At 45.0% G+C, this 144179-nt stretch overlaps 1 protein-coding gene across 5 annotated transcripts; it reads right to left on the bottom strand.

The window, feature by feature from the left end:
• Positions 1 to 43679: 43679 nt before the first annotated feature.
• On the bottom strand, positions 43680 to 140659 carry LOC115206673 (protein-tyrosine sulfotransferase 1). Of its 5 annotated transcripts, none has more exons than XM_029773861.1 (6): positions 140408 to 140659; positions 98822 to 99931; positions 76881 to 77079; positions 46610 to 46660; positions 45843 to 45878; positions 43680 to 44436 (listed from the first exon to the last, which is right to left on the bottom strand). In XM_029773861.1, exons 2-6 carry the CDS (start codon positions 99727 to 99729, stop codon positions 44395 to 44397), a joined length of 1236 nt encoding a protein of 411 aa, XP_029629721.1. In that variant the 5' UTR covers positions 99730 to 99931; positions 140408 to 140659; the 3' UTR covers positions 43680 to 44394. The 5 variants fall into 5 exon arrangements, with proteins under 5 accessions (XP_029629721.1, XP_029629722.1, XP_029629724.1 ...); XM_029773862.1 differs by lacking the exon at positions 140408 to 140659 and adding an exon at positions 140288 to 140359; XM_029773864.1 differs by lacking the exon at positions 46610 to 46660 and having other exon boundaries at positions 140408 to 140657.
• Between the last annotated feature and the right edge of the window lie 3520 nt (positions 140660 to 144179).

Genomic DNA, 144179 nt, shown 5'->3' with positions numbered 1-144179 from the left:
CAGACCCCTTGTGAGACCATATGCTGGTGCGGTTGGCCCTGGGTTCCTCGTAATGCAAGACAATGCTAGACCTCATGTGGCTGGAGTGTGTCAGCAGTTCCTGCAAGAGGAAGGCATTGATGCTATGGACTGGCCCACCCGTTCCCCAGACCTGAATCCAATTGAGCACATCTGGGACATCATGTCTCGCTCTATCCACCAACGCCACATTGCACCACAGACTGTCCAGGAGTTGGCAGATGCTTTAGTCTAGGTCTGCATTGTAGGGAGGTCATACAGGCACGTGGAGGCTACACACACTACTGAGCCTCATTTTGACTTGTTTTAAGGACATTACATCAAAGTTGGATCAGCCTGTAGTGTGGTTTTCCACTTTAATTTTGAGTGTGACTCCAAATCCAGACCTCCATGGGTTGATAAATTGGATTTCCATTGATTATTTTTGTGTGATTTTGTTGTCAGCACATTCAACTATGTAAAGAAAAAAGTATTTAATAAGATTATTTATTTAATTCAGATCTAGGATGTGTTGTTTAAGTGTTCCCTTTATTTTTTTGAGCAGTGTATTACTAACTACTATCGGCTTTTGGCACCGCTAGGTTGCTACGCCAACCAGCAGAGCTTGTGACTTCACTGTCCAGACCGCACACTGGGGGCCTGGTATTATTACCTGGTATATAGCAGTGACTATAAACTACTACCATACCACCAGGCCTATAGATGGCGCTGTTTTATATGTTTAACTGTGTTATCTGTGTGTATTATTACCTGGTTATATAGCAGTGACTATAAACTACCACCACACCACCAGGCCTATAGATGGCGCTGTGTTATATGTTTAACTGTGTTATCTGTGTGTATTATTACCTGGTATATAGCAGTGACTATAATCTACTACCATACCACCAGGCCTATAGATGGCGCTGTGTTATATGTTTAACTGTGTTTTCTGTGTGTATTATTACCTGGTATATAGCAGTGACTATAATCTACTACCATACCACCAGGCCTATAGATGGCGCTGTGTTATATGTTTAACTGTGTTATCTGTGTGTATTATTACCTGGTTATATAGCAGTGACTATAAACTACCACCAGGCCTATAGATGGTGCTGTGTTATATGTTTAACTGTGTTATCTGTGTGTATTATTACCTGGTTATATAGCAGTGACTATAATCTACTACCATACCACCAGGCCTATAGATGGCGCTGTGTTATATGTTTAACTGTGTTATCTATGTGTATTATTACCTGGTTATATAGCAGTGACTATAATCTACTACCATACCACCAGGCCTATAGATGGCGCTGTGTTATATGTTTAACTGTGTTATCTGTGTGTTATTACCTGGTTATATAGCAGTGACTATAATCTACTACCATACCACCAGGCCTATAGATGGCGCTGTGTTATATGTTTAACTGTGTTATCTGTGTGTATTATTACCTGGTTATATAGCAGTGACTATAATCTACTACCATACCACCAGGCCTATAGATGGCGCTGTGTTATATGTTTAACTGTGTTATCTGTGTGTATTATTACCTGGTTATATAGCAGTGACTATAATCTACTACCATACCACCAGGCCTATAGATGGCGCTGTGTTATATGTTTAACTGTGTTATCTGTGTGTATTATTACCTGGTTATATAGCAGTGACTATAAACTACCACCACACCACGGGCAGCCGTGCTCCCTCGCTGGATGATGATGAAGAGGAGGAAGATAGACTCCAGGCTATGATCTCAATGATCTGCTGGCGGAACCTCACAGATCCTAATGTCATGAAAGGTTTTTATCTATCACCTGAGCCCCCCCCCCCCCACCCCCTTACAAACTTCACTACCCACAATTCACCTCCTGGTCCATCCCTCCCCATCCTACTCTCCCATCTAAACCTCTGTGTGTCTCTTTGTCCCTGTGGCCTAATCCAACAGTGCAGGGTGGGTTAGGGAGTGTATGGTTGGTTGCTTGGGAGAGTTGGAGAGGGGAGAGGGGAGAGGGGAGAGGGGAGAGGGGAGGGGAGAGGGGAGAGTGGATGGCTGTTGAGTTTCCGCTCTCTCTTTAATACAAAACTAGAGACAGAGGGGGGGGGGGGGTGCGCGAGGGGAGAGAGGGAGGGGGGGTGAGAGGGGGAGAGAGAGAAGGACAGGGAGAGAGGGGGGAGAGAGAGAAGGACAGGGAGAGAGGGGGGGAGAGGAAGGACAGAAAGGGGAGGTGGGGAGACAAACATAAAGCCAATCTAATGTAAGTGATTCATACTGTAGCCTAGTTACCTGAAGCCTCTTTATTCAGTATTTACGTCAATATTTCCCTGTAGGAACCTTGAATCAACAGGCTGCTTGTACTTCTGTAGATCATAGCATAGAGAGAGATTCATTCATTCAGTTGCCAGGGTAAAAGGCTGTAAGCATTGATGTACTGTTTTCCACATTTTGTTACGTTACAGCCTTATTCTAAAATTGATTCAATAAATATTTTTTCCTCAGCAATCTACACACAATACCCCATAATGACAAAGCAAAAACAGGTTTTTAGACATTTTTGCAAATGTATTAAACATTTTAAACAGAAATACCTTAATTACATAAGTATTCAGACCCTTTGCTATGAGACTCAAAATTGAGCTCAGGTGCATCCTGTTTCCATTGATCATCCTTGAGATGTTTCTACGACTTGATTGGAGTCCACCTGTGGTAAATTCAATTGATTGGACATGATTTGGAAAGGCACACACCTGTCTATATAAGGTCCCACAGTTGACAGTGCATGTCAGAGCAAAAACCAAGCCATGAGGTCAAAGGAATTGTCCGTAGAGCTCCGAGACAGGATTGTGTCGAGGCACAGATCTGGGGAAGGGTAACAAAACATTTCTGCAGCATTGAAGGTCCCCAAGAACACAGTGGCCTCCATCATTCTTAAATGGAAGAAGTTTGGAACCACCAAGACTCTTCCTAGAGCTGGCTGCCCAGCCAAACGGAGCAATCGGGGGAGAAGAGCCTTGGTCAAAGATGGGACCAAGAACCCGATGGTCACTCTGACAGAGCTCCAGAGTTCCTCTGTGGAGATGGGAGAACCTTCCAAAAGGACAACCATCTCTGCAGCACTCTACCAATCAGGCCTTTATGGTCGAGTGGCCAGACAGAAGCCACTCCTCAGTAAAAGGCACATGACAGCCCGCTTGGAGTTTGCCAAAAGGCACCTAAAGACTCTCAGACCATGAGAAACAAGATTCTCTGGTCTGATGAAACCAATATTGAACTCTTTGGCCTGAATGCCAAGCGTCACATCTGGAGGAAACCTGGCACCATCCCTACGGTGAAGCATGGTGGTGGCAGCATCATGCTGTGGGGATGTTTTTCAGTGGCAGGGACTGGGAGACTAGTCAGGATCAAGGGAAAGATGAAAACCTGCTCCAGACCGCTCAGAACCTCAGACTGGGGCGACGGTTCACCTTCCAACAGGACAACGACCCTAAACACACAGCCAAGACAACGCAGGAGTGGCTTCGGGACAAGTCTGTGAACGTCCTTGAGTGGCCCAGCCAGAGCCCGGACTTGAACCCGATTGAACATCTCTGGAGAGACCTGAAAATAGCTGTGCAGCAACGCTCCCCATCCAACCTGACAGAGCTTGAGATGATCTACAGAGAAGAATGGCAGAAACTCCCCAAATACAGGTGTGCCAAGCTTGTAGCGTCATACACAAGAAGACCTGAGGCTGTAATCGCTGCCAAAGGTGCTTCAACAAAGTACTGAGTAAAGGGTCTGAATACTTATGTAAATGTCATATTTCAGTTTTGTATTTGTAGTAAATTAGCAACATTTTCTAAAAAACAGTTTTTGCTTTGTCATTATGGGGTTTTGTGTGAAGATAGTTATTTTCCCCCCTCATCAGTTTAATACATTTTAGAATAAGGCTGTTATGTGATTAAATGTGGAAAAAGTCAAGGGATCTGAAGACTTTCCGAAGGTCCTGTATATAAACCCTAGATTGCTTTTCTGTGTATTGGCCATTGAGAGGTTTTAAAGCCACCGGTCGGCCATTTTGGTACTCCCCTGTAGGAACAGTCCTCCATAGTAATGAATGGAATTGTACACTATTTCAATGTAAAGTTTCAAGGACAAAATTATGCATTTAAGTATTTTGTTGTTATAGTTGGGATAGTAATCTAAAAAAATGATACTCTAGTCCCATTTATGATGGTCCTCTCCTCTCAGTGGAGCAGTATCATGTTAGTCCCAGTTATGATGGTCCTCTCCTCTCAGTGGAGCAGTACCATGTTAGTCCCAGTTATGATGGTCCTCTCCTCTCAGTGGAGCAGTACCATGTTAGTCCCAGTATTATGGTCCTCTCCTCTCAGTGGAGCAGTACCATGTTAGCAACAGTATTATGGTCCTCTCCTCTCCTCTCAGCGGAGCAGTACCATGTTAGTCCCAGTTATGATGGTCCTCTCCTCTCAGTGGAGCAGTACCATGTTAGTCCCAGTATTATGGTCCTCTCCTCTCAGTGGAGCAGTACCATGTTAGTCCCAGTTATGATGGTCCTCTCCTCTCAGTGGAGCAGTACCATGTTAGCAACAGTATTATGGTCCTCCCATCTCCTCTCAGTGGAGCAGTACCATGTTAGTCCCAGTTTTGATGGTCTTCTCCTCTCAGTGGAGCAGTACCATGTTAGTCCCAGTATTATGGTCCTCTCCTCTCCTCTCAGTGGAGCAGTACCATGTTAGTCCCAGTATTATGGTCCTCTCCTCTCAGTGGAGCAGTACCATGTTAGCAACAGTATTATGGTCCTCTCCTCTCAGTGGAGCAGTACCATGTTAGTCCCAGTATTATGGTCCTCTCCTCTCCTCTCAGTGGAGCAGTACCATGTTAGCAACAGTATTATGGTCCTCCCATCTCCTCTCAGTGGAGCAGTACCATGTTAGTCCCAGTTTTGATGGTCTTCTCCTCTCAGTGGAGCAGTACCATGTTAGTCCCAGTATTATGGTCCTCTCCTCTCCTCTCAGTGGAGCAGTACCATGTTAGTCCCAGTTATGATGGTCCTCTCCTCTCAGTGGAGCAGTACCATGTTAGTCCCAGTTATGATGGTCCTCTCCTCTCAGTGGAGCAGTACCATGTTAGTCCCAGTATTATGGTCCTCTCCTCTCAGTGGAGCAGTACCATGTTAGCAACAGTATTATGGTCCTCTCCTCTCCTCTCAGCGGAGCAGTACCATGTTAGTCCCAGTTATGATGGTCCTCTCCTCTCAGTGGAGCAGTACCATGTTAGTCCCAGTATTATGGTCCTCTCCTCTCAGTGGAGCAGTACCATGTTAGTCCCAGTATTATGGTCCTCTCCTCTCCTCTCAGTGGAGCAGTACCATGTTAGTCCCAGTTATGATGGTCCTCTCCTCTCAGTGGAGCAGTACCATGTTAGCAACAGTATTATGGTCCTCTCCTCTCAGTGGAGCAGTACCATGCTAGCAACAGTATTATGGTCCTCTCCTCTCAGTGGAGCAGTACCATGTTAGTCCCAGTATTATGGTCCTCTCCTCTCCTCTCAGTGGAGCAGTACCATGTTAGCAACAGTATTATGGTCCTCTCCTCTCAGTGGAGCAGTACCATGTTAGCAACAGTATTATGGTCCTCCCATCTCCTCTCAGTGGAGCAGTACCATGTTAGTCCTAGTATTATGGTCCTCTCCTCTCAGTGGAGCAGTACCATGTTAGTCCCAGTATTATGGTCCTCTCCTCTCCTCTCAGTGGAGCAGTACCATGTTAGCAACAGTATTATGGTCCTCTCCTCTCAGTGGAGCAGTACCATGTTAGCAACAGTATTATGGTCCTCCCATCTCCTCTCAGTGGAGCAGTACCATGTTAGTCCTAGTATTATGGTCCTCTCCTCTCAGTGGAGCAGTACCATGTTAGTCCCAGTATTATGGTCCTCCCATCTCCTCTCAGTGGAGCAGTACCATGTTAGTCCCAGTATTATGGTCCTCTCCTCTCAGTGGAGCAGTACCATGTTAGCAACAGTATTATGGTCCTCTCCTCTCAGTGGAGCAGTACCATGTTAGTCCCAGTATTATGGTCCTCTCCTCTCAGTGGAGCAGTACCATGTTAGCAACAGTATTATGGTCCTCTCCTCTCAGTGGAGCAGTACCATGTTAGTCCCAGTATTATGGTCCTCTCCTCTCAGTGGAGCAGTACCATGTTAGCAACAGTATTATGGTCCTCTCCTCTCAGTGGAGCAGTACCATGTTAGTCCCAGTATTATGGTCCTCTCCTCTCAGTGGAGCAGTACCATGTTAGCAACAGTATTATGGTCCTCTCCTCTCAGCACTGTTGGGTTCTGGGACACAAATAAATGCTTTGATAATTTGCTCTGTTGTTATTCCTTTTTGCACTTTTGGTTTGGTTCACTAAACCCTTCTCTTTACTGTTTAGTTTTTGTTTTGGCTCCGTTGTCTTCATTTACGTTCACTGCAGGATGCCTGACGAATTTGCATGTGAGATATGCAGCAACCAGTTTAATTTTGTTTTTATAGAATGTGTTAAAAATGTATATATTTATATATATCATCTCTCCTTTCTTTCTTTCTTTCTTTGCTCTGATTTAGTTGTGTCCTCTTCCTCTGTTAGTGCAGTCGTTTTTTCTGCAATGCTGTTCACTGTAATTCTTCACTAACCCAGGTCGTGCCCTCGTCCCTTCCGTTGTGACGGCTAGGTCCTGTGGGGTTCCGCAGTAGTAGAGACATCGACAAACCTTTGGTTCTACCCTGTCACACTTTGGTTCCTACCCTGTCACACTTTGGTTTCTATCCTGTCACACTTTGGTTCCTACCCTGTCACACTTTGGTTCCTACCCTGTTACCCTTGGGTCTACCCTGTTACACTTTGGTTCTACCCTGTTACACTTTGGTTCTACCCTGTCACACTTTGGTTCCTACCCTGTTACACTTTGGTTCATACCCTGTCCACTTTGGTTCTACCCTGTTACACTTTGGTTCTACCCTGTCACACTTTGGTTCCTACCCTGTTACACTTTGTTTCCTACCCTGTCACACTTTGGTTCATACCCTGTCCACTTTGGTTCCTACCCTGTCACACTTTGGGTCCTACCCTGTCACACTTTGGGTCCTACCCTGTCACACTTTGGTTCCTACCCTGTTACACTTTGGTTCCTGCCCTGTCACACTTTGGTTCATACCCTGTCCACTTTGGTTCTACCCTGTTACACTTTGGTTCTACCCTGTCACACTTTGGGTCCTACCCTGTTACACTTTGTTTCCTACCCTGTCACACTTTGGTTCATACCCTGTCCACTTTGGTTCCTACCCTGTCACACTTTGGGTCCTACCCTGTCACACTTTGGGTCCTACCCTGTCACACTTTGGTTCCTACCCTGTCACACTTTGGTTTCTACCATGTCCACTTTGGTTCCTACCCTGTCACACTTTGGTTTCTACCCTGTCACACTTTGGTTTCTACCGTGTCACACTTTGTTCCTACCCTGCCACATTTTGGTTCCTACCCTGTTACACTTTGGTTCCTACCCTGTCACACTTTGGGTCCTACCCTGTCACACTTTGGTTCCTACCCTGTCACACTTGCGTCCTACCCTGTCACACTTTGGATCCTACCCTGTCACACTTTGGTTTCTACCGTGTCACACTTTGGTTCCTACCCTGTCACATTTTGGTTCCTACCCTGTTACACTTTGGTTCCTACCCTGTTACACTGGGGATCCTACCCTGTCACAGTATCGTTATGTCAAGGGAGTGCATTACCAAAAACCCTAAAATTACTTCCTGGTGAACTTTGAATTCAATTTGGCCCAAAAAATACCCTTTCTAGGGAGTGTGAATGCGGGGTCTCCTGTCCAGGCAGCATTTTATGTTTGGTTATGTTTTATCGTTTTAATTTCATGGTTTTTCTGCTGAACAGTCAAAGAGCAGCTACTCATATTTATAACAGGTCATCAGCTCCATCCTGAAGAATTAAGGTGAAGAGCATTTCTTTAATGTTTACATTTTTCAGATTATTTCTACTTCTGGTTTACCCTTATTGTCATCCTTTTAGTTTTGTAGTTTTAGTTCCTTTTCTGTTGTTATGTTCTGGCTTTATGCTTCCTGCATGGCCTGAGAACCCTGCTGCCCTGTCTCTCTCCTCCTGGCCCTCTCCTCTCCCCCTCCTAATGTTTTTCTTTGGTCCGCTTGTGGAGCCGGTCTGTTCTCCATGTTGTCTTCTCTCTGCCCTAGCATGCTCTGCTCTGTCTGCTCACTTCCTTCCGTTTGTTTCCGAAACTCTCGCTTCCCATAACTTCTTCCTATTCATTTCCATGTTTTTGTTTATTCTCAATATAATGTTATGTGTTTTGTGATGCCTGTCTGACTCACACACGGACAATCACATACATAAATGTATACCTCATCTGCAGTTGAAGTCGGAAGTTTACATGCACCTTAGCCAAATATATTTAAACTCAGTTTTTCACAATTCCTGACATTTAATCCTAGTAACAATTCCCTGTGTTAGGTCAGTTAGGATCACCACTTTATTTTAAGAATGTTGAAATGTCAGAATAAAAGTAGAGAGAATTATTTATTTCAGCTTTTATTTCTTTCATCACATTCCCAGTGGGTCAGAAGTTTACATACACTCAATTAGTATTTGGTAGCATTGCCTTTAAATTGTTTAACTTGGGTCAAACGTTTTGGGTAGCCTTCCACAAGCTTCCCATAATAAGTTGAGTGAATTTTGGCCCATTCCTCCTGACAGAGCTGGTGTAACTGAGTCAGGTTTGTAGGCCTCCTTGCTCACACACGCTTTTTCAGTTCTGCCCACAAATTTTCTATAGGACTAAGTTCAGGGCTTTGTGATGGCCACTCCAATACCTTGACTTTGTTGTCCTTAAGCCATTTTGCCACAACTTTGGAAGTATGCTTGGGGTCATTGTACATTTGGAAGACCCATTTGCGACCAAGCTTTAACTTCCTTGAGATGTTGCTTCAATATATCCACATAATTTTCCATCCTCATGATGCCATCTATTTTGTGAAGTGTACCAGTCCCTCCTGCAGCAAAGCACCCCCACAACATGATGCTGCCACCCCCGTGCTTCACGGTTTGGATGGTGTTCTTCAGATTGCAAGCTTCCCCCTTTTTCCTCCAAACATAACTATGGTCATTATGGCCAAACAGTTCTATTTTTGTTTCATCAGACCAGAGGACATTTCTCCAAAAAGTACAATCTTTGTCCCCATGTGCGGTTGCAAACCGTAGTCTGGCTTTTTTATGGCGGTTTTGGAGCAGTGACTTCTTCCTTGCTGAGCGGCCTTTCAGGTTATGTTGATATAGGACTCATTTTACTGTGGATATAGATACTTTTGCACCTGTTTCCTCCAGCATCTTCACAAGGTCCTTTGCTGTTGTTCTGGGATTGATTTGCACTTTTCGCACCAAAGTATGTCCATCTCTAGGAGACAGAACACGTCTCCTTCCTGAGCGGTATGATGGCTGCGTGGTCCCATGGTGTTTATACTTGCGTACTATTGTTTGTACAGATGAACGTGGTACCTTCAGGCATTTGGAAACTGCTCCCAAGGATGAACCAGACTGGTGTAGGTCTACCATTTTTTTCCTGAGGTCTTGGCTGATTTCTTTTGATTTTCCCATGATGTCAAGCAAAGAGGCACTGAGTTTGAAGGTAGGCCTTGAAATACATCCACAGGTACACCTCCAATTGACTCAAATTATGTCTATTAGCCTATCAGAAGCTTCTAAAGCCATGACATCATTTTCTGGAATTTTCCAAGCTGTTTAAAGGCACAGTCAATTTAGTGTATGTAAACTTCTGACCCACTGGAATTGTGATACAGTGAAATAATCTGTCTGTAAACAGTTGTTGGGAAAATGACTTGTGTCATGCAGAAAGTAGATGTCCTAGCCGACTTGCCAAAACTATAGTTTGTTAACAAGAAATTTGTGGAGTGGTTGAAAAACAAGTTTTAATGACTCCAACCTACGTGTATGTAAACTTCAGACTTCAACTGTATGTGAGCGATGTACGCAAAATGAAAAATACAATATTTGAAAGAGCTATTTTTTTTTAAACACATGAATCTGAAATCGACAAAGAGAGAAATTTCTCTGTACCTTAATGAATTGATGTCATGTATAGTAACAGATAATGTCATTGTAGCCAGACAAGGGATGTTAGATTAGTTTAGTGTCTCAGAGCACCTTTAATCTTCTCTGTCCCTACTTATTGTTTGATCTCTTTTCTCGCTGTTGTACTCCCCTTTGCTCCATCACTTTCGCTCTCTCTCCATCGTTACTCTCTCCCTTCTCTGTCCATCCGTCTCTCTCTCCCCATCTCCCCTCTTCCTCTCTCCATTCTCCCTCTCTCTCCATCCTCCCTCTCTCTCCATTCTCCCTCTCTCTCCATTCTCCCTCCCTCTCTGCATCGTTACTCTCTCCCTTCTCTGTCCATCCGTCTCTCTCTCTCTCCATCCCCCCTCTCTCCATTCTCCCTCTCCATCTCTCTCCATCCTCTCTCTCTCTCCCCCATCTCCCCTCTCTCTCCATTCTCCATCTCTCTCCATCCTCCCTCTGGCTCTCTCTCTCTCTCTCTCTCTCTCTCTCTCCCTCTCTCCATTCTCTTTCCATTCTCCCTCTCTCTCCATCCTCCCTCTCTCTCTCTCTCTGTCCATTCTCTTTCCATCCTCCCTCTCTCTCCATCCTCCCTCTCTCTCTCTCTCTCTCTCTCTCCATTCTCTCTCTCTCTCCATCCTCCCTCTCTCTCTCCCTCTCTCTCCATCTCCCCTCTGTCTCTCTCCCTCTCTCTCCATCCTCCCTCTCTCTCTCCCCCTCCCCCTCCAGACCATGGAGAGATGATGGACATCCAGGGTGCCTATATGAGAGGCAGCCCGTCGTCATGGCAGCAGGCAGCAGAGTGCACCAGTCACATGTCGTCATGTCTGTGTTGCTCCACAAGGGGCAGTAACGTCTCCTTGGAATACCCAGCAGGCTGCACCTGCATCCACGACCGGTGAGAACACACACACACACACACACACACACACACACACACACACACACACACACACACACACACACACACGGACTCAAAAACGTGGACTCACACAACTAACGGACTCACACATACATGCATGCATGCGCACGCACATGCACACACACAGAGTCCTGATTCGTCACATCATTATTTGATAACCTAAAATCATGCTATCATCATCTCACCACTGTGCGTGTGATTCCTGTTTCCAGTATCCCTCTGAAGATGCTGTGCCAGAATATGAAAAGGCAGATCGTCTCCAGGGCCTTCTACGGATGTAAGTCTGTCTGTGTTCTTTCTCTCAAAGTAGTTTATTTCTCAGTTCCCCGTTCATTCATAAAGGGAGAGACCCCCTGTCTTCTTTTGTCTATCTTTCTCCTTCCTTCCTGTCTCACGCCCTCCGTCTGTCTCTCTCATGTCCTATCTCTTTCCCTCCACTCCTTCCTTCCTGTCTCACGCCCTCCGTCTGTCTCTCTCATGTCCTATCTCTTTCCCTCCACTCCTTCCTTCCTGTCTCAAGCCCTCCGTCTGTCTCTCTCATGTCCCATCTCTTTCCCTCCACTCCTTCTTTCCTGTCTCACGCCCTCCGTCTGTCTCTCTCATGTCCTATCTCTTTCCCTCCACTCCTTCCTGTCTCACGCCCTCCGTCTGTCTCTCTCATGTCCTATCTCTTTCCCTCCACCCCTTCCTTCCTGTCTCACGCCCTCCGTCTGTCTCTCTCATGTCCTATCTCTTTCCCTCCACTCCTTCCTTCCTGTCTCACGCCCTCCATCTGTCTCTCTCATGTCCTGTCTCTTTCCCTCCACTCCTTCCTGTCTCACGCCCTCCATCTGTCTCTCTCATGTCCTATCTCTTTCCCTCCACTCCTTCCTTCCTATCTCACGCCCTCCGTCTGTCTCGCTCATGTCCCATCTCTTTCCCTCCACTCCTTCCTTCCTGTCTCACGCCCTCCGTCTGTCTCTCTCATGTCCTATCTCTTTCCCTCCACTCCTTCCTTCCTGTCTCAAGCCCTCCGTCTGTCTCTCTCATGTCCCATCTCTTTCCCTCCACTCCTTCCTTCCTGTCTCACGCCCTCCGTCTGTCTCTCTCATGTCCTATCTCTTTCCCTCCACTCCTTCCTTCCTGTCTCACGCCCTCCATCTGTCTCTCTCATGTCCTATCTCTTTCCCTCCACTCCTTCCTTCCTGTCTCACGCCCTCCGTCTGTCTCGCTCATGTCCTATCTCTTTCTCGCCACACCTGTGTCTCCCTCCCTACCTCGCTCCCTCCCTCCCTCCCCCCAGGGCTGGCCTACTGTCGACACCTGTCCACGGTCCGTACCGACCTGTCAGCACTGGTCTGCCACAACATTGTCCTTCCTGACAAACCTTGCGAGGCATCGGGGGGACTGAGCAAAGACGTGTGGAGAAAGTACCAGAAAGACTGCAAGGTGGGTTAGTGGCTTGTTGGCTAGCTGGGTGGCTGGGTGGGTGGCTGGCTAGATGGATGGCTGGGTGGCTGGCTAGATGGATGGCTGGGTGGGTGGCTGGCTAGATGGATGGCTGGGTGGCTGGCTAGATGGATGGCTGGGTGGCTGGCTAGATGGATGGCTGGATGCTGGCTAGATGGATGGCTGGGTGGCTGGCTAGATGGACGGCTGGGTGGCTGGCTAGATGGACGGCTGGGTGGCTGGCTAGATGGACGGCTGGCTGGCTAGGTGGCTAGCCAGGTGGATGGCTGTGTGGCTGGCTGGCTAGGTGGCTGGCTAGGTGGATGGCTGGGTGGCCGCCTGGCTGGGTGGGTGGCTTGGTAGCTGGGTGGCTGGGTGGCTTGCTAGATGGACGGCTGGCTGGCTGGGTGGCTGGCTGGCTAGGTGTCTGGCTGGCTAGGTGGCAAGCTAGGTGGATGGCTGTGTGGCTGGCTGGCTAGGTGGCTGGCTAGGTGGATGGCTGGGTGGCTGCCTGGCTGGGTGGGTGGCTTGGTGGCTGGCTGGCTGGCTGGCTGGCTGGCTGGCTGACTGGGTGTAATGTTGTAGCTTGTCCTCTAAAAGGGGTCAACATAAACATCACTCTATGCTCAGTAATCACATTCAATTCAAGAAGAAATTCATGTCCACACGGTGCTGTTGGTTAGAGAAGTAAACCGACTTCAAATAAGTATATTTTGGGGGTAGCTATGAGAGGGTTGGGGGTAGCTATGAGAGATAGAAGGGGGTTGGGGGTAGCTATGAGAGATAGGAGGGGGCTGGGGGTAGCTATGAGAGATAGGAGGGGTTGGGGGTAGCTATGAGAGATAGGAGGGGGTTGGGGGTAGCTATGAGAGATATGAGGGGGCTGGGGTAGATATGAGAGGGTTGGGGGGTTGGGGGTAGCTATGAGATATACGAGGGGGTTGGGGGTAGCTATGAGAGGGTTGGGGTAGATATGAGAGGGTTGGGGGGGTTGGTGGGTAGCTATGAGAGATAGGAGAGGGTTTGGGGTAGCTATGAGAGGGTTTGGGGTAGCTATGAGAGATAGGAGGGGGTTGGGGGTAGCTATGAGAGATAGGAGAGGGTTCGGGGTAGCTATGAGAGATGAGAGGGGGTTGGGGGTAGATATGAGAGGGTTGGGGGGTTGGGGGTAGCTATGAGAGATACGAGAGGGTTCGGGGTAGCTATGAGAGATACGAGGGGGTTGGGGGTAGCTATGAGAGGGTTGGGGTAGATTTGGGGGGTTGGGGGGTAGCTATGAGAGATAGGAGGGGGTTGGGGGTAGCTATGAGAGATAGGAGAGGGTTCGGGGTAGCTATGAGAGATATGAGAGGGTTCGCGGTAGTTATGAGAGATAGGAGGGGGTTGGGGGTAGCTATGAGAGATATGAGAGGGTTCGCGGTAGCTATGAGAGATAGGAGGGGGTTGGGGATAGCTATGAGAGATATCCAGGATCCAGTTGCAGAGGGAGGTGTTTAGTCCCAGAGTCCTTAGCTTAGTGATGAGCTTCGTGGGAACTATGGTGTTGAACGCTGAGCTGTAGTCAATGAGCAGCATTCTCACATAGGTGTTCCTTTTGTCCAGGTGAGAAAGGGCAGTGTGGAGTGCGATTGCGTCATCTGTGGATCTGTTGGGGCGGTATGCTAATTGGAGTGGGTCTAGGGTGTCCGGGAGGATGCCGTCCATTGCAGATAATATTCTAATTTTTGGTGACTTTAATATTCACATGGAAAAGTCCACAGACCCACTCCAAAAGGCTTTCGGAGCCATCATCGACTCAGTGGGTTTTGTCCAACATGTCTCTGGACCTACTCACTGCCACAGTCATACTCTGGACCTAGTTTTGTCCCATGGAATAAATATTGTGGATCTTAATGTTTTTCCTCATAATCCTGGACTATCGGACCACCATTTTATTACGTTCACAATCGCAACAAATAATCTGCTCAGACCCCAACCAAGAAGCATTAAAAGTCGTGCTATAAATTCTCAGACAACCCAAAGATTCCTTGATGCCCTTCCAGACTCCCTCTGCCTACCCAAGGACGTCAGAGGACAAAAATCAGTTAACCACCTAACCGAGGAACTCAATTTAACCTTGCGCAATACCCTAGATGCAGTTGCACCCCTAAAAACTAAAAACATCTGTCATAAGAAACTAGCTCCCTGGTATACAGAAAATACACGAGCTCTGAAGCAAGCTTCCAGAAAATTGGAACGGAAATGGCGCCACACCAAACTGGAAGTCTTTCGACTAGCTTGGAAAGACAGTACCGTGCAGTATCGAAGAGCCCTCACTGCTGCTCGATCATCCTATTTTTCCAACTTAATTGAGGAAAATAAGAACAATCCAAAATGTATTTTTGATACTGTCGCAAAGCTAACTAAAAAGCAGCATTCCCCAAGAGAGGATGGCTTTCACTTCAGCAGTAATAAATTCATGGACTTCTATGAGGAAAAGATCATGATCATTAGAAAGCAAATTACGGACTCCTCTTTAAATCTGCGTATTCCTCCAAAGCTCCGTTGTCCTGAGTCTGCACAACCCTGCCAGGACCTAGGATCAAGGGAGACACTAAAGTGTTTTAGTACTATATCTCTTGACACAATGATGAAAATAATCATGGCCTCTAAACCTTCAAGCTGCACACTGGACCCTATTCCAACTAAACTACTGAAAGAGCTGCTTTTTGTGCTTGGCCCTCCTATGTTGAACATAATAAACGGCTCTCTATCCACCGGATGTGTACCAAACTCACTAAAAGTGGCAGTAATAAAGCCTCTCTTGAAAAAGCCAAATCTTGACCCAGAAATTATAAAAAACTATCGGCCTATATCGAATCTTCCATTCCTCTCAAACATTTTAGAAAAAGTTGTTGCGCAGCAACTCACTGCCTTCCTGAAGACAAACAATGTATACGAAATGCTTCAGTCTGGTTTTAGACCCCATCATAGCACTGAGACTGCACTTGTGAAGGTGGTAAATGACCTTTTAATGACGTCAGACCGAGGCTCTGCGTCTGTCTTCGTGCTCCTAGATCTTAGTGCTGCTTTTGATACCATCGATCACCACATTCTTTTGGAGAGATTGGAAACCCAAATTGGTCTACATGGACAAGTTCTGGCCTGGTTTAGGTCTTATCTGTCGGAAAGATATGTTTGTCTCTGTGAATGGTTTGTCCTCTGACAAATCAACTGTAAATTTCGGTGTTCCTCAAGGTTCCGTTCTAGGACCACTATTCTTTTCACTATATATTTTACCTCTTGGGGATGTCATTCGAAAACATAATGTTAAATTTCACTGCTATGCGGATGACACACAGCTGTACATTTCAATGAAACATGGTGAAGCCCCAAAATTGCCCTCACTAGAAGCCTGTGTCTCAGACATAAGGAAGTGGATGGCTGCAAACTTTCTACTCTTAAACTCGGACAAAACAGAGATGCTTGTTCTAGGTCCCAAGAAACAAAGAGATCTTCTGTTGAATCTGACAATTAATCTGGATGGTTGTATAGTCGTCTCAAATAAAACTGTGAAGGACCTCAGCGTTACTCTGGACCCTGATCTCTCTTTTGAAGAACAGATCAAGACTGTTTCAAGGACAGCTTTTTTCCATCTACGTAACATTGCAAAAATCTGTAACTTTCTGTCCAAAAATGATGCAGAAAAATTAATCCATGCCTTTGTTACTTCTAGGTTGGACTACTGCAATGCTCTACTTTCCGGCTACCCGGATAAAGCACTAAATAAACTTCAGTTAGTGCTAAATACGGCTGCTAGAATCCTGACTAGAACCCCAAAATTTGATCATATTACTCCAGTGCTAGCCTCCCTACACTGGCTTCCTGTTAAGGCAAGGGCTGATTTCAAGGTTTTACTGCTAACCTACAAAGCATCACATGGGCTTGCTCCTACCTATCTTTCCGATTTGGTCCTGCCGTACATACCTACACGTACGCTACGGTCACAAGACGCGGGCCTCCTAATTGTTCCTAGAATTTCTAAGCAAACAGCTGGAGGCAGGGCTTTCTCCTATAGAGCTCCATTTTTATGGAATAGTCTGCCTACCCATGTGAGAGACGCAGACTCAGTCTCAACCTTTAAGTCTTTACTGAAGACATATCTCTTCAGTAGGTCCTATGATTAAGTGTAGTCTGGCCCAGGGGTGTGAAGGTGAACGGAAAGGCTGGAGCAACGAACCGCCCTTGCTGTCTCTGCCTGGCCGGTTTCCCCTCTTTCCACTGGGATTCTCTGCCTCTACCCCTATTACGGTGGCTGAGTCACTGGCTTGCTGGTGTTCTTCCATGCCGTCCCTGGGAGGGGTGCGTCACTTGAGTGGGTTGAGTCACTGATGTGGTCTTCCTGTCTGGGTTGGCGCCCCCCCTTGGGCTGTGCCATGGCGGAGATCTTTGTGGGCTATACTCGGCCTTGTCCCGGGATGGTATGTTGGTGGTTGGAGACATCCCTCAGTGGTGTGGAGGCTGTGCTTTGGCAAAGTGGGTGGGGTTATATCCTACCTGTTTGGCCCTGTCCGGGGGTTTCATCGGATGGGGCCACAGTGTCTCCTGACCCCTCCTGTCTCAGCGTCCAGTATTTATGCTGCAGTAGTTTATGTGTCGGGGGGCTAGGGTCAGTATGTCACATCTGGAGTATTTCTCTTGTCTTTTCCGGTGTCCTGTGTGAATTTAAATATGCTCTCTCTAATTCTCTCTTTCTCTTTCTTTCTTTCTCTCTCGGAGGACCTGAGCCCTAGGACCATGCCTCAGGACTACCTGGCTTGATGACTCCTTGCTGTCCCCAGTTCACCTGGCTGTGCTGCTGCTCCAGTTCCAACTGTTCTGCCTGCAGCTATGGAACCCTGACCTGTTCACCGGATGTGCTACCTGTCCCAGACCTGCTGTCCCAGACCTGCTGGAACCCTGACCTATTCACCGGACGTGCTACCTGTCCCAGACCTGCTGTTTTCAACTCTCTAGAGACAGCAGGAGTGGTAGAGATACTCTCAAAGATCGGCTATGAAAAAGCCAACTGACACTTACTCTTGTGTTACTGACTTGTTGCACCCTCGACAACTACTATGATTATTATTATTTGACCATGCTGGTCATTTATGAACATTTGAACATCTAGGCCATGTGCTGTTATAATCTCCACCCGGCACAGCCAGAAGAGGACTGGCCCCTCCTCATAGCCTGGTTCCTCTCTAGGTTTCTTCCTAGGTTTTGGCCTTTCTAGGGAGTTTTTCCTAGCCACCGTGCTTCTACACCTGCATTGCTTGCTGTTTGGGGTTTTAGGCTGGGTTTCTGTACAGCACTTTGAGATATCAGCTGATGTAAGAAGAATAAATTTGATTTGATTTGTTGATGTGAGACATGACCAGCCTTTCAAAGCACTTCATGGCTACCGACGTGAGTGCCACGGAGTGGTAATCATTTAGGCAGGTTACCTTCGGTTCCTTGGGCACAGGGACTATGGTGGTCTGCTTGAAACATGTAGGTATTACAGACTCGGTCAGGGAGAGGTTGAAAATGTCAGTGAAGACACTTGACAGTTGGTCCGCGCATGCTTTGAGTACACGTCCTGGTAATCCGGCTGGCCCAGCGGCTTTGTGAATGTTGACCTGTTGAAAGGTTTTGTTCACATCGGCTACCGAGAGCGTTATCACACAGTCATCCAGAACAGCTGGTGCTCTCGTGCATGCTTCAGTGTTGCTTGCCTCAAAGCGAGTTTGAAAGGCATTTAGCTCATCTGGTAGGCTCGCGTCATTGGGCAGCTCGCGTCTGGGTTTCCCTTTGTAGTCCGTAATAGTTTTCAAGTCCTGCCACATCCGACGAGCGTCAGAGCCAGTGTAGTAGGTGTGGCGTACAGCAAGTCATCCACCAGGGGGAGACTCATTGCGGCCTGGTGACAGACGGAGTCTACATCACGAGGCGATGGCTCCCTCTGCAGGACATGCCATGTTTCGACTGGTTCTCCGGCCAGGACTAATTGGGGCTGGTTGTGGTTTGTGAGTAATCAAGGGCTGATTGCTCACCAGCTGGATGAGTCCCATAAAGCTGCCAGAAGGGCAGCAAACCTGGAGAAGGGACTGGGGGAAGAAAGGTTACTCCCATATAGTTGGGGACGGTTCCAGAGATAAAAGGAGGGAGCTCAATTTTTGTTCCCCACAGGAAACAGCAAGACCCGGAGCCCAGAAGACAGTATCCCGGAGAGGGCCTCATGGGGAAGACCTAGTCTTTTCTTTTGGTTTGTTATTCAAAAAAACACCCTTGAAACAGAGCTAATCCTACTCTGTCCGTGTCTGATCTGTGTAAACGTTTTGACCAAACCCCCTGGTCTGCCACATAGGATTCAATCTTAATCCTGTATTGACGCTTTGCTTGTTTGATGGTTCGTCTGAGGGCATAGCGAGATTTCTTATAAGCATCCAGATTAGTCAGCTCTAGCCTTTAACTCGATGCGGATGTTACATATCTCAACCATGGCTTCTGGTTGGGATATGTATATACAGTCACTGTGGGGACGACGTCATCGATGCACTTATTGATGAAGCCGATGACTGAGGTGGTGTACTTCTCAATGCCATTGGATGAATCCCTGAACATATTCCAGTCTGTGCTAGCAAAACAGTTCTGCGGTGTAGCATCCGCGTCATCTGACCACTTCTGTATTGAGCGAGTCACTGGTGCTTCCTGCTTTAGTTTTTGCTTGTAAGCAGGAATCAGGAGGATAGAATTATGGTCAGATTTGTCAAATGGTGGGTGGGGGAGAGCTTTGTATGCATCTCTGTGTGTGGAGTACAGGTGGTCTAGGATTTTTTTTCTCTCTGGTTGCACATGTGATATGCTGGTAAAAATGTTTTAAAACTGATTTAAGTTTGCCTGCATTAAAGTCCCCGGCCACTAGGAGCGCCACTTCTGGGTGAGCATTTTCTTGTTTGCTTATGGCCTTATAGAGTTGGTTGAGTGTGGTCTTAGGGCCAGCATCGGTCTGTGGTGGTAAATAGACAGCTACGAATAATATAGATGAGAACTCTCTTGGTAGATAGAGTACCTCATGATAAGCTGTAGACCACACTATCTCAGGCGAGTAATACCTCGAGACTTCTTTAATATTAGACATCGCTCACCAGCTGTTATTAACAAATAGACACACACCCCCACCCCTCGTCTTACCAGAGGTAGCGTCTCTGTTCTGCCGGTGCATGGAAAATCCCGCCAGCTCTATATTGTCCGTATCGTCGTTCAGCCACGTCTCGGTGAAGCATAAGATGTTGCAGTTTTTGATGTCCTGTTGGTAGGATAATCTCAATCGTAGGTCATCAATTTTATTTTCCAATGATTGCACGTTAGCATGAAGAATGAATGGCAGTGGGAGTTTACTCGCTCGCCTACGGATTCTCGGAAGGCTGCCCAATCTGCGGCTCCTTTTCCTGCATCTTTTCTTCACGCATAAGGCGGGGATCTGGGCCTGTTCCAGTGAAAGCAGGATATCCTTCTCGTTGGACTCGTTAAAGGAAAAAGTTTCTTCCAGTTGGTCATAAGAGACTGTAGCAGCAACATTATGTACACAACAAGTAAAAAAATAAGTTGCACAAAACGCCATTTTTTTAAAAACAAAATAGCACAATTGTTTGGGAGAATGTAAAACGTCAGCCATGTTCTTCGGCGCCATCTTGTCCTGAGTTCCATCCAAGTCTCTTCTAATTCGAATGGCTCTCAGTCAAATATGATAAGATATACAGTGAGCTCCAAAAGTATTGGGACAGTCACACGTTTTGTTTGTTTTGTCTCTGTACTCCGGCACTTTAGATTTGAAATGATACAATGACTATGAGGTTAAAGTGCCGACTGTCCTCTTTAATTTGAAGGTACTTCTATCCATATCAGGTGAACCATTTAGAAGTTACAACACTTTTTGTGCATAGTCCCCTCCTTTTAGGGGACCAAAAGTATTGGGACAAATTCACTTATATGTGTATTAAAGTAGTCTGAGGTTTGGTATTTGTTCCTATATTCATAGCACGCAATGATTACATCAAGCTTGTGTTTGTTTGTGTTTGTTTTGGTTGTTTCAAATTATTTTGTGCCAAATAGAAATTAATGGTAAATACTGTAGTGTCATTTTGGAGTGACTTTTATTGTAAATAAGAATATAATATGTTTCTAAACACTTTTATATTAATGTGGATGCTACCATGATTATGAAGAAAATTTAGTTTATTTCAGAAGAACAGAATAGCATACTGAGTTGTCCTTATGTTAGGTCCTGATCTGACTATGCCATATGGCTGTGGGCTACACTAGTTCATTTAGCAGACAAGTTTTGCTTAGAATTCAATGGTATTATTTTATAGTATGAAGAATACAATTGAACAAAGCTGAATTACATAGAAATGATATTTTCTCCAAACGATGTGAGGGAGTGCGCACATGCAGCTATTCTGTGTTGAGCGTTAACAAAAAAAATTGTTCCTCCTATATGATTAATTTAGAGTTATTAATGTGACTTTAGTTGTTTTATAAACGTTGGGCTGTATGTTTAGATGTTTAATACATTGTAAGGCTGCATGATGAGACTCTAATGATGATTTGAAAAAAAAAAGGCATGAACTCTGCTTTGGTATTTTTTGCGCAGGCTGTACACACTACATCATTCACTCGTTCACAATTTGACAAGCACTTATTAATATTGCCTAGAATTTCACAGCGGCATCCCCTTTGTGTGGGAGTAATGCACCCTAAAAATAATCCATGCGTTTTACGGCCAGTGGCGGTAGTGCCCTTCTCCCTGAGTGCTGTGCGATCCATCACGTGATCGGAACTTTCTCACAGGCTACAACTAAAGAAAGGAACATCCGGGGCGCAACTGCGCGAGTCTTTAACCAATTCCGAGGTGCATATTGGAAGAACTGTCCACAATTACTTTTCGTCAGCCAACAAGATGAGTAGGCCTAACTGAACAGCAAACGCACTAGCCTATGTGAATCTACTATCCCCCATAGTACATCAGTTGACCTATTCTATTCTGTGCGAGAAATAAATATTCCAAACATAGTCTGGGACAGTTGTGGGATGTGATAGATCCCAAGTTAATACAACCACTAGCATCAAAACAACTTTTTGTACGCAATGTGTAACGACGCATCAGATCAGAACGTTTAGCTTCAAATGTTAATAAACTATTAGGCAATTTCTTCACATTATAACCGCAGTAATGCGCACATGGTAGGAAGCTATACGCGCGAATGTTCCATTAGTGGAAAACACCATTATAAAAAATGACCGCAAATGTAATTATGCATGTAATGCTTTTATTATAAAGGTGCATTTTTATAGTTAAAATTATATTCCCCAAATTTGAAACTCACGCTCTGTTTATGTATACCAGTTAGGCTCTACACCCCTTGTAAAGCGGATTAATGTGCTTAATTATAAGAAGTGATTTGGCGACTGTAGTTGTGTTACAAACCTTATTAAAACATATAGGTCTATGAGCTTGGCTACATGAGGTATGCGACTATGATTAGAAAAAGTCGAGAGAAAAAAATACATTGTTTCTTATGCTGGACATAACTCACAAGTGATAATATATCATTCACAAGTGATAGGCTATTGTCACCCATCCGACTATTCTTGATTTAGTCTTGTCTTTACATACAGTACCAGTCAAAAGTTTAGACACCTACTTATTCAAGGGGTCTAATTTATTTTTTACTATTTTCTACATTGTAAAATAGTAGTGAAGACATCAAAACTATGAAAGAACACATATGGAATCATGTAGTAACCAAAAAAGTGTTAAACGAATCAAAATATATTTTAGATTCTTTCGAAGTAGCCACCCTTTTGCCTTGATGACAGCTTTGCACACTCTTGGCATTCTCTCAACCAGCTTCATGAAGAATGCTTCTCCAACAGTCTTGAAGGAGTTCCCACATATGCTGAGCACTTGTTGGCTGCTTTTCCTTCGCTGTTCGGTCCGACTCATCCCAAACCATCTCAATTGGGTTGAGGTTGGGTAATTGTGGAGGCCAGGTCATCTGATGCAGCACTCCATCACTCTGCTTCTTGGTCAAATAGCTCTTACACAGCCTGGAGGTGTGTTGGGTCATTGTCCTGTTGAAAAACAAATGATAGTCCAACTAAGCCCAAACCAGATGGGATGGCTTATCGCTGCAGAATGCTGTGGTAGCCATGCTTGTTAAGTGTGCCTTGAATTCTAAACAAATCACTGACAGTATCACCAGCAAAGCACCATCACACCACCTCCTCCATGCTTCACGGTGGGAACCACACATGTGGAGATTATCCGTTCACCTACTCCGCATCTCACAAAGACACAGTGGTTGGAATCAAAAATCTCACATTTGGGCTCATCAGACCAAAGGACAGATTTCCACCAGTCTAATGTCCATTGCTCGTGTTTCTTGGCCCAAGCAAGTCTCTTCTTCTTATTGGTGTCCTTTAGTAGTGGTTTCTTTGCAGCAATTCGACCATGAAGGCCTGATTCACACAGTCTCCTCTGAACAGTTGATGTTGAAATGTGTCTGTTATTTGAACATTTTACATTTTAGTCATTTAGCAGACGTTCTTATCCAGAGCGACTTACAGTAGTGAATGCATACATTTCATTTCATACATTTTTTTCCCCATACTGGTCCCCCGTGGGAATTGAACCTACAACCCTGGCATTGCAAACACCATGCTCTACCAACTGAGCCACATGGGACCTTGAACCTTGTGAAGCACTTATTTGGGCTGCAATCTGAGGTGCAGTTAACTCTAATGAACTTGAGAGCCAGTTTCATCATAGCGCTTGATGGTTTTTGCGACTGCACTTGAGGAAACTTTAAAAGTTCTTGAAATTTTCCGGATTGACTGACCTTGTCTTAAATTAATGATGGACTGTCTTTTCTCTTTGCTTATTTGAGCTGTTCATGCCAGCTTTACTGATCTGTCTCATTGTCTCTCTCTCTATCTCTCTCTCTAGAACTATAAGGAGTTGGAGTTGTTGTGGCTGGTGTATTATGGAGGTGTACAGCATGACATCAGGAAGGAAGTCTGGCCCTTCCTGCTGGGTCACTACAAGTTTGGCATGGGCAAGAAGGACATGAGCCAGGTAGCTAACAATACGTATGTCTCTCTGTCTCTGTGTTTTAACATCTTGCCACATGTACTACTCGCCAGCAGAGACGGGGTTCAATAGTCGTTTCCATCTCTTCCTACTGTCTTCCCACTTTACTGTAACCCCTCTCAGTTTCCAAATGTAATAAATATATTTTAAAACATCTTGTCATACCATGTTGGTCTGTAGATGGATGAGAAGATCAGTGCACGGTACCAGCAGGTGATGAAGGAGTGGAAGTCCTGTGAGGTGATAGTCAAGCAGAGAGAGAAGGAGATGCAGTCGGCCATCTTTGCTAATCTGTCTTCAGGAAGCAGCACAGACAGCCACATCCTCAGACACAGAGACTCCACTCTCTGCAATGAGGTGGGTGGGTTGGTTGATTAATTGGTTGGCTGGTTGGTTGATTGAATAAAGTTACTTTTTTAAATCATTATAAAAACACGTGCAAATATTACATACAACTAGAAAGGGTAGTTTTCCTATTTGTTTTAGCTGTTTATAAAAACCCAATCTCTACCCCTCTTCCCTCCTCCTCCCTCCTTCTCCGTCCTCCTCAAGTCTCCTGCCTTCTCCCCCCTTTTCGTTCCTCCTCCCCCTTCCTCCCTCCTCCTCTGCCCTTCTCCGTCCTCAAACCTCCTGCCTTCTCCTCCCTTTTCCTCCCTCCTCCTCCCCCCTTCTCCGTCCTCCCCAACCCTCCTGCCTTCTCCTCCCTCCTCCCTCCTGCCAGGTGTTCATGTCAGTGGATCAGCCCGACGCAGGGGCGGGGGGTCAGGACACCCCAGGAGGAGGGGGGAGAGACACCCCCGGCCACTCTACAGTGATTCCCCCCGCAGCCGGTGGTACACTAGCTCCTGATGAGCGCCCCCTAGTGGAGTTTGACTCCCCTGACTCCGGCCTCCCATCCTCCAGGAACTACTCTGTCACCTCCGGCCACTCTCAGATTCTCTCCTCTATCGACGACGGACAGAGCACGGAGGAGGAGGGAGGAGCCAGGCAGGAGGGAGGAGCCAGGCAGGAGGGAGGAGCCAGGGAGGAGGGAGGAGCCAGGCAGGAGGGAGGAGCCAGGCAGGAGGGAGGAGCCAGGCAGGAGGGAGGAGCATGGGAGGAGGGAGGAGCCAGGCAGGAGGGAGGAGCATGGGAGGAGGGAGGAGCCGGGCAGGAGGGAGGAGCATGGGAGGAGGCCTGGCCACACTCGTACAGTGTGACGGAGGAGAAGGGGCGACAGGATTGGTTGAGTGAGGAGATGTTGTGCAGTCAGCTGGATAAGTTGATGACCAATGAGAATGGAGGAACAGAGGGGATGCCTTCACTCTCCTCCTATACGGTAAGTACTGGACACACACACACACACACACACACATACATACATACACACACACACACACACACACACACACGCACACAGAGAGAGAGACAGATACTCAATAAAGACTCTCTGCACTCACAGGGAGCATCATTGAATTGCATATCCAAACACGTAGATCACATTTGAACTGTTCTGAGTACTGTTCTGGGTACTGTTCTGAGTACTGTTCTGAGTACTGTTCTGAGTACTGTTCTGAGTACTGTTCTGAACACTGTTCTGAGTACTATTCTGAGTACTGTTCTGAGTACTGTTCTGGGTACTATTCTGAGTACTGTTCTGAGTACTGTTCTGAGTACTGTTCTGGGTACTGTTCTGAGTACTGTTCTGAGTACTGTTCTGAGTACTGTTTTGGATACTGTTCTGAACACTGTTCTGAACACTGTTCTGAGTACTGTTCTGGGTACTGTTCTGAGTACTGTTCTGGATACTGTTCTGGATACTGTTCTGGATACTGTTCTGAGTACTGTTTTGGATACTGTTCTGAGTACTGTTCTGAGTACTGTTCTGAACACTGTTCTGAGTACTGTTCTGAAGGCAATTTTACTGCATTGATATTTACCCTTCAAGTGAACTGAAACGGATCAAATTGAAGTGTGTGTGTGTGCAGATTGAGCTGTTGGACACAGCGGCTCTGAACCTCCACAGGATAGATAAGGATGTCCAGCGCTGTGACCGTAACTACTGTTACTTTACAACCACTAACCTGGAGAAAGTACGCAACATCATGTGCAGGTAAACACACACACACACACACACACACACACACACACACTTTTATTTGCTCACTTGATCGCTCATTATTTCACTCTTCTTTCCCCCTCTTCCTCCCCCTCTTCCTCCCCTCTTCTTTCCCCCCCTTCCTCCCCCTCTTCCTCCCCTCTTCTTTCCCCCCTCTTCCTCCCCCCTCTTTCCCCAATCTTCCTCCCCTCTTCTTTCCTGCCTCTTCCTCCCCCTCTTCCCCCCCTCTTCCTCCCCCTCTTTCCCCATCCTGTCCCAGCTATGTGTGGGAGAATCTGGAGATGGGTTATGTACAGGGGATGTGTGACCTGCTGGCCCCTCTCATGGTCATTCTGGACGATGGTAGGAACCTCAGTCAACATGGCTTCCTCCCAAATGGGACCCTAATTCCCTATACTGTGTCCTTCTTTTGAACCAGGGCCCTATGAAGCCCATTAGCCGTTTGCTGTTAGCTAGCTATTATCTAGCAATTAGTAATGATACATTCGCAATTATAGCCATTTGCAATTAGCTTTTACCCATTAGCCGTTAGCCGTTGCATTACACAGTGATCAGTGAGTGAAGGGGAATGTATGTGTCTAATCCTTGGTCACAATATACAGAAAAAGGACAGCCTCTCCCCTCCTCCCTCTCCATGCCTTCCTCCCTTCCCGTCTACCTCCCTTCCCTTCTACCTCCCTTTCCTTCTACCTCCCTTCCCTTCTACCTCCCCTCCCTTCTACCTCCCCTTCCCTTCTACCCTCCCTTCCCTTCTACCTCCCCTCCCTTCTACCTCCCCTTCCCTTCTACCTCCCTTCCCTTCTACCTCCCTTCCCTTCTTCCTCCCTTCCCTTCTTCCTCCCTTCCCTTCTACCTCCCTTCTACCTCCCTTCCCTTCTTCCTCCATTCCCTTCTACCTCCCTTCTACCTCCCTTCCCTTCTACCTCCTTTCCCTTCTACCTCCCTTCTACCTCCCTTCCCTTCTACCTCCCTTCCCTTCTACCTCCCTTCTACCTCCCTTCCCTTCTACCTCCCTTCCCTTCTACCTCCCTTCTACCTCCCTTCCCTTCTAACCATCCCTATCCTTCCTACCCTCCCTTCCTTCTACTACCTTCTCCTTCCTTACCTTCTACCTCCCTTCCTTCTACCTCCTACTCCTTCTACCTCCTCCTTCCCTTCTTACCTCCCTTCCCTTCTACCTGCCTTCCTCCCTCCGTCCCTTCTACCTCCCTTCTCCTTCCTTCTTCCCTTCTACATCCCTTCCCTTCGTTCCTTCCTTCCCTTCTACCTCCCGTCCCTTCTTACCTCCTTCCTTCCTACCTTCCCTTCTAACCTCCCTTCCTTTACTCCCGTCCCTTCTAACCTCAGTCCCTTTCCTTCTACCTCCTTCCTTCTACCATCTCCTTCTAACCTCCCTTCCCTTCTACCTTCTCCTTCCCGTCTACCTTCCCTTCCCTTCTACCCTGTCCCTTCCCTTTAAAACCTACCCTTCCCTTCTACCTCCTTCCCTTCTTAACCTCCCTTACCCTTCCTTCCTATCTACCCGGTCCTTCCCTTAGACCTCCTTCTACCTCCCTTCCCTTCTACCTCCCTTCCCTTCTACCTCCCTTCTACCCTCCCTTCCCTTCTACCTCCCTTCCCTTCTACCTCCCTTCCCTTCTACCTCCCTTCCCTTCTACCTCCCTTCCCTTCTACCTCTCTTCCTCTCTTCCCTCTCTCCCCTCCTCCCTCTCCATGCCTTCCTCCCTTCCCTTCTTCCTCCCTTCCCTTCTACCTCTTTTCCCTTCTTCCTCCCTTCCCTTTGTCCTCCCTTCCCTTTGTCCTCCCTTCCCTTTGTCCTCCCTTCCCTTCCTCCATCAGAGTGTCTGGCGTACAGCTGCTTCACCCAGCTGATGAAGAGGATGAGCCAGAACTTTCCCAACGGCGGAGCCATGGACACACACTTTGCCAACATGAGGTCCCTCATACAGGTAGGGTGTTTTATTCATTTAATTTAACCTTTATTTAACCTTTATTTAACCTTTATTTAACCTTTATTTAACCTTTAACGAGGCAAGTCAGTTAAGAACAAATTCTTATTTTCAATGACGGCCTAGGAACAGTGGGTTAACTGCCTTGTTCAGGAGCAGAACGACAGATTTTTACCTTGTCAGCTCAGGGATTCGATCAAGCAACCTTTCGGTTGTGTGTGTGTGTGTGTTTGTGTGGTGTGTGCACAGAAGTGTGTGTTCAAATGATCCTAACATGACCCCTAACCTGTGGTCCGCTCTGGTGTGGTCTCTGTTTGATGATGTCATCAGATCCTGGATTCGGAGCTGTTTGAGCTGATGCATCAGAATGGAGACAACACCCACTTCTATTTCTGTTACCGCTGGTTCCTGTTGGACTTCAAAAGAGGTACGATACGCTTCACAAACAACACTCTTTTCATTCATTTAATTACATTTTCTTAGGGGGATTTTGAAGCTTTACTTAGACAATTATGAAACGGGGGGGGGTGGTTACAGGCACGTAAGAGAAGCAGTGTGAGAATATGTTTTTAGCTCCCAACTTTGCAGTATTTGTTTTCTTATTGTTGTTATTTCTTACATTATTTGCTCAGCACTTTTCATGCATTATTGCCTACAGACGAAAGTAACTTTTGGATATTAGATCGGCGGTCACTCATCAACATTTCAACCAGAAATTTGACTTCCCTGAATTGGATCCTTTTTGTGTGAACTCCCCGAGGCAGTTCCATTCATCCTGGGGGGGGGGGGGGGGGGGGGGGGGGGACTGCTCCAAGACGACGACACCGGACAAGAGGAAGAAGGAGTGGACTTCTAGTCCGACTCAGGAGGCGTGCACACCATCCACCGCTTCTGAGTGTATTACTCGCTAATGTTCAGTCTCTGGACAATAAAGTAGATGAGCTCAGGGCGAGGATCTCCTTCCAGAGAGACATTAGGGACAGTAACATACTCTGTTTCACGAAATCACGTCTCTCTCCGGATATACTGTCCCCGTCCATTCAGCCAGTGGAATTGTCCGTCCATCGCGCTGACAGGAAGAAATATATATTTTTTTAGTAAGGTGGAAGTGTATGTTTCATGATTAACTACTCATGGGTTTATTGTGGTAACATACAGCAACTCAAGCCCTTTTGTTCTCCCGATGTGAAATAACTCACCATCAAATGCAGACCGCATTACCTCCTGAAAAAATGTTCTTCTGTCATCGTCACAGCCGTGTATATATCCTCCCGCAAGCCGACACCGTGGCGGTTCTCAAGGAACTACACTGGACTTTGTGCAAACTGGAAACCGCATATCCTGAGGCCGCATTTATTGTAGCTGGGGATTTTAACAAAGGACATCTGAGGGGAAAAAAAACCTACGGAAGTTTTTTCATTACATCTCCTGTACTACTCGCGCATCGAGCACTCTTGACTCTTGGGGAGATCACTGTGTATTGTTGTGTATTATTGCACTGTTGAAGCTAGAAACATAAGCATTTCTCTGCACCTGCAATAACGCCTGCAAAATATGTGTACGCCGTCCAATCAAATTTGATTTTATTTGAACAGTGGGAAAAGTGTAATGCTAGGATTGAACCCTGGTTTTCAGTAGGGAGTTTTATACATTTGAAGTCGGAAGTTTACATACACTTAGGTTGTAGTTATTAAAACTCATTTTTCAAACCCTCCACAAATTTATTGTGAACAAACTGTAGTTTTGGCAAGTCGGTTAGGACATCTACTTGGTGCATGACACAAGTCATTTTTCCAACAATTGTTTACAGACAGATTATTTCACTTATAATTCACTGTATAACAATTCTAGTGGGTCAGAAGTTTACATACACTAAGTTGATTGTGCCATTAAACAGCTTGGAAAATTCCAGAAAATGACGTCATGGCTTTAGAAGCTTCTGATAGGCTATTTGACATCATTTGAGTCAATTGGAGGTGTACATGTGTATGTATTTCAAGGCCTACCTTCAAACTCAGTGCCTCTTTGATTGACATCATGGGAAAATCAAAAGAAATCAGCCAAGACCTCAGGAAAAAATGTTAGACCTCTACAAGTCTGGTTCATCCTTGGGAGCAATTTCCAAATGCCTGAACGTACCATGTTCATCTGTACTAACAATAGTACACAAGTATGAACACCATGGGACCATGCAGCTGTCATACCGCTCAGGAAGGAGATGTGTTCTGTCTCTTAGAGATGAACGTACTTTGGTGCGAAAAGTGCAAATCAATCCCAGAACAACAGCAAAGGACCTTGTGAAGATGCTGGAGGAAACAGGTACAAAAGTATCTATATCCAAAGTAAAACGAGTCCTCAGCAAGGAAGAAGCCACTGCTCCAAAACCGCCATAAAAAGCCAGAGTACGGTTTGCAACTGCACATGGGGAGAAAGATCGTACTTTTTGGAGAAATGTCCTCTGGTCTGATGAAATAAAAATAGAACTGTTTGGCCATAATGACCATCGTTATGTTTGGAGGAAAAAGGGGGAGGCTTGCAAGCCGAAGAACACCATCCCAACCGTGAAGCACGGGGGTGGCAGCATCATGTTGTGGGGGTGCTTTGCTGCAGGAGGGACTGGTGCACTTCACAAAATAGATGGCATCATGAGGCAGGAAAATTATGTGGACATATTGAAGCAACATCTCAAGACATCAGTCAGGAAGTTAAAGCTTGGTAGCAAATGGGTCTTCCAAATGGACAATGACCCCAAGCATACTTCCAAAGTTGTGGCAAAATGGCTTAAGGACAACAAAGTCAAGGTATTGGAGTGGCCATCACAAAGCCCTGACCTTAGTCCTATAGAAAATCTGTGGGCAGAACTGAAAAAGCGTGTGCGAGCAAGGAGGCCTACAAACCTGACTCAGTTAAACCAGCTCTGACAGGAGGAATGGGCCAAAATTCACCCAACTTATTGTGGGAAGCTTGTGGAAGGCTACCCGAAATGTTTGACCCAAGTTAAACAATTTAAAGGCAATGCTACTAAATACTAATTGAGTTTATGTAAACTTCTGACCCACTGGGAATGTGATGAAAGAAATAAAAGCTGAAATAAATCATTCTCTCTACTATTATTCTGACATTTCACATTCTTAAAATTAAGTGGTGATCCTAACTGACCTAAGACAGGGAATTTTTACTAGTATTAAATGTCAGGAATTGTGAAAAACTGAGTTTAAATGTATTTCGCTAAGGTGTAGGTGAACTTCTGACTTCAACTGTATGTGAAGTGCCAGGAGTTTTACCAACCTTGGTTCTGTCTTCAGTAGGGAGTTTTATATGATATGTGCCAGGAGTTTTACCAAGCTTGGTTCTGTCTTCAGTAGGGAGTTTATATAATATGTGCCAGGAGTTTTACCAAGCTTGGTTCTGTCTTCAGTAGGGAGTTTATATGATATGTGCCAGGAGTTTTACCAACCTTGGTTCTGTCTTCAGTAGGGAGTTTATATTATATGACCGTGGTACACTGGGTTTCTGTATGACATTTCAGATTGGAGTTGAAATACAATGCAAGTAACTGTTTGTGTGTGTGTCCTCTGTGTGTGTCCTATGTGTGTGTGTGTGTCCTCTGTGTGTGTGTGTGTGTCCTCTGTGTGTGTCCTCTGTGTGTGTGTCCTCTGTGTGTGTGTGTGTGTCCTCTGTGTGTGTGTGTGTGTGTCCTCTGTGTGTGTGTGTGTGTGTGTGTGTGTGTGTGTGTGTGTGTGTATCTCCTCTGTGTGTGTGTGTGTGTGTGTGTCTCTCTCCCCTCCAGAGCTGCTGTACCAGGATGTGTTCTCAGTATGGGAGGTGATCTGGGTGGCCCCTCATATCTCCTCTCAGCACTTCATCCTGTTCCTGGCCCTGGCTCTGGTAGAGGTCTACAGAGAGATCATCAGAGATAATACCATGGACTTCACTGACATCATCACCTTCTTCAACGGTGACAGCCAGACTCTGTGTTACTAACACCCTGGTATTATATACTGTACTGTACCCAGTCTCTGTGTTACTAACACCCTGGTATTATATACTGACAGACAGACAGACAGACAGACAGACAGACAGACAGACAGACAGACAGACAGACAGACAGACAGACAGACAGACAGACAGACAGACAGAGAGACAGACAGACAGACAGAGAGACAGAGAGAGAGACAGACAGAGAGACAGCCAGACACAGAGAGAGAGAGTGAGACAGTGCACTACTTTAGACCAGGGCCCTATAGAACCCTATTCCCTATATAGTGCACTACTTTAGACCAAGGCCCTATAGAACCCTATTCCCTATATAGTGCACTACTTTAGACCAGAACCCTGTTCCCTATATAGTGCACTACTTTAGACCAGAGCCCTATAGAACCCTATTCCCTATATAGTGCACTACTTTAGACCAGAGCCCTATAGAACCCTATTCCCTATATAGTGCACTACTTTAGACCAGAGCCCTATAGAACCCTATTCCCTATATAGTGCACTACTTTAGACCAGAGCCCTATTCCCTATATAGTGCACTACTTTAGACCAGGGCCCTATAGAACCCTATTCCCTATATAGTGCACTATTTTAGACCAAGGCCCTATAGAACCCTATTCCCTATATAGTGCACTACTTTAGACCAGAGCCCTATAGAACCCTATTCCCTATATAGTGCACTACTTTAGACCAGGGCCCTATAGAACCCTATTCCCTATATAGTGCACTATTTTAGACCAGGGCCCTATAGAACCCTATTCCCTATATAGTGCACTACTTTAGACCAAGGCCCTATAGAATCCTATTCCCTATATAGTGCACTACTTTAGACCAAGTGAAATGTGTTGTGATGGGCCCTATGGCTCTGGTCAAATGTAGTGCAATATGTAATAAAAAAAAAAAATGTAATTTAACCTTTTATTTAACTAGGCAAGTCAGTTAAGAACAAATTCTTATTTAAAATGCCGCCCTACCCCGGCTAAACCCGGACGACGCTGGGCCTATTGTGCACCGCCCTATGGGACTCCCAGTCACGGCCGGTTGTGATACAGCCTGGATTCAAACCAGGGTCTGTAGTGACGCCTCTAGCACTGAGATGCAGTGCCTTTGACCGCTGAGCCACTCGGGAGCCCCAACAAGTAGGGAATAGGTTGCCATTCAGGACCCCAACAAGAACATGGTGAAATGTGTTGGGATGGAGCAGAAAGGTGTGTGTGTGTGTGTGTGTGTGTATATATATACATAAAACCATCTCCCTGACTTCCTGTGTGTGTGTGTGTGTGTGTATGTGTGTGTGTGTGTGTGTATATAAAACCATCTCCCTGACTTCCTCTCTGTGTGTGTGTGTGTGTGTGTGTGTGTGTGTGTGTGTGTGTGTGTGTGTGTGTGTGTGTGTGTGTGTGTGTGTGTGTGTGTGTGTGTGTGTGTGTGTGTGTGTGTGTAACAGAGATGGCAGAACGTCATGACGTGCAGCAAATCCTTCAGATCGCCAGAGAGCTGGTGCGCAAGGTCCAGTCTCTCATCGAGAACAAGTGATGAAGAGGAGGATGATCAGGGCCAGAGGGAGGAGGAAGAGGAGGAGGAGAGGTAGAGAGGAGCCAGATACCATCACTCCACCCCTCCACCCGCCCATCCATCCTTTGCATCCAGCACAGCTCCCTCCCTCTCTTACCCCTCTTTACCCCTCCCAAACCTGTGGAAGAGACAGAGACGTGGGCCCTCTATCCCTCCAGCCGGACCAGTGAATGGTGAAGGCTCCAGGTTGACCATCCTAGCCTGGGTGAAGGCTCCAGGTTGACCATCCTAGCCTGGATGAAGGCGAGAACAGGGTCCTGGTTCCAGTGCTAGGTCTGGTCCTGGTCTAGGTCTGGTCCTGGTCTAGGTCTGGTCCTAGTCTGGGTCTGGTCCTGGTCTGGGTCTAGGTCTGGACCTGGTCTGGTCTACGTCTAGGTCTGGTCCTGGTCTGGTCCTGGTCTGGTCCTGGTCCTGGTCTGGTCCTAGTCTGGGTCTAGGTCTGGTCTAGGTCTGGTCTAGGTCTGGTCCTGGGTCTAGGTCTGGTCTAGGTCTGGTCTGGGTCTAGGTCTGGACCTGGTCTGGTCCTGGTCTAGGTCTGGTCTAGGTCTGGTCCTGGTCTAGGTCTGGTCTAGGTCTGGTCTGGTCTGGTCCTGGGTCTAGGTTTGGTCCTGGTCTGGGTCTGGTACTGGTCTAGGTCTGGGTCTAGGTCTGGTCTAGGTCTGGTCTGGGTCTAGGTTTGGTACTGGTCTAGGTCTGGTCTAGGTCTGGGTCTAGGTCTGGTCTAGGTCTGGTCCTGGTCTAGGTCTGGTCCTGGTCTAGGTCTGGACCTGGTCCTGGTCTAGGTCTGGTCTGGGTCTAGGTCTGGTCCTGGTCTGGTCCTGGTCTGGTCCTGGTCTAGGTCTGGTCTAGGTCTGGTCCTGGTCTGGTCCTGGTCTGGTCCTGGTCTGGTCCTGGTCTAGGTCTGGTCCTGGTCTAGGTCTGGTCCTGTCCTGGTCTAGGTCTGGTCTGGGTCTGGTCCTGGTCTGGTACTGGTCTAGGTCTGGTCTAGGTCTGGTCCTGGTCTGGGTCTGGTCCTGGTCTGGGTCTAGGTCTGGTCTAGGTCTGGTCTGGGTCTAGGTCTGGTCTGGTCCTGGTCTAGGTCTGGTCTAGGTCTGGTCCTGGTCTAGGTCTGGTCCTGGTCTGGGTCTGGTCTAGGTCTGGTCCTGGTCTAGGTCTGGTCTAGGTCTGGTCTGGGTCTAGGTCTGGACCTGGTATGTAGATGTTGTTTACAAGCACCCGGTCACAGAATGCCACGGTTGGTTGCTGTCAGACGTTTGGAGTCGTCTGTATGCTCGTTCGTTGGATCACACTGTGACTGCCCGCAATTTATTATTCTCTACTATTCACTATTCACCAGGGGTGGCAGGTAGCCAATGCTCTAACCGAGCATTGGGCCAGTAACCGAAAGGTTGCTGGATCGAATCCCCGAACTGCCAAGGTAAAAATCTGTTGTTCTGCCCCTGAACAAGGCAGTTAACCCACTGTTCCCCGGGAGGCCGTCATTGTAAATGATTTGTTCTTAACTGACTTGTCTAGTTAAATAAAGGTTAAATAAAATGTATTTATAAAAAAGTATTAGTACCCTTCTCCATCACAGAGACCCCCTGACCTCTCCATCAGAGACCAGAGACCCCCTGACCTCTCCATCAGAGACCAGAGACCCCCTCACCTCTCCATCACAGAGACCAGAGACCCCTGATCTTTCCATCACAGAGACCCCCTCTCCATCACAGAGACCAGAGACCCCCTGACCTCTCCTTCACAGAGACCCAAGTATTTGATACCAATCAGTGAGATTGAGATTCCTCTGTGTTGAATTGGACTAGGGGCTAAATGATATACTGTCTCTGGTCTCTTCATCAAGTATTTACTTTGTTTTAGAGTGACACAACATTAGTGTCAATGACTGAACAAGCTAGTAGCCAGAGACTGAGTACAGTACATTATACACTCAGGGGCCAGTTTATTAGGTACAGTGAGTCACGTGGCTTGCTATATAAAGCAGGCAGACAGGCATAGAGACATTCAGTTACTGTTTGATTGAACGTTAGAATGGGCTAAACGAGTGACCTAAGCGACTGAGCGTGGTATCGTCGGTGCCAGGCTCAATGGTTCCAGTATCTCAGAAACTACTTCCTGGGCTTTTCACACACGACACTGTCTAGGGTTTACAGAGAACGGTACGACAAACAAACAACATCCAGTCAGCGACAGTCCTGTGGGTGAAAACAGCTCGTTGATGAGAGGTCGAAGGAGAATGGAAAGAATCGTGGAAGATAACAGGCGTGTCACAAAGAGACAAATAACAACACAGTACAACAGTGGTATGCAGAGCGGCATCTCAGAACACACAACTCGTCGGTCCTGGTCACGGATGGGCTATTGTTACAGACGACCACACCGGGTTCCTACCAGATAAAAACAAGAACAAGAGGCTCCAGTGGCCATCACCAACACTGGGTTCCTACCAGATAAAAACAAGAAGAGGCTCCAGTGGCCAGGCCATCACCAACACTGGGTTCCTACCAGATAAAAACAAGAACAAGAGGCTCCAGTGGCCAGGCCATCACCAACACTGGGTTCCTACCAGATAAAAACAAGAAGAAGAAGCTCCAGTGGCCAGGCCATCACCAACACTGGGTTCCTACCAGATAAAAACAAGAACAAGAGGCTCCAGTGGCCAGGCCATCACCAACACTGGGTTCCTACCAGATAAAAACAAGAAGAAGAAGCTCCAGTGGCCAGGCCATCACCAACACTGGGTTCCTACCAGATAAAAACAAGAAGAAGAGGCTCCAGTGGCCATCACCAACACTGGGTTCCTACCAGATAAAAACAAGAAGAAGAAGCTCCAGTGGCCAGGCCATCACCAACACTGGGTTCCTACCAGATAAAAACAAGAAGAAGAGGCTCCAGTGGCCAGGCCATCACCATCACTGGGTTCCTACCAGATAAAAAACAAGAAGAAGAGGCTCCAGTGGCCAGGCCATCACCAACACTGGGTTCCTACCAGATAAAAACAAGAAGAAGAGGCTCCAGTGGCCAGGCCATCACCATCACTGGGTTCCTACCAGATAAAAAACAAGAAGAAGAGGCTCCAGTGGCCATCACCAACACTGGGTTCCTACCAGATAAAAACAAGAAGAAGAAGCTCCAGTGGCCATCACCAACACTGGGTTCCTACCAGATAAAAACAAGAAGAAGAGGCTCCAGTGGCCAGGCCATCACCATCACTGGGTTCCTACCAGATAAAAAACAAGAAGAAGAGGCTCCAGTGGCCATCACCAACACTGGGTTCCTACCAGATAAAAACAAGAAGAAGAAGCTCCAGTGGCCAGGCCATCACCAACACTGGGTTCCTACCAGATAAAAAACAAGAAGAAGAGGCTCCAGTGGCCAGGCCATCACCAACACTGGGTTCCTACCAGATAAAAACAAGAAGAAGAGGCTCCAGTGGCCAGGCCATCACCAACACTGGGTTCCTACCAGATAAAAACAAGAAGAAGAAGCTCCAGTGGCCAGGCCATCACCAACACTGGGTTCCTACCAGATAAAAACAAGAAGAAGAGGCTCCAGTGGCCAGGCCATCACCAACACTGGGTTCCTACCAGATAAAAACAAGAAGAAGAGGCTCCAGTGGCCAGGCCATCACCAACACTGGGTTCCTACCAGATAAAAACAAGAAGAAGAGGCTCCAGTGGCCATCACCAACACTGGGTTCCTACCAGGTAAAAACAAGAAGAAGAGGCTCCAGTGGCCAGGCCATCACCAACACTGGGTTCCTACCAGATAGAAACAAGAAGAAGAGGCTCCAGTGGCCATCACCAACACTGGGTTCCTACCAGATAAAAACAAGAAGAAGAGGCTCCAGTGGCCATCACCAACACTGGGTTCCTACCAGATAAAAACAAGAAGAAGAGGCTCCAGTGGCCAGGCCATCACCAACACTGGGTTCCTACCAGATAAAAACAAGAAGAAGAAGCTCCAGTGGCCAGGCCATCACCAACACTGGGTTCCTACCAGATAAAAACAAGAACAAGAGGCTCCAGTGGCCAGGCCATCACCAACACTGGGTTTCTACCAGATAAAAACAAGAAGAAGAAGCTCCAGTGGCCAGGCCATCACCAACACTGGGTTCCTACCAGATAAAAACAAGAAGAAGAAGCTCCAGTGGCCAGGCCATCACCAACACTGGGTTCCTACCAGATAAAAACAAGAAGAAGAAGCTCCAGTGGCCAGGCCATCACCAACACTGGGTTCCTACCAGGTAAAAACAAGAAGAAGAGGCTCCAGTGGCCATCACCAACACTGGGTTCCTACCAGATAAAAACAAGAAGAAGAAGCTCCAGTGGCCAGGCCATCACCAACACTGGGTTCCTACCAGATAAAAACAAGAAGAAGAGGCTCCAGTGGCCAGGCCATCACCAACACTGGGTTCCTACCAGATAAAAACAAGAAGAAGAGGCTCCAGTGGCCATCACCAACACTGGGTTCCTACCAGATAAAAACAAGAAGAAGAGGCTCCAGTGGCCAGGCCATCACCAACACTGGGTTCCTACCAGATAGAAACAAGAAGAAGAGGCTCCAGTGGCCATCACCAACACTGGGTTCCTACCAGATAAAAAACAAGAAGAAGAAGCTCCAGTGGCCATCACCAACACTGGGTTCCTACCAGGTAAAAACAAGAAGAAGAAGCTCCAGTGGCCAGGCCATCACCAACACTGGGTTCCTACCAGATAAAAACAAGAAGAAGAAGCTCCAGTGGCCAGGCCATCCACCAATACTGGACAGTTGAGGAGTTGAAAAACATTTCCTGGTCCGACGAATCCCAGTTCCTGTTGCGTCATACTGATGGCGGAGTCAGGATTTGGTGTAAGCAGCATGATTCCATGGACCCGTCTTGCCTGGTGTCAACGGTACAAGGCTGGTGGTGTAATGGTGTGGGGAATGTATTCCTGGTTCACGTTACTGTAGGTACCTTGATGCCAATTGATCAACGTTTGAACGCTACATCGTATCTGAACATTGTTGCTGACCAGATGCACCCCTTCATGGCTACAGGTGGGTCCGACCCGGTACTAGATTCCTAATGAACCATACCTAATAAACTGTCCACTGAGTGTATAATACCAGGGTGTTAGTAACACAGAGACTGGGTACAGTATATAATACCAGAGTGTTAGTAACACAGAGACTGGGTACAGTATATAATACCAGGGTGTTAGTAACACAGAGACTGGGTACAGTATATAATACCAGGGTGTTAGTAACACAGAGACTGGGTACAGTACAGTATATAATACCAGGGTGTTAGTAACACAGAGACTGGGTACAGTATATAATACCAGGGTGTTAGTAACACAGAGACTGGGTACAGTATATAATACCAGGGTGTTAGTAACACAGAGACTGGGTACAGTACAGTATATAATACCAGGGTGTTAGTAACACAGAGACTGGGTACAGTATATAATACCAGGGTACTAGTAACACAGAGACTGGGTACAGTACAGTATATAATACCAGGGTGTCCGTCTTGTGGTCCTGTTTTGATTGGTTAATGTAACCTTGCTTTATGGTTCGTTATTTTCTTCCACATTGCCTTTATACCAGTGTACTGTATATTCCAGCCCAATACCTTTTTTGGTCCAGTACCCATGAAGCCCCCACCACTTCCCCAGGCCAGGGTGCTGTCTAGTGGGGTATCCAGGGTGGGGTATCCAGGGTGCTGTCTAGTGGGGTATCCAGGGTGGGGTATCCAGGGTGGGGTATCCAGGGTGCTGTCTAGTGGGGTATCCAGGGTGCTGTCTAGTGGGGTATCCAGGGTGCAGTTAACCAGAACGACAGATTTGTACCTTGTCAACCTTTCGGGATTTGAACTTGCAACCTTTCGGTTACTAGTCCAACGCTCTAACCACTAGGCTACCCTGCCAACCCAGGGTATCTATTTGACCAGGGCCCATAGGGATATATACAGTTGAAGTCGGAAGTTTACATACTCTTAGGTTGGAGTCATTAAAACTCGTTTTTCAACCACTCCACAAATTACTTGTTAACAAACTATAGTTTTGGCAAGTCGATTAGGACATCTACTTTGTGCATGACACAAGTCATTTTTCCAATAATTCTTTACAGACAGATTATTTCACTTATAATTCACTGTATCACAATTCCAGTGGTTCATAAGTTTACATACACTAAGTTGACTGTGCCTTTAAACAGCTTGGAAAATTCCAGAAAATTATGACATGCCTTTAGAAGCTTCTGATAGGCTAATAGACATCATTTGAGTCAATTGGAGGTGTACCTGTGGATGTATTTCAAGGCCTACCTTCAAACTCAGTGCCTCTTTGCTTGACATCATGGGAAAATCAAAAGAAATCAGCCAAGACCTCAGGAAAAAATGGTAGACCTCCACAAGTCTTGTTCATCCTTGGGAGCAATTTCCAAACGCCTGAAGGTACCACGTTCATCTGTACAAACAATAGTATACAAGTATAAACACCATGGGACCACGCAGCCGTCATACCGCTCAGGAAGGAGACGCGTTCTGTCTCCTAGAGATGAACGTACTTTGGTGCGAAAAGTGCAACTCAATCCCAGAACAACAGCAAAGGACCTTGTGAAGATGCTGGAGGAAACGGGTACAAAAGTATCTATATCCACAGTAAAACGAGTGCTATATCGACATAACCTGAAAGGCCGCTCAGCAAGGAAGAAGCCACTGCTCCAAAACTGCCATAAAAAAGCCAGACTACGGTTTGCAACTGCACATGGGGACAAAGATTGTACTTTTTGGAGAAATGTCCTCTGGTCTGATGAAACAAAAATAGAACTGTTTGGCCATAATGACCATAGTTATGTTTGGAGGAAAAAGGGGGAGGCTTGCAAGCCGAAGAACACCATCCCAAACGTGAAGCACGGGGGTGGCAGCATCATGTTGTGGGGGTGCTTTACTTCAGGAGGGACTGGTGCACTTCACAAAATAGATGGCATCATGAGGGAGAACAATTTTGTGGATATATTGAAGCAACATCTCAAGACATCAGTCCGGAAGTTAAAGCTTGGTCGCAACTGGGTCTTCCATATGGACAATGACACCAAGCATACTTCCAAAGTTCTGGCAAAATGGCTTGAGGACAACAAAGTCAAGGTATTGGAGTGGCCATCAAAGTCCTGAATCCTCAATCCCATAGAAAATTTGTGGGCGGAACTGAAAAAGCCTGTGCGAGCAAGGAGGCCTACAAACCTGACTCAGTTACACCAGCTCTGTCAGGAGGAATGGACCAAAATTCACCCAACTTATTGTGGGAAGCTTGTGGAAGGCTACCCAAAACGTTTGACCCAAGTTAAACAATTTAAAGGCAATGCTACCAAATACTAATTGATTGTATGTAAACTTCTGACCCACTGGAAATGTGATGAAAGAAATAAAAGGTGAAATAAATCATTCTCTCTACTATTATTCTGACATTTCACATTCTTAAAATAAAGTGGTGATCCTAACTGACCTAAGGCAGGGAATTCTTACTAGGATTAAATGTCAGGAATTGTGAAAAAACTGAGTGTAAATGTATTTGGCTAAAGGTGTATGTAAACTTCCGACTTCAACTGTACATCCTTACTAGTCTCCAGTGGCTCCCAATAATAACCTGCACTCTTACTTCCAAAATGGCTGCCATGGAGTGGTGCGATCCGTAGAAGACCCTGTGACCACATTGCCCAGTCTTCCCCAATCCTGAGATGTTGTGGAGGAATCAGCGTTTCAGTATGGAGAGTATCCATTACGGGCCGATAGTAGTAAGGAAGGTGTTGTAGTGGAACGCTCCCAAATGGCACCCTATTCATTTTATAGTGCACTACTCTTGACAAGGGCCCTGGGCAGTGGTTCTCAAACTTTTTCCGTTACTGTACCACCAAGTACATTTGGTTCTGCCCAGAGTACCTCTGAAGTACCCCCTTATGTACATTTCATCAGGAAGCCTACAGGCTCATGAGTCTTTACAAGTACCCTCTGTGGATCGGACAAGTACCCTCTGTGGATAGGCCAAGTACCCTCTGTGGATAGGCCAAGTACCCTCTGTGGATAGGACAAGTACCCTCTGTGGATAGGACAAGTACCCTCTGTGGATAGGACAAGTACCCCCTGTGGATAGGACAAGTACCCTCTGTGGACAGGCCAAGTACCCTCTGTGGATAGGACAAGTACCCTCTGTGGATAGGCCAAGTACCCTCTGTGGATAGGCCAAGTACCCTCTGTGGATAGGACAAGTACCCTCTGTGGATAGGACAAGTACCCTCTGTGGATAGGACAAGTGCCCTCTGTGGATAGGACAAGTACCCCCTGTGGATAGGACAAGTACCCTCTGTGGACAGGCCAAGTACCCTCTGTGGACAGGCCAAGTACCCTCTGTGGACAGGCCAAGTACCCTCTGTGGACAGGACAAGTACCCTCTGTGGACAGGCCAAGTACCCTCTGTGGACAGGCCAAGTACCCTCTGTGGACAGGACAAGTACCCTCTGTGGATAGGACAAGTACCCTCTGTGGACAGGCCAAATATCCTTAGTTGAGAATCACTGATGAAGAGAATAGGGTTCTTTTTGAACACTCATGGTTAAATAGATGTCTCTCATTGTTTAAGTCGATGTCACTACGTTTTTTTTTTAATGTAACCTTTATTTAAGCAAGGCAGTTGAGAACAAATGATTTACAATGACGACCTACCCCGGGCCAAACCCTAACCCGGACGACGCTGTATGGGACTCTCAATCACAGCCTGGAATCGAACCAGGGACTGTAGTGTACACCTCTAGCACTGAGATGCGCCACTCGGGAGTAGTGGTAGTTTCTGATTGAAGTGGGGAAAGTTTAGTAGCCTGGAATCCAAACGGATTCTGTGATGTTTCACCGTTGTTACAATGGTGAGCACAGTGTTTCAGTCTGGTTGGACCAGGCTAGATTGGAGAGATTAGCTATTTAATTCCAATCAAGATAATGTGTACCAAAGCCTGGAAACAGACGAGATGAGAATGTGCAATTTCATACCGTATCTCAGGCTGTTTACTAGGTGTAAAAAATACATGTTTTAAACAACCAGTTTAAATATAACTACTGTGCAATTTCTGTTGTTTGTTAATCTCTGAAGTCTATACTGACTGATGTAAATAAATATAACAACAAAAAAGTCTAATATTTGTAATGAGGACAGTATATCAGGACATATAGTGGATTTGAATGGGTATTTTTGACCTTGTTTTTAGAGAAGTGTGTATAACTGAACGTGTGGAATATTCCTTACACCCTCGTTCACTTGTGTTCTCTCACTTCTGATGAATTAGAAAATACAACTTTCATTTCCAAATGATGTTTTGAAAAAGGCCAACGTTTGAATTGCAGGAGTGTATTGTATGTTAATGGACGCATCGTTTGCCTTGAATGTAATGTATTACTATAAAAAAACAAATATTGTTCCTTATTATTAAAATATTTTAATTACTGGAGGTGGCCATGTCTAGATGTTCATTACTGGAAGTAGGTAATTGTAACTCGTTTTAAACATATAGGTTACGTCCCAACTGGCACCCCATTCCATCTATACACTGACCGTACAAAACATTAAGAACACCTCTTTAAATTGACATAGACTGACCAGGTGAATCCAGGTGAAAACGATGCTCCCTTATTGATGTCACATGTTAAATCCACTTCAATCAGTGTAGATGAAAGGGGAGGAGACGGGTTGAAGAAGGATTTCTAAGTCTTGAGACATGGATTGTGTATTTGTGCCATTCAGAGGGTGAACGGGGCAAGACAAAATATTTAAGTGCCTTTGAACGGGGTATGGTAGTAACTTGCCAGGCGCACCGGTTTGAGTGTGTCAAGAACTGCAACGCTGCTGGGTTTTTCATGCTCAACAGTTTCCTGTGAGGATCAAGAAAGGTCCACCACCTAATGGACCTTCAGCCAACGTGACGGGCAACATGGGCCAGCATCCCTGCGGAACGCTTTCGAAGTCCATGCCCCGGAGAAACTGAGGCTGTTCTGAGAGCAAAAAGGGTTCACAACTCAATATTATGAAGGTGTTCCTAATATTTTGTCCTCTGTGTATAGTGAACTAATTAATGCCAAGGGCCATAACTAATGCTCTATGAAGAACATACGATGAGACGCTGAGTGCTTTCTCATCCCCCTGCTTGAATGAACACGGTTGCACCGATCACGTTATTGATTTTAAGATAGCTATGGCTAAAGTTAGGTGAAGTTTGTAGTGGCTGTTTACAGTAAACTGAAATATGGATTCCATTCTCCCCTGACCCACCCATAGACAACTTTCAGTCTGAGAAACCGTCAAATTTTGATTTTCCTGTTATTTTCTTCCTCCATTGCCGTGGTTTATGGCCATAATACCATCTCCGTTAACAAAAAAAACCCCAAAACACACATTACAAAATGCCATCTTTATCACTGTCAATACTTAACTAGGATCTTGTACATCACAGTACCCATGGAATTGCACGATACAAAGGCATGAAAAACAAAATTAAACATTAAAATAGATATAGCATCTTCAAAAAGCTAAATTTCATCTATAAATACTGTACTTTTTTTAGATTTACATTTTAAGTCCACTGTAGTTTCTTACAACAGAATCACAGATTTTTATATAGCCAGGAGAAAACCATAAAAACTACAAATCCAGATGAGCATGGTGTGACAAGAATAGTGTTGCGAAATTCTGTCAACTTTTCCTCAAATTTCCAAGGTTTTCTAGAAATCCTAGTTGTAGGATTACAGATTTCTTGCTGAACTCAGGAATCTTCCAACTGGGATTTCTGGAAAATCTAGGAATCTTTTTGAAATTTACCAGAATTTTGCAGCCCTAGACAAGAAAGAAACATCAACATCAACATTCTCTGGTCACCATTTTGTGACAAACACGTTAGTTTACAGTACAACACCAAAGGCCAAACGAGTTCTTCAAGCCGGGGTGGTCCGGTCCCCACTGACACAGGCCAACGTGTGTGTGTGTGTGGTGTGTGTGTGTGTGTGTGTGTGTGTGTGTGTGTGTGTGTGTGTGTGTGTGTGTGTGTGTGTGTGTGTGTGTGTGTGTGTGTGTCCATGGAAGAGCACAGAGGTCCCCAAAAGATGGTGCTGAATTTATTGGATGTCTTCCTCTGTCCATCGGTGCCTTGTCTGGCTCTGAAACACACACAAAACACAGTGTTAGAAGTCTCACACAGACAGACACTGTATTTCACAAATCAATGGAAACTACCAGAAAGATTATGAATGCATCCCACGTGGAACCCTATTCCCTGTGGGGGTGGAGAGCGAGGGAGAGGTGGGGGTGGAGAGCGAGGGAGAGGTGGGGGTGAGGAGCGAGGGAGAGGTGGGGGTGGAGAGCGAGGGAGAGGTGGGGGTGGAGAGCGAGGGAGGGAGAGGTGGAGAGCGAGGGAGAGAGGGAGAAGTGGGGGTGGAGAGAGAGGGAGAGGTGGGGGTGGAGAGAGAGGTGGGGGTGGAGAGCGAGGGAGAGGTGGGGGTGGAGAGCGAGGGAGAGGTGGGGTGGAGAGCGAGGGAGGGAGAGGTGGGGGTGGAGAGCGAGGGAGGGAGAGGTGGGGGTGGAGAGCGAGGGAGAGGTGGGGGTGGAGAGAGGTGGGGGTGGAGAGAGAGGTGGGGGTGGAGAGAGAGGTGGGGGTGGAGAGCGAGGGAGAGAGGGAGAAGTGGGGGTGGAGAGAGCGAGGGAGAAGTGGGGGTGGAGATCGAGGGAGAGGTGGGGGTGGAGAGAGAGGTGGGGGTGGGGTGGAGAGCGAGGTGGGGGTGGAGAGCGAGGTGGGGGTGGAGAGCGAGGGAGAGGTGGGGGTGGAGAGCGAGGGAGAGGTGGGGTGGAGAGCGAGGGAGGGAGAGGTGGGGGTGGAGAGCGAGGGAGGGAGAGGTGGGGGTGGGGAGCGAGGGAGAGGTGGGGGTGGAGAGAGAGGTGGGGGTGGAGAGCGAGGGAGAGGTGGGGGTGGAGAGCGAGGGAGAGGTGTGGGTGGAGAGCATTGGGAGAGGTGGGGTGGAGAGCATTGGGAGAGGTGGGGGTGGAGAGCGTTGGGAGAAGTGGGGGTGGAGAGCGTTGGGAGAAGTGGGGGTGGAGAGCGAGGGAGAGGTGGGGGTGGAGAGCGAGGGAGAGGTGGGGGTGGAGAGAGAGGTGGGGGTGGAGAGCGAGGGAGAGGTGGGGGTGGAGAGCGAGGGAGAGGTGGGGGTGGAGAGCATTGGGAGAGGTGGGGGTGGAGAGCATTGGGAGAGGTGGGGGTGGAGAGAGAGAGAGAGAGAGAGAGAGCGAGAGGTGGAGCAGGCCAGGGAGAGGTGGAGCAGGCAATGAAGGAGTTAGCATCAGAAGCTTATTGATAACTGCTGTTTTCTAAACCCATACCAGATGTTAATCAGTGCTGGAATTGATCAAGAAGGAAAATGGCTAGGAGGGAGGGGGAGGAGAAGGAGAAGTTTATTAAGGGTATCCCCCTAAAAGGCCTGTTCCCTATGTAGTGCATCACTTTAGATCAGGACCCAGATAGGGAATAGGGTGCCATTTAGGATTTAAGCTATGATTGGGTTATGGTACCCACCTGTGGCAGGTTAGGTTTCTCTGGTGTCTTCTGAAGCTGGAGAGAAGAAGAAGAAGAAGATAGACTTTTGTTAGACTTGTGGGCATTATGGGAATTCTCTGGTCTGGGACTGGAGTAGGAAGGATGGTTCATCTGCTTCTCCTAACTGGGGTTAGGTTTCTCTGGAGACTTCTGAAGCTAGAGAGAGAAGATAGGCATTATGGGAATTCTCTGGTCTGGGACTGGAGTAGGAGGGATGGTGCATTATGGGACTGTGTGTTGTAAATCAACGTTTGTGTTGAAAGAAGACAAATTCATCATGGCTCTGTGCAAAAAAAAAAAAAAAAAAACCTTCACAAAATCAGTGTTCACAAGCTGTGTTGCTGGCAGCATGTCATGTGTGCTCGCTGCCACACGGTGGCAGTAGTACTCTTCCCGAAAAACAACACATCAGTTCAGTGACAAATACAAACAGGGCCGACAGGAGACAGACAATGTGGTTAGCTCACGAACCTCTAATGTGAGAGGAAGCGTTCCAAAAACACAAAACACAAGGTGAGAAATGAGTCCGGAGAACAACAGTCAGACTACAGTACAGCAGACAGAAAAACCTAGTCATAGACAGCATGTCATCATGACCAACAACAACAAAAACGAGACAAGAGAGAAATTCGTAACTAAAAGCAGATGGAAAAATTGTAACCAGATTTCCAATGAACAGCGGCCACCATTTTTCCACTAATATAGATAGCTGCAGAACAGAACTACAGGCAGAATAGTTACTGTACCTGAGATTGTTCTCTTAGAAACTCAGGTAGCTGAAATTCACCTTTAAAGACCTGGAGAGAAAAAGGACTGGGTTTAGAGGCTAGGTAACATTTAAAGTCCTGGGAACACAAAGGACTGGGTTTAGAGGCTAGGTAACATTTAAAGGCCTGGGAACACAAAGGACTGGGTTTAGAGGCTAGGTAACATTTAAAGGCCCGGGAACACAAAGCACTGGGTTTAGAGGCTAGGTAACATTTAAAGGCCTGGGAACACAAAGGACTGGGTTTAGAGGCTAGGTAACATTTAAAGGCCTGGGAACACAAAGGACTGGGTTTAGAGGCTAGGTAACATTTAAAGGCCTGGGAACACAAAGGACTGGGTTTAGAGGCTAGGTAACATTTAAAGGCCCGGGAACACAAAGCACTGGGTTTAGAGGCTAGGTAACATTTAAAGGCCCGGGAACACAAAGGACTGGGTTTAGAGGCTAGGTAACATTTAAAGGCCCGGGAACACAAAGGACTGGGTTTAGAGGCTAGGTAACATTTAAAGGCCTGGGAACACAAAGGACTGGGTTTAGAGGCTAGGTAACATTTAAAGGCCTGGGAACACAAAGGACTGGGTTTAGAGGCTAGGTAACATTTAAAGTCCTGGGAACACAAAGGACTGGGTTTAGAGGCTAGGTAACATTTAAAGGCCTGGGAACACAAAGGACTGGGTTTAGAGGCTAGGTAACATTTAAAGGCCCGGGAACACAAAGCACTGGGTTTAGAGGCTAGGTAACATTTAAAGGCCTGGGAACACAAAGGACTGAGTTTAGAGGCTAGGTAACATTTAAAGGCCCGGGAACACAAAGCACTGGGTTTAGAGGCTAGGTAACATTTAAAGGCCTGGGAACACAAAGGACTGGGTTTAGAGGCTAGGTAACATTTAAAGGCCTGGGAACACAAAGGACTGGGTTTAGAGGCTAGGTAACATTTAAAGACCTGGGAACACAAAGGACTGGGTTTAGAGGTAAATTATGTAAAGGAACACATGGGCAGAAGATCCAGATCTCCAGACCTTCCATCTCTATCAAACTACAGATCTAGTGCAAACTAAACTAAAGAGTATGTGACTTAAAACCCAGATGAAACCTAAGGACTGAAACAATTTGGTTTTGACTTTCAACAACAAAGAAGCACTTTCATCAACTTCCACCGTTCTCCAAGAGTTGCCGGATTTTTCCTCGTTACCTAAGATTATTCCACTCCACATGATTCAAATTTTCTCCTGATATCAATCAACTATAACGCCAGTCTCGGCTCTAGAGTCAATGTATCAATTATCCACTTCCTCTCACTAAGTCCAGCAGAATGAGCTAAGCTAAGAGCAGTGTAGCTTTAACACTGTTGTTCTGATTGACTGGTAAGTGTTTTTTCCATGGCTAAGGAAACATTGACAGCTTTCTGCGACAGGTCTGGCTAAGGAAACATTGACAGCTTTCTGCGACAGGTCTGGCTAAGGAAACATTGACAGCTTTCTGCGACAGGTCTGGCTAAGGAAACATTGACAGGTCTGGCTAAGGAAACATTGACAGGTCTGGCTAAGGAAACATTGACAGCCTCCTGCGATAGGTCTTGGCATGTTAGTGACTTAGAAGATCAGTATTCAGTACACATGTAAGTAAGTCCTTCCCCCTGTCTCAACGATGGGGAGAGTGTTTGACTGGGGACTTGGCACAGTATTCAGAGATGACAATAGAGAGAAGAAGAGAAGAGAGAGGAAGAGAAGAGAAAGAGAGGAGAGAGAGAGTGAGCAAGAGAAGAGAGAGGAAGAGAAGAGAAAGAGGAGAGCGAGAGCAAGAGAAGAGAGAGGAAGAGAAGCGAGAGAGAGAGAGGGCGAGGAGTTGGCCAGCGCCGAAGCCCAGAACAGCAAAGGCAGGGGGAAGAGAGAGAGGAAGAGAAAGAGGCAGACAGACTAGAGAAAGACAGACAGACAGTATACAGAGAGACAGACTACAGAGCATGAGAGTGAGAGGGAGAAAGAGGCAGACAGACTAGAGAAAGACAGACAGACAGTATACAGAGAGACAGACTACAGAGCATAAGAGCCACAGAGAGAGGGAGAGGGAGAGCAGGGCATGAATGGGTTATGGTTAGCCTGGTGACTGGTGACATACAGTAGGAAGCAGCCAACATGTCGACATCTGGATGACGGAGCATTTCAAAGTACCGTGTCCACAGAGGGACAACATCAGAGAGAGGAGGCAGATGAGGAGAGAGAGAGAGGAGGCAGATGAGGCAGATAAGGAGAGAGAGGAGGGGAGTAGGGAAGAGAGGAGGGGAGAAGGAAGGAAAGGGGGGGGGGGGGGTTCAGTGTGACCTCATATCCTGGCTTCCACTACTGGCTTTGCAGTGTGTGTGTGTGTGTGTGTGTGTGTGTGTGTGTGTGTGTGTGTGTGTGCATTGCTATGTCTCGGCTGGTCGCACGGCCACATTCTAAGATGAAGACTCTCCTGTCTAGATAAACTCCTGGCCCAGGAGATGAAGACTCTCCTGTCTTGGATAAACTCCTGGACCAGGAGATGAAGACTCTCCTGTCTTGGATAAACTCCTGGACCAGGAGATGAAGACTCTCCTGTCTAGATAAACTCCTGGCCCAGGAGATGAAGACTCTCCTGTCTAGATAAACTCCTGGCCCAGGAGATGAAGACTCTCCTGTCTAGATAAACTCCTGGCCCAGGAGATGAAGACTCTCCTGTCTTAGATAAACTCCTGGCCCAGGAGATGAAGACTCTCCTGTCTTGGATAAACTCCAGGCCCAGGAGATGAAGACTCTCCTGTCTTGGATAAACTCCTGGACCAGGAGATGAAGACTCTCCTGTCTTAGATAAACTCCTGGCCCAGGAGATGAAGACTCTCCTGTCTTGGATAAACTCCTGGCCCAGGAGATGAAGACTCTCCTGTCTTGGATAAACTCCTGGACCAGGAGATGAAGACTCTCCTGTCTAGATAAACTCCTGGACCAGGAGATGAAGAATTCTTAAACACTTTTTCATCCAAAAACAGTGAGAGAGGAAGATATGGGGTAGTTCTGAGTAGCTAGACATGACAGACAGACAGGAGGTAGTTCTGAGTAGCTAGACATGACAGACAGACAGGAGGTAGTTCTGAGTAGCTAGACATGACAGACAGACAGGAGGTAGTTCTGAGTAGCTAGACATGACAGACAGGAGGTAGTTCTGAGTAGCTAGACATGACAGACAGACAGGAGGTAGTTCTGAGTAGCTAGACATGACAGACAGGAGGTAGTTCTGAGTAGCTAGACATGACAGACAGACAGGAGGAAGTTCTGAGTAGCTGGACATGACAGACAGACAGACAGACAGACAGACAGACAGACAGACAGACAGACAGACAGACAGACAGACAGACAGACAGACAGACAGACAGGAGGTAGTTCTGAGTAGCTGGACATGACAGACAGACAGACAGACAGGAGGAAGTTCTGAGTAGCTAGACATGACAGACAGACAGGAGGAAGTTCTGAGTAGCTAGACATGACAGACAGACAGGAGGTAGTTCTGAGTAGCTAGACATGACAGACAGACAGGAGGAAGTTCTGAGTAGCTAGACATGACAGACAGAGAGGAGGTAGTTCTGAGTAGCTAGACATGACAGACAGACAGGAGGAAGTTCTGAGTAGCTAGACATGACAGACAGACAGGAGGTAGTTCTGAGTAGCTAGACATGACAGACAGACAGGAGGTAGTTCTGAGTAGCTAGACATGACAGACAGAGAGGAGGTAGTTCTGAGTAGCTAGACATGACAGACAGGAGGAAGTTCTGAGTAGCTAGACATGACAGACAGACAGACAGACAGACAGACAGACAGACAGACAGACAGACAGACAGACAGACAGACAGACAGACAGACAGGAGGTACTGTATTTACCATAACCCTGCGTCAGGCTGTGACCAGGGAGGTGTGTGTTACTGTATTTAACATAACCCTGCATCAGGCTGTGACCAGGGAGGTGTGTGTTACTGTATTTAACATAACCCTGCGTCAGGTTGTGACCAGGGAGGTGTGTTACTGTATTTAACATAACCCTGCGTCTGGCTGTGACCAGGGAGGTGTGTGTTACTGTATTTATCATAACCCTGCGTCTGGCTGTGACCAGGGAGGTGTGTGTTACTGTATTTATCATAACCCTGCATCAGGCTGTGACCAGGGAGGTGTGTGTTACTGTATTTAACATAACCCTGCGTCAGGCTGTGACCAGGGAGGTGTGTGTGTTACTGTATTTAACATAACCCTGCGTCAGGTTGTGACCAGGGAGGTGTGTTACTGTATTTAACATAACCCTGCGTCAGGCTGTGACCAGGGAGGTGTGTGTGTTACTGTATTTATCATAACCCTGCATCAGGCTGTGACCAGGGAGATGTGTGTTACTGTATTTAACATAACCCTGCGTCAGGCTGTGACCAGGGAGGTGTGTGTGTTACTGTATTTAACATAACCCTGCGTCAGGCTGTGACCAGGGAGGTGTGTGTTACTGTATTTATCATAACCCTGCATCAGGCTGTGACCAGGGAGGTGTGTGTTACTGTATTTAACATAACCCTGCGTCAGGCTGTGACCAGGGAGGTGTGTATGTTACTGTATTTAACATAACCCTGCATCAGGCTGTGACCAGGGAGGTGTGTGTGTTACTGTATTTAACATAACCCTGCGTCAGGCTGTGACCAGGGAGGTGTGTGTTACTGTATTTAACATAACCCTGCGTCAGGCTGTGACCAGGGAGGTGTGTGTGTTACTGTATTTAACATAACCCTGCGTCAGGCTGTGACCAGGGAGGTGTGTGTGTTACTGTATTTAACATAACCCTGCGTCAGGCTGTAACCAGGGAGGTGTGTGTGTTACTGTATTTAACATAACCCTGCGTCAGGCTGTAACCAGGGAGGTGTGTGTGTTACTGTATTTAACATAACCCTGCGTCAGGCTGTGACCAGGGAGGTGTGTGTGTTACTGTATTTAACATAACCCTGCGTCAGGCTGTGACCAGGGAGGTGTGTTACTGTATTTAACATAACCCTGCGTCAGGCTGTGACCAGGGAGGTGTGTGTGTTACTGTATTTAACATAACCCTGCGTCAGGCTGTGACCAGGGAGGTGTGTGTGTTACTGTATTTAACATAACCCTGCGTCAGGCTGTGACCAGGGAGGTGTGTGTGTTACTGTATTTAACATAACCCTGCGTCAGGCTGTGACCAGGATGCTCTGAGAGGAGAGGTCATTCTTCAGTGAGAGTCACAGAGCTCTGCTTCTCAAACCACCACAGGCTTGGCACCAACCTGCTGGATGGATTTCTCTGACCCAGCCACGAGGCTTGAGCCGCCTGGTGTTGCCCTGCCCTTTGGTTCCCTGTGGGTGTGGCTGGTAATGCCTAAATAGCACCCTATTCCCTATGGGTTCTGGTTACAAGTAATGCACTATATATCTGGGAACTGTACCCTGGGTGAGGCTGTGCCATGGTGGGGGGAAAAAAATAATTCTCTCTCACTCACTCACTCACTCACTCACTCACTCACTCACTCACTCACTCACTCACGCTCACTCACGCTCACTCTCTCCCGCTCACTAACGAGTATCGCGATACTGGTAACTTACCGGCCATACTTTTAACCTGAGGTAATGTATAAAGAACCACAGTCAGTTAATGACGGGTCTGATTTTAGAGTGGAAGTAACGATTTAAAGAAGCAGAGCCTATGTCCCAAATAGCACCCTATTCCCTATATAGTACACTACTTTAGACCAGAGCCCTATTCCCTATATAGTACACTACTTTAGACCAGAGCCCTATTCCCTATATAGTGCACTACTTTAGACCAGAGCCCTATTCCCTATATAGTACACTACTTTAGACCAGAGCCCTATTCCCTATATAGTACACTACTTTAGACCAGAGCCCTATTCCCTATATAGTGCACTACTTTTAACCAGTCAGTCAGCAAACAGTTGGCTGCCTGCCTTTCAAGCCTTTCATCACCGTCCAGCTCTTTTCCCCTCGATAGGAACAACACTAAATCTGCATCCCAAATTACACCCTATTCCCTACATAGCGCACTACTTTTGACCAAGGTCCATAGGGAATAGGGTGCCATTTGGGACACTGACTGGATCGTCTCAGCCGACCGCGTTTCATTCAGTTTTAACAGGCTGTGCCATGGTTTTTTATGACCTCTTTAAGGAGAGCGGTTGACAGGAAGAGGCCTTATGAACTGGACTAGAAGACTGGTCTCCAGTGGATTTGGGAATATTATTGAGAGTGACGATGGTCTGGTTACTTTGTTCCTTGTTTTTTGTCAAGTCAATCTGTGGCTAGTCGGATACAGTCTTGAGCGTTTACCTGGCTGTTTCCCGGGAGAACAGAAAATAAGGAGGTATAATTCTGAATTCTGGCTCAGTTTCCACACTGCAGGGTGTTCCCGAAGAGAAGATCTGTAACATCCGTAATATGAGAGGCCAGAAAACCTGGACACATCTCCAGATCCACCAGTCATACTCCACTGCCAGGATTTATACATTACAACCCCCAGCTAGTGTGTCAATGGTATACTGTAATATTGTTATTCCACGTCTATGTGAATATTTAGAATATCATGTATTTACCCAGTCTGCATGGTGATCTTCCAGGCAGGGCGGGACCTCAAACCCATCACACCCCAGGCGATTTCATCAAACTCTAGTTGTTATCATTCCTGACAAGTGATGAGTAAAGAGGAAAATCAAACCGCTGACTTTACCCAGATATTTACCCAGATATTTACCCAGATATTTACCCAGATATTTACCCAGAGGCCAGTAATCAAGGGCTGAGATATTTACCCTGAGGCCAGTAACCAAGGGCTGAGATATTTACCCAGAGGCCAGTAATCAAGGGCTGAGATATTTACCCAGAGGCCAGTAATCAAGGGCTGAGGTATTTACCCAGAGGCCAGTAATCGAGGGCTGAGATATTTACCCTGAGGCCAGTAATCAAGGGCTGAGATATTTACCCTGAGGCCAGTAATCAAGGGCTGAGATATTTACCCAGAGGCCAGTAATCAAGGGCTGAGATATTTACCCTGAGGCCAGTAATCAAGGGCTGAGATATTTACCCTGAGGCCAGTAATCAAGGGCTGAGATATTTACCCAGAGGCCAGTAATCAAGGGCTGAGATATACCTCTGAAGTCAACTATTTACACATGAAACCCTGACGCAAACCAGCTCTGACAAAATCCCACAACAAACGTTGACCGTGCGCAGTAGATCACGTGCTGTGTGTCGACGAACTTGGCGTTTCAACATGTAGAATAGTCAGGAAATGAACAGAAAAATGGACATCCGGTGTTCTGTGGTCAGAAGCGTTGCTTTGAAATCGGTTACGCCTGCAACAACAGCATTGACCGCTCAAGGTTCCTATCACCAAATGGGTCTCTGTGTCGTGACGACTGGACACCATAGGTTCATAGGTTTCTAATTTCTCTCGATTCATTCTCAACCTCATCATCATGGTCTTCTCTGCGTTGCTTTGGAGCGAGCGGAGAGACCAGAGAACATATTGATCTCTTTGACATCATGGATCAGAGACCATGCAAAGCCACTTAAAAGATATTGATTGTGTCTTTGGAGCTCATCCAGGAGTCAATCATTTACATTTAAGAATGGAACGGGACCAGAAGTTACATTTAGGAATGGAATGGGACCAGAAGTTACATTCAGGAATGGAATGGGACCAGAAGTTACATTTAGGAATGGAATGGGACCAGAAGTTACATTTAGGAATGGAATGGGACCAGAAGTTACATTTAGGAATGGGACCAGAAGTTACATTTAGGAATGGAATGGGACCAGAAGTTACATTTAGGAATGGGACCAGAAGTTACATTCAGGAATGGAATGGGACCAGAAGTTACATTTAGGAATGGGACCAGAAGTTACATTTAGGAATGGAATGGGACCAGAAGTTACATTTAGGAATGGGACCAGAAGTTACATTTAGGAATGGGACCAGAAGTTACATTTAGGAATGGGACCAGAAGTTACATTTAGGAATGGAATGGGACCAGAAGTTACATTCAGGAATGGAATGGGACCAGAAGTTACATTTAGGAATGGGACCAGAAGTTACATTTAGGAATGGGACCAGAAGTTACATTTAGGAATGGGACCAGAAGTTACATTTAGGAATGGAATGGGACCAGAAGTTACATTTAGGAATGGGACCAGAAGTTACATTTAGGAATGGAATGGGACCAGAAGTTACATTTAGGAATGGAATGGGACCAGAAGTTACATTCAGGAATGGAATGGGACCAGAAGTTACATTCAGGAATGGAATGGGACCAGAAGTTACATTCAGGAATGGAACCAGAAGTTACATTTAGGAATGGAATGGGACCAGAAGTTACATTTAGGAATGGGACCAGAAGTTACATTTAGGAATGGGACCAGAAGTTACATTTAGGAATGGGACCAGAAGTTACATTTAGGAATGGAATGGGACCAGAAGTTACATTCAGGAATGGGACCAGAAGTTACATTTAGGAATGGAATGGGACCAGAAGTTACATTCAGGAATGGGACCAGAAGTTACATTTAGGAATGGAACGGGACCAGAAGTTACATTTAGGAATGGAATGGGACCAGAAGTTACATTCAGGAATGGGACCAGAAGTTACATTTAGGAATGGGACCAGAAGTTACATTTAGGAATGGGACGAGAAGTTCGGCCTGGGAATTTCTTACACACCGGCACTTCCTCGAAGCCCCCAATATTAGCCAAACAAATTACCATTTAGACAGGCCCATGGGCTGAAGATGCCCGAACTGCCCTGTAGCCAGTCTGTTTCTGTTTACAGCCCAGCCTTCTACTGGAACTGCCCTGTAGCCAGTCTGTTTCTGTTTACAGCAGGTAGCCTAGTGGTTAGAGCGTTGGACTAGTAACTGAAAGGTTGCAAGATCGAATCCCCGAGCCGACAAGGTAAAACTCTGTCGTTCTGCCCCTGAAGAAGGCAGTTAACCCACTGTTCCCTAGTAGGCCGTCAGTGAAAATAAGAATTTGTTCTCAACTGACTTGCCTAGTTAAATAAAGGTAAAAAATAGCCAGTCTGTTTCAGCCCAGCCTTCTACTGGAACAACCAACCAATCACTCCTATATTTGACTGTCCAGTGTGACTAAGGGTCCTATATTTGACTGTCCAGTGTGACTAAGGGTCCTATATTTGACTGTCATATAGTGCACTACTTTTGTAGTGCACTATGTAGGGAATATGGTATCATTTGGGAGCGAGACTAACGGTCCATTATAGAAAGTGATCGATGGAAATATCCAGAGGCCAGATCCTTACTCGCAAGACTAAATTGAGGGTTTGTTGAAGATTTGAAGTGTAGACAGACAGACAGACACATGCCAAAGTCCTAGCTAGGCCACTAAAACGTTGCATCTAGCATCTGTTTTTAAATGTTGCCAATAAATAACAAAAAACAAAAACACCATGCAAAAGAGAAACATGTAAGCCTATTACAGCAACATTAGAGCAGGTAGGCCTATTACAGTAACATTAGAGCAGGTAGGCCTATTACAGCAACATTAGAGCAGGTAGGCCTATTACAGCAACATTAGAGCAGGTAGGCCTATTACAGAAACATTAGAGCAGGTAAGCCTATTACAGTAACATTAGAGCAGGTAGGCCTATTACAGCAACATTAGAGCAGGTAGGCCTATTACAGCAACATTAGAGCAGGTAGGCCTATTACAGCAACATTAGAGCAGTAGGCCTATTACAGCAACATTAGAGAAGGTAGGCCTATTACAGCAACATTAGAGAAGGTAGGCCTATTACAGCAACATTAGAGCAGGTAGGCCTATTACAGCAACATTAGAGCAGGTAGGCCTATTACAGCAACATTCGAGCAGGTAAGCCTATTACAGTAACATTAAAGCAGTAGGCCAATTACAGCAACATTAGAGCAGGTAGGCCTATTACAGCAGTAGCCGAGGCTGGCTACTTAACTACAAGACAGTTTGAGAGCACCATACAGCAACGCTGAATTCAAACGCTCCGATGATCCATGAAGTGCAAAAAATGTTTTTAAATGAAAAAATACATGTTTTAAGTGTAAATGTTACAACAACATGTTTGTTATTTGGAGTTATTAAATACTTTTTTGGGTCGTAGCATATTATGCACATCTACAAGCATAGCAGCAAAGTCTGGAAAAATGTATATTTTTTAACATGTTAAAATTGCTATATACAGCATAATTTTTTTCAAATAAAACAATGACCAGTTTGGTTTGCAGTTATTATTTTATAACAAATTATATATTTCCCCCCCAATATAGCCAGTCCGCTGATTGAGTTTGACACCCTTGGGCGAGCGTATCTATTTATGGAATTAGCTATTTATTTAGCGAGCTAAATACATGGAGCCTAACGTTAGCTAGCTAGCTAGTTAGCTGCTGGGAGGATGTCATGTCATAGGAGAAGTTGGTGAGTGAACAACTTTTTCTCTTCATATCGTTTTTCGTTGGCTACAGCTGGAGATGCTGCAGGTGTCATTTGGTTAGCTAGCAAGACATGTGAATCGCTTTGCTAACTAGCTATGTTGAACTTGAATGACTGATATCCACAGTTTGCATCTCTTAGTTGTCAATCATATGTATTTGGCATCGATCAATTGGGTGGGCAGGCAGGCAGGTTCCCATTCAGTTGTCTAAACGTGTGTTGGGAACAGCATGCATTGGCAGGCAAGCTGCAGAAGGACGAGCAGACTACTATTCCCCATCGTTTATAAGTGCAATTTTGATGACCAACAAGCTGAAAAAGTTTGAGAGGGTTTGATGAGCTCTACAGCAGTCTCACAACTCAATCGCTGGTTGAAAACTGTTTTCTGCCCCTCCCAAAAGATAGAATTTGTAGATAATTGGCCCTCTTTCTGGGACTCACCCACAAACAGGACCAAGCCTGGCCTGTTGAGGAGTGACGGACTCCATCCTAGCTGGAGGGGTGCTCTCATCTTATCTACGAACATAGACAGGGCTCTAACTCCTCTAGCTCCACAATGAGATAGGGTGCAGGCCAGGCAGCAGGCTGTTAGCCAGCCTGCCAGCTTAGTGGAGTCTGCCACTAACACAGTCAGTGTAGTCAGCTCAGCTATCCCCATTGAGACCGTGTCTGTGCCTCGACATAGGTTGGGCAAAACTAAACATGGCGGTGTTCGCCTTAGCAATCTCACTAGAATAAAGACCTCCTCCATTCCTGCCATTATTGAAAAAGATGGTGATACCTCACATCTCAAAATAGGGCTACTTAATGTTAGATCCCTCACTTCCAAGGCAGTTATAGTCAATGAACTAATCACTGATCATAATCTTGATGTGATTGGCCTGACTGAAACATGGCTTAAGCCTGATGAATTTACTGTGTTAAATGAGGCCTCACCTCCTGGTTACACAAGTGACCATATCCCCCGTGCATCCCGCAAAGGCGGAGGTGTTGCTAACATTTACGATAGCAAATTTCAATTTACAAAAAAAACAATGACGTTTTCGTCTTTTGAGCTTCTAGTCATGAAATCTATGCAGCCTCCTCAATCACTTTTTATAGCTACTGTTTACAGGCCTCCTGGGCCATATACAGCGTTCCTCACTGAGTTCCCTGAATTCCTATCGGACCTTGTAGTCATAGCAGATAATATTCTCATTTTTGGTGACTTTAATATTCACATGGAAAAGTCCACAGACCCACTCCAAAAGGCTTTCGGAGCCATCATCGACTCAGTGGGTTTTGTCCAACATGTCTCCGGTCCTACTCACTGCCACAGTCATACTCTGGGCCTTGTTTTGTGCCGTGGAATAAATGTTGTGGATCTTAATGTTTTTCCTCATAATCCTGGACTATCGGACCACCATTTTATTAAGTTTGCAATCGCAACAAATAATCTGCTCAGACCCCAACCAAGGAGCATTAAAAGTCGTGCTATAAATTCTCAGACAACCCAACACTTCCTTGATGCCCTTCCAGACTCCCTCTGCCTGCCCAAGGACGTCAGAGGACAAAAATCAGTTAACCACCTAACTGAGGAACTCAATTTAACCTTGCGCAATACTCTAGTTGCAGTTGCACCCCTAAAAACTAAAAACATCTGTCATAAGAAACTAGCTCCCTGGTATACAGAAAATACACGAGCTCTGAAGCAAGCTTCCAGAAAATTGGAACGGAAATGGCGCCACACCAAACTGGAAGTCTTCCGACTAGCTTGGAAAGACAGTACCGTGCAGTATCGAAGAGCCCTCACTGCTGCTCGATCATCCTATTTTTCCAACTTAATTGAGGAAAATAAGAACGATCCAAAATTTATTTTTGATACTGTCGCAAAGCTAACTAAAAAGGAGCATTCCCCAAGAGAGGATGGCTTTCACTTCAGCAGTAATAAATGCATTAACTTCTTTGAGGAAAAGATCATGATCATTAGAAAGCAAATTACGGACTCCTCTTTAAATCTGCGTATTCCTCCAAAGCTCCGTTGTCCTGAGTCTGCACAACCCTGCCAGGACCTAGGATCAAGGGAGACACTCAAGTGTTTTAGTACTATATCTCTTGACACAATGATGAAAATAATCATGGCCTCTAAACCTTCAAGCTGCATACTGGACCCTATTCCAACTAAACGACTGAAAGAGCTGCTTCCTGTGCTTGGCCCTCCTATGTTGAACATAATAAACGGCTCTCTATCCACCGGATGTGTACCAAACTCACTAAAAGTGGCAGTAATAAAGCCTCTCTTGAAAAAGCCAAATCTTGACCTAGAAATTATGAAAAACTATCGGCCTATATCGAATCTTCCATTCCTCTCAAACATTTTAGAAAAAGCTGTTGCGCAGCAACTCACTGCCTTCCTGAAGACAAACAATGTATACGAAACGCTTCAGTCTGGTTTTAGACCCCATCATAGCACTGAGACTGCACTTGTGAAGGTGGTAAATGACCTTTTAATGACGTCAGACCGAGGCTCTGCATCTGTCCTTGTGCTCCTAGATCTTAGTGCTGCTTTTGATACCATCGATCACCACATTCTTTTGGAGAGATTGGAAACCCAAATTGGTCTACATGGACAAGTTCTGGCCTGGTTTAGATCTTATCTGTCAGAAAGATATCAGTTTGTCTCTGTGAATAGTTTGTCCTCTGACAAATCAGCTGTAAATTTCGGTGTTCCTCAAGGTTCCGTTTTAGGACCAATATTGTTTTCACTATATATTTTACCTCTTGGGGATTCGAAAACATAATGTTAAATTACCTCTTGGGGATTCGAAAACATACTGTTCAATTTCACTGCTATGTGGATGACACACAGCTGTACATTTCAATGAAACATGGTGAAGCCCCAAAATTGCCCTCGCTATAAGCCTGTGTTTCAGACATAAGGAAGTGGATGGCTGCAAACGTTCTACTTTTAAACTCGGACAAAACAGAGATGCTTGTTCTAGGTCCCAAGAAACAAAGAGATCTTCTGTTGAATCTGACAATTAATCTTGATGGTTGTACAGTCGTCTCAAATAAAACTGTGAAGGACCTCGGCGTTACTCTGGACCCTGATATCTCTTTTGAAGAACATATCAAGACTGTTTCAAGGACAGCTTTTTTCCATCTACGTAACATTGCAAAAATCTGAAACTTTCTGTCCAAAAATGATGCAGAAAAATTAATCGATGCTTTTGTTACTTCTAGGTTGGACTACTGCAATGCTCTACTTTCCGGCTACCTGGATAAAGCACTAAATAAACTTCAGTTAGTGCTAAATACGGCTGCTAGAATCCTGACTAGAACCAAAAATGTTTATCATATTACTCCAGTGCTAGCCTCCCTACACTAGCTTCCTGTTAAGGCAAGGGCTGATTTCAAGGTTTTACTGCTAACCTACAAAGCATTACATAGGCTTGCTCCTACCTATCTTTCCGATTTGGTCCTGCCGTACATACCTACACGTACGCTACGGTCACAAGACGCAGGCCTCCTAATTGTCCCTAGAATTTCTAAGCAAACAGCTGGAGGCAGGGCTTTCTCCTATAGAGCTCCATTTTTATGGAATGGTCTGCCTACCCATGTGAGAGACGCAGACTCAGTCTCAACCTTTAAGTCTTTACTGAAGACTCATCTCTTCAGTAGGTCCTATGATTAAGTGTAGTCTGGCCCAGGAGTGTGAAGGTGAACGGAAAGGCTGGAGCAACGAACCGCCCTTGCTGTCTCTGCCTTGCCGGTTCCCCTCTCTCCACTGGGATTCTCTGCCTCTAACCCTATTACAGGGGCTGAGTCACTGGCTTACTGGTGTTCTTCCATGCCGTCCCTAGGAGGGGTGCGTCACTTGAGTGGGTTGAGTCACTGATGTAGTCTTCCTGTCTGGGTTGGCGCCCCCCCTTGGGTTGTGCCGTGGCGGAGATCTTTGTGGGCTATACTCGGCCTTGTCTCAGGATGGTAAGTTGGTGGTTGGAGATATGCCTCTAGTGGTGTGGGGGCTGTGCTTTGGCAAAGTGGGTGGGGTTATATCCTGCCTGTTTGGCCCTGTCCGGGGGTATCATCGGACGGGGCTACAGTGTCTCCTGACCCCTCCTGTCTCAGCCTCCAGTATTTATGCTGCAGTAGTTTGTGTGTCGGGGGGCTAGGGTCAGTCTGTTACATCTGGAGTATTTCTCTTGTCTTATCCGGTGTCCTGTGTGAATTTAAATATGCTCTCTCTAATTCTCTCTTTCTTTCTTTCTCTCTCTCTCAAAGGACCTGAGCCCTAGGACCATGCCTCAGGACTACCTGGCATGATGACTCCTTGCTGTCCCCAGTCCACCTGGCCGTGCTGCTGCTCCAGTTTCAACTGTTCTGTCTGCGGCTATGGAACCCTTACCTGTTCACCGGATGTGCTACCTGTCCCAGACCTGCTGTTTTCAACTCTCTAGAGACAGCAGGACCAGTAGAGATACTCTCAAAGATCGACTATGAAAAAGCCAACTGACACTTACTCTTGAGTTGCTGACTTGTTGCACCCTCGACAACTACTATGATTATTATTATTTGACCATGCTGGTCATTTATGAACATTTGAACATCTTGGCCATGTTCTGTTATAATCTCCACCCGGCACAGCCAGACGAGGACTGGCCACCCCTCATAGCCTGGTTCCTCTCTAGGTTTCTTCCTAGGTTTTGGCCTTTCTAGGGAGTTTTTCCTAGCCACCGTGCTTCTACACCTGCATTGCTTGCTGTTTGGGGTTTTAGGCTGGGTTTCTGTACAGCACTTTGAGATATCAGCTGATGTAAGAAGGGCTATATAAATACATTTGATTTGATTCCCTCGTTAAATTTGAGCTCATCTCGCTCTGGCTAACATTAGTTGTTGATGATGTGTATAGGTAACTGAGGGAGAGAGATCCTACCATTTTATGGTTGTTTGATCAACAGGACTGTAAAGTTCCCAAATGGAAGAGGACTCCCCCTGGTATTGACATATTTGCAGAGATCCATTCAGGTGTATTTTGTGGTCTTTGGCAAATGTGTTCTAACGATCTAAAGTCACGCTGTTGATACTGATGACAGTAAAGCAGGCCCTACTGCTGTAAACACACAGTCCAGTTCAAAGTGAATGATGGCAGGTCCTACTGTAAACACACAGTCCAGTTCATAGTGAATGATGACAGGTCCTACTGCCTGTAAACACACAGTCCAGTTCATAGTGAATGATGACAGGCCCTACTTCCTGTAAACACACAGTCCAGTTCAAAGTGAATGATGACAGGCCCTACTTCCTGTAAACACACAGTCCAGTTCAAAGTGAATGATGACAGGCCTGTGTGGCAAATGACTTATTTGCATAAAGGCCTACTGTAGCTCTGATTGGCTATGGCACACCGGTCTGCGTAGACTCCGGTCCAGGACAGGACAGATGTTTTTATTCGGTTTTATTTACTGCAGTGTCTATTAATTGTCGAACTCTATATTGTTATAACATTTTCACAGATTCTCAAACATTCTATGAATAACCTTTTTTTTTGTATTTTTTTTATAAAGGTTTCAAAACAAACAGATTTGGAACTGTATTGTTGTTGTGTTGAAATAAAGGAAGTGGGGTATTAATAGATACACTCAGTGTATTTGGTATACCTACCCTGTCATAAAAATGGTTCGCTACTACACACAGTGAATCACTTGGCTTGCTATATATAGCAGGCAGACAGGCATCAAGACATTCAGTTACTGTTTGATTAAACGTTAGGATGGGCAAAACGAGTGACCTAAGCGACTTTTGAGTGTGGTATGATCGTCAGTGCCAGGCTTGCCGGTTCCAGTATCTCAGAAACGGCCGGCTTCCTGGGCTTTTCACGCATAACAGTGTCTAGGGTTTACAGAGAATGGCGCAACAAACAAAAAACATTCAGTCAGCGGCAGTCCTGTGGGCGAAAACAGCTCGTTGATGAGAACGGTCAAAGGAGAATGGAAAGAATCGTGCAAGATAACAGGCAGCCCACAAACAGCCACAGTACAACAGTGGTATGCAGAGCGGCATCTCGGAACACACAACTCGTCGGTCCTGGTCACGGATGGGCTTTTGAGAGCAGGCTACTAGATACACCGGTTAAATAAATTACAGCAACACAGATCTGAGACCAGGCTACTAGAAACACCGGTTAAATAAATTACAGCAACACAGATCTGAGACCAGGCTACTAGATACACCAGTTAAATAAATTACAGCAACACAGATCTGAGACCAGGCTACTAGAAACACCGGTTAAATAAATTACAGCAACACAGATCTGAGACCAGGCTACTAGAAACACCGGTTAAATAAATTACAGCAACACAGATCTGAGACCAGGCTACTAGATACACCAGTTAAATAAATGTCCAAATAAAACTAAATGCCCAAACACTGTAGTACCCTATGTAGGCCTTCTAAAGTGTTATAACAGGTTTATGAAGGCTTCATTAAGCCTTATAAGTTGTACTGTGTTTAAAGTGTAAGTTATAAACTACATATGTGAGCAGTCAGCCTAATAGCGATGACATTGATATGAAACAGAGGGTATATATTTGGGATGGGGCTGCCCCTAGGCTCTGGGCAAGTATTCAAGACCCAGGAAGAAAGAGAGCATTTCCACATGTGGCACGGGTCCATCATATGGTGACAGTTAACATCCAGATGCAACAGTAACTGAGGGGGAGAGACTAGCTCTAAATGTAAACCCACTGGTATAGATTCAACAGTCACCTGGTCCTGTAACTCTAAATGTAAACCCACTGGTATAGATTCAACAGTCACCTGGTCCTGTAGCTCTAAATGTAAACCCACTGGTATAGATTCAACAGTCACCTGGTCCTGTAGCTCTAAATATAAACCCACTGGTATGGATTCAACAGTCACCTGGTCCTGTAGCTCTAAATGTAAACCCACTGGTATAGATTCAACAGTCACCTGGTCCTGTAACTCTAAATGTAAACCCACTGGTATAGATTCAGTCACCTGGTCCTGTAGCTCTAAATGTAAACCCACTGGTATGGATTCAACAGTCACCTGGTCCTGTAGCTCTAAATGTAAACCCACTGGTATGGATTCAACAGTCACCTGGTCCTGTAGCTGTAAATATAAGCCCACTGGTATGGATTCAACAGTCACCTGGTCCTGTAGGTCTAAATGTAAACCCACTGGTATGGATTCAACAGTCACCTGGTCCTGTAACTCTAAATGTAAACCCACTGGTATGGATTCAACAGTCACCTGGTCCTGTAGCTCTAAATGTAAACCCACTGGTATGGATTCAATAGTCACCTGGTCCTGTAACTCTAAATGTAAACCCACTGGTATGGATTCAACAGTCACCTGGTCCTGTAGCTCTAAATGTAAACCCACTGGTATAGATTCAACAGTCACCTGGTCCTGTAGCTCTAAATGTAAACCCACTGGTATGGATTCAACAGTCACCTGGTCCTGTAACTCTAAATGTAAACCCACTGGTATGGATTCAACAGTCACCTGGTCCTGTAGGTCTAAATGTAAACCCACTGATATGGATTCAACAGTCACCTGGTCCTGTAACTCTAAATGTAAACCCACTGGTATGGATTCAACAGTCACCTGGTCCTGTAGCTCTAAATGTAAACCCACAGCACAGAATAGAAATAGAATACTAGAATGGGTCTGAACCTTCTTAAAAGGTCAGCCATTTTGGTCAGGGAGTTAGTCAACCACGGTCAGCCAGTGCTGTGCCAAGATAGTGTAAAATAATGAATTTGAATAATTGTATCTACACAGTATGGTTGTTAGCTAGCTAGCTAGCCAGCCATTTTTAGAGAAATTATTCCATATTGTTTTTTTTATTTTTATTAACAATAAGCCAACAGTCAATCCACATCCAGACACTGACTGATCAGTTGATGAAAGGACTTAGACAAGTTGTAAATGCAACAAGTACTGATATTGTATCATACAATACCCATTCACAGCTCCCCCCCAGAATGTACGGTTTGTTTACATATATTTTAGAGGCTATTTATACAGAAAATGTGTATAAAACCTGCATAAAAACTCTATTTATAATCATATGGCAATATTGTAGGTTGACAGTAATTCTATTAGACAAGTTCTATTATAATACATCATACTTCTATTATAGTACATCCTACTCCCAATATAGTACCTCCTACTTCCAATACAGTACCTCCTACTTCTAATACAGTACCTCCTACTTCTAATACAGTACCTCCTACTTCTAATACAGTATCTCCTACTTCTAATATAGTATCTCCTACTTCTAATATAGTACATCATACCTCTAATATAGCACATCATATTTCTATTTTAATGCATAAAATAAAATCAGGATTATGTCTCTGCCATTCATTCCAAGGAGACGTTCCAATTGGATTTCTCCCTGACCAATATGGCTACCATTTTCACCCCATTCTGGAACTTTTCATGACATAGGGTTTATGACATAGCCCCTCTAGTAATTTAATAGGATCTCTACAGTACCAAGGATGTATATAAAAACACATCATAGGATATGTATCTATAAATATGTATGTCTATGTTCTGTCTGTGACCATAGCCCGCCTGTCTGTGACTATAGCCTGTCTGTCTGTCTGTCTGTGACTATAGTCTGTCTGTCTGTCTGTCTGTCTGTCTGTCTGTCTGTCTGTCTGTCTGTCTGTCTGTCTGTCTGTCACTATAGCCTGTCTGTCTGTCTGTGACTATAGTCTGTCTGTCTGTCTGTCTGTCTGTCACTATAGCCTGTCTGTCTGTCTGTCTGTCTGTCTGTCTGTCTGTCTGTCTGTCTGTCTGTCTGTCTGTCTGTCTGTCTGTCTGTCTGTCTGTGACTATAGCCTCTGTCTGTCTGTGACTATAGCCTGTCCTGTCTGTGACTATAGCCTCTGTCTGTCTGTGACTATAGCCTCTGTCTGTCTGTGACTATAGCCTGTCCTGTCTGTGACTATAGCCTCTGTCTGTCTGTGACTATAGCCTGTCCTGTCTGTGACTATAGCCTGTCCTGTCTGTGACTATAGCCTGTCCTGTCTGTGACTATAGCCTGTCCTGTCTGTGACTATAGCCTGTCCTGTCTGTGACTATAGCCTCTGTCTGTCTGTGACTATAGCCTGTCCTGTCTGTGACTATAGCCTGTCCTGTCTGTGACTATAGCCTGTCCTGTCTGTGACTATAGCCTGTCCTGTCTGTGACTATAGCCTGTCCTGTCTGTGACTATAGCCTGTCCTGTCTGCTGCGTATTTAATGCGAAGAGCGTCTGTCTAAAGCCTCTTGGAAGAGGAGGACACATCACTGGTGGCGTCAAGGCGTCGCTAAGGAGAGGGATGACAACATCTCTCTTAAAAGACATCAGGCTGTGCAGTTATGTCCCGTTACCGTGGCGACACGTTCCAGAGAACCGCCCACGTCGCCCACACAAGAACAGAGCAAGGAGAGCTTTTGTTATCCGTTTCTGGATGGTTCTCAAAGTAACCCAGGATACACGTCACACAATTTCACTCTCTTCGACTACCTGTTATGTTTCTCTAAAACACCCATTAACAGATAGCAACCCCTCTCTCCTGTGTAACCCCTTGTCTACAGGTCTGAACAGATAGCACCCCCTCTCCCCTGTGTAACCCCTTGTCTACAGGTCACAGCTAACGGATAGCACCCCCTCTCCCCTGTGTAACCCCTTGTCTACAGGTCTGAGCTAACAGATAGCACCCCCTGTCTCCTGTGTAACCCCTTGTCTACAGGTCTGAGCATACGGATCTAGGGGGTTAATCCACATAGTGTACTGTAGCAGAGCAGGGACGGAGGAGAAGGAGGAGAGCAGGAAGGAGAGGGAGGAAAGGAGGCGAGGGAAGAGAGGAGAGCAGGGAGGGAGGAGAGGAAAGAGGGAGGAAAGCAGGAGAGCAGGGAGAGGAGGGAGGAGGGGAAAGAGGAGAGTGAGGAGGGGAAAGAGGAGAGTGAGGAGGGAGGAGGGGAAAGAGGGAGGAGGGCAGGGAGGGCAGAAGGGTTGGGAGGGGTCATTTAGCAGATGCTCTTATCCAGAGAGACTTACAGTAGTGAGTGCATACATTTTCGTACTGGTCCCCGGTGGGAATCGAACCCACAACCCTGGTGTTGCAAGTGCCATGCCCTACCAACACACACACACACACACACACACACACACTATTGTGTGGGAGAGATGGTAACTATAACAATGTAGGTGAGACCAGAGACAGAGCAGGGCCTAGGGAATGTGTATACACACACACACACACACACACACACACACTGAGACACCAACAAAAACATGTCAACACACTCCCACAGGCTTTTACACATGTCACCGATGATGACATGAATGCACAAACACAGGCTGACATATACATTTGCAGTCTGTACACACTAGAGGTCGGCCGATTAATCGGAATGGCCGATTAATTAGGGCCGATTTCAAGTTTTCATAACAATCGGTATTTTGGGACACTGATCTGCCGATTAAAAAAATAAATTACACCTTAATTTAACTAGGCAAGTCAGTTAAGAACAAATTCTTATTTTAAATGACAGCCTAGGAACGGTGGGTTAACTGCCTTGTTCAGGGGCAGAACGACAGATTTTTACCTTGTCAGCTCGGGGATTCAATCTTGCAACCTTACGGTTAACTAGTCCAACGCTCTAACCACTGCGCTCCACGAGGAGCCTGCCTGTTACGCGAATGCAGTAAGAAGGCAAGGTAAGTTGCTAGCTAGCATTAAACTTATCTTATAAAAAACAATCAATCAATCAATCATAATCACTAGTTAACTACACATGGTTGATGATATTACTAGTTTATCTAGCCTGTCCTGCGTTGCATTTAATCGATGTGGTGCTCATTCGCGAAAAAGGACTGTCGTTGCTCCAACGTGTACCTAACCATAAACATCAATGTCTTTCTTAAAATCAATACACAAGTATATATTTTTAAACCTGCATATTTAGTTAATATTGCCTGCTAACATGAATTTCTTTTAACTAGGGAAAATGTGTCACCTCTTGCAACAGAGTCAGGGTATATGCAGCAGTTTGGGCCGCCTGGCTCGTTGCGAACTAATTTGCCAGAATTCTACGTAATTATGACATAACATTGAAGGTTGTGCAATGTAACAGGAATATTTAGACTTAGGGATGCCACTCGTTAGATAAAATACGGAACGGTTCCATATTTCACTGAAAGAATACATTTTTGTTTTCGAGATTATAGTTTCCAGATTGGACCATATTAATGACCTAAGGCTCGTATTTCTGTGTGTTTATTATATTATAATTAAGTCTATGATTTGATATTTGATAGAGCAGTCTGACTGAGCGGTGGTAGGCACCAGCAGGCTCGTAAGCATTCATTCAAACAGCACTTTCGTGCGTTTTGCCAGCAGCTCTTCGCAGTGCTTCAAGCATTGCTCTGTTTATGACTTCAAGCCTGTCAACTCCCGAGATTAGGCTGGTGTAACCGATGTGAAATGGCTAGCTAGTTAGCGGGGTGCGCGCTAATAGCATTTCAAACGTCACTCGCTCTGAGACTTGGAGTAGTTGTTCCCCTTGCTCTGCATGGGTAACGCTGCTTCGAGGGTGGCTGTTGTCGATGTGTTCCTGGTTCGAGCCCAGGTAGGAGCGAGGAGAGGGACGGAAGCTATACTGTTACACTGGCAATACTAAAGTGCCTAAAAGAACATCCAATAGTCAAGGGTATATGAAATACAAATCGTATGGAGAGAAATAGTCCTATAATTCCTATAATAACTACAACCTAAAACTTCTTACCTGGGAATATTGAAGACTCATGTTAAAAGGAACCACCAGCTTTCATATGTTCTCATGTTCTGAGCAAGGAACTTAAACGTTAGCTTTCTTACATGGCACATATTGCACTTTTACTTTCTTCTCCAACACTTTGTTTTTGCATTATTTATTTGAGGCTAAATTGATTTTATTGATGTATTATATTAAGTTAAAATAAGTGTTCATTCAGTATTGTTGTAATTGCCATTATTACAAATAAATAAAAAAAAATAAAAAAAATAAAATAAATAATAATAAAAAATAAAAAAATCGGCCGATTAATCGGTAGCGGGTTTTGTTGGGGGCCTCCAATAATCGGCATCGGAAAATCATAATCGGTCGACCTCTAGTACACACACACTTTTGTGGAGACAAAGAGACAGAGGGTTAGTCCTGGAAGCCCAATAACGTACCATGTTTTGTGCTTCTGCTACCATGTTGTGCTGCTTCTACTACCATGTTGTGCTGCTGCTACTACCATGTTGTGCTTCTGCTACCATGTTGTACTGCTGCTACCATGTTTTGTGCTGCTGCTACCATGTTGTGCTGCTGCTACCATGTTCTTGTCATCTGTTGCAGCCATGCTGCGTTGCTGTTGTCGTGATGTGCGTTTTGTCCTGTATGTTTATTTTTAATCCCAGCCCCCGTCCCCACAGGAGGCCGTCATTGTAAATAAGTATTTGTTCTTAACTGACTTGCCTAGTTAAATAAAGGTTAAAGAAAACATGTAATACAAATAACAAATACACTGGAGGGTTTGTGGTCAAAACTAGTGCACTAGAATAAGGAGGCTGGTGTTTGGGATGCTACAGCCTAGGTTAATGAAGGGTAGCTTACCTGCTCCGTTAGTCAAAATGACAGAGTGCCTCATGCAAAAGGTGAAGGTTTATACTGTAAAGCTCTGTGTGTGTGTGTGTGTCTGTGTGTGTGTGTGTGTGTGTGTGTGTGTGTGTGTGTGTGTGTGTGTGTGTGTGTGTGTTATAGATGTTTAGGAAGAAGAATTGGCCCTAGATGAATTGAATATACAGAGAATGAGAACATTCTAACAGCCAGGTCTGCTACATATCTGCCTCCCTCCAAACCTCCCTCCACCAAACTACCCCACCACCCATCTCCCTCCAAACCTCCCCCCACCAAACCTCCCCCCACCAAACCTCCCCCCACCAAACCTCCCTCCAAACCTCCCCCCACCAAACCTCCCTCCACCAATCTCCCTCCAAACCTCCCTGCCCCAAACTAGCCCCCCACCCACCTCCCTCCAAACCTCCCTCCACCAAACTACCCCACCACCCATCTCCCTCCAAACCTCCCTGCCCCAAACTACCCCCCCACCCATCTCCCTCCAAACCTCCCTCTCCCAAACATCTCCCTCCAAACATCATACCTCCCTCCCATCACTCTCCCCCCCAAAACGACCAACCCATCTCCATCTAAACCTCTGCCAACCACCATACCTCCCTTCCTTCCTTCTCTCCCCCCAAACTACCCCTCCCATCTCCCTCCAAACCTCCTCTCTACCCTCCTCTCTGACCCCTCCCCAAACTGTGACCCCTCCGCAGACTGTGACCCCTCCCCAGACTGTGACCCCCCTCCCCAGACTGTGACCCCCCTCCCCAGACTGTGACCCCCCTCCCCAGACTGTGACCCCCCTCCCCAGACTGTGACCCCTCCCCAGACTGTGACCCCCTCCCCAGACTGTGACCCCCTCCCCAGACTGTGACCCCCCTCCCCAGACTGTGACCCCCTCCCCAGACTGTGACCCCTCCGCAGGCTGTGACCCCCCTCCCCAGACTGTGACCCCCCTCCCCAGACTGTGACCCCCCTCCCCAGACTGTGACCCCCTCCCCAGACTGTGACTCCTCCCCAGACTGTGACCCCCATCCCCAGACTGTGACCCCCTCCCCAGACTGTGACCCCCTCCCCAGACTGTGACCCCTCCCCAGGCTGTAAGACTCAATAAAAACACACACTACTTACACAACAACATTTAACAGACGTCACTTCTTTACGCCCAAGTTGTTTAGCAGCGTGCCCTAAACACACACACATACATGATTGTGTGTGTGCGGTGTGTGTTTCTTTAGCCTTTAGCCACTAGAGAATAAATCCATAAGGGATCAAGACAAATGGAAAACAGATTGAGAGTTAAAGAGTAGCTGGCTATCTGATCTCCTTACTGTAATCCTCTTCATATGGTTACCGTGCATCGTAACTTCACAACGCCCGTTCTCCTCTGAGAGACAATTATGATAACAAGAGATCAATACAGACTATTAGTAAAAAATGTTGGTTTCTCAGATGACACATTGAAGTTGCTGCTCCAAACCAACAGACCAACCCGGCTACGTTCCAAATCGCACTCTTGTCTCTATTTGGTCCCAAATGGCACTCCTGTCTCTATTTGGTACACTACTTTTGAACCAGGAAATTGACCTATCAACTTGCATGGTAGCATTGCAGTCAGGCAGTTCAGCATAGCAGTCAGGCAGTTCAGCATAGCAGTCAGGCAGTTCAGCAGTTATGAAATGTGAGAGAGGAAGTGGTGATGTTAAATTTCTCTCAGATTACTGGGGTCCCTTCTGCTTCCCTGGTAAAGACTCCTCTCCCTCGCCACCTTCCCAGGTAAAGACTCCTCTATGTGTCTCCGCCTTCCCTGTTAAAGACTCCTCTACGTTTCGCCACCTTCCCTGGTAAAGACTCCTCTCCCTTGTCGCCTTCCCTGGTAAAGACTCCTCTCCCTCGTCACCTTCCCTGGTAAAGACTCCTCTATGTCTCTCCGCCTTCCCTGTTAAAGACTCCTCTACGTTTCGCCGCCTTCCCTGGTAAAGACTCCTCTCCCTCGTCGCCTTCCCTGATAAAGACTCCTCTCCCTCGTCACCTTCTCTGGTAAAGACTCCTCTATGTTTCTCTGCCTTCCCTGGTAAAGACTCCTCTATGTTTCTCCGCCTTCCCTGGTAAAGACTCCTCTATGTCTCTCCGCCTTCCCTGGTAAAGACTCCTCTCCCTTGTCGCCTTCCCTGGTAAAGACTCCTCTATGTTTCTCCACCTTCCCTGGTAAAGACTCCTCTATGTCTCGCCGCCTTCCCTGGTAAAGACTCCTCTATGTTTCTCCACCTTCCCTGGTAAAGACTCCTCTATGTCTCTCCGCCTTCCCTGGTAAAGACTCCTCTCCCTCGTTGCCTTCCCTGGTAAAGACTCCTCTCCCTTGTCGCCTTCCCTGGTAAAGACTCCTCTATGTTTCTCCACCTTCCCTGGTAAAGACTCCTCTATGTCTCTCCGCCTTCCCTGGTAAAGACTCCTCTATGTCTCTCCGCCTTCCCTGGTAAAGACTCCTGTCCCTCGTCGCCTTCCCTGGTAAAGACTCCTCTCCCTTGTCGCCTTCCCTGGTAAAGACTCCTCTATGTTTCTCCACCTTCCCTGGTAAAGACTCCTCTATGTCTCTCCGCCTTCCCTGGTAAAGACTCCTCTATGTCTCTCCGCCTTCCCTGGTAAAGACTCCTCTATGTCTCTCCGCCTTCCCTGGTAAAGACTCCTCTATGTCTCTCCGCCTTCCCTGGTAAAGACTCCTCTCCCTCGTCGCCTTCCCTGGTAAAGACTCCTCTCTCTTGTCACCTTCCCTGGTAAAGACTCCTCTCCCTCGTCGCCTTCCCTGGTAAAGACTCCTCTCCCTCGTTACCTTCCCTGGTAAAGACTCCTCTCCCTCGTCACCTTCCCTGGTAAAGACTCCTCTATGTTTCTCTGCCTTCCCTGGTAAAGACTCCTCTATGTTTCTCCGCCTTCCCTGGTAAAGACTCCTCTATGTTTCTCCGCCTTCCCTGGTAAAGACTCCTCTATGTCTCTCCGCCTTCCCTGGTAAAGACTCCTCTCCCTCGTCACCTTCCCTGGTAAAGACTCATCTCCCTGGTCTCCTTCCCTGGTAAAGACTCCTCTATGTCTCTCCGCCTTCCCTGGTAGACTCCTCTCTCTCGTCACCTTCCCTGGTAAAGACTCCTCTCCCTGGTCTCCTTCCCTGGTAAAGACTCCTCTATGTCTCTCCGCCTTCCCTGGTAAAGACTCCTCTCCCTCGTCGCCTTCCCTGGTAAAGACTCCTCTATGTCTCTCCGCCTTCCCTGGTAGACTCCTCTCCCTCGTCACCTTCCCTGGTAAAGACTCCTCTCCCTCGTCGCCTTCCCTGGTAGACTCCTCTCCCTCGTCACCTTCCCTGGTAAAGACTCCTCTCCCTCGTCGCCTTCCCTGGTAAAGACTCCTCTCTTGCAAAGTAGAAAACATTAAAAACACTGTCTTACATCCCACATGACATACTATTCCCTCTGTAGTGCACTATGTTTGACCAGGGCCCAGTGGGTGCCATTTGGGATGCACACGCTGTCAAATACACTTGGATAACATCCAGATACCTTGTAAGTTTCTCTGGCTACTACAGAAAACTAAAATCCCATTTGGAAAACAAAGCAACGACAAGACAGACAAATATCTAGTAGCTACACAAATATCTACACAAATATGTAGTATCTACACAAATATGTAGTATCTACACAAATATCTAGTATCTACACAAATATCTACACAAATATCTACACAAATATCTACACAAATATCTAGTATCTACACAAATATCTAGTATCTACACAAATATCCAGTAAATATACAGTATTTACAAATATACAACAGTGGTGGTCTTGACGTTTAAGATGAGGGAGGACGATTCTTTTTTTAATTAGCCGTATTCCTATTACAGCATGTTGGATGACTGTCGTTCATATTCTATTCACCCAGCTCCGTGTAACATCGATTGAGTTGGGCTATTACACGATACTCTTCCCTATACCCATCATGAGGTTGTTACTGTAGCAACCTAGCCTATGAATTAAAGTTTACAACGTAGGTGCAGTGCACAGGTCAAGAGAAACATTTGACAAATCAAGATGACGGAGTGACACATTCAATATCTCTCTACGTAGTGTACTACGTTTATGGTGCCATTTGGGACGTACACACAGCCTACACCTGCAATCCTTGCACACTCTTGCCTGCATCTAGGGTGTAATCATTAGTACAACAGCTGCAAACAAGAGTTTCTATTGGACAAATTCAGCTATGTTAATTCTCGTTTAAGAAATCGTTTTTTTTCTCCAACAGAATCGGCGGAAGGAATACACCCGTGATCGCACGCAAACCTAGTTCACTTTCATAGAAACCACATACTGATCACTTTGCTCGTTGTTGAATTCCTTCTCACATCTACGTGCTCTCCTCCTCTCACTGTTTCCCTTCGCTTGTGGACTTCAGTGAACACCACATCAGCTGTCTGTGACCAGGCAAAAAAACAGAATAATACAATAAAATAAACTTTCCAAGCCAAAACTTCATATCATGAACGCTACCCACAGCCTACATCGTTGAAACCATATTAGCTAACGTCATAGCTAGTCAACACATCTATTAGAAGTAATGAGTTAGTAAACCGCTACTATCATGCAGTACAGTGTACAGTCAGCAAATAGTTTAGCAGTTACACTGGCAAGCCCCGGTGGCAATAAATTAATAAGACCAAAAGCTTACCTTGACTTGGAAGAGTTCCAGTGTTGGATAGCCATAGCCAGCTAGCTAACATAGTATCACTCTCTGTTTGAGTAGGCTAAACTAGCTAGCTTAGTGAAAAATAAATACAATGAAATATAGCTAGCTAGCTCTCTCACTTCTCATTCATTTTTAAAGAAGTTAATTTGTTCAAAACTGTTCAACTATTGTCTTTGAGTCAACTACTCACCACATTTTATGCACTAGTGCTAGCTAGCTGTAGCTTATGATTTCAGTACTAGATTCATTCTCTGATCCATTGATTGGGTGGACAACATGTCAGTTCATGCTGCAAGAGCTCTGATAGGATGGAGGACATCCTCCGGAAGTTGTCATAATTACTGTGTAAGTATTTGGAAGGGGGTGAGAACCATGAGCCTCCTATGTTTTGTATTGAAGTCAATGTACCCAGAGGAGGACGGAAGCTAGCTGTCCTCCGGCTACACCATGGTGCTAACCTACAGAGCGCTGTTCAGGATACTGTAGAACTTCATTGCAAAACAGTGTGTTTTAATCAATGAATATATTTAGTATAGTTTTATCTAAAAATAATTATTTTTATGACTGAGGAGGATGTTCCTCTCCTTCCTCCTCTGAGGAGCCTCCACTGATGTACAAATCCATTTTTTTAAAGACAGTATAGAACCTGGAACTGAAGCCAAACAGGGTGGAGGGTGAGGATTAGAGATCACATGATGATGGAGAGATGCTAATCAGATGAACGTTTACACAAAGCCGTGTTAAGATCACACAACAAATAAAGCTGATCTCTTTTCAACACACACACACAGGTCAAAGGTCTTCTGACGTCTACAGTACCGGAATGTATCAGTTTAAATCTTGAACCAGAGAAACAAAAAAATAACTGCGATAGATTGAATATGTTTCATAGGATCAGAGATATGAAATCTAGAGGCTTGAGAGAGAGAGAGAGGGCTCCTCGCTGAAATAGTATTTAATAAAACATTCTGCTCCAGAAATAGATGGCCGTGTGCTTCGCCGCTTTCCAGCACCAATGACGGCTGGTTGGGTGAGTGAGTGTAGCAATGAAGAATGTCTTACGTTGAGTAGAAGAACTCTCACACACAGGTCGGTCTGGTAGATGTGGAGGATGGGTTCATTTGGATATGATCACCGAATTCAGACAGATGCGGTCAGCAGGAGCCATTCAAATGGGAATTCCCTAGGAGGGGTGCGTCACTTGAGTGGGTTGAGTCGCTGACGTGCTCTTCCTGTCTGGGTTGGCGCCCCCCCCTTGGGTTGTGCCGTGGCGGTGATCTTTGTGGGCTATACTCGGCCTTGTCTCAGGATGGTAAGTTGGTGGTTGAAGTGATCCCTCTAGTGGTGTGGGGGCTGTGCTTTGGCAAAGTGGGTGGGGTTATATCCTGCCTGTTTGGCCCTGTCCGGGGGTATCGTCGGATGGGGCCACAGTGTCTCCCGACCCTTCCTGTCTCAGCCTCCAGTATTTATGCCACAGTAGTTTATGTGTCGGGGGGCTAGGGTCAGTCTGTAATATCTGGAGTATTTATCCTGTCTTATCCGGTGTCCTGTGTGAACTTAAGTATGCTCTCTCTAATTCTCTCTCTTTCTTTCTCTCAGAGGACCTGAGCCCTAGTTCCATGCCTCAGGACTACCTGGCATGATGACTCCTTGCTGTCCCCAGTCCACCTGGCCGTGCTGCTGCTCCAGTTTCAACTGATCTGCCTGCGGCTATGGAACCCTGACCTGTTCACTGGACGTGCTACCTGTCCCAGACCTGCTGTTTTCAACTCTCTAGAGACAGCAGGAGCGGTAGAGATACTCTCAAAGATCGGCTATGAAAAAGCCAACTGACACTTACTCTTGTGTTACTGACTTGTTGCACCCTCGACAACCACTATGATTATTATTATTTGACCATGCTGGTCATTTAAGAACATTTGAACATCTTGGCCATGTTCTGTTATAATATCCACCCGACACAGCCAGAAGAGGACTGGCCACCCCTCATAGCCTGGTTCCTCTCTAGGTTTCTTCCTAGGTTTTGGCCTTTCTAGGGAGTTTTTCCTAGCCACCGTACTTCTACACCTGCATTGCTTGCTGTTTGGGGTTTTAGGCTGTGTTTCTGTACAGCACTTTGAGATATCAGCTGATGTAAGAAGGGCTTTATAAATACATTTGATGATGAATACAAGATATTAATTCACCGGTAATTTAAATGCGAGTCAGAGATTGGACAGGTAATTTAACTAGATGAAGTTGATTGGACAGGTAATCTAATTAAAGAGAAAGACAGTCCTTAGATCTCTGCGTCAGAGGATACTGTGTTTGGGGTCTGTGTTTGTGTGTTCTGGGGTGACGCGTGTCCATCTTTTCCCTACTCACCCTCCTGGTGTTGTCAAGGACCTTGGGGTCTGGCCGGCCGTAGTTGGGAGGGTTGGCGTAGGGGTCGTACCCCAGACGGGACAACATAGGGGCGATGACTGACATGTCCCTCAGTACGTCCGCAGGGATCTTACCTACCCACTTAGATAAGGCCTCCACGTTGACTGGCTTTATCACCTGGTCTGTAGACCTCTCCACCCTGCAGAGAGAAAGAGAAACCACAGTTAACAAGCGGTTAGCATTGCAGTTTGTCCCCAGAAGACCATTGACTAGCTAGCATCATTCAAGGCATCCTTGCTTGAGGTACTGGTACTCACTTATAATTGGATTAGTGAGAGTAATGAGATGGAAACCTACTTCCTGATGACCTCTAGCAAGAGAGGAAGAAAGGCTGCTTTTTGAAAGTGATCTAACAGATGAACACACACCAGCATCCTCTAAGGCACTGCTAGTTGAACAGCACCTTTGTCAGATACGTTGATAGCATGATGTTAGCATTATTAAGGAATGGTTTAACATTACCCCTTGATAGCATGATGTTAGCATTATTAAGGAATGGTTCAACATTATCCCTTGATAGCATGATGTTAGCATTATTAAGGAATGGTTCAACATTATCCCTCGATAGCATGATGTTAGCATTATTAAGGAATGGTTCAACATTATCCCTTGATAGTATGATGTTAGCATTGTTAAGGAATGGTTCAACATTATCCCTTGATAGCATGATGTTAGCATTGTTAAGGAATGGTTCAACATTATCCCTTGATAGTGTGGTTTTAGCATTAAGGAATGATTCAACATTATCCCTCGATATCATGGTTTTAGCATTAAGGAATGGTCAACATTATCCCTTGATAGTGTGGTTTTAGCATTAAGGAATGATTCAACATTATCCCTCGATATCATGGTTTTAGCATTAAGGAATGGTTCAACATTATCCATCGATAGCATGGTTTTAGCATTAAGGAATGGTTCAACATTATCCCTCGATAGCATGGTTTTAGAATTATTAAGGAATGGTTCAACATTATCCCTCGATAGCATGGTTTTAGCATAAAGGAATGGTTCAACATTATCCCTTGATAGTGTGGTTTTAGCATAAAGGAATGGTTCAACATTATCCCTTGATAGCATTATTAAGGAATGGTTCAACATTATCCCTTGATAGCATGGTTTTATAATTATTAAGGAATGGTTCAACATTATCCCTCGATAGCATGATGTTAGCATTATTAAGGAATGGTTCAACATTATCCCTCGATAGCATGATGTTAGCATTATTAAGGAATGGTTCAACATTATCCCTTGATAGTGTGGTTTTAGCATTAAGGAATGGTTCAACATTATCCCTTGATAGTGTGGTTTTAGCATTAAGGAATGGTTCAACATTATCCCTTGATAGCATGGTTTTAGCATTAAGGAATGATTCAACATTATCCCTTGATAGTGTGGTTTTAGCAGTGGACCAGTGACCAGCCCTTGTTACTGCAGGCAGCTAACTACAAACTAATTGTCTCTAACTGGGTCATGGGACACGATTGAAGATGGCCCCCAAGCTACAGCCTCTCTCCAGCTCCAGGCTTCACAGTTAATGGGTTGAATAAATGGCCCCTCCATAGAGATATGGGTTTCTATCTCACTGTATCAGATCACGCCCCTGTCCCCATGTATGTCTGCCTCCATGCATCCCATTTCATTCCAGTCCCTTTATATGAGCACGGAGACAAGACATTAGGACATTAGGGCAACATTACAGAGCTTTGCTGAGTGGACTGGGCCTTTCCCCAATGACTGACAGATTTGGAGGAGCGATATTAAAAATGAATCAACCATTACCTCAATCTACTCTGGGTTAAATTATTCATCATTTCTGAAATATTTAATAAGCGAGGGGGGGGGGGGGGGGGAACTGCCCGTCTGAATCCCAGTCTTTGTTTTCAGGAAAATAAGAAAGTTGACCATTTGTGGATGATATTAAGGGATTAAGTGTCAAGATGTTTGAACGTTTATAGACGACGTGAAGGGATGAAGTGTTAAGATGTACACATTGAAGGGGAACAGTGAGAGGCCATTCCACCATGAGCATCACTGATTTGTCATAGCTGTGGATGTCGCAGCAGATATAAGCAGTCGTCAGCATTATAGACGTACAAGACTTGAAGCATTGAGCTTTAACTGTAAAAGGCAAAACAAAATTGCCATCAATTTAGTGAGTCGTTCCCTCCAGCGACGTAATCCATCAATTGACAGAAATACGTCATTTTTCATAATTTGCTTTACTTTTATAAATGATCTGAAATAAAAATGACTATTTGGTTGGGAAGAGGTTACTGGGAAGTTGTTGAGTAGTTTGTGTAGCAGCCGTTTGCCTGTTTAAATTTTTTTTATTTTCATCCACATAGAATGGGCATATAACCTGAACAGAGCTAGTGTACAGTATATCATCAATGGATCAGCATGTCAGCCATGTTGGACACCAGAGCCCGGAAACGCTGATCTATAGAAATAGAGATTGTTAGTTGAGAGAGTTCAGCGGGAGGAGAGGGCAAACATTCTGGGGGATAAGGAACCCTGCTCAACGCATTACACAGACACGGTATAAAAAAAAAAAAAATTAAAATAAAAACACACACTCGTACAAGAATGACGCAGACCTGTTGTTGGAGCCAGGCATATCTCTAGAAACCACAGCTGGTTTGTGACAGCCTCTACCCTGCTCCTCTTCAGAACAGACATAGTCCATATGGAGAACAGATTACAGCAACAGCTGAGTTCTGACCAGGCATACAGGATCTGTGTCCCATATGGCACCCTATTCCCTATATAGTGCACTACTTTAGACCAGAGCCCTATGGAACCCTATTCCCTATATAGTGCACTACTTTAGACCAGAGCCCTATGGCACCCTATTCCCTATATAGTGCACTACTTTAGACCAGAGCCCTATTCCCTATATAGTGCACTACTTTAGACCAGAGCCCTATGGAACCCTATTCCCTATATAGTGCACTACTTTAGACCAGAGCCCTATGGGCCTTATCGGGTGCCATTTGAGACACACAGATCAAACTAAAACATATTCAAAGATGACAAAAAATGTAATGTGATACAATTTTGTATCACTTACTTTCAATTTAAATCCATATAATAAAATGATAGCAATACCAATGCTAAACATACAGTCTTGGAACTGTACGTTGACAAAGGTGTCAGCATACTCCGGTTCAGCTGGCTCCTAGCTGAACCCAGGCCAGGGGATCTGAACCCGGGCCAGGGGAGCTGAACCCGGCCCAGGGGAGCTGAACCCGGGCCAGGGGATCTGAACCCGGCCCAGGGGAGCTGAACCCGGCCCAGGGGAGCTGAACCCGGCCCAGGGGATCTGAACCCGGCCCAGGGGAGCTGAACCCGGCCCAGGGGAGCTGAACCCGGGCCAGGGGAGCTGAACCCAGGCCAGGGGAGCTGAACGTGTGTGCTCGCATATGCCCTTAAAACACAAGAAAACAAATAAATAAATAAACAACGGCAACAGTACTGTTTGTCCATTTTGTGACGCCATACTGTAGCCTGTATACACTTCCTCAAAATAGTCAGAATGTATCTAAGACAACTCTGTCATTACTGTTGACATTTTTGCCGAGCTCTTAGTTTCACTAAGATGTTTGGTGCAGTGTTACTCAATGAAAAAAAAGTGCATTAAAAATGAGTCCTCTCTCATTGAATGACAACAAAGACTTTATTGAAGAATCCCTACTGTTGACCAATCACTGACGAAGGGGCGTAGACTTCAGCTCTGAACTTTGGCTTGCCTCTAGAAAGAAAAAGTATTCCAAATGGTTTGGGTTGGGAAGCACGCGGACGCCTTTAGAGTGGGGTAGGGAGAGATGGAAAGAGGGCTCTACCTTTAACTCTGTATGGTTACAGCACAGCTGGGCCTCTCCACAGCTTCTCTCTCTCTCTCTCTCTGTGTGTGTGTGTGTGTGTGTGTGTGTGTGTGTGTGTGTGTGTGTGTGTGTGTGTGTGTGTGTGTGTGTGTGTGTGTCCAAGATGAATCTGCCTGCCAGCAGCGGGGAGAGATTCATACAAATACCAGGAGAGTGGAGAGCCAACCCTAGCCTTGATTCAAATTCAGCAGGAGAGCGGAGAGCCCACCCTAGCCTTGATTCAAATTCAGCAGGAGAGCGGAGAGCCAACCCTAGCCTTGATTCAAATTCAGCAGGAGAGCGGAGAGCCAACCCTAGCCTTGATTCAAATTCAGCAGGAGAGCGGAGAGCCAACCCTAGCCTTGATTCAAATTCAGCAGGAGAGCGGAGAGCCAACCCTAGCCTTGATTCAAATTCAGCAGGAGAGCGGAGAGCCAACCCTAGCCTTGATTCAAATTCAGCAGGAGAGCGGAGAGCCAACCCTAACCTTGATTCAAATTCAGCAGGAGAGCGGAGAGCCAACCCTAGCCTTGATTCAAAATCAGCAGGAGAGCGGAGAGCCAACCCTAGCCTTGATTCAAATTCAGCAGGAGAGCGGAGAGCCAACCCTAGCCTTGATTCAAATTCAGCAGGAGAGCGGAGAGCCAACCCTCGCCTTGATTCAAATTCAGCAGGAGAGCCAACCCTAGCCTTGATTTAAATTCAGCAGGAGAGTGGAGAGCCAACCCTAACCTTGATTCAAATTCAGCAGGAGAGCGGAGAGCCAACCCTAGCCTTGATTCAAATTCAGCAGGAGAGCGGAGAGCCAACCCTAGCCTTGATTCAAATTCAGCAGGAGAGCGGAGAGCCAACCCTAGCCTTGATTCAAATTCAGCAGGAGAGCGGAGAGCCAACCCTAGCCTTGATTCAAATTCAGCAGGAGAGCGGAGAGCCAACCCTAGCTTTGATTCAAATTCAGCAGGAGAGCGGAGAGCCAACCCTAGCCTTGATTCAAATTCAGCAGGAGAGCAGAGAGCCAACCCTAGCCTTGATTCAAATTCAGCAGGAGAGCGGAGAGCCAACCCTAGCCTTGATTCAAATTCAGCAGGAGAGCGGAGAGCCAACCCTAGCCTTGATTCAAATTCAGCAGGAGAGCGGAGAGCCAACCCTAGCCTTGATTCAAATTCAGCAGGAGAGCGGAGAGCCAACCCTAGCCTTGATTCAAATTCAGCAGGAGAGCAGAGAGCCAACCCTAACCTTGATTCAAATTCAGCAGGAGAGCGGAGAGCCAATCCTAGCCTTGATTCAAATCAGCAGGAGAGCGGAGAGCCAACCCTAGCCTTGATTCAAATTCAGCAGGAGAGCCGACCCTAGCCTTGATTCAAATTCAGCAGGAGAGCAGAGAGCCAACCCTAACCTTGATTTAAATTCAGCAGGAGAGTGGAGAGCCAACCCTAACCTTGATTCAAATTCAGCAGGAGAGCGGAGAGCCAACCCTAGCCTTGATTCAAATTCAGCAGGAGAGCGGAGAGCCAACCCTAGCCTTGATTCAAATTCAGCAGGAGAGCGGAGAGCCAACCCTAGCCTTGATTCAAATTCAGCAGGAGAGCGGAGAGCCAACCCTAGCTTTGATTCAAATTCAGCAGGAGAGCGGAGAGCCAACCCTAGCCTTGATTTAAATTCAGCAGGAGAGCGGAGAGCCAACCCTAGCCTTGATTCAAATTCAGCAGGAGAGCAGAGAGCCAACCCTAGCCTTGATTCAAATTCAGCAGGAGAGCGGAGAGCCAACCCTAGCCTTGATTCAAATTCAGCAGGAGAGCGGAGAGCCAACCCTAGCCTTGATTCAAATTCAGCAGGAGAGCGGAGAGCCAACCCTAGCCTTGATTCAAATTCAGCAGGAGAGCGGAGAGCCAACCCTAGCCTTGATTCAAATTCAGCAGGAGAGCAGAGAGCCAACCCTAACCTTGATTCAAATTCAGCAGGAGAGCGGAGAGCCAATCCTAGCCTTGATTCAAATCAGCAGGAGAGCGGAGAGCCAACCCTAGCCTTGATTCAAATTCAGCAGGAGAGCCGACCCTAGCCTTGATTCAAAATCAGCAGGATAGCGGAGAGCCAACCCTAGCCTTGATTCAAAATCAGCAGGAGAGTGGAGAGCCAACCCTAGCCTTGATTCAATTCAGCAGGAGGGCCAACCCTAGCCTTGATTCAAATCAGCACCATGGTATTGTGAATAAAGCTTATTTTCTCAAACCGTGTCCTAAATGGAACCCTATTCCCTACGTGGTGCACTACTTTTGAGAGCTCTCACTCACACACAGTCCATTAACTTCTGACTTCCCTCAGGTCTCTCTGCATTCCAGTCCTGCACTACTACAATACACCTCGATAATGCCTGACAATTCACTTCACAAATCCACTTACTTTGGGAATGCAATCTTTACCACTGTAGAACTAGGATATATGTCTCAAATGGCACCCTATCCCCTCCGCTTATATATAGTGCTCTGGTCGAAATGTAGTCCACTATATAGGGATCCATTTAGAACACAGGCTTTACTGTATGATTAATAGACAACTGCTTTTGTTCATCTCTGGAGGAAGAAGGGAGGATTATAATACTGTTTCTGAAACACAGAGACAGAGAGACAGAGAGAGAGAGAGAGACAGAGACAGAGACAGAGAGAGAGAGAGAGACAGAGAGACAGAGAAACCACAGTTAGCAAAGGAGTTAGCATTGTAGTGTCCCCCCCAGAAGACCGTTGACTAGCTAGCATCATTCAAGGCATCCAAAATGAGCCTTCCTTTTTCCCCTTGCTTGAGGTACTAAGGGAGGCCGAAGTCGAAAACCCTCATGTGGGTCGGAGAGGGGTGTTGACCCGGGCAGGGAGTGTAGGCCTATGAACGTTGAATGTTTAGAGGTCCACAGCATAAACAGATACAAACAAATGTGACTCATTCTGACCAGAGAGAGAAAGAGAGAGAGAGAGAGAGAGAGAGCAAGACATCTGCTTGTACTTGGTATCTCCAGTAGAGGTTCATGGGTAAAAGCACTGGGGAAGCCAATCCAGGAACAAAAATGCCATATTACAACCTGTGTAGTGATAATTGTGTTGTTTTGTTCTATAACCTGTTAGTTCATATGTCTTGACAATGTGATTTAAAGGCTGAGACAATAAGAAGACACAGTGGCAGAATAAATTCAACTACACCTTTTTGTTTCATCACAAAACCGGAGAGCGACATCTGTCCGGTGAAGTCCACAAAACATATAACAAAACAGTTACATGACCTACAGCATGGTCAAGCAAGGTAATGTTTCCCACATTTTCAGACCACTAAAGAACTATTGATACAGAAACACAGAGAATTACCACAAGTTACAACGCAAACAGGAGCTGCTTCCACTATTCCAGCATCACTTCAACATGATCAAATCCCGTCTGCTTAGTCTAATACAGTGACGACAAAAAAACACCCCAAAAAACTATTTGGTCCAATCAATGTAAGCTAAATATGAAGTGGCTGTCCATGTTACTGATTTGTGTGTGTGTGTGTGTGTGTGTGTGTGTGTGTGTGTGTGTGTGTGTGTGTGTGTGTGTGTTTGCTTGCAAGTAGAAACAACATGTTGACCCACCCTACTGGTAGAGAAACAGTAATGCCATCCTCCTCCTCTCCTTCACGTTGACTAAACAGTCTATGACTTTTAGTTTTTGTTGTCCCTGGCTAAAATACCTGCTCGCTAGTCTAACTTCCATTCATGGTCAACGTTAGCTAGTTTACATTAGCCTTCTACATCTAGTTACATACTGTACTTCCATCCTCTCAGGTCAGGGGCACAACTAGGTATAAATTAATGGTTGGATCAGAGTTGCCGTTATATTCATTGGCCAGTACGGATAATTAAGTAAAACCACAAGTCCAAATCCCTATCTCCATCCATGGCTAAATTACGAAAGGGTCAATTTTAGCTAGCTAGCTAGTTAGTCACTGGGGAGGACAACACAACGAGATGCAGCAATTCAAGTTGTTTCTGTCAATTACATATTTCTCTTGATGCGATGTAATAGGAGTGAAGACAAATCCAAACTGGCTTCCCTTGACTTTTTTGGTGTGCCCAGACCATTCACAGTTGAGCTCACTCAGATTAGCTCAACGCTGATTGGGTATTATGTTATACTTTTTTTTATATCATAGGAGGCCAAATGCTCACTGGCTTCCATTGCATTCAATGCTACGGGCAGCAACAATGTCATACTCTGTTTGACCAGACAGCATCAGATAGATGGTCCACACATACAGAGACAGAGGGGCGCTGTTTCGCTCGCTGTGAATGCTTTCTCAGGTGAGATACATTCAGCCTGAATTGAAGGAAAATGATGAAACACAGAGAGACGAAAGATATATCTTTTTTTGGGGGGGGGGGCACATTTTTAGGGTTGGGGGAAGCCTGGCATCCATGAATACACAGCACTGGGTATCACATGAACAGATTGGAGAATGGAAACCCCAACTAATAAACAAATTGTGAAAAATGCCTGAGATAAAAGAAGAGTCCCTGCCTCATCTCCTTAGTAAATGTCAGCTACAGTGTCAAGACAACTTCACTGTATGTCACGAACAGATTAACCTAGCAAATAAATATATTTTAGAGAAATGACAAGGAAAGGAAAGTGAGTCTCTTCCTTCTCTCCTCGGTGATGTCAGTTAGCTACGCTGTTAAGATGACCACAACAATTACATTCATTCCGATAATTACAAAGAAAGAAAAGAAAAAAAAGAGAGTCTCTGCTGCGTTGTCAGCTAGCTACACTGTAGAAGTAGGTCGCATCTGGAGGCCTACTTCTGGTTGTTGCCACGGCCACCAAACTGGGGAGGAGCTACTGCTTATCCTGTATGTTTATAGTACATTCTGGCCTCCGGTGTGCGCGCACGTACACACACAAACAAAATATATAATAAATAAATCATATATATAATATCTAAATATTATTTCAAACACACAGTGTACTAGTCAAAGGTTTAGACACCTACTCATTCAAGTTTTTTTTTTTTTAAATAATGTGTTATAAAATATATTTTGATTTGTTTATTTTAGATTCTTCAAAGTAACTACCCTTCACCTTGATGACAGCTTTGCACATTCTTGGCATTCTCTCAACCAGCTTCATGAAGAATGTTTTTCCAACAGTCTTGAAGGAGTTCCCACATATGCTGAACACTTGTTGCTGCTTTTCCTTCACTCTGCAGTCCAACTCATCCCAAACCATCTCAAATGGGCTGAGGTCGGGTGATTGGGAAGGCCAGGTCATCTGATGCAGCACTCCATCACTCTCCTTCTTGGTCAAATAGCCCATACACAGCCTGGAAGTGTGTTTTGGGTCATTGTCTTGCTGAAAAACAAATGATAGTCCCATCAAGCACAAACCAGATGGGATGTCGTATCGCTGCAGAATGCTGTGGTAGCCGTGCTGGTTAAGTGTGCCTTGAAATCTAAATAAATCACTGACAGTGTCACCAGCAAATCACCCCCACACCATCACACCTCCTCCTCCATGCTTCATGGTGGGAACCACACATGCGGAGATCATCCGTTCACCTACTCTGCGTTTCACAAAGACACGGCAGTTGGAACCAAAAATCTCTCATTTGGACTCATCAGATCAAAAGGACAGATTTCCACCGGTCTAATGTCCATTGTTTCTTAGTTTCTTTTCTGCAGTTTGACCATGAAGGCCAGATTCACACAGTTTCCTCTGAACAGTTGATGTTGAGATGTGTCTGTTACTTGAACTCTGTGAAGCATTTATTTGGGCTGCAATTTCTGAGGCTGGTAACTCTAATGAACGTATCCTCTGTAGCAGAGGTAACTCTGGGTCTTCCTTTCCTGTGGCGGTCCTCATGAGAGCCTGTTTCATCATAGCGCTTGATGGTTTTTGCGACTGCACTTGAAGAAACTTTCAAAGTTCTTGAAATGTTCTCTATTGACTGATCTTCATGTCTTAAAGTAATGGATTGTCATTTCTCTTTGCTTATTTGAGCTGTTCTTGCCATAAACTTAACGTTGGTCTTTTACCAAATAGGGCTATCTTCTGTATACCACCCCTACCTTGTCACAACTGATTGTATTAAGAAGGAAAGAAATTCCACAAATTAACAAGGCAATCCTGTTAACTGAAATGCATTCCAGGTGACTACTTCATGAAGCTGGTTGAGAGAATGCCAAGAGTGTGCAAAGCTGTCATTAAGGGAAAAGGGTGGCTACTTTGAAGAATCTCAAATATATTTAGATTTGTTTAACACTTGTTTGGTTACTACATGATTCCATATGTGTTATTTCATAGTTTTGATGTCACTATTATTCTACAATGTAGAAAATAGTAAAAAATAAAGAAAAATCCTGGAATGAGTAGGTCTGTCTAAACATTTGACTGGTACTGTATATTTAATATATGCATGAATATTGAACAATACATCAACATTCTTCAAGGTGGCATAATGATGGCATCAGAGCGAGAGAAAAGCATGAATATTGAACAATACATCAACATTCTTCAAGGCGGCATCTGCAGCTGTTCCAAATAGATTAAAAAAATAAAACTGAAAAAAAGCTTTCAGCCTCAACGACCTCCAAGAGAAAGATGAACAAGGAGGTGTGTATAAGATAGAAAAAGTATAGATGCATGTTTTGTTTGTCACTGTTGTCGTCATAAACTGACCTTTCACCCACTCCCCCCCTTGTCCTGATTCACCTCCTCCCCCAACCTCCTAATTCACCATCCTCCACCCCCTGGTCCTGGTTCACCTCCTCCCCCCTTGGTCCTGGTTCACCTCCTCCCCCCTTGGTCCTGGTTCACCTCCTCCCCCCTTGGTCCTGGTTCACCTCCTCCCCCCTTGGTCCTGGTTCACCTCCCCCCCCTTCTCCTGGTTCACCTCCTCCCCTCCTTCTCCTAGTTCACCTCCTCCCCTCCTTCTCCTAGTTCACCTCCTCCCCTCTTCTCCTAGTTCACCTCCTCCCCTCCTTCTCCTAGTTCACCTCCTCCCCTCCTTCTCCTAGTTCACCTCCTCCCCTCCTTCTCCTAGTTCACCTCCTCCCCTCCTTCTCCTAGTTCACCTCCTCCCCCCTTCTCCTAGTTCACCTCCTCCCCTCTTCTCCTAGTTCACCTCCTCCCCTCCTTCTCCTAGTTCACCTCCTCCCCTCTTCTCCTAGTTCACCTCCTCCCCTCTTCTCCTAGTTCACCTCCTCCCCCCTTCTCCTAGTTCACCTCCTCCCCCCTTCTCCTAGTTCACCTCCTCCCCCCCTTCTCCTAGTTCACCTCCTCCCCTCCTTCTCCTAGTTCACCTCCTCCCCCCTTGGTCCTGGTTCACCTCCTCCCCTCCTTCTCCTAGTTCACCTCCTCCCCCCCTTCTCCTAGTTCACCTCCTCTCCCCTTCTCCTAGTTCGAGAGAGCACGCGAGAGAGAGCGCTAGGTCTCTGGTTCCCCTCCTAGCCCTTCCTTCCCTAAATCAGCCATGTTATTGATGGTAATGGGGGAGAGACAGAGGGGAGGCTGAGAGCCCAGCCCACTACAGTACAGATAAGGGACCTGCTGCAAACCAAAGGGTCTGAGAGAATACGTGCACAAGCGCCCGTGCACGGTTTTAGTAGGTAAAGATGGAGGTGCTCTGCTCTGCCCGGTGACAGGGACACTGGAGTGAAGTACTACTGGGGGGGGGGGGTCTGGTGTTGATGGTGAAGTACTACTGGGGGGGGGGGGGGGGGGGGTCTGGTGTTGATGGTGAAGTACTACTGAATTGTGTGTGTGTTTAGTCAGTCTCAGAAAGGGTATGTGTGTGTTTCTTTAGTCAGACTAATAAGGTGTGTGTGTGTGTGTTAATCAGACTCAGAAAGGGTGTGTGTGTGTGTGTGTGTGTGTGTTTAGTCAGACTCAGAAAGCAAGTACAAGGCTGGGCACTAATACGTAGGAACAGACCTGTTCCATCAGGTTATGGGCCCGCTACATCTGTTCCATCAGGTTATGGGCCCGCTACATCTGTTCCATCAGGTTATGGGCCCGCTACATCTGTTCCATCAGGTTATGGGCCCGCTCCATCTTTTTCCATCAGGTTATGGGCCCGCTACATCTGTTCCATCAGGTTATGGGCCCGCTCCATCTTTTTCCATCAGGTTATGGGCCCGCTACATCTGTTCCATCAGGTTATGGGCCCGCTCCATCTGTTCCATCAGGTTATGGGCCCGCTACATCTGTTCCATCAGGTTATGGGCCCGCTACATCTGTTCCATCAGGTTATGGGCCCGCTACATCTGTGAAGTCTGGCTCAATCCCAGTATTTATGGATTTGTTTGTTTAATTTAAAAAAATCATGGACCTGTTGGATATATTAGGTTGATTTGGTAACACCCAGTATGTTTACCAGTAGGCTGGTTAACCCAGTATGTTTACCAGTAGGCTGGTTAACCCAGTATGTTTACCAGTAGGCTGGTTAACCCAGTATGTTTACCAGTAGGCTGGTTAACCCAGTATGTTTACCAGTAGGCTGGTTAACCCAGTATGTTTACCAGTAGGCTGGTTAACCCAGTATGTTTACCAGTAGGCTGGTTAACCCAGTATGTTTACCCGTAGGCTGGTTAACCCAGTATGTTTACCAGTAGGCTGGTTAACCCAGTATGTTTACCAGTAGGCCGGTTAACCCAGTATGTTTACCAGTAGGCTGGTTAACCCAGTATGTTTACCAGTAGGCCGGTTAACCCAGTATGTTTACCAGTAGGCTGGTTAACCCAGTATGTTTACCAGTAGGCCGGTTAACCCAGTATGTTTACCAGTAGGCTGGTTAACCCAGTATGTTTACCAGTAGGCTGGTTAACCCAGTATGTTTACCAGTAGGCTGGTTAACCCAGTATGTTTACCAGTAGGCTGGTTAACCCAGTATGTTTACCAGTAGGCTGGTTAACCCAGTATGTTTACCAGTAGGCTGGTTAACCCAGTATGTTTACCAGTAGGCTGGTTAACCCAGTATGTTTACCAGTAGGCTGGTTAACCCAGTATGTTTACCAGTAGGCTGGTTAACCCAGTATGTTTACCAGTAGGCTGGTTAACCCAGTATGTTTACCAGTAGGCTGGTTAACCCAGTATGTTTACCAGTAGGCTGGTTAACCCAGTATGTTTACCAGTAGGCTGGTTAAACCCAGTATGTTTACCAGTAGGCTGGTTAACCCAGTATGTTTACCAGTAGGCTGGTTAACCCAGTATGTTTACCAGTAGGCTGGTTAACCCAGTATGTTTACCAGTAGGCTGGTTAACCCAGTATGTTTACCAGTAGGCTGGTTAACCCAGTATGTTTACCAGTAGGCTGGTTAACCCAGTATGTTTACCAGTAGGCTGGTTAACCCAGTATGTTTACCAGTAGGCTGGTTAACCCAGTATGTTTACCAGTAGGCTGGTTAACCCAGTATGTTTACCAGTAGGCTGGTTAACCCAGTATGTTTACCAGTAGGCTGGTTAACCCAGTATGTTTACCAGTAGGCTGGTTAACCCAGTATGTTTACCAGTAGGCTGGTTAACCCAGTATGTTTACCAGTAGGCTGGTTAACCCAGTATGTTTACCAGTAGGCTGGTTAACCCAGTATGTTTACCAGTAGGCCGGTTAACCCAGTATGTTTACCAGTAGGCTGGTTAACCCAGTATGTTTACCCGTAGGCTGGTTAACCCAGTATGTTTACCAGTAGGCTGGTTAACCCAGTATGTTTACCAGTAGGCTGGTTAACCCAGTATGTTTACCAGTAGGCTGGTTAACCCAGTATGTTTACCAGTAGGCTGGTTAACCCAGTATGTTTACCCGTAGGCTGGTTAACCCAGTATGTTTACCAGTAGGCTGGTTAACCCAGTATGTTTACCAGTAGGCTGGTTAACCCAGTATGTTTACCAGTAGGCTGGTTAACCCAGTCCATAGCATAGCATAGCAGTCCATAGCATCAATGCCTTCCTCTTGCAGGAACTGCTGACACACTCCAGCCACATGAGGTCTAGCATTGTCTTGCATTAGGAGGAACCCAGGGCCAACCGCACCAGCATATGGTCTCACAAGGGGTCTGAGGATCTCATCTCGGTACCTCATGGCAGTCAGGCTACCTCTGGCGAGCACATGGAGGGCTGTGCGGCACCCCAAAGAAATGCCACCCCACACCATGACTGACCCACCGCCAAACCGGTCATGCTGGAGGATGTTGCAGGCAGCAGAACGTTCTCCACGGCGTCTCCAGACTCTGTCACGTCTGTCACGTGCTCAGTGTGAACCTGCTTTCATCTGTGAAGAGCACAGGGCGCCAGTGGCGAATTTGCCAATCTTGGTGTTCTCTGGCAAATGCCAAACGTCCTGCACAGTGTTGGGCTGTAAGCACAACCCCCACCTGTGGACGTAGTGCCCTCATACCACCCTCATGGAGTCTGTTTCTGACCGTTTGAGCAGACACATACACATTTGTGGCCTGCTGGAGGTCATTTTGCAGGGCTCTGGCAGTGCTCCTCCTGCTCCTCCTTGCGGTCCTGCTGCTGGGTTGCCCTCCTACGGCCTCCTCCACGTCTCCTGATGTACTGGCCTGTCTCCCGGTAGCGCCTCCATGCTCTGGACACTACGCTGACAGACACAGCAAACCTTCTTGCCACAGCTCGCATTGATGTGCCATCCTGGATGAGCTGCACTACCTGAGCCACTTGTGTGGGTTGTAGACTCCGTCTCATGCTACCACTAGAGTGAAAGCACCGCCAGCATTCAAAAGTGACCAAAACATCAGCCAGGAAGCATAGGAACTGAGAAGTGGTCTGTGGTCACCACCTGCAGAACCACTCCTTTATTGGGGGTGTCTTGCTAATTGCCTATAATTTCCACCTGTTGTCTATTCCATTTGCACAACAGCATGTGAAATTTATTGTCAATCAGTGTTGCTTCCTAAGTGGACAGTTTGATTTCACAGAAGTGTGATTGACTTGGAGTTACATTGTGTTGTTTAAGTGTTCCCTTTATTTTTTTGAGCAGTGTATATAGGAGTATTTTATATAGGAGTATTTAATATAGGAGTATTTTATATAGGAGTATTGTATATAGGACTATTTAATATAGGAGTATTGTATATAGGAGTATTTAATATAGGAGTATTGTATATAGGAGTATTTAATAATATTTAATACTCCTATATATGTTTTATATAGGAGTATTTTATTTTGGAGTATTTTATATAGGAGTATTGTATATAGGAGTATTTAATATAGGAGTATTGTATATAGGAGTATTTAATATAGGAGTATTTTATATTTATGTTGTTGTTGTTGTTGTTGCATGCAAATCGCACAGCATTTAGACGTCTCCGCTAAGCCCTGCAACTTGCAACAATTAAAGTCCAAGAAGCATAAATAAAAAAACGAAGACAGACAGAAATTCAATCAATTTCCATGGAAATGTGAACAGTGAGGATCATTGTTTTGAGGTACAATATTAGACGATACCCCCTTTGGTAGTTCAAATATAATATAATTTGTCGTCCTTGCTAAGGACGCACCAGAAAATGCCCGGTTTGTCCTGGTACAGCAAAGCTGGCTTCTCAGTCGTTTTCTAAGCTCAGGGCAAAGATACTAATCCTGTTGAGACTTGTGCTGTTTACTGAAAGCCCTATTCTTCATATTTTACAGTCCCTGTCTCTCCTCTATGGCCACATGGCTGTTATCTCGTCTCTGCTGCCTGTCTTCAGCTGTGTCCAGAGGCCTCTGGTTAAGGTCTCATTTTATTCATACTTGATGGTAATCAATGTGCTGAGGGGTGGTGTGTGTGCAGTGGGAGGCTGTCTGTCTGGCTCTTTGACAGAGACAGACAAACAGACTGAGACAGACAGACAGAGAGCCCCGACAGTCAGACAGACAGACAGAGAGGGCCCGCCAGACAGACAGACAGAGAGGGCCCGCCCGACAGAGACACAGACAGAGAGCCCGACAGAGACACAGACAGAGAGCCCGACAGAGACACAGACAGAGAGCCCGACAGAGACACAGAGCCCGACAGAGACACAGACAGAGAGCCCGACAGAGAGCCCGACAGAGACACAGGCAGAGAGCCCGACAGAGACACAGGCAGAGAGCCCGACAGAGACACAGGCAGAGAGCCCGACAGAGACACAGGCAGAGAGCCCGACAGAGACACAGGCAGAGAGCCCGACAGAGACACAGGCAGAGAGCCCGACAGAGACACAGAGCCCGACAGAGACACAGGCAGAGAGCCCGACAGAGACACAGGCAGACAAAGGGCCCGCCAGACAGACAAAGAGACCAACAGACAGAGGGCCCGCCAGACAGACAGAGAGACCAACAGACAGAGGGCCCGCCAGACAGACAGAGAGAGCCTGACACAGCTCTGGAGAGACAGTAACCCACAAAGAGGTGGGATGAGAGAGGGATGCTCTCATCCCAAAGTGGAAAGGTCAAGAGTACTGTCATGACGTTGGCCTCTTTGGGTACAGGGCTATCAGTTGACCCCCTCCCCTTTGTACCATCACCCAACCTACCTTCCCCCCAACCCAGGGTTGCAAAAACTCTTAAGAGGAGAATCTCCTACCCCATGTTTCATAGAGAGACAAAGGAGATTCTTCCAACTCATAGAATTGGAGAACCGAGCAACATGTGTGTTCTGGAGAAGATATGGAAGATTGGTGAAGACTCCAGCTACGAACTGATCCGCTTGGTACAATTTTGTGATACTCAGAAGAGACAATATAGCCATATTACCATAAAACTGTTTATATAATAGCCTCAGAGATGAGACTGAATCCACATGGTTGTATAAAATGTATTAATAAGGATAAAGCTATTTGTAATACATTGAGATGCTATGTACTGATGTTAATGTGATAGAATTGTATTTCTGTAACCAAGTCTAACTCAGTCATAGGCACACCCCCCAGGGACACAGACAGGACCAGGCGTCATTTGACAAGCCTGTTCTATGGGCACTATAAAACACCCCTTGATTTACATTTCTAGAGACCAGGCCTACACTCCATTGCGAGTTGGCTCATAGGTTTGACCATCCAAGTACTCTACTGAAAGTGAACCATACCACGTGGTTAACTTTTACTATCGAGACCGACAGAATAAGAACAAGTCTTTGATATTAATTATTAGTCTGCAGCTAAGTAAATTATATCATCGAACGCGAAGACCAACCACATCCATTCTATGACGACATTAATGAGTGTCGCTCTGAAAGATCCATTCTAACCGAGAGAGAGAGAGAGAGACAAACTCTCCATCAGAACATAACTCTTCCAAAGGGATCCCGACGACACATGAGCGTAAATATATATTGATTGCAATTGTTCCCGAATGAGTGAGCCTTCAATTGTCAATATTAATGAACTCTGTGTAACTTCTCAGCTGACCGTTTATGACCCATTGTCTAACAGACCAGCCATGCTTGTTAGCCATTAGGGCACATTACTATACCAATCCTTTGTGACGATAATTACTGTTTGTATGTTTTCTGTTAATTATTTAGTGTAGTAAATAAATGATTTTAAGACAATTGATGTGTGGATGATTTTAGTAAAGACTGGGTTCGTGCAGATACAACAATTTACGACGTTTGGGAATGAGACTGGACGCGAGGTAAAATACACCATTCAAACCAGAAGATAATCGGCCTATATTATAATATAGGAAAGTTATATTAGGAAAATTATAACTTTGTAATCTGAATATTTTTCTTGGTGCCCCGATCTCCTAGTTAATTACAATTAAACGATTAATCAGTTTAATCGCGTGATAATAATTACAGGGAGTTAATTGATAAACCTATCTTCAGTTTAATGGTACCCAAAGACACGACAGTACACAGCTTACAATCTCTCCCCAGAATAACCAAAAAAAACTGGCTACACAGTGTCTGCCTTTCTACATCGCTACAGTGCCCAGAGAGCATTCCTAAGAGATATGGGAGAGGAGGGCTTAACAAAGACATTTGGCCTCTTCTGGAACACTCTAGAACACTCTAGGGCCCTTACAGTTTGGTAAGGAGGTGGAACTCGTCACTGTGCCTTCATATAGAAGCTAACCCCTTCAGTGTTCCATGGCTGGAGATTAAAGGGTTCTCCTGTATCTCCCATAGTGGAACAGCTAGATTAGGATCAGGGATAGCAACCACTAGAGAATGGGCACTTTGATGGGGGGGGGACGACAAAACATTTGAAATCATCATGAGGGGCAGCAGTGGGTCTGCTACTCCTACACGCAGTCAGAGTTGGCCATATTGTTTTGGGGGCCCTTAGCAAACATTTTTTGGGGGGGCCACCTGAAACAATTGCAATTGTATTACTCATTTCATGCTATTCTTCACCTTTTGTCATAGGGTAGAGATAAATGTCTGTAGTTTTTAAATATGATATCCGAGTAACAGTATAATGAGGACGATAATGAGGACAATAGTTGACAAAGTTAAGTATTGTATCATGTTGTATTTGTTACAGAGAACCACAAAATTGGGGAATCCCTCTCGTTTCAACCTCGAGTCTGTTTTTGGGAAGTGCAACAGATGTTTGGAGTCTGGCCCTGATTGGGGTGATCACTTCAGTTCCGTCTCAGAGAAGGGTGAATATGGAGCCAACCAGGAAGTCAGACAGACACCTGGGGTAAACAATGGAGGGATGAGAAGAGAAAACAAATGCACCATAGAACAGATCACCGTTCTACCTACATATCTTACACAGCATGTAGGTTCTCTAGAAAATATTCTGGCCCCGATTTAAACAAACTAACCTAAGGCTTAATAATTAAGCCTTTTTTTTATACCATTCTAAGAAAATATAGGACATTCATAAGTAAATGCCATGCTATTCTCTGGATTTAAAGGGTGCAGATATCTGGCTGGGTGCATCCCAAATGGCGCTCTATTTACGACGTAGTAAACTACTTTTGACCAGGGCCCATACGGTTCTCATCACAAGCAGTGCACTATATGGTGAATAAGGTACCATTTAGAATGCAGACCATCGTTCTCTGGTCTTCTCATGACCTGACCTTGGGTGTAGAGTCTAGTGTAGAGTGGTGGAGGGTTACCCGTCTAGTGTAGAGGGGTGGAGGGTTACCCGTCTAGTGTAGAGGGGTGGAGGGTTACCCGTCTAGTGTAGAGTGGTGGAGGGTTACCCATCTAGTGTAGAGGGGTGGAGGGTTACCCGTCTAGTGTAGAGGGGTGGAGGGTTACCCGTCTAGTGTAGAGTGGTGGAGGGTTACCCGTCTAGTGTAGAGTGGTGTGGGTTACCCGTCTAGTGTAGAGTGGTGGAGGGTTACCCGTCTAGTGTAGAGGGGTGGAGGGTTACCCGTCTAGTGTAGAGGGGTGGAGGGTTACCCGTCTAGTGTAGAGGGGTGGAGGGTTACCCGTCTAGTGTAGAGGGGTGGAGGGTTACCCGTCTAGTGTAGAGGGGTGGAGGGTTACCCGTCTAGTGTAGAGGGGTGGAGGGTTACCCGTCTAGTGTAGAGTGGTGGTTACCCGTCTAGTGTAGAGTGGTGTGGGTTACCTGCCCTGCTAGAGCTGCCCCGGTCAACTGTATGTGCTGTTATTGTGAAGTGGAAACGTCTAGGATCAACAACAGCTCACCCGCGAAGTGGTAGGCCACACAAATCTGTGCTTTCAACTTTGTGGCAACAGTTTGGTTTGTGGAAGGCCCTTTCTTGTTCCAGCATGACAATGCCCCCGTGCACAAAGCCATGTCCATACAAAAACACCTTTGGGATGAATTGGAACAGCGACAGCGAGAGAGAGAGAGACGTGGACCAGTCCTAACTTGTCTCACTGCACCAGGAAGGGAATGTATTAACCAGAGACTGATCAGTTCACCACTTAGACCTTGTCAGTCTGGTGATGAATGGTGCTTGCTCACCATAACGCTGTGCTACAGGTGTGTGCTTGCTCACCATAACGCTGTGCTACGGGTGTGTGCTTGCTCACCATAACGCTGTGCTACAGGTGTGTGCTTGCTCACCATAACGCTGTGCTACAGGTGTGTGCTTGCTTACCATAGCGCTGTGCTACGGGTGTGTGCTTGCTCACCATAGCGCTGTGCTACGGGTGTGTGCTTGCTCACCATAACGCTGTGCTACGGGTGTGTGCTTGCTCACCATAACGCTGTGCTACGGGTGTGTGCTTGCTCACCATAACGCTGTGCTACGGGTATGTGCTTGCTCACCATAGCGCTGTGCTACGGGTATGTGCTTGCTCACCATAGCGCTGTGCTACGGGTGTGTGCTTGCTCACCATAACGCTGTGCTACGGGTGTGTGCTTGCTCACCATAACGCTGTGCTACGGGTGTGTGCTTGCTCACCATAACGCTGTGCTACGGGTGTGTGCTTGCTCACCATAACGCTGTGCTACGGGTGTGTGCTTGCTCACGATAGCGCTGTGCTACGGGTGTGTGCTTGCTCACCATAGCGCTGTGCTACGGGTGTGTGCTTGCTCACCATAGCGCTGTGCTACGGGTGTGTGCTTTCTCACCATAACGCTGTGCTACGGGTGTGTGCTTGCTCACCATAACGCTGTGCTACGGGTGTGTGCTTGCTCACCATAACGCTGTGCTACGGGTGTGTGCTTGCTCACGATAGCGCTGTGCTACGGGTGTGTGCTTGCTCACCATAGCGCTGTGCTACGGGTGTGTGCTTGCTCACCATAGCGCTGTGCTACGGGTGTGTGCTTGCTCACCATAGCGCTGTGCTACGGGTGTGTGCTTTCTCACCATAACGCTGTGCTACGGGTGTGTGCTTGCTCACCATAGCGCTGTGCTACGGGTGTGTGCTTGCTCACCATAACGCTGTGCTACGGGTGTGTGCTTGCTCACCATAACGCTGTGCTACGGGTGTGTGCTTGCTCACCATAACGCTGTGCTACGGGTGTGTGCTTGCTCAACATAGTGCGTTGCTACGGGTGTGTGCTTGCTCAACATAACACTTGCTCACCATAGCGCTGTGCTATGGGTGTGTGCTTGCTCACCATAACACTTGCTCACCATAGCGCTGTGCTATGGGTGTGTGCTTGCTCACCATATCGCTGTGCTATGGGTGTGTGCTTGCTCACCATAGCGCTGTGCTATGGGTGTGTGCTTGCTCACCATAACACTTGCTCACCATAGCGCTGTGCTACGGGTGTGTGCTTGCTCACCATAACGCTGTGCTACGGGTGCGTGCCAAATGGCTTCATGTCATATGGGATGCAGCCTATGATTCAACCACGGCATTGAGCCATTTGTCTACATAAGCAACATAGTGAATGAGGAGACAGTGTCTTGTAAACAGGAAACATCCCCAGGGATAACGGCTTGTTATTTGGCGCCATAAGAGTCAACAGGAATGTATTAGTTATCAGCAGCTTGTTGTGAAAGCAGAACAGAGCATACAGCATTCAGAACCAGAAGCTAACAGAGAACTGTGTTCTAGAACCAGAAGCTAACAACAGAGGCCTGTGTTCTAGAACCAGAAGCTAACAACAGAGGCCTGTGTTCTAGAACCAGAACCTAAATGGCTTGCTGAGCTTCACTGAGAATGAGGAGTGGGAGAGCCACTGTGACCCAGATAGCTCAGTGAGTTGATGCATGGAGGTTCTGCCTGGCTGCATCCTCATTTTCAGCCCCTTGTCCTAGTTTTGTAAAAAAAACAACCTTGAAGACTCTGGCTGCCCAAACTTCATCTCTCCACTAAATCACGGGAAGTGTTACAGTGTGTGTGGCTTTTTGTTACTTCAAGTTGTCTGGTTTTGTTATCTAAGGTCACAAAGCCTTGTTTCACCCTTAACAGACTACAAGGTCACTGACCCCTGATTTACAAGCTAATTGAGTTTAAAGTTTACTCACTTTAGACACTGACAGAAATGAACAGGGAGGGAGACAGGCATGCCTGAAGTTCAGCAACATGCAGGCTCATGGTACATAAAAGACACACACACACACACACACACACACACACACACACACACACACACACACACACACACACACACCCCCCAACACCACTACTTACTTGGAGAGGGAGACACCTCCTGCTTTCCCTATGAGTTCCTCATGGTGAAGCACCGCCTCGTTCCAGGGAATGTCCAGGAATTTGAGTAACGTCCTCATCCACTTCTCTGGATGGAGAACCAGCTGTTCGTAATGCACCGGCAGGCACTTGTCTGAGGCATCCAGGCACTGAGTGTACATGGTCTCTATGGCCCTGTTCCACTTGGTCAGGCAGTCTCTGTAGCTGCCCAGGTCAAAGCCAGCGATCGTCACCTTACGTGAGATCATCGAATGGACAGAGGCGCGTCCGTCCCGGATCATGAGCACGAACTTGGCGTGCGGGAAGATCTTAGCCAGGTAGGAGAGGGACTTCAGAGCGAAAGGGTCTTTGTTACAGAGGAAGTTGGCGGGCTCGCCGTGCTTCACGATGATCTCTAGGAGGAAGGCCTGCATGGCGGCGTCCAGGACCTCGTCCGTCACCCCGGCCTCGTCCAGACGCATCTTCTCCCTCCCCGACCGCGACCACATCTGTTTCATGGCCAGGATACGAGGAATAACCCTGGTCTCCTCTCCACACCGAACCTCAGGGTGAGCGTCCAGCATGGCTCTCATCAGCGTTGTGCCACTCCTGGGAACCCCTCCAATGAACACTAGGGGCATGTCCTTGTTGTAGACGAATGGAGCGGAGAGGTTATGGCCCCCAGGTCTGGAGCCCCGCAGGATGGCGGAGGAGCCCAACGAACCGCCCAGGAGGACCCCTCCCGGCCCCTGAAGGCCCCCCAGAACCCCTTGGTCCCCAGGCTGGCTGCTGCGCTCCGCGATACGGTGGTGACACTCCATGGCGTGACGACCCAAGTAGAAGACTGTGACAGAGCTGATGACCAGACAGGCCACCAGCAGGTTCTGCTTCAGCTTCCCCATCATCACCATCTCAGGACAACGGAGGGGCGAGGATGGAGGTGTACCAGAGGAGGTAGTGTTGGAGTGGAGGAGGAAGAGGAGGGGAGAAGGGAAGGGGAAAGGGGGGGGAGAAGCAGAGATAGTCCCTCCCTTCAAGGTTGGCAGTGGGGGGCAGAGTGTGGTGGGTGTTCCTCAGTGGTCAGCGCTCGTCGAGTGCCCAGCTCCATCAGGCCTGGGGAAGGACAGAACAGAACAAAATTAATTATTATAGAATATAATCCAGTGAGTGAATAGAGAGTTAGCCCTCGGAACAGTAGAACAACATTAAAAAACAGATCATGGAATCCTAAATCATTTGTACACTGCTGGAAGAAACGATGCTATTCAGGCTAGAACCAAAAAGGGTTCAATAGATCACTTCATATATGGTCCTAAAAAAAAGGCTGTTTAGAACTGAAAAAACAGCCTTACTGTCAACATTATACTGTACTGACCCATCTCCACAGAGCACAGGCAAAACTATGAGCCGGAGCTGTACACCTTATTTTGTATCATCATATTAGTTAAATATATAAAAAGTTTGAAAAAAAACACCAAGACATTTATTATATCCAATGTAGGAATTACATTTACATTTATTAACATAAATGACAAATCCCTTCAGAGAAACGTAGGCTACAGAAGAGATTCTCGACTTTTGACCTCGAAAAAACAGTAAAGATCACATTTCCTTTGTCTAACAAGGATACGCATCTCCTGCCAAAACCACTACTCTGTAATAAAACAAGGTTCACTGTACAACTACGGTGTAAAAAAACAAAAAAAACAAGGCTAAGGCCGACAATATGAAATTGTCACAAAAAAAAAGTTTCAGACACAATCAAGGCCCTCAGCTGACAAGCTCAGAGGAATGTGTTTATTTAACTAGGCAAGTCAGTTAAGAACAAGTTCTTATTTACAATGACGGCCCTACACCAGGCCAAACCCTCTCCTAACCCAGGCAACACTGGGCCAATTGTGATCGTGAGTCCCTATGTACTCACGATCACGGCTGGTTGTGATACAGCCCGGGATCAAACCAGGGTCTGTAGTGACATTTTTTTTTATTTTACCCTTATTTTACCAGGTAAGTTAACTGAGAACACATTCTCATTTACAGCAACGGGAATAGCACTGAGATGCAGTGCTTTAGACCGCAGTGCCACTCTGGATCTCAGGAATGAGGAATGCCACATCAAGTGAAAACAAAAGAGAGAGACAAGAGACAGACAGAAGGTAGTAGCTCCAGTATTCAGCACTCGGTTTAAGGCATAAGCATATAGGACTTCCCCGGTGACACATTTAGCAAAACAAAAAAAACTCTAAAAACAAGACCCTAAGATTATATTTAGCCCTAAAAGGGAAAACTCCCCCCCCATCCACTATTTTGTTCTATTTTTCAATTATTGTCTTTTTTTACTCATTTCCAAGTCTTCAGTTTGTTTCTTGGGTTGAGAGTGATGATCCTGGCCAGGAACAAGACGTCTAACCTTTTGGTTTCTAATTTGGCCCAGAGCAGTTACACTTTGATTTACAGAGTGGGCGGTGTGACACACCACGGCATGCAGAGCTTCCACCACATCACACTGGGTAATTGCCATGGAAAAATGACCCATGAGCACCAGCATGTGAAGTTTATAGGAGCACATAAAATTTGGTGTAAAATGAAAGCTAAGAGAAAAAAATATATATTGTAGACTACGGTTTGCAACTGCACATGGGGACAAAGATCGTACTTTTTGCAGAAATGTCCTCTGGTCTGATGAAACAAAAATAGAACTGTTTGGTCATAATGACCATCGTTATGTTTGGAGGAAAAAGGGGGAGGCTTGCAAGCCGAAGAACACTATCCCAACCGTGAAGCACGGGGGTGTCAGCATCATGTTGTGGGGGTGCTTTGGTGCAGGAGGGACTGGTGCTCTTCATAAAAATAGATGGCATCATGAGGCAGGAAAATTATGTGGATATATTGAAGCAACATCTCAAGACATCAGTCAGGAAGTTAAAGCTTGGTAGCAAATGGGTCTTCCAAATGGACAATGACCCCAAGCATACTTCCAAAGTTGTGGCAAAATGGCTTAAGGACAACAAAGTCAAGGTATTGGAGTGGCCATCACAAAGCCCTGACCTCAATCCTACAGAACATTTGTGGGCAGAACTGAAAAGGCGTGTGCGAGCAAGGAGGCCTACAAACCTGACTCAGTTACACGAGCTGTCAGGAGGAGTGGGCCAAAATTCACCCAACTTATTGTGGGAAGCTTGTGGAAGGCTACCTGAAACATTTGACCCAAGTTAAACAATTTATAAGACAATACAACCAAATACTAATTGAGTGCATGTAAACTTCTGACCCACTGGGAATGTGATGAAAGAAGAAATAAAAGCTGAAATAAATAAAATCACTCTCTACTACTATTCTGACATTTCAAATTCTTAAAATAAAGTGGTGATCCTAACTGACCTAAGACAAGTAATTTTTTACTAGGATTAAAAAAAGTCAGGAATTGTGAAAAACTGAGTGTAAATGTATTTGGCTAAGGTGTATGTAAACTTCCGACTTCAATTGTACATCCTTACTAGTCTCCAGTGGCTCCCAATAATAACCTGCACTCTTACTTCCAAAATGACCTACATTATTGTTCAATTCAATTTCACATATTTAATTGTTTCATCTTTTGGTTCAACCTTAATGTCTAATGAGCATCATCAACAAGGGAACATATTAGTTGTACGCTAATAAACTGTAGAAAGAATATATCAATTTATAAGACTTGTTCAGAAAATAAAGATTTGTTCATAAGGGCCCGAGATAAAAGTCAATATTCAGATACAGTAAGCCTCCCTTTGTAGTAGTAGGATCTCGATGTTACCTCCTCTCCTTTGTAGAGCAACATTCTCAATGCCTGTGTATCTGAGGGAGGAGATTGGATGGTTAGCTTCAACAAAGTGAGCTGCTACAGGATAGTCAATGTTCTTACACCTGATTGAGCTGCGATGTTCAGCTATTGCATTGTTTTAAATCGTCTTTTCGTTTGTCCTACGTAGCCTTTTCCACATGAACAGGTGATGAGACAGATTACTCCCTTGGTCTTGCATGAGATGATACCCCTAACAAGGATTTTTCTACCTGTATGTGGGTGTCTGAAGAAAGATGTTTTTAATAGTGCTATTGCACTGTGCGCATGAGCCACATTTTGTAGTTCCCATTTGGAATGGGTGTCAAGAGTGTCTGAGTGGGCTCATGGGGAAGGTCAGATCTCACCAAGCTATCTCCAATATTACGACCACGCTTATAGACCACCAGTGGGGGTTCCTTGAAAAAGGTGTGCGATTTTTTGGGGGGTCTGATTACAGAATATGCCAGTGCTTTTTCAGGATTGCTTTCATTTTCTCCGAACCCTTGGTGTACTTAGTGCAAAAAGACGGTTGCGTTGTTTTTCTTCTTTGGTTGAGTTCTTAGTAATTCCTCTCTTGGTTTTTGAGATATTGTCCATCATTGCAGCATCAAGAGTTTTGTCCTTGTAGCCTCTCATTTTGAATTTCTGTCTTTTTTTTTTAGCATTGCTGTCAAAATCTGACTGGTGGCCACAGACTCTTTTAACCCTGCATAACTGGCTATATGGTAGACCATTCCTGAGGGGAAGGGGATGCATACTATCCTCACGTATTGCGGTCTGTGGGCTTTGTGTATAAGTCTGTGTGTAATGCATCCTTCTCTTTGATGAGCCATAAGTCTCATCTGTCAGCATGGGGAATTGGAGGTATTCAGAGCTCTCGTTTAGTAGAGTTTGGAATGAATTTAGTTGCTGCTGACTTCCTTCCCAGAGCACAAAGACATCATCTATGTATCTCTTCCATAGGAGGATTTTAGAAAGTTAGGTGTGTGTCTCTGTTTTGTAAAGGAGTGCTTCCTCAAATTGTCCCACATACAGGTTTGCATAGTTGGGAGGAAAGGGGGAGCCCATGGCTACACCCCGAAGGAAAAAGGAAAAAGTCTGACGCAAAGACAAAGTAGTTATGGGATAATACCAGTTCAGTAAGTTGTGAGATGCGATCATTGGATGGAGTAAGGGTAGAGTCTCTCTGCTGAAGGAAGTGTTGTAGCGCCTGCAAGCCTCCAGTGTGTGGGATGTTAGTGTATAAGCTCTCCACATCAAAAGTGGCCAGCAGGGTGCCCTCTGGTATCCTTCCTAAGCCCTCTATCAATGAGATCATGTGACTAGTGTCTTTGCCATAAAGATGGGAGATTCTCAACCATCGGTTTAAATGTGGTAATCCACGAATTTAGAAATGTTGGATGTCACAGAGTCGATTTGCTGATTCAATGGGTCTAGCTGGAGGTGGAGACTCTTGTTTGTGTACTTTAGCGACTGTATAGAAAGTTGGTATCTTAGGAAATTTCACACATAGAAATTCAACTTCTTTTTTGGTGATTTGTCCTGATTTCAAAAACCTTTCCACTGTGGATGAGATATTATGCTGGAATTCTAGGGTAGGGTCACAATTCAGTTTGCTAGATAGAAGTCTCCTTTAGATAGTTGTCGGCAACATTCATTCACAGTCACATTTGTTTTGTTTACAAATTCCTCCTCCTTTGTCACATTTTTTTTTTAATGATAATGGAAGGATCTGACTTTAAGTCCTTAAGAGCCATTCTCATCTCTACTCAGGTTGTCTTTCAGTAGGTCACCTACATAATTTTCAACAATCCTACAGAAAGTTTCTATGGACGCTTTGCGTTTGGGAGGAAGTACAAATGAACTTTTTGCTCTAAAATGTGGTTCTCAAGGAGTTCTCAGGTACGTCAGCTGGGTTAATGGCTCCATCTCCTCCTTGACTCACGGTAGGACAGCTAAGTCTATTGATTAGCGTGGTAGACCTATTGTATACATCTCACTGAGGATGACATTTCAAGTGGAGTCATTTAAGTTTCACTCTTATCAAATAACTCACGCAATCTCAGATTACGGAAAAAAAAAACTTGAATAGATCTGGACATCAGTCATTAATGTATTCAGTGGGTACAAACCCCTTATTGAGAACACTGAGGTGAGCTGATGTCAGGGTCTGTCTTGATCAGTTGAAGACATTTAGCTCCTGTTGGACTGAGGGCTCGTCCTGAGTCTCAATTAGTAGGAGTCGCGTGGTGGTAGTGGATTTCTTCTTCCCCCGATGTATGCGCCGAACCCCTTTACAGTGGGGGAAAAAAGTATTTGATCCCCTGCTGATTTTGTACGTTTGCCCACTGACAAAGAAAGAATCAGTCTATAATTTTAATGGTAGGTTTATTTGAACAGTGAGAGACAGAATAACAAGAAAAATATCCAGAAAAACGCATGTCAAAAATGTTATAAATTGATTTGCATTTTAATGAGGGAAATAAGTATTTGACCCCCTCTCAATCAGAAAGATTTCTGGCTCCCAGGTGTCTTTTCTTTTATACAGGTAATGAGCTGAGATTAGGAGCACACTCTTAAAGGGAGTGCTCCTAACCGCAGCTTGTTACCTGTAAAAAAATACACCTGTCCACAGAAGCAATCAATCAGATTCCAAACTCTCCACCATGGCCAAGACCAAAGAGATCTCCAAGGATGTCAGGGACAAGATTGTAGACCTACACAAGGCTGGAATGGGCTACAAGACCATCGCCAAGCAGCTTGGTGAGAAGGTGACAACATTCGGTGCGATTATTCGCAAATGGAAGAAACACAAAAGAACTGTCAATCTCCCTCGGCCTGGGGCTCCATGCAAGAGCTCACCTCGTGGAGTTGCAATGATCATGAGAACGGTGAGGAATCAGCCCAGAACTACACGGGAGAACATTGTCAATGATCTCAAGGCAGCTGGGACCATAGTCACCAAGAAAACAATTGGCAACACACTACGCCGTGAAGGACTGAAATCCTGCAACGCCCGCAAGGTCCCCCTGCTCAAGAATACATATACAGGCCCGTCTGAAGTCTTCCAATGAACATCTGAATGACTCAGAGGACAACTGGTGAAAGTGTTGTGGTCAGATGAGACCAAAATGGAGCTCTTTAGCATCAACTCAACTCGCCGTGTTTGGAGGAGGAGGAATGCTGCCTATGACCCCAAGAACACCATCCCCACCGTCAAACATGGAGGTGGAAACATTATGCTTTGGGGGTGTTTTTCTGCTAAGGGGACAGGACAACTTCACCGCATAAAAAGGGACGATGGACGGGGCCATGTACCGTCAAATCTTGGGTGAAAACCTCCTTCCCTCAGCCAGGGCATTGAAAATGGGTCGTGGATGGGTATTCCAGCATGACAATGACCCAAAACACACGGCCAAGGCAACAACGGAGTGGCTCAAGAAGAAGCACATATAGGTCCTGGAGTGGCCTAGCCAGTCTCCAGACCTTAATCCCATAGAAAATCTGTGGAGGGAGCTGAAGGTTTGAGTTGCCAAACGTCAGCCTCGAAACCTTAATGACTTGGAGAAGATCTGCAAAGAGGAGTGGGACAAAATCCCTCCTGAGATGTGTGCAAACCTGGTGGCCAACTACAAGAAACGTCTGACCTCTGTGATTGCCAACAAGGGTTTTGCCACCAAGTACTAAGTCATGTTTTGCAGAGGCGTCAAATACTTATTTCCCTCATTAAAATGCAAATCATTTTATAACATTTTTGACATGCGTTTTTCAGGATTTTTTTGTATTGTTATTCTGTCTCTCGCTGTTCAAATAAACCTACTATTAAAATTATAGACGGATCATTTCTTTGTCAGTGGGCAAACGTACAAAATCAGCAGGGGATCAAATACTTTTTCCCCCCACTGCACGTGTTGGCCTCGACGTTGTCCCCGGTGTCCCCGCCCTCCGTTGTAGAAAAAACGCTCACCGTCTGCGGAGGAGCCAGAGCCACCTGCGGAGGAGCCAGAGTTAGCGCCGCCTGCGGAGGAGCCAGAGTTAGCGCCGCCTGCGGAGGAGCCAGAGTTAGCGCCGCCTGCGGAGGAGCCAGAGTTAGCGCCGCCTGTAGATAGTCGGTCTGACAGAGGAACTCGGAGTCCGTCATTGGTTTGTCTCTTCTGGTTTCTTGTGCTCAGAATCTCGCCAGGGGTATATTAATCCGTTGTTCTTCTCTTCCAAATCGCGTTTATACTTCTTGATTTTCCTCTCCTTCAGTTCGGTCGTAATCTCAGTCTGAAGGTCAGCGTTACTCTAAATGAGATCATCTAGTTTGACAGGGTCATTAAGCTCGTCTCTTAAAGCTTGCTGTGAATTTTCAACTGAGGTTGCCATCTCGGTAGTATCCTTTCTAAGTTGTTCAACGATCAGAGTCATCAGGTTCAGTGAACATTTATTTAGTATAGCACAACATTGTTCACAAAACTCTTCAGTGCGTTGGCCAAGTGAAGGCTCTTTTTGCCAACGTAGTCAGCATTGGATAACTCCATTTCGAACATACTCCCTTAAAAGTGACAATGTGCAGATGCGTTCTAGTTTTCTTGAATGAACAGTCTTGGAATTCTTTACAAATATTTTCCCAAGTGCCTTCTGGACGATCAAATAGAGACTCTGTTACTAAAATGTTGTCTCGTTGTTGTTGGCTGTATTCAAAAAGGCTCCATTGGGCATCGTTTGAATTAGGTTCAGTTCCCATGTTGGATATGTTGGTGTGCTGTCACTGTCAGCGAGAGATAATAGTAGATTAAAAATCATGAGCTGGCGCACACCCAGAAAAATGTGTTTGTGTGGCGGTGCTGACTAACGGCGAATAAACTAATCAAAAATAAAGAAAGTCGCAGGTGGAAACTTTCCGTGGGAATTAACTGAAATTTGTGCAAATTAATATTAATACCATTTAAAATGTAGATGTTTTTTGCATTTGATATATTTACCCTTTCATACGGAGACAGAAACCTTTTACCTTATCATAAGGAGACATAGTTGCAAAGGATTTTAACCTGTTAGGGCTAGGGGGCAGTATTTACACGGCCAGATAAAAAAACGTACCCGATTTAATCTAGTTACTACTCCTGCCCAGTAACTAGAATATGCATATAATTATTGGCTTTGGATAGAAAACACCCTAAAGTTTCTAAAACTGTTTGAATGGTGTCTCTGAGTATAACAGAACTCATATGGCAGGCAAAAACCTGAGAAGATTTCATGCAGGAAGTGGCCTGTCTGACAAGGTGTTGTTGTTCTTGCCTCTGTTTATTGAAGACTCAGGGTCTTAGCTGTAACGTGACACTTCTTACGGCTCCCATAGGCTCTCAGAGCCCGGGAAAAAGCTGAACGATATCGAGGCAGCCTCTGGCTGAAACACATTATCGCCTTTGCCAAGTGGCCGATCAGAGGACAAAGGGCTTAGGCGCGTGCCCGAGTCGACCCCATGCTGTATTTTCTTTCGTCTGTTTACCTAATTGCAGATTCCCGGTCGGAATATTATCGCTTTTTTACGAGAAAAATGGCATAAAAATTGATTTTAAACAGCGGTTGACATGCTTCGAAGTACGGTAATGAAATATTTAGAAATCTTTTGTCACGAAATGCGCCGTGCGCATGACCCTTATTTACCATTCGGATAGTGTCTTGAACGCACGAACAAAACGCCGCTGTTGGAACATAACTATGGATTATTTGGGACCAAACCAACATTTGTTATTGAAGTAGAAGTCCTGGGAGTGCATTCTGACGAAGAACAGGAAAGGTAATCAAACTTTTCTAATAGTAAATCGGAGTTTGGTGAAGGCTAAACTTGCTGGGTGTCTAAAATAGCTAGCCCTGTGATGCCGGGCTATCTACTTAGAATATTGCAAAATGTGCTTTCACCGAAAAGCTATTTTAAAATCGGACATATCGAGTGCATAGAGGAGTTCTGTATCTATAATTCTTAAAATAATTGTTATGCTTTTTGTGAACGTTTATCGTGAGTAATTTAGTAAATTGTTAGTAAATTCGGCGGAAGTTTGCGGCGGGTATGCTAGTTCTGAACGTCACATGCTAATGTAAAAAGCTGTTTTTTTATATAAATATGAACTTGATTGAACATGCATGTAATGTATAACATAATGTCCTAGGTGTGTCATCTGATGAAGATCATCACAGGTTAGTGCTGCATTTAGCTGTCTTCTGGGTTTTTGTGACATTATATGCTAGCTTGAAAAATGGGTGTCTGATTATTTCTGGCTGGGTACTCTGCTGACATAATCTAATGTTTTGCTTTCGTTGTAAAGCCTTTTTGAAATCGGACTGTGTGGTTAGATTAACGAGAGTCTTGTCTTTAAAATGCTGTAAAATAGTCATATGTTTGAGAAATTGAAGTAATAGCATTTCTAAGGTATTTGAATATCGCGCCACAGGATTCAACTGGCTGTTACGTAGGTGGGACGATTTGGTGCCACCTGCCCTAGAGAGGTTAATCCTTCCAGTAGAAACTTTAAAAAACAATTTAGTTACGAATTGAACTTTAATTAAATGAGTTGACTCTTCACATGGGATGATTTCACTGAACAACAAAAGAAAGGGAATATTGAATGATCCATCGCATCTCCCAAAAACATTTTCAACATACATCTGTAAAATGATAGTCTAGAAACTAAACCTTCGGTTGTCTTCCTCTCAGGTTTCCATGTCTTCTCCCTGGACCTCCTCAATGTCCACCTCTTGAACATCAGACTCTGAGGCCTCATCTTCACTGTCACATTCCAACCTTGTTGAGGATGGCTTGTTGTCAGGCTCAAAAAGCCTCAAATTTGCCCGGATGGCCACCAATTTTTCAACCCTTGCATTGATCAGCCTGTTGCATGCTTTGGTGTGTGTTCCCAAACAAGGACCAGTTGCACTCTGAGGCAGCTGATGTTGGTGGGATTTGGAGGCAACAGGGGAAAGAGCCTCAGATCCACAAAGACCCTTCCACCAGGTGGCTGATGAGATATGTTTGCAAAACCGCCATATTGCATCTCCATCCCAAAGCCCTTGCTTGGAAGTGTACTTCTTCAGACTGCCAAGAACTTTGCCCTCATCCAGGCCAAGGTGGTGAGACACGGTAGTAATGACACCATAGGCGTTGTTGATCTCTGCACTAGACAGGATGCTATTGCCAGCATACTTGGGGTCCAACATGTACGCTGCGGCGTGTATGGGCATCAAGCCGAAGTATTCACGCTTTGTGAAGTATTTCAGAACTGCAGTTTCCTCTGCTTGGAGCAACAGTGAAGAGGGCAGGGCAGTACGGATTTCTCTTACATCTGCAGCAGAGTCTGAACATCAGACAGGATGGCATTGTCTCCCTAAATCCGTGCAATGGCTACTGCTATAGGTTTCAGTTGTTTCAGGCTGCTTAACAGGAGGATTCTATTGATGGGACTGTCCATATCGGCAGACTGTGATATGGCCATTTGTTGGAGACTCCTTCCCCTCCAGCAGACTGTCAAACATGATGACAACACCACCCCAATCGGTGTTGCTGGGCAGCTTCAATGTAGTGCTCTTATTCTTCTCACTGACCATGAGCTGTTGCTATCGATAAGGTGTCTGATTCATCATTTTCACCTCGAATAGAAGTTGAAGGACTTTTGTCAGAGGTTGCTTGTTGTGAGTGCGGGGGGAACTTTATGCACTTGGCCAGATGATTCTGCATCTTTGTTGCATTCTTCACATATGATTTGGCACAGTATTTGCACATGTACACAGATTTCCCATCTACATTAGCTACAAAGAAATGTTTTCGCACATCAGATAGTGCCCGTGGCATTTTCCTGTAAAGATATTTTTTGTTGTTGTAAAAAACCAAATACAATTCCATGTACAGATAAATAGTTAAGCAGTTAGATTAAACAACTCCTTTGTAAGATGAATGTTTTAAAATCAAACATGTATGGAAACAGGTGAATTAACACTCCTCAGTTAGCGGGCTTAAGCAAGCTAAAACCAACATGGTAGCAAAAACTAACTAGCAGAAATTGTTAACAAGTTAGAAATTATTTTAAAAAACTCACTTTGCTGTAGGCTACTATTTACTAGTTAACAAAAAATAAATAATGTATGTCATAAAATATATTCACCCCACCCAGTATTGTAATCAAATCTTACCAGAAAGCATGTAGTCCTTGGCTCAGACAGTGTAGTAGTGTGGGCTCAATAGCATCTCGTTAGTGTACCAGATCTTTCAGCTGTACATATGATGGAAGAATGGACTCTGCATGCAGAGGAATTCCATTTAATTGAGGATAGTTTAACCAAAATATGCCACAAGACCTAGAGTTGCCTTATGTGTATCCCACAGAAAAGGTTCACTGTTATAAGCTAACTTTTTTGATGAATTTAAGCAAAATTCACAGGCTTAACTTCCCATGGAATATTTACGGAAATTTAACCGGAAAGTTTCCGTCCCTTTGCAACCCTAGCTCTGACGCTGCTCAACAAGGCATCATTCATCTGCTCTGACCACTGACTGATGCCGCTCAACAAGCCTGAGCAGAGACTGTAAATGAAAACCACCCACGCATAGTGACGCACAGTAACACCAGTCACAATGCACACCTTATGAAACAGTACTGGATGCACACGAGCACCAAAAACACACGTTATCTGTGATGCGGACGCACATTAACATAATTGAAAAGAGCACAAACACACACACACACACACACACACACACACACAGAATGCTCTCATCCTTCTCTGTAGTATTTGGACAGGTCCCTGTACTACTTATCCACTGGTACAGTATTCACCCCCTGTTTTTTTCACATTGTTTTGTTACAAAGTGGGATTAAAATGCATATAATTTATTTTTATCTACACCAAATACATCATGTCAAAATGAAAAAAGGGGTGCTCGCTTAGGCCCCTCCTGTTCATCCACGACATGCTTGGCCAAGAACGACTCCAACACCATCATTACGTTTTCTGACGACACAACACACACAAAAGCAATTATTACAGCGGTTCAGGTGGGCCTTCACGCTACAGGCTAAGCTCCATATTAGAGAAGTCCTTATTACAGACCTGTGCCTCTGCATCATACAGATAGATGCCACACACTACAGCTAGCAACAACTGATAAGATGGAGGGAAAAGACAAAGAGAGGAAAAAGCACCAAGGTCTTCTCCTCCACAGACAGTCTAGATGTGCTATGTTTAGAAAGAGAAAAACGCAGGCTCACGTCAGAAGTCTTTGCCCTTTGTCTTGAGCGGCTGCGGTGGGCTTCTGTCTGACCACGGTGGAACATGAAGATTCCCAACTACCGTAATTTCCGGACTATAAGCCGCAACTTTTTCCCCAGGCTTTGAACGTCGCAGCTTAAACAATGACGCGGCTAATATATGGATTTTTCCCGCTTTCACTGACGTGCTCAGTTTTTTGGCGGCATGAAGCTTTCATTAGACCAATGAAATTGCCGAACGGGTTAAGGTCAAACATCTTTTTTGTTTACTGTTTAGATTAAATCGAGCGCTCTCAAACTTCCCATCATTCTGATTACGGTAGTCATTTTGTCACCCTGATACCTGGGGGTACAACAAAGTATTTGCAGCCACTCGACATCAGTGTAAATCGTGCATTTAAGGCGGCGCTCCATGTTCAGCGGGAGGCTTGGATGACAAGTGGGGAGAAATCCTTCACTAAAACGGGCCGCATGCGAAGAGCAACTTACGGTCAAGTCTGCTAGTGGGTCCTGACAGCGTGGAGCATTGTCAAAAAGTCCTCTATCATCAACGGGTTTCGAAAGGCTGGACTGCTGCGTGTTGAAGAGGGCTCAGCGGGGGATTTGCCTCCGGATGAAAGTGACAAGAGCGTCAATGAAAACGATCCAATATCGGATGAAGCAATTCTGAGGCTATTCAACTCCGACACCGAAGGGGATGACTTCAGTGGTTTCAGTGCACAGGAGGAGGAAGATAGTGACCAATGACTTTCTTGGTAGGCTACTGTTTACTGCTAATTTTTTATTTTTTGTGACAAGCCGTGTTTAGTTAAAGCCTATTTATTTTTGTTACAAGCCGTGTTTCGTTAAAGCCTATTTATTTTTGTTAAAAGCCGTGTTTCGTTAAAGCCTGTGTAAAGTTCATTTGTTTCAATGTACCGGTAGGCACCTGCGGCTTGTAGACATGTGCGGCTTATTTATGTTCAAAATAATAATTTAAAGAAAATTCAGTGGGTGCGGCTTATATTCAGGTGCGCTTAATAGTCCGGAAATTACGGTACATACAGCCTCTCAGAAAAACACCTACAGTCCCTATCATAACTATTCAACCCCCTTGGATTTCTACACATTTTATTGTGTTAAAGTGGGATTCAAATGGATGTCAATTTTTGTCAACAATCTTAAAAAAAATAAAATAAGCATTGTAAAAAAAAAAAAAAAACTCTGTAAATGTCAAAGTAAAGAAAATTTAAAAAAGATGAATGAACAATAAAAAAAATAAAAAAATGTTAAAAAACTAAACTATACCTTGTTTAGATAAGTATTCACCAGAGTCAATACATGTTAGAATCACTGTTGGCAGGTATTACAGCTGTGAGTATCATTAGGTCAGGCTCTTACAGCTTTCCACACCTGGATTGTACATTATTTGTCCTTTATTCTTTTCAACATTCTTCAAGCTCTGTCAAGATGTTGGGGATCATGGCTAGACAGCCATTCTTTAAGTCAAAATTGTAACTTGGCCACTCAGGAACATTCACTGTCTTCTTCGTTAGTTACATAAGTGTAGATTTCTCCTTGTGTTGTAGGTTATTGTCCTGCTGAAAGGTGAATTCATCTCCCAGTGTCTGGTGGAAAGCAGACAACCAGGTTAACCTCTAGAATTTTGCCTGTCCTTACCTCCATTCTGATTAGCTGTATCCTGAAAAAAAACTCCCCAGTGCCTGCCGATGTCAAGCATACCCTTTTCCTGGAGTCCGTGATCAGCTCCTTTGTCTTGCTCACGTTGAGGTAGAGGTTGTCCTGGCACCACACTGCCAGGTCTCTGACCTCCTCCTCCCTATAGGTCGTCTCATCGTTGTCGGTGATCAGTAACCACTGTTGTGTCGTCAGAAAACGTAAATTATGGTGTTGGGGTCGTTCTTGGCCACGCAGTCGTGGGTGAACAGGAAGTACAGGAGGGGCCTAAGCGAGCACCCCTTTTTTCATTTTGACATGATGTATTTGGTGTAGATAAAAATAAATTATATGCATTTTAATCCCACTTTGTAACAAAACAATGTGAAAAAAACAGGGGGGGAATACTGTACCAGTGGATAAGCAGTACAGGGACCTGTTCAAATACTACAGTAATCCTTCCTTCCTTCCTTCCTTCCTTCCTTCCTTCCTTCCTTCCTTCCTTCCTTCCTTCCTTCCTTCCTTCCTTCCTTCCTTCCTTGAAGTTAAATTGGTGTAATTAACACTAGAACTGCTAGGTTTCCAGGGACCCGCTCCCCTTTACGCTAATGAGCTTATTTTATTTCAAATAACAATAACATTTTTCACTAGTTTATGTTACTGTAGGCTATATGTAAAAACCTAGAAACATTAAAGTGTTCAATACATTTTTTTTTTTGTGGAGTGCCTTTGGAACACGGTAACAAATAATTTGAAGAACGACAAAATAAAAAAATAAAAAAACAAGACGCAAGGTCAGGAAAATGTCCAGTCAAATGATGAAAACATCAGTAGCATAAACATATATAACATATATATATATAAATAGTGAAATTCAGCACAAAAGCAATCATCTCATAACAATGAAATTAAGTGTCGATATGATAGCAGTCAAAAAGTTGATCATTTATACGCAAGATACCATGTACATACAGTACCTGTCAAAAGTTTTAGAACACCTACTCATTCCAGGGTTTTTCTTTATTTTTTACTATTTTCTACATTGTAGAATAATAGTGAAGACATCAAAACTATGAAATAACACATATGGAATTATGTAGTAACCAAAAAAAAAGTTAAATCAAAATATATTTTATATTTGAGATTCTTCAAAATAGTCACCCTTTGCCTTGATGACTTCTTTGCACACTCTTGAAATTCTCTCAAACAGCTTCATGAGGTAGTCACCTGGAATGCATTTCAATTAAACAGATGTGCCTTGTTAAGTCCGTATTCTGACAAGAACAGCTCAAATAAGCAAAGAGAAACGAGAGTCCATCGTTATATTAAGACACGAAGGTCAGTCAATACGGAAAATTAAGGACTTTTAAAGTGCAATTGCAAAAACCATCAAGCGCTATGATGAAACTGGCTCTCATGAGGACCGCCACAGGAACGGAAGACCTAGAGTTACCTCTGCTGCAGAGGATAAGTTCATTAGAGTTACCAGCCTCAGAAATTGCAGCCCAAATAAATGCTTCACAGAGTTCAACAGACACATCTCAACATCAACTGTTCAGAGGAAACGGCGTGAAAATCAGGCTTTCATGGTGGAATTGCTGCAAAGAAACCACTACTAAAAGGACACCAATAATAAGAAGAGACTTGCTTGGGACAAGAAACACGAGCAATGGGCAGACTGGTGGCACACGTAGCCTACATATCAATGCATACACACAAAATATCTAGGTCAAATAGGGGAGAGGCGTTGTGCCGTGAGGTGTTGCTTTATCTGTTTTTTGAAAACAACAGGTTTACTGTTCATTTGAGCAATATGAGATGGAAGGAAGATCCATGCAATAAGGGCTCTATATAATACTGTACGCTTTCTTGAATTTGTTCTGGATTTGGGGACTATGAAAAGACCCCTGGTGGCATGTCTGGTGGTGTAAGTGTGTGTGTCAGAGCTGTATGTAAATTGACTATGCAAACAATTTGGGATTTTCAACACATTAATGTTTCTTATAAATAGAAGAAGTGATGGGGTCAGTCTGTCCTCAACTCTTAGACAAGAGAGACTGGCATGCATAGTATTAATATCAGCCCTCTGATTACAATGAAGAGCAAAACATGCCGCTCAGTTCTGGGCCAGCTGCAGCTTAACTAGGTATTTCTTTGCAGCACTGGACCACACGACTGGACAATAATCAAGATTAGACAAAACTAGAGCCTGCAGGACTTGCTTTTTGGAGTGTGGTGTCAAAAAGGCAGAGCATCTCTTTATTACGGCTAGACCTCCCCATCTTTGCAACCATTGAATCTATGTTTTGACCATGACAGTTTACAATTTAAGGTAACGCCAAGCAATTTAGTCTCCTCAACTTGTTCAACAGCCACATTACCAAATTCAGCTGAGGTCTAGCACTTAAGGAATGATTTGTACCAAATACAATGCTCTTAGTTTTAGAGATGTTCAGGACCAGTTTATTACTGGCCACCCATTCCAAAACAGACTGCAACTCTTTGTTAAGGGTTTCAGTGACTTCATTAGCTGTGGTTGCTGATGCGTGTATGCTGATGATTCAACCATATATGGACACACATGCTATGTTTAATGCCAGTGGCATTAAACTTGGTTATTCATCGTGCGTTACTACTCAGGTCTGTCACTTAAGGCTTGATATGAACACCAGGTACATGGTTTTCCGTTGTTTTGTTTTTTTCTTCACTGATTAATGGGGTGAATGTGCTCCTTCCTGCCAATAGCTTCATAATACAGGAATTCAGAGATGGAGAAACACAAATCTAACAGGAAAAGCTGCTCCGATTGAGTTCTGTGTTTTAAAAAATTCGAAGGGGAATTAGGAAAGATCAGTTTGATCTGAAACAGTTAAAAATAAATACTAAATGAACCCAAACTGTTGGTGAAAACACACTGTCATGATTTCTCTCTGAAGTACCATATTCTAAAATCAATAAAGATCTAGGCCGCCACGGGCACCTCCGCTAGGCCGCCACGGGCACCTCCGCTAGGCCGCCACGGGCACCTCCGCTAGGCCGCCACGGGCACCTCCGCTAGGCCGCCACGGGCACCTCCGCTAGGCCGCCACGGCACCTCCACTAGGCCAACACTCTGCCACGGAAACCTCGACTAGGCCGACACACCGCGTGTACCTTCTGCATATTATTCAGCTTTTGGTGGAAACGTGAAAACCTTGTTTAGAAATGAATCATTGATCATTGGTAAAAATAGGTCATGGTAAAAATAGAAAAGAGGGCCTAGAGAGCTGCCCTGCGGTACACCAAACTTTACATGTTTGACATTAGAGACGCTTCCATTATAGAAAACCCTTTGAGTTCTATTAGATCGATAGCTCTCGACAAGACATAGCACTTAGGTTTTTTCAACAACAGGCTTTGGTCAATAAGTTTATTTAATAGTTTTGACGTCTTCACTATTATTCTACAACATAGAAAATAGTAAAAATCAAGAAAAACCCTTGAAGGAGTAGGTGTTCTAAAACTTTTGACCGGTAGTGTGTGTGTGTGTGTGTGTGTGTGTGTGTGTGTGTGTGTATATATATAAAGTGTCGATATGACAACAGTCAAAAGGCGAATGTTTCTTTTTCATCAAAATGGAGGCAACGAATGATCTCTGAAGCGATAATGTGACATGGGTTCTCCAAAGAAAAGTATCCCATACAGGTCTGATCAGAACCTCTCCATATACACACCATCTCCACCGACAGGAGTGAAATTAACGCTTCCAGCTCATCAGACAGACAGATCCCAGGCTGTGTCTCCTTGTGCCGTGTGTACCTTAAGCCACAGTACAGTCCCTGCATGCTGTAGCATGTCCATGTCACATAAACAACAAATTATTTATTTTTTAGGGTTAGGTATGGTTTTAGGGTTAGGTTGAGGGATAAGGTTAGATTGAAGGAAAATAGGATTTGGGATGGGAATCAATTCCTTGGTCCCCACAAGGATAGCAATACAAAACTGTGTGTGTGTGTGTGTGTGTGTGCGTGCCTGCGTGTGGGGTAGTTAGCACTGAGGAGCCAAGTGGTTGCAGACCATCTCAGCAAACCCCCTCTAATGACCGATGTAAACAGATGAACAACTCTAGTTGTAACCTACATCTATTGAGACAAAACACTTGGATATCAAGTCTCAAACAAACAGTCTTTGGTCTAATTGACGTCTCTCAACACGGCAGGAGGAGGCCGACGTCTCAACACGGCAGGAGGAGGCCGACGTCTCAACACGGCAGGAGGAGGCCGACGTCTCTCAACACGGCAGGAGGAGGCCGACGTCTCAACACGGCAGGAGGAGGCCGACGTCTCAACACGGCAGGAGGAGGCCGACGTCTCAACACGGCAGGAGGAGGCCGACATCTCTCAACGCGGCAGGAGGAGGCCGACGTCTCTCAACACGGCAGGAGGAGGCCGACGTCTCAACACGGCAGGAGGAGGCCGACGTCTCAACACGGCAGGAGGAGGTTGATGTGCAAATAGTAGCTGTGTTTTTTTGTTTTTATGGCATTCCAGTCTCATCGCTCTCCTTTCCCACGGTGGGCTTGTCTAAAGTTCTCTTCCGGCCCAGAATAGGTGCTGTATGTCACAAACGGCACCTTATTCCCTAGACAGTGACCTACTTCTGGTCAAAAGTAGTGTACTAAATATAAAAGGAATAGGGTGCCATTTGGGACATAGCCATGGAAAAATCAGACTGTCAACCATTCCTCGACTTCGAGGAGAAGGAGGTTGGAACAATTCTGAAAGCTCAAAGTCACTGGTCTGAATTACAACTTGCGGTCGAGCTTTAGCGGCAGGCAGATTGGTTTCCGGTTTCACCTGGCTGAGACCGAGCTGAAGTAAAGAATGTGTTGAGACTCTTCCTGTTACAGATACTGTATCCTCCTCTGCACTTCCCTTTGATCTGTGAACAAGGGTTGACATTCTCTACGGGCCATGTGGAAACCAGACCACCACTTCAACACTTAATAACAAAGGAGGAGGTCTGTCTGTGTGTGTGTGTGTGTGTGTGTGTGTAACAAGGATGGAGCCTCCAACACTGAGGCCCTGCCATGATCTACCTTGATGGACAAGAACTGAACTTAAAAGGGTCTTCTTTGCCCAACGGGGAGGAGTGAAGAGAGGGGGAGGGGAGGTGGGCGAGGGGGAATGAAGAAAAGCATTGTTGAACTGGGAGAGGCTTGCTCTCTCGGTCTCTCTCTCCACTGCTTGGCTATTCATCGTGTGTTACTACTCCGGTCTGTCACTAAAGGCTTGATATGAATGCCAGGTACATGGTTTTCCGTTGTTTTGTTTTTTTCTTCACTGATTAATGGGGTGAATGTGCTCCTTCCTGCCAATAGCTTCATAATACAGGAATTCAGAGATGGAGAAACACAAATCTAACAGGAAAAGCTGCTCCGATTGAGTTCTGTGTTTTAAAAAATTCGAAGGGGAATTAGGAAAGATCAGTTTGATCTGAAACAGTTAAAAATAAATACTAAATGAACCCAAACTGTTGGTGAAAACACACTGTCATGATTTCTCTCTGAAGTACCATATTCTAAAATCAATAAAGATCTAGGCCGCCACGGGCACCTCGGCTAGGCCGCCACGGGCACCTCGGCTAGGCCGCCACGGGCACCTCGGCTAGGCCGCCACGGGCACCTCGGCTAGGCGCCACGGGCACCTCGGCTGGGCCGCCACGGGCACCTCGGCTGGGCCGCCACGGGCACCTCGGCTGGGCCGCCACGGGCACCTCGGCTGGGCCGCCACGGGCACCTCGGCTGGGCCGCCACGGCACCTCCGCTAGGCCGACACGGGCACCTCCGCTAGGCCGACACGGGCACCTCCGCTAGGCCGACACGGGCACCTCCGCTAGGCCGACACGGGCACCTCCGCTAGGCCGACACGGGCACCTCCTCTAGGCCGACACGGGCACCTCGACTAGGCCGACACTCCGCGTGTACCTTCTGCATATTATTCAGCTTTTGGTAGAAACGTGAAAACCTTGTTTAGAAATGAATCATTGATCAGCACTTTTCAGAAAAGACTTATGACTGCAAAAAAAAACAAAAAAAACAGATTGACTATGCTAAACAGAAAAACTATCAATTTACCTGCAGCAGCACTAAGTTCCTGCCAAGGGTCCATCTCTGTGTTGAAAAATGACCCAATCTATGGTTTCCAATGGGATATTTGGTACACATGGCAGTTTATTCCCTACATAGTGCACGACTTTATTCCCTATGTGCCCTGGTCAAATGTAGTGCACTACAAAGGGATTAATAATAGGGTGACATTTGAGACGTATCTCTAGATGAAGAACGCAACGCAGCGCTTAGCCTGGGACTGACCTTTGACCCAACAAGTAACATGCATCACATCCTGTGAGAGAGCACCACTTCTAAGTTAGCATCCCAAAAGACACACTATTCCCTATATAGTGCACTACTTTAGACCAGGACCCATAGGGGGAAAACGTGCCATTTGAGACACAGTCCTATTCAAAGCACCCGATATCACAGGAAGGCCAAAAATATCATCAAGGACAGCAACCACCCGAGCCACTGCCTGTTCACCCCGCTAACATCCAAGAAGGCGAGGTCAGTACAGGTGCATCAAAGCTGGGACCGAGAGACTGAAAAACAGCTTCTATCTCGTAGCCATCAGACTGTTAAACAGCCATCACTAACTCAGAGAGGCTGCTGCCTACATTGAGACTCACTAGTCACTTTAAATAATGTTTACATATCTTACAATATATACATATGAGATGAGTAATGCATCTTATACCATCTTGCCTATGCCACTCGGATATCGCTCATCCATATATTTATTCCATCCCTTTAGATTTGTGTGTATTAGGTAGTTGTTGGGGAATTGTTAGATTACTTGTTAGATATTACTGCACTGTCGGGAACTAGAAGCACAAGCATTTCGCTACACTCGCATTAACATCTGCATGTGACCTTTAACATTTGATTTGAGGTCAGTTTTTAGCATTAATATTGGGTACTTCAGCACAATTCTAGTCAATAGTCTTTTCCAGACAACTTATTCCCCGATTGGTTACATTTAAACTCAGTTCCGCACAATTCCAGTCAATGGCTTTAGGACTTTTTGGTTGACATTTAAGCTTATGCTAGAAGCTACAAATGACCCATAGTTACCGTTTTAAAACATGTGAAATGTCATCTTGGGCCCTTCGTCTCTCCCACGGACCTGGGAGGCTGCACCATACATGGCATTCAGGGATCACTTTACAAACCAGTTCCATTTTAAAAATGGAGGCAATAGCATCAGGCCTGCCATCTCCCGGGAAAGGTCAATCAGTCCTCCAGTAGAAACCATTACTGGAAGGAAAAAAAAAAAAAGTTGTTTGACGACAACAACTTTCCTCTCAATTCCAACTGACTGAGCGATGCGGAGTCCAGGAGGAAGGCACTTTTCAGAATCAACTCAAAACCCAAGAGACACTTGAACTGTGGAATATAATAGAGATGTTTCTCAAACTTCACTAACACCTACTTCCACATAATGTAGGTAGATTACCCTACACTACCTATAAAAGACTACACTGACGATAAAGACTACACTACCTAGCGTAGGCAGAGATAATGTAGGTAGAGGGTAATGTAGGTAGATTACCCTACACTGACGATAAAGACTACACTACCTAGCGTAGGCAGAGATAATGTAGCTAGAGGGTAATGTAGGTAGATTACCCTACACTGACGATAAAGACTACACTACCTAGCGTAGGCAGAGATAATGTAGGTAGAGGGTAATGTAGGTAGATTACCCTACACTGACGATAAAGACTACACTACCTAGCGTAGGCAGAGATAATGTAGCTAGAGGGTAATGTAGGTAGATTACCCTACACTGACGATAAAGACTACACTACCTAGCGTAGGCAGAGATAATGTAGCTAGAGGGTAATGTAGGTAGATTACCCTACACTGACTATAAAGACTACACTACCTAGCGTAGGCAGAGATAATATAGGTAGAGATAATATAGGTAGATTACCCTACACTGACTATAAAGACTACACTACCTAGCGTAGGCAGAGATAATGTAGCTAGAGATAATGTAGGTAGATTACCCTACACTGACTATAAAGACTACACTACCTAGCGTAGGCAGAGATAATATAGGTAGATCACCCTACACTGACTATAAAGACTACACTACCTAGCGTAGGCAGAGATAATATAGGTAGAGATAATATAGGTAGATTACCCTACACTGACTATAAAGACTACACTACCTAGCGTAGGCAGAGATAATGTAGGTAGATGACCTTACACCTAGCAGCCAGTCTGGGTCATTGCTAATCAACCACTAGAGCTCTGTACAGAGCAGAGACAACGGGTACCGATAACATCCCACGATGCTCCCTGCTCGGCTACACGCTATTCATTAGCATGTAAACGTACAAATTAATTGGTGCTTCGCTCTCTAGTGCGCTCTTCTCTCTCTCGCTCTCCACAACCGTCTCACACACACACCAACAACATTAATAATCATCACTTTCATTTAGGTATCCTGGATAGGGCGAGAGAGCGATGCCGCACCATTCAAACAGGATGATCAGTCAATCAGCAGCTGAGACGGAGGAAGACTACATGCTGTTTAAAGCTTCCCTGTGTGTTGTGCAATTTTCTAACCTGGGAACTGATTAGCTGAACTCTTTCAGTGTTTATCATGCTGCTGGGTTGAAAGCCCAGGGTTTAGAGCACTCTGATTCATCACTGGTAAATAACAGAGAGAGAGAGAGAGAGAATATATATGATATTGAGAGAGAGAGAATATATATGATATTGAGAGAGAGAGAATATTGAGAGAGAGAGAGAGAATTGAGAGAGAGAGAGAGAGAGAATGATATTGAGAGAGAGAGAATATTGAGAGAGAGAGAATTGAGAGAGAGAGAATTGAGAGAGAGAGAATTGAGAGAGAGAGAGAGAGAGAGAGAATGATATTGAGAGAGAGAGAATATTGAGAATATTGAGAGAGAGAGAATATTGAGAGAGAGAGAATTGAGAGAGAGAGAATTGAGAGAGAGAATTGAGAGAGAGAATTGAGAGAGAGAATTGAGAGAGAATTGAGAGAGAGAGAGAGAATTGAGAGAGAGAGAGAGAATTGAGAGAGAGAGAGAGAGAATTGAGAGAGAGAGAGAGAGAATTGAGAGAGAGAGAGAGAGAGAGAGAGAGAGAATTGAGAGAGAGAGAGAGAGAGAGAATTGAGAGAGAGAGAGAGAGAGAGAGAATTGAGAGAGAATTGAGAGAGAGAATTGAGAGAGAGGTTCCAAATTGAGCAGCAGCTGCTGAAAAAATGAGCTCCTACAAATATTGAAATTTACATGGTTTTCTAGAGGTTTTTAAAGTGAAGTACATCGGAAAAAAGCAAAAGAAAACTGCAAGACCGAATAGGAGACAAAACAAGCAACAAACAAAGAAGATAGGCTTTTGAAAAAGTAACCATTTTTCATTAAATTGTACAGTTATCTTAGCTAGCTGAATTGTTTACCAGTTGCTAAGCAGTTGCTAGGGACTCTCCTGGAAGAAGCTAGCTAGCTAACAAAGAATAACAAATATCTAGTTAACAGAAGAAAAGAAAGACAAAATAAGACAAAATAAGGACAGAAGAAAAAGGACATCAAAGTGAAACAGTCCTCTAAAAGACACAAGAGACAATAATACAAGAAACAACGCTTCCATTGCGACGTTGTAGCCAACATCACCAGCGTTGCTATGGATATTGTTTACCCACCAGAGAAAGCTAAGAAAAGTTTGTTGATGAGACAGAACCATGAATGCCTGTTTGCAGATCTTACCAGTTGCAAAACAAGAGCAAATTTAATTTTTAACATCAAAACACACACATAACGAAAAAGGGTTATTTGCAACCATTTCCCTTTCTCAAAAAAAAGAGGCATCAGCCAAGGATGTCAGATCAGCATTTTTGAAGAAGCTGACCAGAGCAACACGTATCAAACAGTAAACTTATATAATAATGGAACTGTATTGATACAAGGCAATGATTCAAGCCTCCAAGCTTTTGAGAATAGGTTTGCTACCCTAAAAGCAGAAGCTGAACTCATCTCAGAAACTGAGGAAAAAGTCAAGGAGGGAGATGGAGAAAAGCAGGCCCCAACGGTCTCTGTGACCCAGCAAGAAGCCCCTCAGTGTCCCTCTACCTACCTCACCATCAGCAGACAGAGTGAAGGACATGCCTACAACACCAAGAACTCCTGCTATGCAACGTTTCCACAACACCCTCTCTCTAGTCGAAGCAGAGGTCATAGAACTCAGAGAGAACAAGCTTCAAGAGGATGACACTGTCCAAAAACTAAAAGAAGAGATGAAACAGTTCAGGGAGGAGAGCAGAGCAGAGCATCTATTGCTAAATTAGAAAGCAGAATGTACAAACTGAGTCAGACAAATGATGACCTCAGAGACCTTCTGAGCACAACAAGAAAGGAGCTAGAACAAAGACAGAGGTACATTGACCTCCTCAACCACCAGCTAGTCATTATGTCCTCTGCATCTAGAGAACATGTCCACCAGCTTGGCATAACACAAGCAGAACCTGAGACCAGCATGGCCTCCACCACACAGCCTGATGACACTGCACCAGCCTACCAGTCTCCCAGTCTACTCCACTCAGACAATCACCCACAACTGCAATCCTTATTGATTCAAATGGGAAGTTCTTAGTCCAGGAAAGATTATTCCCTAGACACCAGGTGTATAAGTTCTGGTGTCCTACAACTGACAGTGCAATGCAGCTACTCAGTCAGACCAGGATTGATACCCCCGACAACATCATCATCCACTCTGGCACAAACCACCTTCATGCCAAAGGTGTATCTGGGGCAGTGAGAAGAGTGACAGAACGGACACAGGCTCGGTTCCCAACAACCAATATAGTTGTGTCCACCCTCCTACCAAGAAAAGACTTCCCAGGACAGTTGATGGACAATATAAATCAACAGATCACTGTGGACTGTCTCACTGCTCAACGTCAGAACGGCTCACCACCCCACTCTGACATGTCAACACTTAAACCATAATGTACATCTGGATCAGGACAGTATCAGAACCTTTGCCAAGGACCTAAAAGATGCAACACTTGGCAGGGACCCACACGTCCATCACCCCAGCAACAGAGGTGCCCCGCCCCACCTTCTGAAACAACAGTACCTCCACCATCCCCAGGAGAGAAGAGCCAGACACGGCTTATTACAGCACAGCTCTACTAGACCAGGCCCATCACAACACAGCTCTACTAGACCAGGCCCATCACAACACAGCTCTACTAGACCAGGCCCATCACAACACAGCTCTACTAGACCAGGCCCAACACAACACAGCTCTATTAGACCAGGCCCAACACAACACAGCTCTATTAGACCAGGCCCAACACAACACAGCTCTACTGGACCTGGCCCATCACAACACAGCTCTACTAGACCAGGCCCATCACAACACAGCTCTACTAGACCAGGCCCATCACAACACAGCTCTACTAGACCAGGCCCATCACAACACAGCTCTACTAGACCCGCCCCATCACAACACAGCTCTACTAGACCCGGCCCATCACAACACAGCTCTACTGGACCCGGCCCATCACAACACAGCTCTACTGGACCCGGCCCATCACAACACAGCTCTACTGGACCCGGCCCATCACATCACAGCTCTACTAGACCCGCCCCATCACAACACAGCTCTACTAGACCCCATCACAAAACAGCTCTACTAGACCCCATCACAACACAGCTCTACTAGACCCGCCCCATCACAACACAGCTCTACTAGACCAGGCCCATCACAACACAGCTCTACTAGACCAGATCACAACACAGCTCTACTAGACCTGGCCCATCACAACACAGCTCTACTGGACCCGCCCCATCACAACACAGCTCTACTAGACCAGGCCCATCACAACACAGCTCTACTAGACCAGGCCCATCACAACACAGCTCTACTAGACCAGGCCCATCACAACACAGCTCTACTAGACCAGGCCCATCACAACACAGCTCTACTAGACCTGGCCCATCACAACACAGCTCTACTGGACCAGGCCCATCACAACCCAGCTCTACTGGACCTGGCCCATCACAACACAGCTCTACTGGACCAGGCCCATCACAACCCAGCTCTACTGGACCTGGCCCATCACAACCCAGCTCTACTGGACCAGGCCCATCACAACACAGCTTTACTGGACCAGGCCCATCACAACCCAGCTCTACTGGACCCGGCCCATCACAACCCAGCTCTACTAGACCAGGCCCATCACAACACAGCTGCACTGGACCAGGCCCATCACAACCCAGCTCTACTAGACCTGGCCCATCACAACACAGCTCTACTAGACCAGGCCCATCACAACACAGCTCTACTAGACCAGGCCCATCACAACACAGCTCTACTGGACCCGGCCCATCACAACACAGCTCTACTAGACCTGGCCCATCACAACACAGCTCTACTAAACCTGGCCCATCACAACACAGCTCTACTAGACCAGGCCCATCACAACACAGCTCTACTGGACCCGGCCCATCACAACACAGCTCTACTAGACCTGGCCCATCACAACATAGCTCTACTGGACCTGGCCTATCACAACACAGCTCTACTAGACCTGGCCCATCACAACACAGCTCTACTAAACCTGGCCCATCACAACACAGCTCTACAAGACCAGGCCCATCACAACACAGCTCTACTGGACCCGGCCCATCACAACACAGCTCTACTAGACCTGGCCCATCACAACATAGCTCTACTAGACCAGGCCCATCACAACACAGCTCTACTAGACCAGGCCCATCACAACACAGCTCTACTAGACCAGGCCCATCACAACACAGCTCTACTAGACCAGGCCCATCACAACACAGCTCTACTAGACCAGGCCCATCACAACACAGATTTACCAGACAAGACCCGCCTCAGCACAGCATGACTAGAACCGCCCCATCACAACACAGCACGACTAGACCCAGCCCATCACAACACAGAACTACTAGACCTGGCCCATCACAACACAGCTCTGATCACTACTCCAGGGTGGGACAGAACACTGTCCTTCAGAGAAGTACACCACATGATGCAGTCCACACCATATATCATTCAGATCATCAGCCTACATATGCTGAGGTAACCTCTGGCAAAAAGACCCCTAGAACAATCAGAGATTGGAGAGGTGCTCCAACTACTGCAACTAATATGCAGACTACTGAGCTAAGACAGACCCTTTAATTCACACACACGGTTGCAGATTGCATTGTACTTATTTTTTGTGCAATCTTATTCATTTGTTTACAACTATTCTTAATTTTATTGGCACCGGTATTATAGTTATGTATGTATGTATGTATGTATGTATGTATGTATGTATGTATGTATGTATGTATGTATGTATGTATGTATGTATGTATGTATGTATGTATGTATGTATATTATTATTATTTTGTTTTTCTTCAATGTACTTTGCTCAAACCAGTGAATATCACTTATTATAAATGAGATCATTAACTATCAGCTCTTGGAATATCCAGGGCCTATACTCTTCACATTTTGGTTCTAAAACAACAAATCCAGAATTGATTAAAAACATCAAGGTACAGGACATCATAATCCTACTGGAAACATGGTGTCGTGGAGACATAGATACTCAGTGTCCCTCAGGCTATAGAGAAAGTTTACTACCATCAATCAAACATAAAAATGTTAAAACTTAACAAAAAGGTACAATCTACTGTGACAATGATGTATACATATGTGCAGCTTATGCTCCTCCTTCAGATTCACCATATTATGATGATCAGTTTGTTGACAACCTCCACACAGAAATCATTACATTTCAGGTAGAAGGTAAAGTGCTTCTTTGTGGAGATTTCAATGCAAGAACAGGTTCTGAGCCTGACTACACTGATGGAGGTAACCACCACATATTTGGACACCTCTCCTTGTACAGTAGCCCTATTATAAATAATAGAAACAGTCCTGACCAAATCCTGAACAAAAATGGGAAGGAGTTAGTGCATCTCTGTCGAGCCTTAGGCCTGTAAACTCTTAATGGTAGAATCAGAGGGGACTCTATGTCGGTTCACTTACTGCTCAGCTCTTGGGACAAGTGTAGTCGATTATGCCATCACTGACATCAACCCCTCCTCCATTAGTGCATTCACTGTCAGACCACAGACACCATTGTCAGATCACAGTCAGATCAACGTGTTTCTGAAGAACTTAACCGGCAATACTCATTCAAAAAAACAGCCCAATAAACTCTACAACCAATCGTACAGATGGGCTCCAAACAGTGCAGAGAGAGTCATTGAAACGTTGAACTCAAATGAAATGATGAACTCTATACAGTTTTTCAATAACTCACAATACCAAAACAATAAAGATGGTGTCAATTCGGCTACTCAAAACATCAACTGCATATTCCAAAAAGCAGCATCGAAAGCAAATTTGAGAAAACCAAAGAAATGCAACATCAGAAACAAAAAAACAAAATGTTTCTGACAAATGGTTTGATAATGAATGTAAAACAATTAGTTGTTTTCTAAGACAAATGTCAAACGAAAAACACAAGCAGCAAAACAACCCAGAGCTACGATATGAATACTTTGAAACAGTATAAACAAACACTGAAACGCAATAAATTGAATTATACCAACAAGACACTTGATGAAATTGAAAACACAATTGACCAAAATCATTTCTGGGACATGTGGAACAATTTAAGCACGACAAAGCCACAAGAATTAGCCGTACAAGATGTAGGAATTTGGAACACTTATTTTGATAATCTATACAAAAACATCCCACAAAAAGACTTACAACAGAAGCAATTAGAAATTAAAAGGAAAATTGAACATCCTTGAATCAGTAATTTAAAAACAACCAAAATCCATTAGATTACCCAGTAACCCAACAAGAACTAAATGAAAAGCTCAAATCTATTAAATCAAAGAAGGCTTGTGGTCTAGACAACATCAGAAATGAAATGCTGAAAAACAGCACACCTGAGTTGCAAAATGCTGTGCTTAAATTGTTCAACATGGTTTTAACTTCTGGCTGCTTCCCTGATGTCTGGAACCAGGGGCTCATCTCCCCTATCCACAAAAGTGGAGACAAATCAGACCCCAATAATTACAGGGGAATTTGCATAAACAGTAACTTGGGAAAGGTTTTCTGTAGCATTTTGAATTCAAACCTTTCTTCAAGAAAAAAATTTAATAAGTAAATGTCAAATTGGCTTTCTCCCTAACCGTCGCACTACTGACCATATATACACCTTACACACGCTAATCAATAAACACGTCCACCAAAAAAAGAGGGCAAAATCTTTGCTTGCTTTATTGACTTTAAAAAAGCATTTGATTCTATTTGGAAAGAAGGGCTATTCTACAAAATTCTCCAAAGTGGGCTTGGTGGTAAGGTGTATGACTTAATAAAATGTATGTACACAAAAAAACAAGTGTGCAATAAAAATAAAAAACCAAAGAAGAGAATTATTTTCACAATGTTGAGGTGTGAGACAAGGCTGCAGTTTGAGTCCAAATCTTTTCAACATTTATATCAATGAATTAGCTGACATGTTGGACCCTTCTCCAGCCCCAGGACTCACACTATTTGACACAGAGGTGAAATACCTGCTATATGCTGATGACTTGGTACTTCTATCACCAACCAAAGAAGGTCTTCAACAGAACATTAATATTATAGAGCAATATTGCCATAATTGGGCCCTGGCAGTAAATTTCCAAAAAACAAAAATCATGACTTTCCAAAAAAAAAAAAAAACAGATGTCAGAAACACAAATATAAATTTCACCCTGAACAACACCATAATTGAACACACTAAAAAGTACACCTACCTTGGTCTGACCATATCTGCATCGGGAAACTTTAATATGGCAGTGAATGCACTCAAAGAAAAAGCCCGCAGAGCATTGTATGCAATAAAAATGAAATTATTCAAAATCAACATCCCAATTAGAATTTGGACCAAAATATTTGACAGTGTAATCCTACCAATAGCTCTTTACGGAAGTGTGGTTTGGGGGCCACTCAATAAACTGGACTTTAAAATGTGCGACAAACATCCAATTGAAGCCCTACATGCAGAATTCTGTTGGAAAATCCTACAAGTCCAGAGAAATACACCAACTAATGCATGTAGGGCAGAATTGGGCCGCTTTCCAGTAATAATGAAAATACAGAAAAGATCATTAAAATTTTGGCTACATCTAAATTCAAGTCCAAATTCAAGTCTGCAATTTAAAGCACTTCAAACCCAAGAGCTGAGCCAAGAAACGAGCCCGCTCAGTCAGCTGGTGTTGGACCTCACCAACCAAGCTGACACCAGCACTGCTTCAAAAGAAAGAATTCCAATAAATAAAATCATGAACCAATCAAAAGACTCATATTTACAACATTGGAAAAACGAAACAAAATCCCAAAAGCCGACTAAATTGCTGTCTGACCCTAAACAGAGAATATGAATTGGCTGATTATCTCTACTCTGTCAGAGATACGAAGCAGAGACAGATCCTTACCAAGTACAGGCTGAGTGACCACCTGGCAGAGACAGATCCTTACCAAGTACAGGCTGAGTGACCACCGATTGGCAATAGAAACCGGCAGACATAAAAAGACATGGTTACCCAAAGAGGAGCGTGTATGTGGTCACTGCACGACAGGGGAGGTAGAGACAGAGATGCACTTTCTCCTTTACTGTGATAAATATTCCTCACTAAGAGATTCATTATTCACAGAAATGACTACATTTATTCACAATTTGAACTTATTAAACCCAGAGGAAAAAATAAAAATACTCATGGGCGAAGGAGCAATGGCTCCTCTTGCAGCCAAATATGTATTCGCCTGCCATAGCCTGAGGGACACTGAATAATAACATCTGCATAGTAAACAGTAACTTACTTATTATTGTTATTAATATTATTATTGTTATTAGTATTATTATTATTATTGTTGTTTATTATTCCAAATAGTAGTAGTAGTGGTATGGGTAGTAATGGTAATGATAGCAGTTTAGTAGTGGTGGTAGTAGTAGTGGTGGTATGGGTGGTAATGGTAATGATAACAGTTTAGTAGTGGTGGTAGTAGTAGTAGTGGTATGGGTAGTAATGGTAATGATAACAGTTTAGTAGTGGTAGTAGTAGTAGTAGTGGTATGGGTAGTAATGGTAATGATAGCAGTTTAGTGATGGTGGTAGTAGTAGTAGTAGTGGTGGTATGGGTAGTAATGGTAATGATAACAGTTTAGTGATGGTGGTAGTAGTAGTAGTGGTATGGGTAGTAATGGTAATGATAGCAGTTTAGTGGTGGTGATGGTAGTAGTAGTGGTATGGGTAGTAATGGTAATGATAACAGTTTAGTGATGGTGGTGGTGGTAGTAGTAGTGGTATGGGTAGTAATGGTAATGATAGCAGTTTAGTGATGGTGGTGGTGGTAGTAGTGGTATGGGTAGTAATGGTAATGATAACAGTTTAGTGATGGTGGTGGTGGTAGTAGTGGTAGTGGTATGGGTAGTAATGGTAATGATAACAGTTTAGTGATGGTGGTAGTAGTAGTAGTGGTATGGGTGGTAATGGTAATGATAGCAGTTTAGTGGTGGTAGTAGTGGTAGTAGTGATATGGGTAGTAATGGTAATGATAACAGTTTAGTGATGGTGGTGGTAGTAGTGGTAGTGGTGGTAATGGTAATGATAGCAGTTTAGTGATGGTGGTGGTGGTAGTAGTGGTAGTGGTATGGGTGGTAATGGTAATGATAGCAGTTTAGTGATGGTGGTGGTAGTGGTATGGGTAGTAATGGTAATGATAACAGTTTAGTGATGGTGGTGGTAGTAGTAGTGGTATGGGTAGTAATGGTAATGATAGCAGTTTAGTGATGGTAGTAGTAGTAGTAGTGGTATGGGTAGTAATGGTAATGATAGCAGTTTAGTGATGGTAGTAGTAGTAGTAGTGGTATGGGTAGTAATGGTAATGATAACAGTTTAGTAGTGGTAGTAATAGTAGTAGTGGTATGGGTAGTAATGGTAATGATAGCAGTTTAGTGATGGTGGTAGTAGTAGTAGTGGTATGGGTAGTAATGGTAATGATAGCAGTTTAGTGGTGGTAGTAGTAGTAGTGGTATGGGTAGTAATGGTAATGATAACAGTTTAGTGATGGTGGTAGTAGTAGTGGTGGTATGGGTAGTAATGGTAATGATAGCAGTTTAGTGATGGTGGTAGTAGTAGTAGTAGTGGTATGGGTAGTAATGGTAATGATAACAGTTTAGTGGTGGTAGTAGTAGTAGTAGTGGTATGGGTGGTAATGGTAATGATAGCAGTTTAGTGATGGTGGTGGTAGTAGTGGTGGTATGGGTAGTAATGGTAATGATAACAGTTTAGTGATGGTGGTGGTGGTGGTAGTAGTAGTGGTATGGGTAGTAATGGTAATGATAGCAGTTTAGTGGTGGTGGTGGTGGTAGTAGTAGTGGTATGGGTAGTAATGGTAATGATAGCAGTTTAGTGATGGTGGTGGTAGTAGTAGTGGTATGGGTAGTAATGGTAATGATAACAGTTTAGTGGTGGTGGTGGTAGTAGTAGTAGTGGTATGGGTAGTAATGGTAATGATAGCAGTTTAGTGATGGTGGTGGTAGTAGTAGTAGTGGTATGGGTAGTAATGGTAATGATAGCAGTTTAGTGGTGGTAGTAGTAGTAGTAGTAGTGGTATGGGTAGTAATGGTAATGATAGCAGTTTAGTGATGTGGTAGTAGTAGTAGTGGTATGGGTAGTAATGGTAATGATAGCAGTTTAGTGATGTGGTAGTAGTAGTAGTGGTATGGGTAGTAATGGTAATGATAACAGTTTAGTGGTTGTGGTGGTAGTAGTAGTGGTATGGGTAGTAATGGTAATGATAGCAGTTTAGTGATGGTGCTGGTAGTAGTAGTAGTAGTGGTATGGGTAGTAATGGTAATGATAGCAGTTTAGTGATGGTGGTGGTAGTAGTAGTGGTATGGGTAGTAATGGTAATGATAGCAGTTTAGTGATGGTGCTGGTAGTAGTAGTAGTAGTGGTATGGGTAGTAATGGTAATGATAACAGTTTAGTGATGGTGGTAGTAGTGGTGGTATGGGTGGTAATGGTAATGATAACAGTTTAGTGATGGTGGTGGTAGTAGTAGTAGTAGTGGTATGGGTGGTAATGGTAATGATAACAGTTTAGTGATGGTGGTGGTAGTAGTAGTAGTAGTGGTATGGGTGGTAATGGTAATGATAACAGTTTAGTGATGGTGGTGGTGGTAGTAGTAGTGGTATGGGTAGTAATGGTAATGATAGCAGTTTAGTGATGGTGGTAGTGGTAGTAGTGGTAGTGGTATGGGTAGTAATGGTAATGATAGCAGTTTAGTGATGGTGGTAGTAGTAGTAGTGGTAGTGGTATGGGTAGTAATGGTAATGATAGCAGTTTAGTGATGGTGGTGGTAGTAGTAGTGGTATGGGTAGTAATGGTAATGATAGCAGTTTAGTGATGGTGGTAGTAGTAGTGGTATGGGTAGTAATGGTAATGATAGCAGTTTAGTGATGGTGATGGTAGTAGTAGTGGTATGGGTAGTAATGGTAATGATAACAGTTTAGTGATGGTGGTGGTGGTGGTAGTAGTGGTATGGGTAGTAATGGTAATGACAGCAGTTTAGTGATGGTGATGGTAGTAGTAGTGGTAATGATGATAGTAGTTGTAGTACTGATGTAATGGTGAAGATGACTGTTATTTAGTTATAAGTTCGTTATAGTTTCATTTTCCATATTTATATTTTTATATTTAATTCTGTATTATTATTTACTGCCATTTTATATTATTATTGTTTCTAATTTTATTACAATGTATATTGTATACATTGTTGCTTTGGCAATATTGACACAATGTTTTTCATGCCAATAAAGCAGCTTGGATTTGAATTTGAGAGAGACAGAGAGACAGAGAGACAGAGAGAGAGAGAGAGAGAGAGAGAGAGATATTGAGAGAGATATTGAGATATTGAGAGAGAGAGAGAGAGAGAGAGAGAGAGAGAGAGAGAGAGAGATTGAGAGAGAGAAAGAGAGAGATTGAGAGAGAGAAAGAGAGAGAGATTGAGAGAGAGAGAATGATATTGAGAAAATGATATTGAGAGAGAGAGCGCTAGAGAGAGAGAGCTAGAGAGAGAGAGATCAATACTGTATTGCCACATCATCACGCCATGCTAAGTCCGTTTGAAACACAACTGCCTGGGAGGCCATCCATTCTGTTCCATCTAAAAACAGGCCCTCATTTCCATGCCAATCAATGGCCAGACCGTAGGAAGAGGAGGAGCCTCCTAAATTTGGGCCTGAAGAAGAAAATTCCTAACTGACACTCATGTTACAACAGTCTCTCTTTTATCAAGATGGAAGAGGATATTAACATATAACCAGACGCAATATTGACAAGCTAGGGAAACTAAACCCAATAATATCTCCTTTCTCCTGAAATGTACACTTGTTCACTAGTTCAAAACAAATGTAAAAGCATTGGACTGGTAGAGGCAGGGGCTATCTAGAGGGAGTTTCCACGATATGTGGAATGTGTTCCAGTCATTTCCTTTCAACAATCAGAGAAGGGAACCAGTTCACTCTTTGTGAGGATGGAGCCATGGCCTAAAGCTTTAGCCTTGTCTGAGATGCAGCTGCTTTCAATTCTACAGTATCAGCACGATAATGAAGAGTTGATATGGTATAAATCACATATATACCTTCTAGATACGTTTCCTCTTTCTCTATGACGGAGTCCAGAGCCAACTTGCCCTCCTTTCATGTCACAACCACCCACACACAGCCAGACAGACCGACAGACCGACAGACAGGCTGGGACACTGACAGAAAGAGACAGAGAGCCAGACAGCCAGGCAGGCAGACAGGCAGACCGACAGCCAGGCAGGCAGGCAGACCGACAGGCTGGGACACCACAGAAAGACAGCCAGACAGACAGGCCGGCAAACACACAGGCCCAGCTGGCCCTGACACAATAGCAGAAAAAAAAGCAGGGAGGCTGCTTGACCTGAGATCCATAAATCCACAAGGACATCCCTCCCTGGCCAGTGGCATGTTGTCACCTTAACTGGACATCACAGAGGGAACTGGTTGAACTATAGGTGCAAGAGGGCCCACATGGCTCTGGTCTAAAGTAGTACACTCAAAAGGGGGACTATTTGGGACTCAGCCAGGGAGTCAACCAAGCCTGACGGGACTCAGCCAGGGAGTCAACCAAGCCTGACAGTTTAAAAACTCACTGAGGTGGAAGAGAACATATAGGAGTTGGACACGTTTAGATGCACTACATGGCTAAAAGACAACTGCTCGTCAAACGTCTCATTCCAAAATCATGGGCATTAATATGGAGTTGGTCCCCCCTTTGCTGCTATAACAGCCTCCACTCTTCTGGGAAGGCTTTCCACTAGATGTTGGAACATTTCTGTGGGGACTTGTTTCCATTCAGCCACAAGAGCATTAAGTGAGGTCAGGCACTGATATTGGGCGATTTGGCCTGGCTCACAGTCAGCGTTCCAGTTCATCCCAAAGGTGTTTGATGGGGTTGAGGTCAGGGTTCTGTGCAGGCCAGTCAAGTTCTTCCACACCGATCTCAACAAACCATTTCAGTATGGACCTCGCTTTGTGCACGGGGACATTGTCATGCTGAAACAGGAAAAGGCCTTCCCCAAACTGTTGCCATGAAGTTGGAAGCACAGAATAATCTACAATATCATTCTATGCTGTAGTGTTAAGATTTCCCTTCACTGGAACTAAGGGGCCGGAACCATGAAAAACAGCCCCAGACCATTATTCTTCCTCCACCAAACTTTACAGTTGGCACTATGCATTCAGGCAGGTAGCGTCCTCCTGGCATCCACCAAACCCAGATTAGTCCGTCGGACTGCCAGATGGTGAAGCGTGATCGCCTTTCCACTGCGCCAGAGTCCAATGGTGGCGAGTTTTACAACATTCCAGCTAACGCTTAGCTATTTCGCATGGTGATCTTAGGCTTGTGTGCGGCTGCTCGTCCATGGAAACCCATTTCATAAAGCTCCCGACTAATAGTCATTGTGCTGATGTTGCTTCCAGAGGCTGTTTGGAACTCGGTAGTGAGAGTGTTGCAACCGAGGACAGATGACTTTTACTTGCTACGCGCTTCAGCACTCGGCGGTCCCGTTCTGTGAGCTTGTGTGGCCTACCACGTCGCGGCTGAGCTGTTGTTGCTCCACTTCACAATAACAGCACTTACAGTTGACCTGGGCAGCTCTAGCAGGGCAGAAATGTTACAGACTGACTTGTTGGAAAGTTGGCATCCTATGACGGTGCCACGTTGAAAAATCACTGAGCTTCTCAGTAAAGCCATTCAATCAATCAAATGTATTTATATAGCCCTTCTTACATCAGCTGATGTCACAAAGTGCTGTACAGAAACCCAGCCTAAAACCCCAAACAGCAAGCAATGCAGGTGTAGAAGCACAGTGGCTAGGAAAAACTCCCTAGAAAGGCCGAAACCTAAGAAGAAACCTATAGGCTCTACTGCCAATATTTGTCTATGGCGATTGCATGGCTGTGTGCTCGATTTTATACACCTGTCAGAAACGGGTGTGGCTGAAATAACCAAATCCACTCATGTGAAGGGCTGTCCGCATACTGCACCTTCCCTGAGCAATAAGGTACAACAACACATCACACTCTGAGCAACAAACTGACTGGGGAATAATCACAGCATAGAACTGATCTACGGTCTGTGAATCACAATGCATTAGCAAAGGTGATAGGCTACATAACAAAACCCCTACAATCAGTTAAAGCTCAATGGCTTGAATACATGACTGTACAACAGACATGATATAAACCTGCCAATGAATAGGAGGATGATGCACGGTCAGCCTGGATGCAGCAGCGTCCGTGGACATCATAAGGCATATTAGTGATGTTAGTCAACTAACAGGATGAACACACATCCGTGGGCAGGTAGCTAAGAGAAGGTATTTTCCTAAACGGTGTACAAAAATAAAATGTGATCATATCATCTGTTAGCAGCAAAGGGTGATACGGACTTCCCAAACCAGGAAACGAGCAGAACCAAATGCTTCTGCGTCTCAAATGGCACCCTATTCGGTGCGCTACTTCCTGGTCAATACTAGTGGCTCGCTACTTCCTGGTCGATACTAGTGGCGCGCTACTTCCTGGTCAATACTAGTGGCGCGCTACTTCCTGGTCAATACTAGTGGCGCGCTACTTCCTGGTCAATACTGGTGGCGCGCTACTTCCTGGTCAATACTGGTGGCGCGCTACTTCCTGGTCAATACTGGTGGCGCGCTACTTCCTGGTCAATACTAGTGCAGGGAAGAATAGTAATACTTTGGTGGGGGTTTATATTTGTCAATAATTTAAATTGGAAATGTATTATTTTGCATATCCCAACTCTCCCTGAGACACAGCCAGGGCCTGCCATTATCAATCACCCCCTGCAGCTGAGGAAGCAGAGTAGCACAGAGCTCAGACAGACACAGGAAAACAACTGAGGGTGCATCCTAAAAAAAGGTCAGTGCTTGACTTGAGCCGACTTGAGCCGCTGGGCCGACAATTCACGTTTTTGGGGAACTGCGTACCGGCTCCTCTATATAACAAAGTGGCCTATCACCGGGCCCGGATTCACACACAGCATCAAATGCTAAACAAAACGGGATCTGCATTGAATAGCAGAGTGGGAATTCACGTCCTGATTCTGCTTCAATATACTTTATTTATCACAAGTCTGTGAATCCGGGTGTATGAGTAGACTGTTCCAGTTTGAGAATCCGGTCTGTGAATCCGGGTGTATGAGTAGACTGTTCCAGTTTGAGAATCCGGTCTGTGAATCAGGGTGTATGAGTAGACTGTTACAGTATGAGAATCCGGTCTGTGAATCCGGGTGTATGAGTAGACTGTTACAGTATGAGAATCCGGTCTGTGAATCCGGGTGTACGAGTAGACTGTTCCAGTTTGAGAATGCGCAGATTGAGAAAACGCAAGCCTAAATGTTATTAAATGAAGTTGTCAAATGAGGGTTCTTACAGTCATGAAAATATTATATTGTGTTATAAAATATATGATCAATCACTTAAAATGGAGGGGGGGGGGGGGGCAGAGCAGCAGGCAGCCTATATAATAATGATAGACTATACAGCCAATTAGCTAAATAGTTAACTAGCGAGATTACGAGCTATAAGCATTAATATCATTGCCGTCTTGTTTCCACCGGCTCTGTTGAGATATAAATCTGACACCGTAATAGGAAAGCTCACATTCCTCTCTATTAAACAGTAGGCTAACACGGTCATTTCGGCAATGCAAAAAAAAAATTAGAATCGAATAGCCTAATTGATAAATAACTTCCATGCTGTGCATAGATCTCCCCTGAAAATATGAATATTTTAGCCATATAAAAAAAGGTTATAGGATAAACATGTCCTAGTACTTTGTTTTTGAAGTAATCTACCTTATCCATTTATATCCCAGATTCATTGAATGAGAGAATAATAGTATATTGAAAGTATTTGGTTGTAATATTTTATATTAAGGTTGGCCAACCGTCCCCAGTATAACCCATCACATATGCTGCTCATCAGGACCTTGATAAAACAGACGCACCCAGCTCTCTAGATGGAGGGTTGACCAAACGCGTTTCATACGGTAGCCTAACAATGTGGTTATTCCACTTTGAGGGAGGTTAAGTGCCTTGATCAAGGGCACAACGGCAGGAGATAGTAGCCTTCATGGGGTCAGAGACCAGCAGCAATAGCACATTTATCCGGACTTTTTCCCCATGTGGGCTATTTTGGCTGCATTTACACAGGGAGACCAATTTTTATTTTTTATTTTATTTCACCTTTATTTAACCAGGTTGGCAAGTTGAGAACAAGTTCTCATTTACAATTGCGACCTGGCCAAGATAAAGCAAAGCAGTGCGACACATACAACAACACAGAGTTACACATGGAGTAAAACAAACATACAGTCAATAATACAGTAGAAAAATACATCTATATACAATGTGATCAAATGAGGTGAGATAAGGGAGGTAAAGGCAAAAAAAGGCCATGGTGGCAAAGTAAATACAATATAGCAAGTAAAACACTGGAATGGTAGATTTGTAGTAGAAGAAAGTGCAAAGTAGAAATAGAAATAATGGGGTGCAAAGGAGCAAAATAAATAAAATAAATAAATCTGATATTTGTTTCACTAATTGGTCCTTTGACCAATCAGATAAGCTCTGGAAAAAGATATTCTATGAAAAGATCTGATGTGATTGGTCAAAAGACTAATTAGTGGAAAACAATATCAGAATTGGGCTGCTTGTCTAAACACAGCCATAGAGATGTCATCAAATATTGGTCTTGGATATTTGGTTAAAACTCATGGAAAAGTCATGAATTTCCATTAGTCAAAATGTGAATAAACCCTTAACAGTGAAAAAAAAAATCAGGAGGTCTCTATAGCATAACGTCATTTGGGAATTTCTGTGAACAAAGTCTAATGGACCGTCGGGGCGGGATGTGGGCACCGAATAAACCCATATCAACCACGTTCTACCAGCATCTCCATCCCTATAACAGCCAGGGGCTTCAAAACATGATGTACTATTAATAATAATATATATTCTATACCAGACAAAGATATAGGATGATGGTATGTATGGCTATCTATTTCTGTCTTTGGCAATTGCCAATAAAGAGTAAACTGGAGGAGCCTTTGATGAATACGCCAAAAATACCCATCTGTCATCACAATTTATTTCCAACATGACACAGAGAAGTTATAAGTTTTGTCAACAGTTGTAGGAATAGCGTGCAATGGGAAATACATAAATACATTTTAAAAATAAAAACGTTAGACCCATTCCCCTTCAGTTATGGTTACGGCAAGCAGCTGATGGCAAAACATCTGGGAGGTAGACCTACCTCATGGCTGGTTGCCGAGATTCATTATATTGTCTTGATTAATTAAAGCTACATAATAATACAAATGACTGAAGGCCAAGTGCAGGAGGCTTCCCTTGGAACACTTTTACACCTTTTGACGTTTGCGTAATTCCGTCCAATATGTCCTATGCTGTGTTGACCAGTAGGTCTTCCACATCAATAGTCTACAGACAGGATATCATCTGATGTGGAAATATCAAAAAGGTAAAAGACTAACGACGTGATTTTAACTACGGTAGTTATGTCAGTCTTCTGTTGACCAAAACAACTCCGCTACAGATACATAGGAGACGCCAATATCAGCAACGTGTGTTATTTTAGTTGTGCGCACATCAATAGTTACTGTTGATTTCAATGTAAAAATAAAAAAGCATTACTGATAGGCTGCAGAAGAACAAAAAAATGTATCTTGTTAATTAAAACACGAGAACATAACTGCCAATACGGAGACACAACACTCGATTCATTTAGTTGTCTATTTGAACATGGGCTTGACAGATCCTGATTATTGTTATGCCAAGACGCATGATACATGTTCTGCCTTCATACACCGGGTGGCATGTGCCAAAACATCCTACAGTGATGCAAAGCCATCAGCGCATTTCACAGATTCAAACTATTAAAAATGTCTGAGCTAAAACGACATTTTCTTTTAAAAAACCTCCCAATTGGTAATGCTCAAAATGTGTAGTGGTTAACCTACTAGGTAGAGGGTAGACAGTCGCGGTTAGCGCCGCTGAAGCTGGAAGAGAAGTGGGAAAAGAGAGACAGGGACATTGCTACACAGTCGGGATCTTTGACTTGATACAATATAACCACCCACCTAATGTAGCGGATCCAGCGCCGGAGACAGTGGATCAAGCTGCTTATCTAATCGTTGAACACCGTTGCTCGTACATTCCATGCGTTCAATTTGCTCGCTGTTGTTCCACTGAATCCGACACACAGTAATACTTGGTACTGCTTTCTCTTCAGTTGTATCGCTGCCAACGCGTTATCCCCTGCTTTACGAGACTGTGGTGTAATCATTAGTCCACACGGTTGTAAACAGTTGCGTTTTGCAACGAAAACGAGAGTTTCTATTGGACTAATTCAGTTAGGTTCTTCCTCGTTTCGTTCAGTTTGCTTCCGTTTAAGAAACATTTTTCAACAAAATTAGGATAATGAATACACCCCTGGTGCCCTGTAATTGAAAGCCGGTTTGCGATTGGACCACCTGCAGAAGACAAATCATAATGTGTCATGGCAGAGGATTGGTTGAAAGCTTTGAAGGGCGGGATTAGAATGAACCAATGCTTTTAAAGAGACAAGAACTCCATTTGAAATATTTGCGCAACAGCTCAAATAACAGCGTTATAAAGCACGGCAAAATATTGGAGCGTTATAAAACACTGCAAAATATTGGAGCGTTATAAAGCACTGCAAAATATTGGAGCGTTATAAAACACTGCAAAATATTGGAGCGTTATAAAGCACTGCAAAATATTGGTGGGTTATAAAGCACTGCAAAATATTGGAGCGTCATAAAAGCTAACAGTATTTTGATAAATACAAATGTCATAATTGATTTACTCTTCCAATGGTTTGAGCCCACAACCACAACTTTGTATCTGTCAGTCTATTTATAGGCTACAGATGTTCACACATTTGCTTCTTGGCAAATAGGCACGTTTGCATATTCACACAATAGAATTTAAGATAATTTTGAGTTTTAATCCATTTGGACATTTTAATCAAGTGAATTAAATAAGTAATCAACCACAGTATATAATAGGATAAATCTCAACACATTTGATTGATTTACCAGGTTTAGGTATCCAGTTCAAATCGAATCAAATCACATTTTATTGGTCACATGGTTAGCAGATGTTAATGCGAGTGTAGTGAAATGCTTGTGCTTCTAGTTCCGACCGTGCAGTAATATCTAACATGTAATCTAACAATTCCACAACAACTACCTAATACACACAAACACACACAAATGTAAAGGGTGAAAAATAATATGTACATATAAATATATGGATGAGCGATGGCCGTGCGGCATAGGCAAGATGCAGTAGATGGTAGAGAATACAGTATATACATATGAGATGAGTAATGTAGGGTATGTAAACATTATTAAAGTGGCATCATTTAAAGTGACTAGTGATCCGTTTAATTAGTCTGTTTATTTAAGTGGCCAGAGATTTGAGTCTGTATGTTGGCAGCAGCCTCTCTAGTTGTACATGTCCTGTAGGTTTTGTTTCTCTCTATCTGAAATACATGGATATAAAAACAGTAGACCACAGGAGATTGGTGGCACCTCAGCATCCCGGAGTCGCCTCTTCACATCCGTAGTCACCTCTTCACTGTTGACGTTGAGACTGGTGTTTTGCGGGTACTATTTAATGAAGCTGCCAGTTGACGACTTGTGAGGCGTCTGTTTCTCAAACTAGACGCTCTAATGTACTGGTCCTCTTGCTCAGTTGTGCACCGGGGCCTCCCACTCCTCTTTCCATTCTGGTTAGAGCCAGTTCGCGCTGTTCTGTGAAGGGAGTAGTACACAGCGTTGTACGAGATCTTCAGTTTCTTGGAAATTTCTCGCATGGAATAGCCTTCATTTCTCAGAAGAAGAATAGACTGATGAGTTTCAGAAGAAAGTTCTTTGTTTCTAGCCATTTTGAGCCTGTAATCAAACCCACAAATGCTGATGCTCCAGATACTCAACTAGTCTAAAGGAGGCCAGTTTTATTGTTTTTTTAAAATCAGGACAACAGTTTTCAGCTGTGCTAACATAATTGCAAAAGGGTTTTCTAATGATCAATTAGCCTTTTAAATTGCTAAACTTGGATTAGCTAACACAACGTGCCATTGGAACACAGGAGTGATGGTTGCTGATAATGGGCCTCTGTACGCCTATGTAGATATTCCATTAAAAATCAGCCGTTTCCAGCTGCAATAGTCATTTACAACATTAACAATGTCTACCCTGTATTTCTGATCAATTTGATGTTATTTTAATAGACAAAAAATGTGCTTTTCTTTCAAAAACAAGGACATTTCTAAGTGACCACCAAACTTTTGAACGGTGGTGTACATATTGCCAAAGCTTACTTAGGAGATTTACAATATTAACATAATTCATAATAATAATCAATATTGTCAACAGGACAACAGTATCAACAATAACCAAGGGTCAAAATAACCAACACATTGAACAATAACAATAAGCATACAGTAGAGGACATGTGCAGGTTGATTGGTCTGTCAGACACTGTCCCTCAACTTATAGCAGGCAGCAATGTAGTGCGCTGCCAACCCACAGCTCTTTGCATCCTCCCCTAACAGGACGGGTAGCCTATTCTCATCAGAGAGGTCTTTGAAACCTTGAATAAGGGTTTCAAATTGTTTTATATTTTTTATATTTTGTCAGGAATGCAGCTCTGTCTTGGGTTCTGTTGTTGTGCAGTGGTTGCACAGCCTTTCCTTTACAGGGAGCCAGGTTTTCCTGTGTTTACCCTTCTCAAGGGCAAGGCTGTGCTCACTGAGCCTGTACTTTGTCAAGGTTTTTCTAAGGTTTTGATCAGTAACCATGGTCAAATAGTTTACCACGGTGTACTGTCGATTTAGGGCCAGATAGCACTGCATTTTGCTTTGTGCTTGTGCTTCCCGATAAGTAATGTCGTTTTGTTTAGACTGTGTTGTCATTTGTTTTGATCTGGTTGATTGGATGTTCTGGTCCTGAGGCTTCAGTGTGTTAGTAGAACAAGTTTATGAACTCCGCCCCAGGACCAGCTGGATGAGGGGACTCTTTTCTTTGCTCAGCTCTTGGCATTTCAGGGCTTGGTAATGATATGAGAGGGGGTCACTGTATTTTAGATGTTTCCAAAACTGAATTGCTATATTTTGCCTTTAAAAAAAATCTCTCTTTCTCTCTCAATATTACCCTCTCTCTCTCTCTCTCTCTCCCTCTCTCTCTCTCTCTCTCTCAATTCAATTCAATTTCAATTGAAGGGCTTTATTGGCTTGGGAAACTTATGTTCACATTGCTAAAGCAAGTGAAATAGATAATAAACAAAAGTGAAATAAACAATAAAATGAACAGTGAACATTACACTCACAGAAGTTCCAAAAGAATAAAGACAATTAAAATGTCATATTCTGTCTATATGCAGTGTTGTAATGATGTGCAAATAGTTAAAGTACAAAAGGGATAAATTGTGTTTATTCTTCACTGGTTGCCCTTTTCTTGTGGCAACAGGTCCCAAATATTGCTGCTGTGATGGCACACTGTGGTATTTCACCCAGTAGACATGAGAGTTTATCAAAAGTGGATTTGTTTTCTAATTCTTTGTGGGTCTGTGTAACCTGAGGGAAATATGTGTCTCTAATATGGTCATACATTTGGCAGGAGGTTAAGAAGTGCAGCTCAGTTTCCACCTCATTTTGTGGGCAGTGTGCACATAGCCTGTCTTCTCTTCTCTTCTCTTCTCTCTCTCTCCTTCTCCCTCTCTTTCTCTGTCTCTCTTGCTCTCTCTCTGTCTCTCTCTGTCTCGCCATCTTTCTTCTCTTGAGAGCCAGGTCTGCCTACGGCTCTCTTCCTTTCTCTTTCTCTC

Source organism: Salmo trutta, chromosome 13 (genome assembly GCF_901001165.1).
Source record: "Salmo trutta chromosome 13, fSalTru1.1, whole genome shotgun sequence".
NCBI lineage: Eukaryota > Metazoa > Chordata > Actinopteri > Salmoniformes > Salmonidae > Salmo > Salmo trutta.
This window is presented reverse-complemented; position numbering and strand designations above follow the sequence as displayed.

Excerpts from the sequence above, each read along its gene's own strand:
- LOC115206673 (XM_029773861.1), bottom strand. The coding sequence starts at position 99,729 with ATGGTGATGATGGGGAAGCTGAAGCAGAACCTGCTGGTGGCCTGTCTG. Across the intron at positions 77,080-98,821 it reads GGAGGTGTCTCCCTCTCCAA|GGTGGAGAGGTCTACAGACC; the intron begins GTAAGTAGTGGT and ends TTCTCTCTGCAG. Across the intron at positions 46,661-76,880 it reads TCCTTGACAACACCAGGAGG|GTCTTTAAAGGTGAATTTCA; the intron begins GTGAGTAGGGAA and ends TTTTCTCTCCAG.